Source organism: Diorhabda carinulata, chromosome X (genome assembly GCF_026250575.1).
Source record: "Diorhabda carinulata isolate Delta chromosome X, icDioCari1.1, whole genome shotgun sequence".
In the NCBI taxonomy this organism is placed as follows: Eukaryota; Metazoa; Arthropoda; class Insecta; order Coleoptera; family Chrysomelidae; genus Diorhabda; species Diorhabda carinulata.
The window spans coordinates 42,060,891-42,177,239 of record NC_079472.1 but is presented as its reverse complement, the minus strand read 5'-3'; the positions used below and the strand labels follow the sequence as shown (position 1 = coordinate 42,177,239).

Here is a 116,349-nt window from a genome sequence, read left to right as displayed (position 1 = left end):
GGCTTTCATTGGATGGAACATACTCAATAAATATTTTCTTTTGGCTTATCAAATCTTTCAAATATTGTGTTTTAGATCCGTGTTTTGGTCTTTTTGAATCCTCATGGCTTTTGGACATTAGTATTAAACTTTTAATATTACGTTTTATAATATTTTAATATTATATTATTATAAAGTTTAGCATTTACATTTATTCAGAATATGCATTTAATATTGTGCAATTTATAATATTTATAGGTTAATCCCAGGTTTTTCGAACTTTAGGTATCGAAGTATTATTTTGCCTGCATTCCATGTTTCTTGCGTTGTTTTGTCCAAGAATCTACTAAAATAAGACGCTACGAATGTTACACCCGGTCTTGACGTTATGGATAAGTACATTAATCTCCTAATCAGTTACCTATATAAGATTTCAAGAATGTCACTCTCTGGATTGTATTGGAAACCTTTTTCCAATGGTGTATTCTTTGGATTGAATGGTTCCATGTTAAAATTTTCATAAAACCTATCATTCAATTTATCTTGAGTTATTCTCAATTGATCGTTACTCTTGGTAATATGCATTTCCAAGAAATTATTAATTTCTCCTTCAGTCTTTTGCTTCAAATTCTTCTTTTAATATCAAGCTCACCTTTTCAATATCTTTATTATTTCCTATTAATGGGATGTCATCAACATAAATAACAATGTTAACAGATTTTTCGCCATAGAAACTAGAATCATATCTAGATCGTCTAGATCGTCTAAAGTTGTTTTTTTTTTGGTAAAGTTTCGCTTCATAATTTTGGCGCAGTGGAAGTATGCTGGACCCGTAACCTATTATTTGGGATACGAAAGAACGTATTTGGTAACTTGAGTGTTTCAATAATAATAAATAAACGTAAATTACACAAAAAAATACTAGGTCTACTTCGTGCTCATAGCTCTTATAAGACTGTTGAATTCAATTTACTTTTCTTCTTTTTCTATTTTATTCAACTACTCGATAACAACCTAAATATCTCAACAAATAAAAGCAATTATTCATATAAACGTTACATTTCAATCTATTATGAATAAACTATATTGGAAACTAACAAGTGTTGAAATACACTGACAGTATCAGTCCAAACTGGGAGAGTATAGAAATAAATTGTGATGCGCAAGACACAACGATTGAATACTTGACTTAAAATATTTGACTTTAACTCAAGTTCTTAAAGATTTGATTATGAGAATCTGTACAAGGATACGTTAAAGCATGCAAATGTGGCATACAGTATGGCATATGTACTGAGAACGTGCCATTGGAGTACTCACAACCGCTACCGGAACTAGAAATTTTAAAAAAGTCCTGTATTGTAAAATCGACGTGTGCCTATTTGATGAATACTTGAGAATAGCGGTGCATAATATACTCACTTTTGAACTCAAATTGGATGTCATTGCAATAGCCTAGACAGCTGTTATTACTTCGAATTTGTTTAATATTCGCGTATTTCCAGGATTTGGTACACAGAGATTAGCTGTGGTAGACATTTTACTATAAATAAATTAATGTTACTAAGGCCCAAATTACAGTGCCGCATTACGACAGTCGTAGAGCGTAAATTCTAGTTTACGATCAAAATAAAGTGTAACTCAAATTATGATACCGCGCTACGTATGATTGTCTGAGAGCTATCGTAAGCTCAAGCGCATTCTCTGCGCGGACCTCTGATTGACTGATAGCTTTTCCTGTAAATCTCATGTTTGTGACAAATTATCCATTAATCATGTAATCATGCGAGTGCAGTTTTGACTAGAATTTGTTGACAGGTGACTATGTAATATTATCAACTCAATTTCATATTTATTTATTACTTAAAATAAATATTGAATATGAGTGCTACTAATAAAAGAAAAATAGTCCTCGATAATCAATAATTTCAAGATCGTTGGGAGATTTCCTTTACAAGTCAAATGCTTATCTTTATAAGAACTGTAAATGAAAATTATAATTGTTTAAAAGTACTTTTGAAATTACATTCATTATACAACATCGAAACAACAAAAGGTGAAGATATTTACAAACAATTAAAATGTGCAGGAAAACAGTATGGCGGATACACTGCCATTTTACCCGATGGTGCTAGAGCTATGACGGTCAAAAATATTGGGCTCGCGGTACTTTTGCAAAAAGAAAGAATGACATGTTGTATGTTACAATATATTATCCACCAGAAGGCATTATGTGTCTTTATTCTTATAACTAAAAGACGTTATGGGCAAGGTTTGCAAAATTACTTATTTAATTCACGACATTCGTTCTTTTACACACCGAAAATTCATAACAATTTTGGATAAATTGGATACTGCGTAAGGAGATCAGCTTTTACATAGTAACGTTCGTTGGTTAAGTGCTGGAAAATGCTTGAGGAAATTCTTTGAAACTTCCTTGAAACTTCGAAAAGAAGTTCATCTTTTTCTCATAGAAATTGCAGTCGATAAAAATTTGACAGCAAATTTAGTTGATAAAAATTTTATTCATTCACTTGCTTTCCTAACAAACACTACAAATTATTAAAATATTTTGAATAAATTCTTGCAAGGACAAGTGTTGTCTTTATATATCTGTTACTCGATTTAGAAACAAATTAAAATTGTTAAAATTGGAGCAAAATATGCAAATAGTAATAAATTTTAAAATATTTCAATCAAAATTGGATCTAAATACAGATTTCAATGAAAGGTTTGTTATAATCTCCGTTGTTGTCAAATAGTAAATAGAATTATGCGACCTGTAGGCTATTACATCTCGTGGAGTAACTGGAATAGAAATATTCAAATTTTCAGATAAAGGGAAATATCCAAATTTGAGAGATTTTGCACTTCAGTTTGTTTCAATATTCGGTACATATATATATTTGCGAGCGTGCTTACTCCAATTTGAAATATATAAAGTCAAAATATAGAAACAGTTTGAAAGATTCCAATCTTGAAGATATAATTAGACTTGCTACAACAAATAAAAATATGGACATAAAATATATTGTTGCTAAACAACTATGGCCACAATGTTCTCATTAATATATTATGAATATTTTAAAGTTTTTTTCTTAATGTGAATAATTTTTCTCAATTTTCATGAAATGACTTTTCATTTATCAACCTTTTTAGCCTCCGAAGTGTTTGGTGGAGAAAATATGGCCATCGGGATATGATAATCTGGACGTTTCAATCATTATTGTGAACCACACGTTTGAAGATAAACATATTTTTGAATGATTTCTCTTTTTTTTTCAGTAACTTTCAAACGCCATCAAAACATGAATTTATTATTGCTGGATAATTGCAGTAGTGGTTAGAAGAATTTTACACGAGAAAATACACATGACAAAAGTCTGTGCGCAGTTGGTGCATGAAATCTGACTCCTGACTTCTGACCAAAGCCTCTTGCATCAACGGGTATGCTCAGATTTCCTTGAAAGGTTATGAAGGTTAGATCTGCTTTGAAATGGACCCGACTTGAGTCGATGGAAGCGGTAAAGCAAAAAACGGCAGAGATATTAAAGGCCCTCATTAAAGAAGACGTCCACCACAGCTTCGATCAATGGGAAAAACGTATGGAAAAGTATATGGCGAGGGAAGGGGAGTATATTGAAGGGGAGCATTCGAATATCGAATAATTTTTATAATAAAACTCTTTTTCGTAACCAGCCTCGTTATTTAATAGCCAGACGTCGTATACTCAATAGTCAGACCGATTTATTGCTATAGTAAATCGCAGCAATAACCAAATGCCAGGCGCTATAGAAATTAATTTATTTTTATTTCTTCTACGATGAGAATTATAAAAAATTGATATTCGCATTCTTAGCTAAACGATAATGAATATTTGAATAAATTATATAATGTAGAAATGTGTAAATTCAATTTTTACTAAATAGAATATTTTATACAAGCTAATTCTCCAGCTCGCTGAATATACGGTTTTCTCGATTGCTGATTTTGAAAGTGCACAGAAATGAACAACATTAAAGAGTCCAGCAGCCCATATATGTGACATAATATTTTCTGATTTGATAAATTTACGTTCAAGTTCATATTCATTGTCATGCTAATTGGTACTCAACATCAACCTGTATAGCTTTTATCTACCAATTTAGAAGTTATCGCTAGCTTTCTCATGTAGCTAGTTATCGACCATCCTACATGTATACACACTATTTCTCTCTCTTTTATTTCCCAGACCTTTTGATATATGATATTGACACTGACACTATTTTTATAACTATAAATCTTCCGAATAAACAACCAAACCAATGTCTGACAAATTAAATTGACTCTTATTCGTTTATAAGTGGAAAAGAAAAAGCACAGAGAAAGATTTATTAAAAATCCAACTTTTCTAAACTTTCCTTCCAAAAACATTAGGCTATGAATAGTAAATTATAATTGAATTGTCTACAACAAAATTTGGAGATCCTAGTCATAATCCTAAGTTACCAAGCTTAAATATGAGAACCATTTCACTTGTCCATTATACCGGTTGTCGAATACACACCTCTACGATTTCTAAGTACATTGTAGTTGCATTAATAATGAGTTGTTTATTCGTCTACGAAGCTTGAATTTTCCGTCCTCTAAATAGATCGCCCAGGGCATGCGTTCCGGCTTGCTTCCCCTACTAGATTGGGCCATCACAAAGCCAATTTACATTAAAAGAAATTGTGAAATCACGGAAAATGTATTAGATAAATAGCTTGCAACTTTATCTATTGCCCACATGTAAATCCACCGTCCTAGCTAAAGCTAACTCTTGAGAGACGTGTCACGGATATTATATCCAACTTATCAGTGTATAGATAGATACAATTTTTCAAAATGAAACCAATGTTATCTGTATATTCTGAAACGCTCAAGATAATAATAATTTATTGTAGTTAAGGTTTAATAATGTTTAATAGATACACGTAATACAAAGTAACAATATATTTCCATTTTAATGGAATTCACGCTCTTACATATACCTCATGTATATTAATCTTTCGTTCAACATTAACCGAGTAATAAAGAAACATTATAACGCGAGTTATAATGAAATAACGATTTAAGCGACATGGTACTTTTGACTTGTTTAATATTTACAATCGCACTTGCGTGAAAGTCTATACATTCGTAGAATTAATATTATTCACCTTATTGTCATACAAGTTTATTCCAAATCTGAACAGTTGCGTAGCAGTTCAAGCGAAATTATTTAATAATAAACTAAGAGCAGGGCTGGTCTTAAGAAATGGATTTTATTTTAGTGGGCGAGAAATTGAAAAATTGAACGGAAAAATAATTTACGAGCGATCTGAGGTCAGGAAGTCGAAAGAGGTGAGTTTTTAAGAGTATTATTCCGGTATAACTTTTATTTATATTTTCTACTAAAAAAATTGACAAACCAATACAAAAAAAAACAGGAAAACCACTATTTAGTAATAGCAACAATTAAAAATGTAGAGCTAACCAAAAAATACAACAGCGAAACAGCAAAAAAGATGGGAGATAAATGCTTTAAAGCATTAGGAGAAAATAAATAATACCAATTAAAATATGTAAGTAACATACGAAAACAAACTGACAAAACAAAAGATATAGAAAAACAATGGAAAGAACTACAAGATTATATAGTAAAAACTTCATTGTTAGTACTAACAAGTATTAACACGAAGAAAACATAATCAAGAATAACAGTTTTCCTTCAGTCTCTGAAGACGATAATTTGGTTATCGAAACGCGTGACAAAAAGTGTAATTGTGAGTGTTGGTATAAACGGTGTATTCAGTAACAATGAGATGGATCGATAAAAGAGAGTAATAAAACAGAAGAGATTATCAGAGGCAAATATAACATATGTAAGAAAAAAGAACGAATGACTGAATAAGAAATTAGAAAATATAGACCAAGAGGGATATAAAACAAATATGAGACAAATTTATATAGAGATAAAACATCAAACTACTATACTTAAACTACATATTACAGGAGATGGAGAGAGAATATTGAAGAAAAATAGAGAAATCGAAGAAGAACTGGGAAGAAAAATATAATAAGGTATGTAAAAGATTAAATTGAGCAAGACACATCATGAGAAAGAAGCTTACAGACATGGTGAAAAGGATAACCCAATGGCCAATAGACAGAGACAAACAAGAAATATCTGGAGAAACCAAATTGAAGAGGATACCATAATCATAGAAATAATTCACTGGAAAGGAAAGCCAAATACAAAAACAAAAAAGAGAGGAGAAAACTGACAAACCAATCCAGTGCCAACAAAAAACTATAACAAAATAACAAGAGAAGTAATCCACCTCAATAAAGGGATATGTAGGCGCCCAAACCGCTAGCCATAATCCAAGAGATTGAACGGCATGATGATGAATACCAAATATCTAGCAGTTTTCTTTTGGCTATTCTTCATATTGAAATTAGATTCCTCCGTAATACACTAACAGAAAAAACCCTTCTTTAACTCGAATTTTTAAGATCAATATCTCTCTTTTATTCATTCTATATACTAATAAAAGTACCTCTGTGTATTTGAAAAGTTTTAAAATTGAATAATTTAGTTCAGTTTCATATTTAAATTATAAATCCAACTATATTGAGATGGAATATATAATTTCGAATATATAATTCTTTAAGCACTTCGTAAAAAGATAAAAGCCTGATTCTTTGTCAACTCAAGAAGCACTAAATAATTCAAAACATAGTGACATAGTGGAGAGCAATGGAAACTGAGAGAGAATACTCAAACTTCACATGAGTATAAAAAATGCTATGTTAACTTAGCAACAACAAGAATCTTCTATAATACTGCCTTACTTGTTTGCTGGGAACAATTATATACAATCCTGCCAGTTGAATGACTAAGAAACTGTACACAAATTATATTAAATCATAATTCACATATTTACATCGATATTTCTATTAAATTATTTAGAATAATTAAATCAACTACTTCTTTTATTAATACTAAAGTAGTTCTATATAACTTCACAAAACTAAAAATGAATATTTTGTCTCTTATTCAGTATAGACTTCTTCGGTATTACTTAATTTAAGAGGTATTTCAAACTTCTCTTGAGAGTAAATGTTTGTGGTTTGCTCCACAACTTCTATTAACTACAAGGAGAAGGTAAGGATTACTCTGAATTACCTTAAGCACCTCGGTGTCCGCACTCTCTCAACATTATGGAGTGATTTAATAATAATATTGAAATCATTGTAGCTAATAATATGATATATGATATATAAAAACCAAAGAGAGTAATTTTTATGAACGGAACTGAGTAATCTTTTATATTTTTTGTTCGATTTTTGTGAAAATTCTACTCTCAAACAAAAATATTTTCGTTTGTTGCGTATACAGCAGCTCCTAGGTTATTTTTTCAACAGGCACTTATAAAGAAACTACATATTGTATGATTATTCAAAATTTGAGGCAATTCTTAAGGCTGTAGGAACTTCTTCTATTAAGAATGATCTCTTTGCAATATCCCGGACTCCCTTCTTCCTCTTTTCTACGAAGCCGGCACTATAGATCAGCAACACAACACATATTTTTTCTCAGCTTAAGTTTTTCGTTAATCTTCGAGTGAGAGACTGTTACCTCAGGTTTGGGCATGGTCAGCGTATAAGTAACTACTAGCTTCTAAATTTTCGATGTTCAGATATTTGAAGCATTTCTACCGCCTTTTCACTAACCAGCTTATGCCTTGCCTTGGATCATTTCAGAAGCAGCTTTTATTTAGTCGTTGCAATGAATTACGCTTTCTCCATATAAAATTGCTAGAAAAACAATAAAACTGCAGCAACTCTCCAACTTTTAGAGAAAAACTTCATTTGAACCATCATTTTTCAACTGGGAAATAAAGACTAAATTAAAAAAACACCCGTGATCGTATTATTGGTGGTTCGATTTTTCTAGTTTTGAATATAACATCGGTATTTTAGTAAATGATAACGTATCAAATCTGTTTATGATTCTCAAACTACATTTAATTGCAATCTCTAGCTCTTATAGTATTTACTCTGATAGATCGAAATGATATTATAAACTTTATATGGTATAACAATACCAATAATTATTGCTGAGATAGAGCTATTTACATAGCTCTTTATTACTCATTTGATGATATCCATATGTGATTAGCAATATCTGGGAGGTTACGCAAAATACACATAATTTCTAAATAATCGATAAAAATCATACTTTTGAAATTCCACAACATTGTAACGAAAAAACAGTTTTTGTTTTCTTGGGAGCACACTTTTGGGATCAAGTCCATTGTTTAGTCTGTATTTTTGTTTATGGGATAAAATTATGTACTCATTTTTTCTGTGATGACACATACCAACAGGAAAATTTTGCATGAAGCAATCGTGGTTAGCGTTTTAGCGCATTTTGTCCGTCCCGAAACATGTAGCGAGCTCGGGTTTTTTGCATATAATTCCTGTCTAGTTGTAGATGTGCCGAAACTACAAAATTTCATTTAAACTTGCAATAGATCAACAGCAAAATTTTCCGAAACCAAGTTAATGTCATACTTTGTGGAGATTCTATCCAGGACCTCTCAACAACAACCGAATTTGAAAATTTTTGAAAGCAACAGATAACATTGATTTAGAAACTTCAAGGGAAGCTAGAATAAAAATTGTAACTTTTATTTTTGAATCATATTTTTCATTTCATAAACAAATTATTATGAGAATTGCCGACAAATGATTAAAACAAAATTATTAAATAAATGAAATTACTGATATTTTTCTTGTTTTATTTTTAATGGATAATTCTTTTTTTGAATTAGAATTTTTGGGAGCATTCAATTATTGCTTTTTTACCTGTTAAGATATAAACTAGCTAGCTCGGCAAAATTCACTTATGTGAATTAATTTGGATTTTATCAAGATCAAGTCGACAAAAAATAGCACACCAAAGAGTGACTCAAAAGAGCTCCCCCACTTTGTTTTGGCATTCATATATTTTCCCCAAATGATAACTATCTCATTTCTTATAAAAAACTATAGATATGACACAATCAAAAATTTCCAGTTTTTAATATATAAGTATTTTTGATTCACTGTCTATTTCAATATTTCACATATATATAATTAAATAATTAGTACATAATGTAAATGTTCATTTTATACACAATCCATAATTTCAATTGATTCATAGTAAATGTTACAATCAACTTATTACAATTAGCCATTTCATTTATTTTTAGTCGGCGACCACTAACTAATTAAAAGGAGACAAATTGGACATCATTCTCAATGTAGTTACACTATCATCCGTGTTTTTATGGCCAGTAATTCCATGGTAAAGAATAATTTCCTGGACACAATTTTTCCTGGTTTCTTCGATTGTTTTTTCACAGAAAAATGATATAATGTGTCAAATTATAAAATCCGTTAAGATATTTGTGAGTGTATAATGTATAATGTAGGTTATTTTTAACGAGGTGAAGTTCACTGCATAAATCACCGAGTGAATAAAAAATCATTATACTCGAGTAGAATACTCTACTTTATCTAGGACTACTAAATATTTTGCTTGAGGTTTTTTTATTGGAAAATATTTGGTGCATTATTAAAAACAATTTTATTATATTCTAACAAATATTTCATACAATATATTTGCCAGTTCAATATTCATATGCTATATTATATACTTTCCTTTACTTTTCTGGAATTAAATTTATTGAGGCACATACTGCAGCTTCTCTAATTCCTTCTGTTAGTAAAGAAGAGCTACTTTCATTTTCTACATTCATTTTTAGTTGATTTAAAACATAATTTAACATAAAATATTAAAATTGTGAAAAATCTAAACACATAACAATGTTGACTTCAAAAACAGATATACGACTAACACATTCAATGTCGCTGATAGTTAAGTGTTAATGCTCCGTCCTTCAAACTGCAGGTCCCGGGTTTAATGGTCTAGGAAAGTGTGCTTTTTAAATTTGTTGTGTGTGTACAGAACTAAATTGGAATTATTTAGTAGTTTTATACATGATAGAATTATAAAAACTCCCACTTCCATTTCGCTTAGGGTTAATGTTCCATGCCTTTAAAATAGAGTACTTGGTTTTGAATCTGGTCTAGGAATTTTCACTTTCCATACGTAAAAATAATTAGTAGTGTTTTACATGATAAAATTTAAGAAACCTTTTTTTGTAACATGTAAAATATAATATAGCTAAATGAAGAAAACAGTGAGTATAATGGGTACATTTTGCAACAGTCGTGGATAAAACTATTTATCAAACAATCAATTGACAGGAGATTAAAATTGGAGATATTATCACACTATGCGAAGAATTATAATAATAAAAAAGCTGGAAAAAATATAGGACCTCCCATCCAGCTCATTTATCTTGAAGTGAAAAAAAATTTTTATATATTGAAAAATTGTCTAAAAGTTTTAAGAGAAAGAATAGTAGCAGTTTAAGAGAGAAAAACAATAAAATCAACATTTCGTTCTATTTTGGAATTTGTACTTCTAGTTTTTCTGTAAGTAATACTACATTTTCATGAACCTGTGTTATTCCAAGTATTTTGGGAATGGAAAAACTCACATATCATACAGTGATAATTGTTAGTAAACAAATTAAAGAACTATTATTAAGAAAGTATGAGGACTCTTCACCTTAAATCTGAACAGGAGAAAGATTAGCTGCTGAATTTAAAAGTGATCATATAGTCTTAAAGAAGAGCCCCGTGGAAGATACTTACAAATTTGTAGCAAAAACACAAGGTATGCTTATCCAAACACATCAATTAACCGAGAAAGATTTGGTAGAATTTCTAAACAGTGTTTTGCAGGGAGATCTGTGTAGAATGGGTACGTGCAGCTATCAAAATCGTCCTCGTACGCAGTTTTCTCAACAACATTTGGAGAATCTTGAGAGGTATAAAGAAATTTTGTGGATCGTTTAGATGAAACTTGGGTCTATGACAATTATCGTGAATTAGAACAAGAGATTGAAAAATGGTGCGGACTCCATAGTTCATCTCCAAAGCGATTCAGAAATCAGACTCCACAATATTTTCAATTTATACCCTATCCATCAGACTTGGTTAGTTGGGTTTAATACTTATTCTAAATCGATGAATGTGTTTCAGGTGCCCCGGTATTAGGTTACGGTTACGATCAATAATTTTTATTTTTTTTAGGTAAACTAGTTCTCTATCACTATTCGGGCATTAATTCACTATGTTTTTCTAAGACCGTCGAGTTATTGTTCATACTCTTCGCTGAACCTTGTATATTATGGTGGAATAACACAAGCATTTTATACTGAAAAAACTACCAAACAAGTGATAATTAAATACGCTATCCAAAATAAACTAGTAGAAAATTACTTCATTAGTAACATAATGTTACTATTTATTCAATCTTTTTCAGGTTTATTTTTACTAAAAGTAATAATTCACACACTATTCCAACTGAACTCTCTTGTTAACACTACTGAGCAAAATAATTTTTATCAGAACTTTATCGTCAATTCATGTGAAAGCCTTGAAATTTTTATTTGAAGATTCATAAGAAGACGTAACTGACCGACAGTCTCTCCGTTTATTTTTATAACTATTTATATATTGGAATGATGATTGTTGAGTTCACATCTATCATAACCATCATTAATTGGATCTACTTTTATTTTCAGATGGTCGTAGTGAATAGGATCCGAGTACTGCAAGTATCACCCAGTCCGTCTTTGATTGAAAATGTTAAGGATTCATGACATCCAAAATCAGTCTCATAGTTTTGTTGAATATAGACACTAAGAAATTTTTCTAAGAAAATGTTTAACGTTCAACGTTTTTTCTTAGGAGCGATGGAAGATGTCGAATAAATTAGAGATTAGAGAAGTGATATCAATGAGATACCTACAGAATAGTGAAGAATAGTACATTTGAAATGAGTGAAATGGAAGAAGACTTGTCATATAAAAATATATATGACAAGCAAGGTCACTATGAGTTATTGAATAATTTGATTGACACAGGGAAAGTTAATGTTGCCTGAATGAATGATAAAGATTTGCACGTAATTTTAAGGTAGCTTACTATAAAGAGTGCGATATACTTGGTGCCAACTATTTCGATGGACAAGAATGTTGCTTTGTTAATGTGTACACAAGTAAATACAATTCCAAGATATTCATCTCATAATTTTGTAAAATATCATGGTATATTGAATTTTTTAAATTGTAGGAGTGCCAGATGAAAGAATGAATATAAAATTAAAATTCCGTATGTGTAGTATAATAATTTATTACAAATAGAGAAAAAGTTATATCAGTCGCAATATTCAAAATAATGATACATAATATTAATGTCTCATAATCAATTCTCCCTTATCGAATACATTTATATTAATTGTTTTTGAATCAGATCGTTTCCAATGCTTTGATCATTTTGTTGTAATATTTCTCTCCAAATATACGTTTTGAAATCAAAATAAAATTTAAACAAAAAGTATTACGATACTTTGTTGAATAATGCAAAACTTAAAATGAGATTAAACCGAAACTTGCAATATTTATCAAAGGCTGATGATTTCATAAATTAGTATTTATCTCTGCCAGGTTAAGATGTGTGAATCCATTGAACAACTCCATCAGTTGCTTCTGATCACTTTTACTCCATAATCTGGTAATTGGATCAGTTTGAATAATTTTCAGAACATCATTCTTTTTTAAACTGACCGTACACACAGCACTAAATAACCCATAAATCTAAAACTTATATTCATTTATTTCACTTCATAGCCTGACTAAAGTAACAGATTTTTTTATATCCAGCCTTTTCTAAATGCTTTCATACTGCTTTACACTTGATGTCCAGTACTACATCGTGATTGATAGCTCACATTTCAATCCATATCAACCAGTTTAATAATCTTCCACAACCAAATATTCACCAGGATTAGTTGAAGCACCACAAATTTTTCTGCAGGTCTTTACACATCATATCATTTTGTACCGGGTGTCACAATAAGAATGGCTTTCGGCCATATCTCGGGAACCGCTTATAGTACAACTTCGGGAAAAAAATTTATAACAAAAGTGACCTCGAGATAAACTAGAAATTATTAACAGAGTTGTAGGTCCACCGCCAGAGGGTGTAATTAAATACCTAAAATGATAAAATGAATAATTTACAAATTTTGCCTAATTAACATGCATTTAAACTATGATTATCGTATTCTTCAAGAAATTCAACGTATATTTGATTTTACAAGTTTTAGTCTATCTCTTTAAATAACAGGTGGGGGGAAGCGGGAGCTTTATTATGTAGTAACCAGTTGCAATAATCCGACCTTCAGCTGTAATCACGATCAACCAATTGATTGATGCAGTACTATATGATATGGATGAAATCTAATATATAATATAATGTCCTATTAAATATCTTTCCAGAATAATAAATAAATTATTATGTTAACATATAACCATGCCCACAAATAATATTATGCGGGTATATTTTGTTCAAGAAACATATCTTTTTACATCATAATTTACCTGTGTTCTATCAAAATACTAATACTAATACTAATAAATGTGGATGAAATTGCACATATGCCAAAAAATTTATTGTGTTTTCCTCAGAACGACCTCTGCCGCGTCTTCTAAATACAGGAAGATTTACATTTCTAGTCGTTCTTAAACGGTGTATGAGTCGACGAAAAACTCTGCTACCGGGATGACATCTCGGGGGATATTGTATGGCACATACCATAGCCGCAACAGTTGCATTTCTCATACAAAGTAAATGCCTATCATATCAAATGCTTCTTCGTTTTTAAGAAGAATTTAATGCACACAAATTACAATGACACGTAAATGAACAAGTTACTAGGTTTATTAATTTGACATGAGACATATCTTTTTGTTTTTTTTTTTTTTCATGGCCCACTACTTTTCTTTATATATTTCCATTTTAACTTCCATAACGCAGTTTCCCGGTGACAGCATAAGTAATATTGACATAATAATTGGAACTATTATTAATAGAACAATGCTTAAAATTTACACATTTCTTAAGATATCTCGTAATACGAAAAAGATATCGACATGCGGTTTTCGCTATTCTGTTGCTACTGTTACTCATTAGGTTGTTTCGAAATTATAACTCTTACATTGGTAGAAAGGAGCTCTCTTTAAAAAGACTAAGTTTGCATAGATAGGTTAAGTAGAACTGGACTTACAGGCGTTTTTTCATATTAAAGTTCCCGCTTCTTCCCACCTCTTATATGAAAAGATAGACTAAAACTTGTAAAATCAATTTCTTGAAGAATACGATAATCATAGTTTGAATGCATCTTAATTAGGCAAAGTTTGTAAATTATTCATTTTATAATTTTTGGTATATAATTACGCCCTCTGGCGGTGGACCTACAATTCTGTAAATAATTTCCAGGTTTTTGTCGGGGCCACTTTTGTTATAAATTTTTTTTTCCCGAAGCTGTATTATGAACGGTTCCCGAGATATGGCCAAGAGCCATTTTTATTGGAACACACGGTACAGTGAATCGCATGTTCTATTCCTTCAAGAAAAACGTGGTAATGAATATATGATAACCTGGTGTTTTCAGAATGTCATTCTATACCTGGCAATTATCTTTTTTGCTTGTGGTCACTTCTTTGTACTAGTATGGAGTGTCACAGAAAATTAAGTTCAAAGTTTTTCTATGACATATTTGGTTTGGGAAATAAACTATTGTTATCTAATTTTTTTTTTGTGATTTTTCCACTCATCCATTAAAATGTATCCAGATATTTATGTAGTTAAGAACAAAAATTTTGATACAATATGTCTGCATTTTAATAAAAGCCAATAACCATAATAACAGTTGAAAAAATTGATTTCAGAGTTACTATATAAAGTATTTTGTCTGATACAAATAAGATATTATGTTTAGCTTATTTCTTTAGTGATGTCACTGACTGTTTTTCATTGGTTAATCTATTCCTACGGTATTGAATTGAGATCATCTTTCTAGAAACAGCGGCCGGTCTGTTTTTTCTTCCATTGACATCACGTTTAGACTCAAGCAACAAGTAAGCATATCATTTTATTCCAGTACGAGGACAGAAATAATAAAAAATAACCAATAAATGTAACATATTGTACGTGTAAATCGGGAACAACAGCAATTGGTCTTTGTGCTAATATATCTTGCAATTTGTGGTATGTCAGTTAGGGCAATATACAATTCGGGTGCGAGAGATATTTTTCTGAAATAATTTATTTTATACCAAATTTTTTATTCTGTGTACAACAGACCACATAATTTATTTTTCTAATAAACTTGAAATAAAAAGTGCTCAAAAATATTCTGATGTCATTGTTTATCTTAGTTTTATAGCAGTTTTGGTAATTGCCTCTCTCATTTCGAGTATAATTTTTGTGACACTCACGCCTCATTTTTGTTCTTAACTAATCAATATCTTTATTTCTACAATGAATGAAGTATGCAACATTTATAAATTGATAAGCTGACATAGCTTACGCATAACACAACAAGTTTCATACAAAATCTCAAATTCTTTCAATCGTTATTTTTCTTTCTTCAATTTTCTTCGCAGTGCAAATTTGTTTTTAATTTAAATTTTGAAATACACTGTATCATAATATTCGTTCTTGGCAAATAAATATCCTTTTCTTAAATGTTAACAGGTGTAAAATCACAAAACATTTTAACCTAGATACGAGTCCTATTTAGGTTGCTTACAGATTCATTTATGTTGGCCAAAAAATGGATTTAAATGGTGAACATTTTCGTGAAATGATTTTTTATGACTTTCGATGTGGATTAAACTAACAGCAGTGTGCCAAACAACTAGCTTCGACTTTTTTTGACAAAGCATCATCTCGACCCACCGTGTTTCGCTAGTTTTCCGAATTCAATCGTAGTCGCACTTCGCAACAAGATAAATTTCATGAAGATGCTCTAAAATCAGCTATTGGGTCAGAAAATATCGATGCTGTGCGTAAACTGATACTGCAAGATGATCATGTAACATACCGTGAGATTGAGACATATTTGGGCATTAGTTCCACTCGCATATATTGGATATGGCATGAGCATTTGGCTATCAAAATGATTTGTTCGCGTTGGATAACAATCCCTCAAAAAACAGCTCGTATGGATTGGTGCGAAGAAGTACTGAATTAATTGATTCGCCGTACTTCAAAAGACGTCTGTAAACGAGCCAAATCTAGTTCGCGCACGAAGCATTTCGAGACAAATGAGTAGACGTTTTTCTACACCTGAAGACGCGGTTGATGCAGAAAAAGAACCAATAGAACAATAAATTTTTTGTAACTATATTAGATACCTAACAAGAACTAAATAATAATTAATGATTTTGTTTAACTTAAATGTTAAAGTTAAGTTGTTATTATAACAATTATTAAATTGCAGTGGATTTTGTAATATTGCATTATTGGTATCCCTAACATTTGTGTTTATTGCCTCTTGTTGCTGTATAGATGAAGTACACAAACTTGCGTTGTTTTTGGGTTGTGCAGTGTCAGTATGTTGTTTAGCATTTTGTTGAACACTGTGTTCAATGTTTCTATTTGCAGCTTCTTTGTTTAATGTTCTAGTGTTGCTAATGGCATAGAAGATTTCCATCCTCCGTGGCGTTTTAATGCAGCAAGATCTGCTCCTGTATCTACCAAAATTGTGTGAAATAAGCTACTTCCTTAGGTAAAAATTAGTGTGCAATCATTTTCATAAGTGGTCGTAGGAAAACACTAATATAACCTCAAAAAATCATATTGTCCACATTTCTTTGTAATTGTGCAAACAATTTCGGTTTAAACAATATGGCACGGGGTTGCCCCATGGCAACATGCATTTATATCATCAGTAGGGCAATTTTAAGTGGATCGCAAAAAAAATGAGGTGGAATCGTTTATGTACTCATGCGCCGATTCTTCTTGGACTAACTGAAGTTTTTGGTGTTTTTAGTAATCTCGTGATGCGTAACAAATTTACGCATTTTTAATAGTCATATTTTTCTTAAATTTATAGTTGGCGAATCACATAAAATTTGTTTAAAACTCATTTATAAAATTTAAAAGGCAAAAAATATACTAAGTGCATTTTTTAATTAATCTCTTATGGACCAAAATTACTGTTGAAATTACAAGTAATTACTTCTTCAATGACATATCTATGTTACACCGAAAATATATTAATCATTTTTTCACAACATATTTTATAACATTCTATTGTGTTATTTTCCATTACTATATACTTCTGCCAAGGATGAATACGAGAATAAAGTCACTAGATGCATGAATCTTATCATACATACCAAAGAAGTACACTGTATGAAGCAAGTGCATATCGCTGTGACTTCAATATAATTTAAAACCTCATTATCATACAGAAGTAAGTAAAAGACATCGAGCGATGCTATCGAACCGCGTTCGATGATTTTATCCTTGACACCTAACACGGCTACCTTCGCACAATATATAATCGGAAACCCAGGTAGCTCAATGGTAGCAGACAGATTGGCGACCGACGAGATACTTTCGAGTTGGGAAAAAATCTATATATCTTGATGTGGTTTATTCATTTAAATCAGTCGCGTATGTAGTTAATCAACAAGTAAAAAAGATAGAAGACATAATTGTGAATTTGTGATAAAATCAAGTTTTTTGGTCAGATTTTTAATTTTGTGAGGTGAGTACTACATTTGTTTTCTAAAAGTCTTTAAAAATATAAACTAAAATGAATAGAAAGGAAAATATCCCTGCTTTCTGTGATAAATAAATTTTAACTGATTAAGAAAATTTGTATTCGGCAATTAATGCTATTGAAAAAATTGATAGATTATTTTTAAAAGATCTTGAATCATTCAAATGATGGAAATCAAAGTTTGTATAAATAATATTCAAATTTTTTGCTCAAAATTTGCTTTACTCAATTTTTCGATATCTTGATTATCAAAGTGAATAGATTTCCTAAATAAATGTGAATATATATATATATATATATATATATATATATATATATATATATATATATATATATCCCTTATATAATTTGATAGATTACTTACCATATGAGTCTCAACATACTACCTGCTTCAAAAATACGAAGTTTTTATATTTTCAGTTGTCAAAATTCCAATTAGAATATATAAAAAAGAACAATTAACAAACAATTCAATTTATAGTTGAAATGTATTGAATAGAATCATAAATTTTGTTAAAATTAATTATTCTTCTAGTTCTTGAAATATTTTTCATTTCCATGTTTATGCACCATTCCTAAAAATAAAACTTATTTTGTGGACTATTAATGCATTTTTCTATTTTATGATTTTTTAATTTTCATAAATCTTTATAGATATTAAGATGTTTGTCCTATGTAATGTTATCTGATTATTGGGCAGCTCTATTAATCAAATTGATATCACAGATTGATAAGAGAACATGTCAAGACAAACAATTTTTTGTATACCATTCTCATGTTATTAATTATTTGTTTATGGTGACATCAAAAGAATCATTCGATTATTTCAGTACTCTTGATTGTATTTTACTAGAGTCTGGGCTTAGTCTCAAAAATATTCCATTATCATTTTATTGTATATTATATTGGAACAGATGAAATCAAAAAGGGCATCATGTATTATGAAAAACTATTATGACTAGGAACTAGAACAACAAAAAATAAAAAAGATTATGTTATATTAAAGGTTCCATTCAATTCTTGTAGTGCTGTTCACATAGGGCAGACATCTCAATATTCAGTAAATAGATTAATATGTCATCCATACCATGATTAAAGTTGAAGATATTGGGAAAAGAGTCTACTTCTTCAGAAATGATTCAAACGAATAGAAACGAAAATTATGTCAATTATATAAACGGCTTATTCGGATAATGGCCGATTCGTAAACTTGACTTTCCGTTTACCGTTGACGTTGATGTTTGCCGATCGGTCTGTCGATGGTGATTTTCAATATGAACGAATTATATCTTTGCCCGTCGGCCGTTCGTAGCAATAGAAAAGAGCTAATCTCATCCATTTGCGTTTATCACGTTTGTCCCAATAAAAAAAACTACACGTTTAAAAGAACAACAAAATTTTTAGGTTAACGACAGCAGCTTCTAGGTTACGAATAAGGTGTAGAATTTGCTACGAACGTCAAACGGCCAACGTCACCCGCGACGTCAACGGCAATCAGAAAGTCAAGTTTATTAATCGACCTTAATACTGGTAAATTTCATTCATTGTTTTATTATTCTCTTATAGTTAAGTAAATATATATTATCACTTATTATCATTATTATAGCTTCTATATAAGGTATGTATTAGATAAATTATTTATTTTTTCCAGAATAAAACTGTGTCAGAAATAACAATTTGATCCTCATTTTCACACTATATTCAATTAGCAAAGTGTTTTTATTTCGTGCATACATCATTACTTATTTATTATTATAATTATTCATTTTTGACTAACACGCCTAAAATATTTTTCTAATGTATGTGTACAAAATCAGGGCAGCAATCGGCCCATTAGCGTATTTTAAAAATAAAAATTATTATATATACCTACAATGGCATTATCTCTCTTATGTATAACTTGGCCACTCTTCCGAGCTTTGCAGAATCCTTTTCTAGCGAGGCTCAGCTCGCTTATCACAACTTCAACGTGTTCAGTATCCTTTCCCATTTTTGTCTACCTATAGCAATTTGTTTCTTTGTTTCTAGTTTCTCACCCTCATTCTTTCAGAATGCATATTTCAGATTCTAGTCCAGTTTCACGTATGTCCCACCAATTTTACTCTTGCTTTTTTATTTCATTACCACATTCTCTGTTTTAGAAACTGATTTGTTGTTTCCCCATATACATTCGATACGTTTAATTTTTCTTGTCATGCTCAGCATCATTTATACCTTATTCTTTTTTATATCCATTGTCTTAGTGAAAAGAGAGGTTTCAATATAGTTTCCTGTTATCATTATTTCTTTGCTCCTCAGAATTTTTGCTATTCGCGTTAAGTCTGCTGTATCTTCTCTCTCTCTCTTTCTCGCTTTTTCTTTTTGCTTTGTCTTTTATTTCTTTTATATTATTGCTACATTTCATATACTTCGACTTCTCAGCATTAATTTTCAGACCCATTTTGCCGGCTTCTTTCATTAACTCTTCCAACATTTATTTCATTACATTTTTATTCTTTACTACCATAGCTATGTGATTTGACTTCTTTACTACTTTAAATTATTGATAGCGACAATTTTCATGGAACTTAGATATATTTACAAAACACTAATCACGATTTGTGATAATTGTTTTTTTGTTCAGTTTTTTTTATTTTAAACTTATTCAATAATTAAAAGTCTTATTTTTTAATGGAAAAACTCTGCAAACGAAATACTTGGTTATTGAACAAACTTGGTTATTGAATTAACTTATCGGAAGCTTTATTTAACAATCACTAATTTCAAAATCGTGAAAATCACAATTTTTTTCTATGTGTAATTCTATGTATGTCGCTATACAACAGGCTGCTAGCTAGAGCTCTTGGTTTTGCTTCTACGTTTCGCGTCATGAGACTATCAAAAAGAGCTAAATATTGATTTGTTTTCTGATGATGTTATCTACAATTGTAATAAAAAAAACACAAATTGTGATGTTACGTGTTCTGACGATCGAAAGGTTTGACGAATCAGTTACAACTACTAAATTGAATAAAAAATCAGTTTATTCTCATTTTCACAAATAAACTCGATTTTCTATTTCAGGTTCGTTCTTTAATTAGTAAAGCGTTATCAATAGTTTTACAATAGACAGGAAAATATTGTAACGAATCAAAAGAAAACCCCAAAATATTCAATTATCAGTTATTTTATCTTTAAACGTACAAGTGTGTCGAATGTTGTATTAAATCTTTAATAATTAATAATGACCATTATTTATCATTCCAAGAGGTTTTTTTAGATTAATAATGTCATTAATAAAGTGCTCTTGAACGAATGAATACTTCTCCATTATAGTAACTCAATTAATCTATTTTTCTTTGAATACAATGGAGAAGAATTATCGATCAAGTTTGACGAGGAAACTACCTTATCGCTACAATCAAATAATTTAAAATAGCATAAACTACATCAATTTGAACAAACACCTCTCAATAGGTTTATGAAATATTACATTATATAGATCCAGGATTCGCCTTATTATCTGTGAATTAATCATAATAATCTGCTCTGGAATAACGGAATTAATAACAATTGTTTGAAGTATGTTGCATAGTTGTTGAAGCTCTTTTTATCATAATAATGTCCGATCGAGACTACTATTTCGTCTCGAATGGGACACACAAACACATCACTAACACTCCGTTTTAGAATTAATCCTGCAAATCAATGAATGAATTCTTTATATCTGAGATAATTTTCTGGAATTATTTGCACTTTTTTATGTATATGCATCGTCTCTAATATTTTCTGAAGCAATTAATAGCCACTTCAGAAGTCTAAATGGTTTGTTATGAGCTTATATGTTGTATCAGAGCAGTAGCTTAGCCGAGGATGTCGTCCTCATTAACCTAACATTAGACATAAAAATTAGAAATAAGTATTAAACGATGAAATGACTAGTTAAATGAGGATATTTATCTATCAAACTAGCACGTTCCTTCACCTTGAGATATTTGATGATATAACCATGAACTATGTGAATTTAAATTCCCATAATTCTATTAAAATTATCATATCAATTCTTATGATTCACGTGAGGGATATTCTTCGATAATTTCGAGAGTACTTACGATTAAAAAAGTGAATATCTAATTACAACAAATGAGTAGCTTGTGATATGACCATGATGTGATTTTAATACAGAATCATGAGAATAAAATTCAGAAGCTAATGAAGGCAGATAAAAAAAATTAAATATGAACAATAATTTATAAATAATTGCGATATAGGTATACATATTTCGTAAATATGTTGAAAGAAAAAATTTAAGAAGATGCATTAATAGCTGAAAAAGGGAATAAATTAACAAAAACGAATTACGTACTATATAAAACTAAACTGGGATACAAAAAATCTATATATATATCAGAGAATTAAATTTCAAAACACAATAATATACAAGACAAAAAGTTGAAGAATGGAACAAAATAAACGCAATGAAAATATAGCAAGAAGAGTAACGAGAAAACTGAGCGTGACAGAATAAGAAAATAATAAAAGAACAAAATAAGAGCCAATAGAAAAAATAAAAAAGAAGAATTTAATTTTCATGGAAAAGAATGAAGACAGATTATTTATCCATAAAATTAATGGAAGCAGGAATAGCCATTGAAAATAAAAAAGAAATAAAAAATGAATAGGTCAAATTATGGAACAGAAATAGAAAATAATGAAAGAAATGTATGCGATAATGACCGAAAGCCTTATCTAATATCTGAAATAAAAGGAACAAGATGTTGTCACAATCCATGTTGTAATTAATTTTGAGTTAATAAAGACCTAAACCTATAATTTATTGAAATATTATGTTTCAATGTATATTTTCATCTTATATTATATATATATATATATATATATATATATATATATATATATATATATATATATATATATTCTGTCTTTTCATACAAAATCGGTTTTATTAAAATACATAAATCAAAAAATTGTTCGATAGATAAAGTGTAAAATTTAGTTTTCGGAATTTTTATCAGAAATTTTAGATGGATCAATTATTAAGAAATAATATCAAGCTAGATATAGATATTATCAAAGATTTTATGGTATAAAAGAAGAAGATTATACCAAATATTTTGGTCCAAATTTCCATCTACCGAATGGACCTCACTTATTTAAAATAATGGCATCACTTAAATTAACAAACTATAAACTATAGTACGAGTTGAGTTGACATTTCTCGAAAAAGTTGCAAGGCTCAGTAAAATTTTCTTTTTTCGGTCCTAGTCGTAGAACAAGAAACTCAATTTTTAGAAATTGGCTCGAAGGAGTTTTTTGAAACCATTATACGGAAGTAGACTAGAAACAACTACAGATATTTTTAGAGTTTCGATATCGTTATTGAGTGAAGATTAAATGGAGAAGTCGATATGAAAAACCGTTATAGCAAATTGAAAAAAAAAAGACTTCTTTCGGTGAATGATTTTTTTTTCTCCGGATACTGCTGTTGCCAAAAACGTTAACAAGTTAGTTTTATATATTATTCAAAAAAATATATTAAGTAACTTTACAGGTCAAATTTCGAGTTTTTGGGTTAAAAATTTGAATGACGTCAGTCCTAATGTTTCTCACTCCAATAAAGTAAACTGCTTCTGTATTTTGTATGACCAAATAAATTCCAATAACGCACTCCCCCAAAAAACCAAGCAAATTTGATCGAAAGGCTACTATTCCTTGGAACCAAAAGGATCTGCTTCTTATTGAATTCATTGAAAGTGCAAAATGGTATATGACAAAAGAACTTCTCAAAAAGTGCAAGTGGGAAGTCTTTAACCACCAGCTCTCTAATTCTTGTCTAGCACCCAGTGACTATTACCTGTTTTGAGAAATGAAGACATTAGGTAGGCAAATGCTTGACAACAAACGTAAAACTTTCTAATATCCCAACTAAGCTAACTGATGGTATACTTCATTGTATAAAACCAGCAGAAGAGATTACTATTCAAAATATGGAAAGAAGTAAGTAACCCAAAATTATGCGAAAAATCGAAATTTGACAAGTCTTCATAAAGAATTTCAATAATAAAAGAAATATCACCCCATTAATAGGAAGAAACACATCAAAAAACCTATTGCATTCAATTTACAAAATTTTTAAGGCAATAAATTCGTTTTTTTGCATAAATTAATGTATAAATTTCCTGTGTTTATAGCAACTGAAATAAATTCATCCATGTTTGCAGATAACCACATTGAAATTAACATATTTTTACAACCAGTGTATTTTATAGAATATAGCCTTGTATTTAATAATCACATATTACAAATTCGTTATATTAATACAACGTTCTCAGAAATACATTCACAAATTTTTTTCCTGATTTCCTTCTATGGTTTATTGGTCTTCAATCTCATTGTCGTTAGGTATTCAGTAATTACACAATAACATTTAACTCGACAATGTCATATTTTCTGTATTTCAATATATATTATAATCTAATTTAATGAGAGAGTTTAGTTTTTTAAGCATAATTTTGCACAGTATTTAAATATTTTTTGATCAAACAGCCATCATCAATCTAAAATTAGAAATGCATTAAATATTTAATGTAAAAATATGGTTCTCCATTTAATGAAACATCGCATTTATTGTCTTCTTCTTTATTGTCTACATTTTATTATAACGTTCAGGATCTAAAATATTCAAGTTTACCAAATAATCGAGCTATAGAGATTATAGCGAATTTTTTACCTTTAGCAATCAGTAGATATTAACACAAATGTTAATTTATAAAACGAAGTGTCCATGAAAAATAAATCAAGAAAAATATCGATAATTTCATTTATTCAGTAATTTTGTCCTCATAATTTCTTGACAATTCTCATATTAATTGGTTTATAAAATGAAAAATGACATCAAATTGCCATTTGATCGATGTCTTATGATGTCTATTAATTTCGATTGATATCACTTCACGACAATGTATATCATTTGATGTCATTAGGCTAATAGGATCAATGGTATCACATTTTGATCGATTTGATTAATTTTTTCCAATTAACAGCCTAAATTTCTTTCGATTCGGCACATCACAGCTATACATGAATTGAATAAAAAAACCCAGCCTGCTACATGCTTCCTGTAAGGAGATATCGCTGCTACAGACGGATGAACAAAACGCTAGTGAAAAATAGAAAAATCATTGACAAATATCAAAATCAAAAGACTCCCATTCATAGAACCGGGAAGCTTTGACCGATTCTGATTATTATCAAGAATTTACTCTTTTGATTTTTTCATATTATTTCTTCCTCCTCAACATTATGAAACACATTTCATTCTTTTTTTTACATCAAATTTTTGGCTCCCTTTTTTACCTCTTATTGCTGTAGCATATACTAACAAGACTTTTTTTAGCTGTATTTTGTTGTTGTTTTTGAGACACGTATCGCTTAAATCGTTGTCTCCTTTGAATTTAACTAATGACAGCTTCGCTTTTCCCAGTTTGTAGAGGTTATAGACCAAGCATCCATACCAGGATTTTGTGAAGCTCATCGTATTTTAATTTCCTTTTTTTAGGGTGTAGCACATTGTTACTCGAGTGAAGATTCAAGAGTATCCAAATGAATTGAACTTAAGACTAAATATTTTCTTCTTATAGTCATAATACAATACTTCACCAACCAATAGCTGGTACTTGTAATATTGTACTGGTAACAGTACACAGTATAAGCAGTGACAAAATGAATAGACGAATACTCCATTTAATGATGGTATGTGTTCGCGCCTTAAATGTTATTTTTGTGAATATTTCTCATTTTGTTCTCTGTCACAAAAGATATAGGAGACAATAATAAATAACTTACTTACGCATGTCTTATGTAGGTGTATCTTACAAAAAATTACGAATATAAAAAGATATGTATGGTTACTGCTATTAAAATAAAGAGTTACGTTCATTATAAAATCTTTTAATTAAAAGTAATGCACAGTATAAATGCACAATAATGGGTACCACATTGTAACCAAATACAATATATGGGGTTTCACATTCTTCCAACCGGATCACTTGACTTCAATTCCATTACAACAGGAGTTATAGGAGTGTTGGTTTTTTTCTCTCAAATCATCATTTATCGCTTTTTTTTGTTTACGATGACAAAAAAATTTTCTGTTAATAATTTTGGATAATATTACACATAGACATACATAAAAACATATTTATTTGCTTGATGTAACAAAGAAATTCTATTCTAAATTTCAAAAAGCTACTGATTTGCAAAGCTATTTATAGCTCCAACTAAGATCGCATGATATCTCTTTAGACTGTTAAATTAATTTTAGACAAGTGTTTGAACATAGTTCTTTGTCTCGAGATATCTCAGGCTGCTCAGGGAAAACTGCTCTATTTTCGACTGAATTAAAGAACTTTTGATTTACTCACTAAGTAGCAAAGCGAGCTCATCATTATATAATTAAGGGAAATAAATAGACCAATACACCTAATGTTTATAGATTTACAAAAGGCCTCCGATAACATACCAATATCAAAATTAAGTTTTTGAGAAAACCAACATGAACCATACTCCCATAAATGCCATCGAAAACTTATATAAAAATATGGAAATAAGTATCGAAATCCTTCGCAGTCAACAAAGGCCTGAGACAAGGATGCTGCATCTCAACAACAATTTTCAAAATATACGTTTAAAAGCTCTAGCAACTTGGAAGAAGAAAGGTATAGAAATGGGGAAAAAATTGAAAATAAGACCTATTTATACCCCCCCAATTTAAAGATGATCAGGTAATATGTGCAAATGACAGAGATGATTTAGAATACAAGGTACGCAAACCAAAGGAAGAATACCTAAAATGGGGACTGAAGATGAACGTAGAAAAATCACAGTACTTGGAGAGGATACTACCCACATGCAACTAGAAAACAACGAAATTATGACGAGATATGAGAACTATAAATATCTAATAATATGTAGAATAAACAGAGTAAGAACAATAACTAAATCACTAAATGGACTACTGGAATAGGATAACATCGAAAACTTAGGATCTTAGGTTCAGGAGTACGTTGGTATATGGATCTAAAACGTGGAGAATAAGAGAACAACTAAAATAAAAAAATATAAGCCATGGAAATGGACGCCCTGAGAAGAGTAAATAGAACGTCAAGATTAGAGCGCATAAGAAATGACATAAGAAAAGAGTAGATGAACCTGAATATTGAGGAGAACCAGACGTTTCGGCTATTTTCAGTTTTTATCCAAATATTTTAATACTGAAAACATAATGGATTGATACTATAATTATATTGACTAACATGTATTCCTATAACCAAGTATTCGTCCTTAAAGGCCGAGGGTAAATTTTTTTGTCAAGTTCAGCCAAAAAAGTTCTTTAGAGCCTATTTATTCGTTTCCCTTCCATCAAAAGCTTCTGCCATAAAAGAGATAGATACGTTGAACGGAAATTTTAGTTTTACAGTTCCGTATCAAGGTCACCTTATAAAATTGATTGGACACATTGGAAGTTCTCTTCAGTTCTCGCTTCACCATACTAAGAGTTAAGTCAAGGATGCTTGTAAAGGTGCGAGAAAGGTTTGAATATTGTCAATAATGTTTGGAGAGATATTCATTCAAAATCCGACGAAGGAAAGAATATTGTTATAATAGACTGCAAGGGCTGATCTGTTCAATCCGCCCCTATCCTAATATTCACAATAAAATATGGCAAACATATGAATTTTATTTTCAGTTTAATCACCAATAAGGTTAATACATTTTTCTCCATTGATGATTTCTAGCATTTCTTATGCTTCTTGAAGAAAAAAGAGTTGAATCTATGCAAACCACTGATTTATCGTATATTACTAGATGAAAATTAAAGAATTCACTTGCATACATTCAATTTTGCATGAAAATTTGACTGTCTAAAAGATTTGTTTGCGTTGGATACCGCATAATTTGACAAACGCTCAAAAAACTCCTATTGATTGGGGCAAAGAAATATTAAAAAAAGTAAATCGCGTTGCTTCAAAAGACATCTATGAGATTGTGACAGGCGACGATTCATGGATCTATACATTGAACCCCAAACTGAACAACATTCGACTGTATGTTTTTCAAGACGAGCAGAAGAGGAATAATTCTACACCACGACAATGCAAGTTCTGAAGTTTTGATCAGTTTTGAACAGTCAAAACGTCCGCCGTACAGTCCTTGTTTGGCATGATTTCTTCTTATCCCCGTAGATCAAAAATAAATTGCGAAGTCAACGTTTTTCTACACCTGAAGAAGTAGTTGTCTAAATCACATGTGCTAGAGCTACCTCAATCAGAATGGAAAAAATGCTTCGACAATTGATTGAAACACCTGCAAAAGTGTACTTATCTTAATAGAGAATATGTTCAAGAACAATAAAGCAATATCCAATTATAAATATTTCTTTTTATTTGTCTATCTCAAAACTTAAGCAGGAACCCTCGTATAACTTCTGTGTAAAGTGTTGAGTTAAATGAATATTACAATTTGTTCATTCGTACCTAACAATCTTTTTAGTATCGAAAATAGTAGTTTTTGTTTTAAACGAAAAATTTGATTCATATCTTTTTGTTAGAGCTCTTGGATCGTCTTATCATTTTATTTTTAGTTTAATTTTACATGTTAAAATATGATTCCGACAAGTAAAGTACTTTGTAACACAAAAAACCTCGTTCAACACAAACTTGAGGTGCCGATTCGAAGTTGGAAATCTCTGTTTGATTAAATGCTTTGTCAAAGTTTATTCAGTTATCTGCTTTCACTAAATTCAGCCTCATTAATATACCAAGTGCTTGGTTCCATCCTAGTGAATAAATAAATAAAATGAGGACAAAGGACTTCTCGCTCTGTTTGCTGTTGAACCCTATGTATTTCTGTAACTTTTTCTAGCGAAAGTAATGTTGAAAAGAGCCGAACGAAATAAAAGTATTAAGAACACAAAAGTAAATATCAAATTGAGGAATATAAACACAATATTATCATGTTTTACCAACAACTGCAAATTTATCATAATAGATCTAGAATATATAAGTTTCATATAAAATATACTTAGTGACATTATTTGTTTATTGTATTAAAATACAATAAATAAAAATTAATAATATAAGGAGGTAGTCATGTCTGCTTGTGGCGCCTCGTTTCAAATAACTTTGAAGTGTGCGGAAATTATACAAATTGGATACTGTCTTTCCCATCATATCCCATACATTTTCGAATATTCACTATATAGGGTGATCCTTTACTTATTTCGACGTCTTTGAACTCTTTATCACGTAAATCAACTAGTGATAACTATAACGTCTGTATTTATATTCAGAAAAATTGTTACTATTGTCATACAAACATTAGCAAAATTGTGCCAAAATTATCAAGTTGAATAAATTGAGTGAGGAGGTCAAATCTTGAAAAATTATTACATGAACTGAACTATTGAAAGAATTTACTTGTAATGTCAAAACGGACTAACCTATAGAAGCACTCTATTAATCAAACGACACAAAAAATTGATATTTCTAAGCAATAATAATGCGCCTACAACTACAATACAAATACAAAGCAGCACTCACAGTATCACCAAGACCTTAGAAATACGTCAAAGTGGAGACAACTTTGACTGTTTTCTTCAATTCTGAACTCGGGAGAATACAGCCACAGTTTTGAACAAGAGGTGATCGGAAGACTCACCAGGATAATGCGTCACTGTGTTCTTCGAAACTTTTGTCGCGAAATTTAGAAAAGCAGCCAGTTGTACATGTCCGCCAGCTTTCATACAACGTCAACGTAGCTTCATGAAACTTCCAGAATACATACTTAACGCGCTCTGGTAGTACCTACTACTAAACCAAAATTCACAATTACACTGTCTTGATTATATATCTTGCCCGTAATTTGTAAATTTAATAGAAATTGGTTTCTACCACCACAATACCAAATCGCAATGCTTTGTAAAAAACTGACTCAGTTCGATAGTTTAAATCCACCCAACGATTAGATCTGATACTGTACTATCAAAATATCATTTGTTTCGACCCATGGCAAATAGCATTTTTTTGGCTCTGAAGTACAAAAGTTCACTAAAGATTAAAGATAATAATCACACATATTTGGTACTTGATTAACATCGAATGCGGTAGAGAAAAAAGGTATACAAAAATTAAAGAATCGAGTGTGAGTTGGAATTTCTGAAACTGTGGGTGATATTTATACTGAATATACTATAGCAGTGAATAGTTTGTTGAGTAAAAATGACAAATACCCTATAGGTACCTCCAGTTTTCAATCTCGTTCATTATGCGTGATCAGCTAAAAGTCCAGTTTCCATCATTTAAAATCATAATTCTACTTTTTATAGTTTCTCTAACAAAGCCATTGGTTTAGGCACAATTTTAAATCTATAATTACAAACCTGTTGGGACAAATATCCATGTGTCCTTTTTTGATAAATGTTATCTTTTGAAGTAATAAATATCTTTCCTCACGTATATTTGGAGATATTATCTATAGAAAAAATGTGTGTGAGTATGTATATAGGCTTGGAAATGTATGAGCACCGAATAGGAAACGAAATAACAGGACTGGATTTACTGCAGTTAAAATAGAGTATTCCAGATACTTTCGATATTAGTGTGTTAAATTGTAACAATGAAGTGCTCATAATGAAAAAATATTACGTTGGGGTAAGTGGCGATTGTTTTGGAAAGATATCATTGGTGCAAATGCGCAATTTTATAATGTAAAATCTCGGTATGGACGTAACAACTAAGGTCTGACGCAATCTTTTATATATACTTCATTCTGAAATTCACTATTATAGTTATTGATCACGTAACATGCATTTATAACTTCTATTTGAAAAACTATTTGAAAAAAACAACATGCAAATAATGGAAATAACCTTGATTGAAGCAAAACAAAATATAAAATTGTTTCCTATTTCTTGTGTGAGTCATAATTTCTACTAATATAATAATTGCATTATGTAATTTGCATCCTGTTTTATCATTGTTTTTTTGGCTATCCATAATTTCAATATACATAGCTCCAACTGTTCTATTATTTGCAATCGACATAATAGCACACGAATGTATAAATGTACTCATATTACGTTCTATCAATGAGAAAGTTTCATATTAAAATATTTCCACTCGTACTTGTAGAGATAGTAATTATAAAAATACTAGTTCAACTTGAGAATGGGTAATTCACAACATCCATCTCTCTACTCCCCCTTCCCCTTAATTTCCTGAGTGGAACAAAAGCTGTTAAGCCGCTTAGCAAATTTTCAACGTCTGCAAACATACCAGCAATTTATATATTGTGAAAATTTTTGTCAAAGTAAGTTGAACTGTTGATAAAATATCAGAAGTATATTTAGGCTCCATTTTGAATGAAACTGATTTGCTTCGTTCGTGCGGCTTTTTCCGACAAACAAAGAGTGGATACTTTCGAAAACTAATCGGAGTTTAAGAACTCTTTGGTATATATTTTGTTACTAGCAAAACTTCGAAGGAACGATGTATTTGTAGAGAGCATTGTCTTCTGCTACATAAGCAAAACTATTCAAAAAGCTCTGTCTTTCATATATGACTTCCTATAACTTCAACGTACTGGTAGGTTTACGAAACATTCTCGTCGAAAAAAGATTCAATTCAAATAAGGATAGTCCTAGAAAACAACCATTCAAGAAAAAAATTAGTATGTGAAAAGAAGAGCTTCAATGGAAAACACGATGAATAAAATTCAATTTAACCAGAACTTATCTCTGTCATTCTTCTGCCATAAAACCATATCTTATACCAGAGTCACTCTATCCTGAAATTGTGCAAGGTGTAATAATAAAATAAATGGAAAATCTTCATAGCAGCAATTACTCACACTGTCTGATGTTTTCATGTTTTTCCATGATTAGAATGTCACGAGAAATCAGATGAAAACAATTCCAGGAAAAGCCTTTCATATGAACTGAATCTACATTATTTGAATGTATATAAAATCAATATATTTAAACCGATTATATACGAAGCGAAATTAATATTTGCATTAATTGATTCTCTATTAATCGCATCTATCATAATAGAATTTGAATCGAATCTATAGAGGAGGTCGATTTGAATTGAATCTCTGTGGAATCAATCTGTATAAATCAAAAGCATCAAAATCAAATCTATGTAAATCAAGATTTCGTGAATGCATCGAAGCTGTATGAAATGAATCTTATATATTAAGTCCGTTCAGGCGTTCTACCCAACCGATTTGCTTAATTTTTTTTTTTTCAATAAAAGGTATTGATACACAGATCAGCCATCAACCATCGGATTTCATCTAATTTTCACCATTCTCAAGTTATACTCAAATGCGATATCCCCCTGTACATTACTTATGTATGAGTTTTTCATATACACACGTTCTATCCTCAATATCTCAGATTCTATTCAAGATAGAAACTTCGTTTTAGTTTAAGAACACTCGCTGAAACACCTTCTTTCTTTTGAGTTTTTGAACACTTAAATCGGTTGGATTTTTATAATAATATAATGATTTCTGATACTTATTTAATGGATTCGATGCTAGCGAAGCCGCGGGTAAAAGCTAGTCCATATGAATTGAATTCACTTGGAGAAAATTCATATGGAACTTATATGAACAAAAACTATATAAACCGAATCTATATAGTATTCCAACGAAAAAATAATCTTTCTATAAACTCAGAAACCACGATTTGCTTTAAGATAAATAACGAATTTTCTTGCAATATTTCTACCTAAAAATATATCCGCTGTTGAAAATCGATAATAACACAATGAAAACTTTAACAGTTTAACTATTTAACTTTTGAAAATTACGATAATTGTATAATCCCCTGAGAGAAGGATGAATATTGTTAAACTATACCATGAAAATAATCAATCTACTAAACGGCACCAATTTTTATCACTAAACACTTGGAAAAATCGGAAGCCACAAATATATTGAACAATTGATAGATAAATTTGAATTCAACGGCACGAAATGAAGCTGTTGTAGGGGTGATATTGGATCATTCGCAAATGAAGAATCTACCAGACAACTGTCTCGAGCATTTTGAAATAAGATTATAGCATGAATTAAACGAAGATGATCTTGATCTTAGGCTAAAATTTAGAGACTCGTCAAATAACAATACACATCGATTGTATAAAACATGCTTTTCTGACGATTATAAGTATTAAAAGGGTGTGATTGATAGATATAACTGAAGCGTTACCAAGTAATCTAAGTGCCAAAGTACAAAGTTAGGGGAAAATGAAAAAAACTGGCCAGTAACTCAAGTTTCTGGTTTATACTTATTAAAAAGAAAAGTTATAGAGAACACATTATAAAAAAGTTATACAATTAGATCTACAGAAAAAAGTAGGTGAAAATAAATATAATTTAGTCTTCAAATATTAGTTAGTTTTTAACAAACCATTCACTTTATTTGAATTATTTTTTTAAAAAATTCACGTTTATTGTCATTTCAATGAGAGCAAAGTCCCTAAGGAAATGAGGAATTTGTGTTCCATCATATCAAAGGGCCAAGGCTCACCAGAAAGATGTATAGAAATAGAAGCATACGGTTTTCAACTGCCCGTCACAGTAATCACTCTATGCACACAGATTAGTTTTATAAGGGTGGAGCAATTCAGTGTTCAACGCTCGTAATATGCAGGAAGCCAACTGGTTTCCTTCTCTTCCAGACTGGCCTTCATGCCACACACATATAATACCGTCATCCATGTCTGCTTTATGAATCCCTTACGGTGGGTAAGGTGAGGTAAGCTGAAAACATACTGCAAGTCTATAGTAATTGTGCCGACCTTACTTCCTGGAAGAGTGCTTTCAGAACAATCAGTAGAGTTGGCTTTTTCAGCAGGTTCAAAGTCGCTATATTTGAATTTAATGTTGAGTAAATCGCAGGTTTTACAAGTATCAATGCATGGCTTCTGAATATCCTTAAACAACACCAAACGGTAAAACTTGAAGATGATTGCTGAGCTGGGGTACTTCTCTTTCTGAGACTTACCACACTTGTAATGACTTTCAACTCGCGGGAAAGTATTAATACATTCTCGGACATTAGGTGTATTTGTAGGTATATTTGAGTCTCGCCAAACCACCTCGCTTGTCTTGAAACAACTTTTCTCTTATGTCAAAAATTTCTATAAAAGTCCTCTTATAATCCTTCTTAAGTGCTCCTTTACCATCAGGAACCGCAAAACTCAAATTGTGTTGCTTGCGACTGGCACTGGGATCATTGTATTTGCACTTTCGTCGTCATTGAATTGGTAATATTTCGATCAACCCCATCTAGTAGCTCTCTTGTTCTATAAAATCTAGTTTCTAGATCATTTTGCCCTGGAACGCTTCAACTGTCATTATTGAAATAATAGTAGTTCCAATTCATATAGACACATATGAAAACATCTCAGAATTTATGAATTATCATTCTAGAAAATCGCATTATCATATTATTTCTTATTGACAGAAATCTGACTCAGTAAATATTACAAAATCTAAAATAAACCATTGAAAATAGGTTGATCATTTTATAGATGTCATTTCGAAGGCATAATTAGTTGATTCCGTAAAATAATGAGCTTCTGAAATATTATTCCAACATATATTACTTAATATATTAGATTAAGTAGAAACATAATGTTTTTTAAATGATATATCACTCGATCAAACATGATATTTAAAAAAATCAGGGGTAGATGTTAGGCTGCAGGAGATGCATGGAAAATATGAACATTTGTTCACCTTCCAATAAAATTTCACGTGATTTTGATCAATTTTAGAAAACGATTTTGTTGGAACACTATAGTGAATCAAACCTACATAAATCTAATCAACGTGAATCACATCCAAAAAACAAACAAATACATATGAATTTATACGAATCATGTCTATTCAAATGTATATCGTTTCATAAGAAATCGATATAAATCGAACAATTATGAATCAAATCCATATGAAATGAATTTATATGAACCGATTTTGTATTGAACGGTCAAGTCTGCAGCAAATTTTCATGATTCTAATCTGCATAAATCGGTTTTATATCGTTTGAATCCATGATACTGAGTACTGATGAAATCAACGTTTGGATAAGTACACTGCTAGCCAAAGGCAGTACGTTGAAGAAGATTGATCAAAATTTAATGTCACCGTCTTTTTTTATTTGTATGTATAAATGGCAACATTGCAATAAAATTAAATACGAATTTGTTTTGGATGCCGATACCTCCCATGCATTGGTTTTTATAAATCTGACTTTAATAGAAAACACTAGTTACACTGTTTGTACTAAGGAGTATTGAACATAACTTTCTTTAAGATTAGATGTAATAATCAAAATATTGAACATCATTCATGTTCACACTCAAAAGGTAGTTTTAATAAAACGGATATTTTATACCGAGTTTGGAATATCTTGATTTGAAAATTATAATCTGATAACCGATGCTGATAATGTAATGATGAAGTTATTAATTGAGAATCACATAAAGAAAATTAAAATGAAGGCTAAGAATATAGAATAAAATTCAGTGAGACAAAGTGTCAAAAATATTCTCCGTTTTTACGAATATCCTTATAAAAAATCCATCTATTATATCCTAACGTCTAAAGTGAATTGACTTTTGTAGCATAGACTTTTCTCAAGATATAACCAAAGTATGAGATGCAAAGGATTCGAATTTTACGAGCTTCTGCACCTCTAACAATCCATATACTCGAAAAATGACTAATTAATCAATTACGATAATTTCTATCAATGTGCCGTGGAGTAGCATCGTTCTTTTAGCGTAAAATTTTTTAATATCTGTAGTAGATGATTGTTTAAAAAATCGCAGTATAAATCACCTAATTCTGGTCTCTTATACCCAGTTTGTTTATAACGTCGTTCAATGTCCCTAGAGGTATTCCTACTTAGTACATTTTTTCTAGAAACTTTTCTGCATAAAAGTTTCATTAGAGTTTCCTATACACCCGCATAAAGTTAATAACATCTCTATGTGCTCAACATTTTGAACAATATCTAATTCAATGTATCAAGGAATGTCTTCAATTTCAACAATTAATACGTACTAGTTTGAGAATAATAACTTTATCACTATTTTACCGGTCATATCAGCTTCTAGAATATATTCGTCATTACAATGTTAACAGTACGTCCGTCAAAACCGTGAAAAATGTGGATAAGTTTTCTCATATCCTGTCATCGTGAATACGGATGACGAAAATGTTTTACGAAGCAAATATCGGCTACAGTTTTCTGTCTGTCTTAAAGACGGGATGACCTTTTTTAAAACACTCTGAATAACGAACACATAATCAAATTTTCATTTGAATCCATTAAATCCAATATTTTTCTAATTATTTCAATTATTCATAAATATATTAAAGAAAAAAAAATACATTTGAAATCGTCGATCCACTTGAATCCAATCCTGGATAAGAAAGGAAGAGAAAGCGAGATATGGAAGTCCCAAATCCAGACTTTATGAGCAAGTAAAGTCAATATTCCAAACACGATCCTGTCTCTTAACTGTGTTACGTTGTGAAAATTGAATCTTGTAACGATAGGAGCCGTACTTCTCATCGTAGACTATGGAGCAGGATACATTTCGGAATATACACGAGGCTATGGATATATGTTGCCGAGACGGCGACATGAAACGCGCACATTTCCTTACATACAGTGACGGCGTAAAATTATCAATTTGAAGAAATTGAAATTCTCAGGTTAACACACTAAACTCAGGTACATGTCTTTCCAAAATATATTCAATACATAAAAATGTCCCGTTATAAAAAAAATGCATTATTTTTTATTCCAATTGAATCCACTACTATACAGTATCAAGAGTTGAATTTTTATTTAATGAATAACCTTGAAAAAAAAACGTTAAATAACGAAGAACTGCTTTTGTTTATTCAAAATATATTTACTGGTTATTTCCCCTGAGGAATAAATTTGAAACACTCGATGTATTTGGTTACCTAATTGATAATTGAAACACACTATTCACTCATTTATATTCTCCTCTCGTGACCAGAGCTTAGTCCCTAGCGACGGTTTGAATAATTTACTCTTATTCTACTGCCTGTTAGGCTACTCTCAGTCGTTTGTCTTTGTTAAAGAAAATCTAGAACATTCAGTCTACTCACAAAAAACGGAGCAAAAATTTTTACCCGAAATGTCCTATGGGATGACTTCAAGGCGTATACTAGTATGTAATTTTTACATTATATAAGAATTAGTTACATAAGTTATCACTGACTCGATAGGCAACAACAAAAGGCTACACAATATGATTTATTGATCACGGCGAGATATAAAGATTCAAAGGATACCAAGACTATTGAAAACTTACAAACGTACAGACCAACAAAGCTACTCATCCAAATAATAACAAAGGCTAGAATTTATAAGAACTATTATAATGCCAGTAATGATGCACACCACTGAAACGAGACTAGACTCAGCAAAGACTTCTGGAGACGGCAGAGATGCGAGTGCTAAGAATAATTACTGGCCATTGATGGACAAAGTGCGAGCGATACAATTACAGAAACATGAAGGATAAATGTGAAAATATCGATTTGAGATAGCGTCCCAGTGATGAATTATATAGCAAAAGAGGACAGTCGTCGACGCGATTGACAGACTATTCGAAAAAGATAACTTCAAACTAGATTCAAGATGCCAAATATCGAGAAAAATGGTCAAGAGGTAAATCGAATTCTCTTAAATAAGATCAACTTTGTTTCCACAGGAATAATCTATTAAAAACACAAATCAATCTTTGGAAATGGTCTGCAATGTTAAATTTTCAATAAATCCCAATATCAAAATTGTTATTAAAGAAACAGATTAAATCTTGGAAAAGAAAACACTTTTTTATGTTAACTTAGGTTGTAATAGAAAATGAATTATTATTCAAGAGAGTACTCTTACATTAAACAAGAACTGCTACTTGGGTTTTAAAACGAATACGTACATTTGCTTCGAAGTGCTCCATACAGTCGATTTTTATTTAATTTCGGGTTCATACGCATAGATCCATGATTTGTTGTCTGTAACTATCTTGCAGACATCTTTTGAAGCACTGCGATTGAATTTTGCACCAATCGCCACTAGCTTTTTTTGAATCATTGTCATTTTATGCGGTATACAATGCGAACAAATATTTTTGACAGCCAAATCTTCATGCAATATTGAATTTATGCGAGTGAAACTAATGCCTAAGTATGCCTCTGTCTCACGGTATGTCACATGATGATCTTGCAATATTAGTTGACGCACAGCATCCATGTTTTCTGGTTCAATAGCTGATTTTGGATGACTGTAGCGAAGTGCGACCACGATTAAATTCGGAAAACCAACGAAACACAGTGGCTGAAGATGGTGTTTCATCGCCAAAAATCGAAGCAAATTGATCGGCATACTTCACGAAAATGTTAGCGATTAATTCCATTTTTTGACCAAGAAGAATCTTAAGTATCTGTAAATAACTCAAATAGCACTTGTATGACAATACGTTCTGAATACGTTCACCATCAAAAATGTCAAATTGTATGATGGAAATGTCAGATTTGACATATTCACATCATTTTTGTTATATCTGAAAACTAAAGTAGCAATCCAGAAATTTCTTCTACTATTGTGAATTGAAAATTCGGTTGAACAACTGATGTAGATGGACATGATTAACTGAAAATCTTCTGGGTTATGTCAATTTTGTTCCTAATAGCATCACCTGTAGGACCTTCTGCGACGCTTGAGTATTTCTAGACTCCACGTCGTTTCAATTGGATCAAATTTGCACCTGAATTACTTAAAAGAATAGCTGAAGTTCTTCTTGAGCAGTAACTAGCGTATAATTCAGAGTTTGTTGAATTTGAATTTATAACCATACCCGTGGGAATTATTGAAATAGGCTTCATCCCAACAACATGGTAATGGTAACGTCCTTTCACTTTTTTACGAAAAAATCGACGTAAGGCTCAATTCGGCGCCAACAGCACCGGTATTTCTTGTAGTGCGACATATAATATATATAGTCGGTACTAAAGAAATTTAAAGGCGGTATTAGATATTGTAAATATGTGGCTTCTTTTGGTTTTCGAATCTGGGATTTTCATATAAACATGGAGTCTTTATCTTCACAAGTTTAAATCGTCGATATCCTCCAACAAATTTTGCGTATGATCAAGAATTTTTTTCATGTTTTTTGAATGAAAATGTTATATTTTCTGGTTTTATAGCCATCATTTCTTTTATTCTTTAATATCGACATTATCATGTATGTGAATTGTCGGTTTTAACATAAAGTAATAGGCAATAGTGTAGGTGGTTTCATTACTTTTGCTTATTCTGACAAAAACGCTAGCAGGATATTTTCAGAAAAGGTCATTGCAGTTCTCTTATTGCTCCAAACTTTAAGTAGGCGGTTAAGCTTTCCATAATAGATACTTGCCTACTTTCCTATAATTAAATTTAAAGTTGGATTGGGGTCCTTCAGGAATATCATAAAAAGTGCTGGAATAATTGTAATTTTGTAATTTTAAATAGATGAGGAAATTCACAAATCATATTAAAATATGTAAAATATTATCTTATACTTGACTTTTTTCTGTTTTTTCTGCTAATCCCACTAAATTTTATGAATTAGGTAAGCGAAAAAGTTTCTTTTTTTTTGGTCGAGAGCAGTGTTTCCCCACTTCCTTACGGCAGACGGCGAACGATTTAAACTTCTGCTAAAGAACTCAGTACCTTCTAACAATTGATAGTAAAACAGTTGTGAGTTTTTTAACCGTTAAGTTTAAAAACCTTTGGCTCGAAAGGTGGTGAGTAACTGATACGTTTTACTTGTCATTGTCAAACATCTGAATATTCTATCGGATGATTTGACAGAAAGGTTTTTTCATCTTAAATGATTTGATTTTCCAACATAAATAATGCAGACAATGTTGGTGGACTTGTCTGATATATCAATTATATAGTACAAAGAAGAGCTCGAAGAATTTCGAAGAAGAAACTCATATTTAATATAAAACGAGCAATTGTATGGCTTTCGTTAGAAATCATATGCCAAAATTCAACCAAATGCGCAGAAATTATTTGGAATTCGAAACTCCGATTTTTATTATATGGTTTGAAAATTTACTTTGTTTAGCTAGCAATGTCCTTCCATTTATCATTCAAGTTTCTTAAGTGGATAATTCAATTTCGTTATATCAAATATTATGTATATGAGTCTTAAGAATTTTAAAGAGGCTAAGGTAGATCATGGCATAAAAAAGGTTGGGAAAAACTGCTCTAGAGATATAGTAATTAGTAATTTTACATGCGATTGTAGTAAAACATTTTTTGTCAATATCAATGATTGTTTACAAAAAGTTTTCGTGTTATGTTATATATACATCGATCATCAATTCTAAATTTGAAAAGCTGCTAAACAACAACATAATTTCAATATTTTAATTGAAGAGATTTGATTTTACGTTAAATAAATGTAGCTTCGATTGTTCTTGCATTGCCTTTGATTCCTCTTTCCTTAATTACAACCTTAGCTTTCTGAGTCTGTATAAATGAACAGTTTCTATATTATGCAGCTATATATTGTGATTTCAAATTTAACATGTGAAAAATTCAGATTCATACTAAACGGCGCAAAATCATCTATACTTATGAGGGGTAAGAAAAATTACTACTCTTAGAGGTTTCTTATAAAAACTCATTTTAACTTGGATGAGACATCGTATACTAACTTCTCAATTCTTAGATCAAAGAGTCAAACAATTGTTCCTTGGATACATAACATCAAAACAGTTAAAAATACCATTTCATGAGTACATAACTTCGAATGTCCTCAAATGGACCATTTCTGATCAAGGTATTCAAACATCAAACATCAACCGCAGATTGCTCACAAAAAACGGTACGTCTGGATTCTAAAACATTAATGGCACTCATAGAATGACATATTCCAATTAATTGTTCACCAGGAGGGTCCACGACAAGATAAATAAATTGTTAAAAAGTTGATAATGACCAAATTAGTGTATGAGCTTTTCAATAAATCTTAATTTGGTATAAAACAGTATGTTCTTCATTTAAGTGCATATAGTAAATATTTTTATAACCACCATTTATTCCGTTATCCTATAAAGAAGAAGATAAAATAATTAGCAACGCCACTGGAGATTCTACATGAACTAATAATTATTCCAAAGCCCCAGCCAACAATTGTTTATTTTAGAATATCGAAATATAAACAACAGCTACCACCAAATAGTTTAATTTATTTACTTTGGGATTTTGAGATAAAGAGGAAATTTATGTCTATTCGCAAGTTGGAATATGCTTTACATTCAAGGAAGACCTCAAATAATATTAAATTAATGTTAATTTTCTCAAAATATGTTGTTGTAATGAGTTGTTTTTAGTTATATCGACAAATAAAAAGAGTAGAAGCAACAATAATAACATGTGTTACCATGGTATGGAATATGAAAATTATTTAAATGAATTAGCCCGATGATTTTAATCAATGTATATTGGAAACTTTTAAAAAACATTTTTATGAAAATTTGTGAGCAAAAGTATTCCGAGGAACTAATCGCATAAAAACTTTCCAGTTTTTTGGAAATTGATATCAACTTTTTTTTTCAAAAACGGAACACCAAGATTTTCATTACATCTCACCGCTTTATTCAACTTACTCTGTTTATTAGTTTATTTATTTAAATGGGATTTTCTAATCAAATTGTCACTAACTTTTAATCTACTAGTTGACTCGAAATTTCTCAAACTTTCATACTTTCGATGACAATACATGATTCAATAATACAATTTCTTTAATGAATTAATGAACTCAATTTTTTTATGCATCAGAATTTTTTATTTTGTACTAATGTAATGTTGTAATAGTATTTTTAATTGATTTCGCAAATTTCATAACGATTTTTGGTACAATAGACCATTTATATGAACCTATTACCAAATGAGATTTCAAATATACGAGGATGTATTGATATCCAGTTAGCCTAGACCAGTTCCATGCATAAACAAAATATTGCGTTACCATAGCAACGAACAATAACTTATTAGAAGAGTCAGTGTAAAGTTTGACGTCAAAAAAGACAACCAGAGTTACGCAATAAATTAAATCAAAAAAGGTGTCCACCGAAATTGTGAATAAATGTGTTGTATTGGATGTTTCTTCAAAGACGATAGCACCAACAATTTACGAAATATCCTGGTTGTTGCATCCTACACTACTTAACACATGTCCGATGAAAAAAAAAAATATATTAGTTTTAACGATTAGAACATATGGTTCTACGTACTCATTTTATCATTTTTGTTTGCTTATAAGGGACAGTAGACTAAGAATAACTTGCTTGCTTATCTTGTAAATTTCCGATAAACAATCAAACTACTGTTTATCTGTCAAAATATCAATATAATTGCTCACAATAACCCAGTTCTTGCAATGCACGGATACATTGTGCAGAGTCAGCTTAGAAATTTCTTCTTTTAGGTCCCACAAACTCAGTTCGCATTCAACATGCTTATATTACATATCATATATATCTATACCCTGATAATAATGCTTATAATTATTTGAAGCAAAAAAATATACCTGATAAGAGTAGCTGTCATTATACTAGGATGTATTGATATCTAATTAGCCTAGACCAGTTCCAAACAAAATATTGCGTTACCATAGCAACGAACAATAACTTATTAGAAGTGTCAGTGTAAAGTTTGACGTCAAAAAAGTAAACCAGAGTTACGCAATAAATTAAATAAAAGATGTCCACCGAAATTGTAAAAATCGAAAAATTGAAGTATCGAGCCATCATCAAGTATCTGTGTTCAAAAGGATTAAGAGGTAAGCAGATATGCTTAATACCCTTGGTGATCAATGTCCTTCGTATGCGACCGTGAAAATTTGGACTGCAAGCCTCAAAAGGGGTAAATGTTCCATTGAAGATGATGACCGATCGGTCAATATCGACGCAGTTCATGACATGATTTTATCAGACCGTCGAATTAGGCTAAAACGGATATCTGAAGCACTGAATATTTCTTACGAACGCGTTTATCATATAGTTCACTTCAATTTGGACATGAGAAAAATTGCTACAAAATGGATCCCCAAATGTTCGAATGTTGACTAAAAGCGTGCAAGGGTAGAAGCATCGCGTTCGATCTGTGCTCGATTTGAAAACGATGTAGACTTATTAAACCGAATTGTTACTATGGATGAGACTTGGGTACATTTCTACGATCCAGAAAAAAAGCAAAAATCGATGGAGTTGCGACACTCTGGTTCTCCAAGACCTAGAGTAATCATGATTGATTTTTTGGATGAGGTTAGAACAATAACTGGAGATTAGTATTCGACATTACTGACCAATCTACGGGAAAAAAGTGAAAGAGAAAAGACGCGGAAAGCTATCCAAAGGTGTTTCATTTTTGCAGGACAACGCCCCCGTACACACATCTCATGTTGCCATGTAAAAAATTCGTGATTTAGGGTTTGACTTACTAGAACACCCCCCTTATTCACCAGATTTGGCTCCGTCCGACTATCATCTCTTTCTTCAACTGAAAAAAAGTTTAAAAGGTCGTAAATTTTCTTCCAACGAGGAGGTAATGAAAGCTGTGGAGGTCTGGTTTGCAGAGCAAGAAGAAACATTTTTTTTTAAGATCTAGAGACGTTGCAGGTTCGCTGTAATAAATGTATCCAATTAAGAGGAGAATATGTTGAATAATGAAATATTTTGACATAAAAACTTTGTCTGGTTCTATAGTATGTTAAGAATGTTTCAATATATCCTCGTAAAATAGCTTCTATAAATCAATAGTGCGTGAGCACGGCTCATTATCCTATGGTTGGCAAAGTTATTGATCACGTATCTAAATAAAAAGGTCCAAAAAAAATTTGACTCTAAAACTATTCTTAGTCTTGTATAGAAAATTAGTTTTGAAAAAACACTTCATTTAATACGTACGGTGAAAAATGAAATTTTGTCTTAATTCTTCGTACAATTGGTACCGAGAGATGATTTTAAAAATGATATTAGGAGAGTAAATGAACATAGTGATATCATAAAGAGCTTTTTACATATACTATAATAAATTACCATATTAATTCCTTTTTTTACTATCTTGATGGTTTTACATTGTACGTTGATATCCAAGAATAATTATTTATGCAACGAGTGCAGAAAATAAGTGTTTATTGCTCGCGACGTGAATTTGTCTAACAAGGCCCTTAGACAAATATATAAGCTTATAAACATATCTCGAGTGTCGAGATATCAAAGTAGGAGGCACCAAGCTTTTTGTATGATAATTTTGATAGATGTATTTCACCAAAACAAAAAACAATTCTTACAAAGATTATGAACAAAATTATCAGAATTTCTGTTAAATCTAAATATTTTTCACAATACTAATAGATTAACGATAATTATAGAAGGTCTTTACAACGATAACCTTATTTGACTTGAACTTTTTATAGAAACTTGTGAAAACTTAAGTTTTTGATTATTATAGCTATCTTAAATCTCATTATTATTGAAAAATCGGCTAGAAACAAACTTGAAAAAAGGAGATCCAGCCGCTTCAGTTATTCAGAATTTTTGACCTAACACTGAATACACACTGAATCTGTCAATATTTTCGAAAAAAATGAGATAACTGCAGATGGAACCCTTTCTATCAGAAAATATAAATATCTATACTCGATAGTTATGAGGACTTAGGGGACTATAAAATTTATGTGAGAAAGAATAAAAGGTTCTATGATCTTTCCTTTTTCTTGCCATAGGAAAAGTGATATACAAAATGGCATAAAAAACAATCGCATGGAAATATGTGAGCAATATATCATAGTTCACATTAAACTGCTGGGGAGGACTTACGGAAGAGTAGAAATTCGAAATAAATAAATTTATTGAATAACGTCAAATATTCAGAGAGGAAGTTAGTACATGACCTCTAATCAAAAGATTCACAATTTTGAAGTGACTTAAGCTTAAGGCAAGTTTTTTAAAATGTATTTTGATTTAGTTAAGCGTGTGAAATTTTCATAAATTGATGTCCCAGCCATGTTGTTCCCCAATATGACGTTTATCACAAAAACCAAATTTTTCATAAAAACTTTCCTTACGTTGAACGAATAATTATTTTCATTCGAGTAATTATGTTCGTACAATGTCAAAGATAGAGAAGGACAAAACTTAACTAATCTTTATGAACGACTGTAAATACATTTCGTAAAAATTGGCAGATTTCATTAACTCAGTTATTCCTTCATCATTTATTCTAGAAAAATATATCACATTAAAAAATTTCCACCAGAAATCGTCAGTACAACCTTTTTTTTAAATGTGTAATACTTTCACTTTCACATTGTATACTAAATTCTTTTGATTTTCTAAATATATATTTTTCAACGTAATTAATCTACTCTAGTATAATTTAGTACGCGCAACTATCCTAATGATAATTTTATCACTAATCCGATGACTGCTGTAGACGTATTATGCTTTTAAACAAATTAAAGCATGGTAGAGCTAATCAGCAAGATAAGAGGTACTCTCCGTTCTATATTAATATGCTACGCTGGAGTGAATCCCGAAATACCCGCCTGTGCTCCAGTATAATTGAAATGTGTTGTTTCGAATGAAGTTTTATTCTGATATAACTGGAAGTCATGGCAAACTGAGAATATTCCCAAAGAAACATGCTCCTCGGAAAACTCTCCTATAAAAAATTGCAGAAAAATATAAGCAGAAGCTTCTAAAAATCTAGATTTTGTCAATTATACTCTGAAAATATATCATGGTTTTGATTCAATTCAATTCAACCATTCAAATGTTGCTTCCACAGTTTTAGGCTTGATAATCGTATGATGTTAACCAGTTTATAACCACGAATGTAGGGAACAAACGGTAAGTATTGCATCGTTGAAATACCTTTTTGCCGAAAAACTCTTGCATAATCAATGAGGAATAGGCTGGAGCTGTATATCGAAAAAACGATAAACATTGTAAATAGCCGCAACTAGCACATTATCGCTTTTGTTGGACGTTCCTCACTAATTTCCACCTAATGCTGTCTCTATTTTTAGGTCTCGAGGTCATACTTAAATAAGCAAAGCCATCTGCTAGGCAGATATGGGTGAAGGTACATTGTCTTACCAAGCTGATGATGATATACCTGTACACAACATAATACAATTGTCTTAACAAACAACTCATGAGGGAAACCAAATTCTTAAAAAAAATTAAAATTCCATTGGAGGTTTTTTTATCGAATTACCATATGAAGATCGATGTATAATATAATAAGTATGGAAATAACAAATTAATTGAATATCTCGGGTTACATCTATAACCATTCACTTGACCTAATAACGTCACCAATATTTGAGATACAACCTTGTTAAAAACATATAATCACCATTAGAATAAAAATTTCGATGAAACATACACTTTAAAATATGCTTATAATCACTTCAATACTTAGTTGGTAAGCAGAACCTTATAACACGTTGACTGCTACGAGGATATATTGAAAAATTCTTAGCCTACTATAGAACCAAACAAAATTACATTCTCAAAATATTTTATTACTCAAGATATTCTCCTCTTAATTGGATACATTTATTACAGCGAACCTGTAACGTCTCTAGAAAAAATGTTTCTTCTTGCTCTGCAAACCAGACCTCCACAGCTTTCATTACCTCCTCGTTAGAAGAAAATTTACGACCTTTTAAACTTTTTTCAGTTGAAGAAAGAGATGATAGTCGGACGGAGCCAAATCTGGTGAATAAGTGGGGTGTTCTAGTAAGTCAAACCCTAAATCACGAATTTTTTACATGGCAACATGAGATGTGTGTACGGGGGCGTTGTCCTGCAAAAATAAAACACCTTTGGATAGCTTTCCGCGTCTTTTCTCTTTCACTTTTTTCCCGTAGATTGGTCAGTAATGTCGAATAGTAATCTCCAGTTATTGTTCTAACCTCATCCAAAAAATCAATCATGATTACCCAAGTCTCATCCATAGTAACAATTCGGTTTAATAAGTCTACATCGTTTTCAAATCGAGCACAGATCAAGCGCGATGCTTCTACCCTTGCACGCTTTTTGCCAAAATTCAAACATTTGGGCATCCATTTTGCAGCAATTTTTCTCATGTCCAAATTGACGTGAGCTATATGATGAACTCGTTCATATGAAATATTCAGTGCTTCAGATATCGGTAGGAGCCCATGATAAAATCATATCATGAAGTGCATCAATATTTTCGGGGACTGACACAGAAACTGGCCTTCCCGATCAGTCATCATCTTCAATGGAAAATTTACCTCTTTTGAAGCTTACAGTCCAATATTTCACAGTCGCATATGAAGGTCATTGATCACCAATGGTATTAAGTACATCTTCGTAAATCTGCTTCCCTCTTAACCCTTTTAAATACACGTACTTGATGATGGCTCGATACTCCAATTTTTCGATTTTCACAATTTCGGTGGACATCTTTCTTTTTTAATTTATTGCGTAATTCTGGTTTACTTTTTTGACGTCAAACTTTACACTGACACTTCTAATAAGTTATTGTTCGTTGCTATGGTAACGCAATATTTTGTTTGGAACTGGTCTAGGCTAATTAGATATCAATACATCCTAGTATAATGACAGCTACTCTTATCAGGTATATTTTTTTGCTTCAAATAATTATAAGCATTATTATCAGGGTATAGATATATATGATATGTAATATAAGCATGTTGAATGCGAACTGAGTTTGTGGGGTCTAAAAGAAGAAATTTCTAAGCTGACTCTGCACAATGTATCCGTGCATTGCAAGAACTGGGTTATTGTGAGCAATTATATTGATATTTTGACAGATAAACAGTAGTTTGATTGTTTATCGGAAATTTACAAGATAAGCAAGCAAGTTATTCTTAGTCTACTGTCCCTTATAAGCAAACAAAAATGATAAAATGAGTACGTAGAACCATATGTTCTAATCGTTAAAACTAATTTTTTTTTTTTTTCATCGGACATGTGTTAAGTAGTGTAGGATGCAACAACCAGGATATTTCGTAAATTGTTGGTGCCATCGTCTTTGAAGAAACATCCAATACAACACATTTATTGGAGTAATGACTCCTCATCAGAGTATCGAAAAGTACTGTAAAATCGCTATCAAAATTTTCTTTATGATTTACGAGAAAAATATGATCACGGTACTCGCTATATTTGTGGAAAATCAACTTTCAAACAACAAAGACAAAACGAAACTTTCACAAGTTTATATATGATTATATAAGTTACGTAAGTAAGGTCTGGCTATTAAATAACGAGACCGCGCGCCTAGAAGGCGCCCTATACAGTTGATGTGAAAATCAAGTAGTGCGTTGGGTATCTAGATATCTTCTCTATGCACGTCCCAAAACACGTTTCCGTCACTATTATAGTATTTGTGCAGTAGCGCTTTGAAACGAACGTGTTTTTTCTCGTCCCGAAAACCATGGGTGACTAAAAGCACGAACAACGTATCAATCGTAAATTTCTCGTTAATTGCTGTGATTGCCAAGGCTGTAAACGCACATAAAGGAACGATTAGAAAAATTTCACACGAGGAATTACACATGACAAACGCCTGTGCCAAGTTGGTGGCAAAAAATCTGATTCTTGACCAAAAGCTCTTGCGTCAACGGGTCTGCTCAGATTTCCTTGAAAAGTTGGAAAAAGATCTGGTTTGAAACGAACCCGATTTGAGTCGATGGAAGCGGTAAAGCAAAAAACGGCAGGGCTCCTAAAGGCACTCACCAAAGAAGACTTCCAGTACTGCTCGATCAATAGATAAAACGTATGGAAAGGTGTGTGGCTCTTTTATTCTGTACAGACAATAGGTATTTTCTAACTTCTTCTATAATGACTGTTTTCACCTTTTTGTCTCCCAATTTTATACTCAGCACACTACTTCCATAAATCTGTTAAGTTACTCCGAAATTTCTTGATCCTATAGCCTTAAGTGGCTACTTATAATATACTATTTTGGATGTTACGTTCCAAATGTATTGGAATATCGTAATCCCTAAAGATGAACTTAGTTTGCGAATGCTGTCCTTGTTAGGGGTATTATTCTACCAATTTATAAATTTTGCTTCCTTTTTTTATCATATGTATTGTAATATTTTTCTTATTTATTCACACGATTTCTATTCTTGGAATGAATTAATAAATACTCTCCCTTACGTTCTTAATTTATCTTAATACTATACTCTACACTTAACTAAGTTAAATCATTTATTTGAATTCTTCGATTACTTTCCATTCTGGTGTGTTCGCTATGACTATTTATTATAAATTAACTAAACTGCGCTACACAAATTCGTCATATATCTCAAAAGAAAGACTCAAAAGTTCCAGAAAATAGAGAAACAAAACAAAAGTCTAAATAGACCTTCCTAGAAATAAGTTCAAAAGAAACAATGTAAATAAACCCACTTCTACGAACCCCGTCCCATTTCGGTTGGCCCAATTGAAAAAAATTACTAATTATTGCTTTTTCGGCTATTAAAAACCGGCAAATTATTTCGTTTTGAGCACTTTATATTTTCTATAAACATTTTAGATACTTTTACAGGAGTTACAAGTCTTAACATATGTTATAATTACAAACTAAAAAACAAACAAAAACCAAATGTAATCAGAAAAGCTTAAATATTAAACACACTTTTAAAAGTAACCATTGCATAACATCCCTTTTATTTTTAATAACAGCCGTAATTCTATGAGGCATGGTGTTTATTAGATTCTGGCAGTATTCGGGAGTAAAATCATCCCAACTTTCTTGTAGTCTTTCTTTTAATTCCATCACAGTTCTAGCTGGTTTTGCTGCTTTTTCATTTCATGCCAAAGTGTTTCTATTCGTGATGACTCTGGACTACTTGAAACCCACTCTAAATATGGAATATTGTTATCTGAAAACAATTTTAAGGCCTTTTTGACTTATGGCATGCTGCTCCATCTTGCTGAAAAATAAAGGCTTTCCCAGCGGTTAAAGTTACTTTTCTTGTTGACAACAATGATTCTTCTAAAATATCCAGGTACTTTTCAGTATTGGCAATTCCGTTTATAAAATGCAGTTCCCACTCCTCTTGCAGATATCGAGCTCCACACCATCACAGATGCCGGAAATTTTACCTTTCGCTTCAAACAATTTGGAGGAAAGGCTTAATTTTTTGTCGAATAACTCTACTTAGATCATCACCCACGCAAACTTCTGCACTTTGACCTATTTTTCTTTTGGATTTGAGTCAATAATGGCTTTTCCTTGGCCTATGTGAAGAAAATTTAAATTTAGAAAAATATGCATTGAACTAAGGTGTTACAAAATTCACCTTGTATGTCCGAAATCCTAATTTTTGAGCCTCTTTGGATCTTGAAACCCACCTACTCGCATTACTCCAAAATATACTTAGTTGATCATAGTTAGCAAGTCTGTTTTGTTTGTTTTATACAAACGAACTATATTACGAACACTGTATTTTGACATGTTTACAACTTTCGCGATTTCCGAGTTCTTTTTCCATTTTTGAATAAGTTTATTTTGATTAATCGAATTTTTTCATTAATAACTTTTCCTCTAGCCATTTTAAAAATTATACTCACCTTATTACTTCAAAAATCTATCTGTCACTTAAAAAAACATTTTGTGAAAATATGACTTACACAGCCTACTTTATTATTTGCGTATTTTAGACCTAATGAAACTTTGAACACAATTTATTTTGGAAACAATGAACCCTTGTGTATGCATAAAAAATTATTATCATATTAAATATCATTCAAAATATTTGACACTATTCATCCAAAACCTATTTTCGACGTAAAACTAAAAGTTTAAAACATTTTACTAACAGCTACTTTTTGGCATTTTGAAATAATGTTTAATAATTTCGAATTTTTCTAAGTGAGCCAACTGAAATGGGACTGGGTCGTATAATAAAATTTATATAACAACATACATCAAACCATGCCTCCGCCCAATTTTAGAATTCCACTACATCCAGGCAATACCGGCTCCGGGGAGGAAATTAGTTCATAACAGTGCCAAATATATTGAGCATATTATACCTCTTCCATGACTTCCACAAATATTCTTTGCTACAACTCATTATTTTAATTTTATAGAATCATATTTATCCTGAATAATTTAATATTTAAAATAATTTCTAATATTAATAACTATCAAACATTAAATGCAGAAGCTACTAGTTTATAGAAACACAATGCACTTTTCAATAATCAATACTTGTTCTGTGAGAATACTCAGACCTTTAAACTATGTTTCTCATTAATCAAACAGTTAATTTAGCAATTTATATTCTAAAACTTGTCTATTCTGAAATTTGAATAGGAAAACTGTCTGACTGGTTTATTCTTAAGTTAATACAGTGATATTTCACTTAATATTTGTAAGAGGATATTTATTTTATATAATTAATTAATATAGAATACCCGTATTATAAATTTTCTATAAAATATCAAATTCATATGCTTCCAAAAACAACCTTAAAAATGACAATAGACATTTTCATATGTTTTTGTTAGGAAATCTCTTAGTAAACAGGTTTTTAAACAGATAAAAGTATTGGCGTTTCGACAGACTTTATCAAAATATGATTGAAAATCAAAAATTCCCATGATTATATTATTCAATAGATCCCCTACAACATGAAAATCAAAATATAAAATCTGTTTTAATCACAAAAAGATTTTTTCCATTTAGTTGTCATACCTCATAGTTGCATTGAAATTAATAAACTAGAATTATGAATTACACTTTGATTGTTTTTTATCTTTTGTATCATGGACAGTTTCCTCGATTCTATGTATGTGAAAATTCTCTTTCCTTGTATTTAATTCTGTGACGAAATATTTGAAGTTTTGTAATTGAATATATGTCTTTTCAATATTCTATGATTTGTTGATGCAGTTTAATTATTTTTATAAAATGAAGGTCATAAACATACATTCAATTATAGAGATTCGAAAATTCTTGAACTTTTATTAATGATTTAGATTTATATAAACGAAACTATCAATGATAAATAGACTCAAACAATTCGAGTCAAATTTATGATTCTACTTCATAAATGTCAGTACAAATATGAATTACACAGACAATCATTATATTTGTCATTATTTTTCTTTCTTCATTTTAGTGAAGCTCTGATTAACTTACTTCAATACTTCCTTAGTCTAGGGCTTTTTTAAAAATCGAGGATTCTTTTCTAAGCTGACAGAGAGAATGTGTCATTGAAAGAATAATTTCTGCATTCTCAAAAAAAAATACGAAATAAAAATTAGTGCAGTACAGCCATTCTGTGTTTTCTTTGAACTTTCCTTGGCCATATATGACCATTTCAGGCTTAAAAAATGATAATGTGAGTGTCTATTGGGAGATTATAGCTGTCAATAATGTCGAAGTTGAAACAGTTTCCTATTCCTTTTTAGGTTTTTATGTAAACTCTTTATAAACTCTTTAGCTTCTGTAGCAATGAAATCGGCGTTTATGAAAATCTTTACGGTAAATAAAAGACTCGATCTTCTCGAAAAAAAAACCTTTCAATATTGTATCCAAGGCAACATCAATATTTGGAAATCATTCCAATCTTCCATCACTTGGTTATTGTTACCAAAATAATCCTATAAAATCAGTCCCTCATTTTTATGCTGTTGCCTTTTTCAAATATTTGAACTTTATTTCCTAAAAAATCCAAAGCCATTAATTTTTGTAAATCATCACTAACCAATCACCCAGATTGTTAATAACTGCAAAATATTAGTATATTTTCAACTTCTGAATATACCTGAATAAACAAAAAAAATACTAAAAAATAAAAAAAAAATAAAAACATCCCTAATATCTGAGAAAAGCCGTGTTATTGTTCGCTTGTTTTTTTTCCTTTTGCAGCCTAATATATCGCAAATCACGCTGCTATTCACCACAAACCCAGCCCTGTAGACGAGTAATTCCTGTATCAGGGCCAAACCCAATAAATCCCCTCTCTTTCCATCTATTATTGGGTAACTAAACAAAAGACACGTTAGAAAATTTCTACCGTGCTCTAGAATCTAGATCCATTGCATAGACATATATGAGCAGCTCGCAGTGGAACTTTAAGTATAATATTGGAACTACGCGGAAAAAGAGTTTCAGTGGGTTTAAAAAAAGGTTTTGGAAAATTCTATTTACAAATCAAAAGGAATATCAAGTTCTTGATTTCAAGGGCCGATCATACTCCGAAAAAGAAGATAAATAATGGATTTTCGATAAATGTTACAGAATTATATATGCAAAAGCGAGTTCTGGAAGCGAAGTATTTAATTTGATTCAAATAAAACTATTGCTGCTTTGTTAATTATATATTATATAGTATATAGCTCTTGGCCTTGCTTACGGGCTTCAAGGTCTAGCCCCTCAGAATGCCTTTACTTTAAGGTAAATGAGCCTCCATTGAGAATCAAACATCAACAAATGGAATTAATTATCCACCAACTATCTAATTCTTTCAATTCTATATACAGCTTACATACGGGCCATAATAACTCACTACATTCAAAGACCACTACCTTTTCCTTATCTACGTCCCCTAAATGCCCCATGAACCAAAAACGTTCCAAATATCAACACATCTATCACATAAAAATACATCTTCAAACGATTTAATTAGAAAAATAGAGATATAATAAACAATAATAAATACCATTTCTAATTAAATGCTAAAATGATATTTTTGGCAGGAATACAATGTTTAGTGAAAACTATATACGAGGATTGCTACTTAAGTTTTGACAAATGGCAACACTGATGTAAATATATGTCAAATCTAACATTATCATCATGAAGATTGACATTTTCAATTGTGCGTACTTAGAACGCGTTGTCATACGAGTGCTATTCGAGTGGTTTGCAGATACTTGTAACATTCATGTTCTGCTAGTGAAATATCGTCCAAAATCAGCTCTTGTGCCAGAAAACATCGATGTTATGCCTAAACTAATACTACAAGATCGTTATGTGACAAACCGTAAGATTGAGACATAATTGGGCTTCAGTTCCACTCGCATACAATCAATATTGCATGAACACACTCGTGTCGATTGTTACAAAGAAATAATAAAATTCAATTGCGGGGCTTCAAAAGACGTCAAGAAGATCGCGACAGGAGACGAATTATATATCTATGCATATGAACTCGAAACTAAAGAACAATCAACTGAATGGATCTTTCAAGAGAAGCCAAATCCAGCAAAAGTTTTTCGCGCACGCAGCACTTTGAAGCAAATGGTCACTTGTTTTTTTGGAATAACTGAATGGGTAGCCACTTTTCCATTAGAGTAAAGTAGAACAGTCAATTCTAAATGGTACACAAGCATTTGTTTGTTTGAAAAAATCAGGGAAATCAATCGCAGGAGATGAATCATTCCCCACCACGACAATGCGAGCTCTCACACATCAGTTCAAACAAAAACAATCTTAAACAGTCACAACATTGAATTGATGAGTCATCCACCCCATAGTCCTTCTTTGGTACCCAATGATTTCTTCTTATACCCAAAGATAAGAAATACATTGCGAGGTCAAAGTTTTTTCACACTTGGAGAAGATGTTGATGCGTTCAAATCACATGTTTTGGAGGTACCTCAATCAGAATGTAAAAATACTTCGACAAACGAATATAAAAGTGTATTAACCTTAATAAATAATATTTTTAAAAAAAATATAGCCATATCCAATTATGAATATTTGTTTTTATTTGTCTAGCTATATACATTGAGTCTTCGAAAAATGAAGGAGGAATCAGCTATTTCGTAACGATATTTGAATATCCGAGATTCTATTGTACACTATTGTATAGAATATCCTCATGTCCTCGTGCCAAAATATCATAGTTCCAAATATATCATCTATATATTAATAAAATGGGAAAATTGGAAACTTGTAGATCAACTGTATAAGAGAGCGATAACATTGAACAAATATACAGATAATATCCAACTTGCTTTCGATCTCAAGCAAGTCACGTCCAGAGCTCCGTAACAACAACAAATGGAGCCAATTTCTTCAAAATTACACAAGCTTAAAGCTTCTTCAAGCCACCATCACTCTCTTAAAGCTACAAGTGGAGACTAATAATTGATCACAACAAATATACTTGTGACCATTTGATTTCATCAAACAACAAACCATATTGCTCATTCTGTAACTTCAAATCTTGAAGATATTGTAGGAAATTTTAATAATTCAATCATTTTCCTTCTATGTCTAACAGTTGTTCAACTGTACCTTAAAATGTAACTTCTACATAATACCTCGATTTATCAATATAATTAACTGTTTATAGGCAAGTGGATTGGATTGAAACCAAAAATATTTGAAATATATTCTAATAATATTTTCACCATACTCGTGTATATCAACCATAAATATTATGGTCATTAATTAATCAAACGAGATAAGAAACAATTAACTTGAGATACTTTTTATCCACTCAATGCTCTACTCTAAAAAATTAATAACAATTAAAATATAAATTTTCATGTAGCGACTGAATAAGTTAGTTTTAGCTTTTGTAACGTTCATTCATATCATTATGCCTAGTTTTATTAGAAATATTATTTGTATTAATAGTTAAGTTGACCATGAAAACGATAATAACATAATCATAAATTTGTTTAATATATTTAGAAATCAATATTAGATTTCCTAATAATCGTATTCATTTTTTAATAAACGTTCTATTAATTTATATTCCAAAACTTGAGTCACAACAAGGAGATTTCACCAATTATAATTATCACACCCATTTTAGTCTATGAACAATAAATTATTCAAAGGTGATTTGGACAATGTAAACAATAATGGAAGGATGGTACAATAGGGGTATCAATATTTTGAAAATTATACTTTGATTGTCCATAACATGGAAATGTTATCATTGTTGTTTTATTAAAATTGAACAATATTATGCTGCCTCACTCCACAAACCGTAGGAAATTGAGACTCTAATTTTATTCGTATTCTTTGGACTTTTTCAAGTGCTGAAATATTAGAATCTATAATGAATAGCTAACACATCACTCAATAAGTCGTGTGACTAACGAAGAAATGCCGTGGTTGTACGAGGATTCTTCTTCTGAATTTCTTACTGGCGAGCATTTTTTCAGATCAGCGAATAGCCAATAGCCAGGTCAAGACTATACGGTATAAAATGAAGCCATTCGAAGTCTAATTTGTTCAATTTAACGATCGTTGCCATCGACTTGTGAATCGGTGCAATGTCTTAGTGAAACAGTTGTTTTTTCTTCGACATAGGAGGCCGTTTTTTCTTTATTTTTGCATTCAAACGATCCAACAACTCTATATAGTAATCGCTATCGTCTCTCCCTTTTTGGAGATAGTCGATAAACAATATTCCATGCGCATCCCAAAATATTGAAGCCATTACCTTCCTAGCTAACTTTGTAATCTGTAACACTTCGGACCTGGTTCACTGGCTGCAGTCCACTCAGATAATGATCATTTTGATTCCGGAGTGCAGTGAGGATCCATGTTTCATCCATTGTCACATATCAACACAAAAATCTATTACGTGTAAACATTGCTCTGAATCATAAACACTTGTGAGTAAACCCACTTTGGAAAAGACTTTCTCATGTTTCAATTTACGATTCGATATAACCAATTTGTGTACTTTTTTGATCTTTTCTGGAGTAACCACCTCAATTGGACGACCAGAACGCTCACCATCATGGGTGTCTATACAGCAAACCAATAACAAATGGTTCTTTTCGATGAAGCACAGTCTGGATAACAATTTTGAAGCAATTGCTACGATAAATCAGTATTTTTTTTCATCAAAAAACAATGATGAATTAGCACATGAAATTGTTTTGAATTCATTGTTTTGTAAATAATAGAAGTAGCTCTTCCACGTTTTTCTGACTAATCGAAATATCAGGAAATTTGACACATAGTCTTTTGAAAGTTGGTACTTCATAAACATCGTATGGATTACTTTACTTGCTAAGCTATTGAAAATGTATGGATTTTTTGTTCCCACACACTAAGCTCATAGTTCTTTTCAGATAAGTTACTTTTTCACTAATAGGTATTACTGATGAAGCTACTTATCTTTATATTTATTGTATGTATGAATGAGGTAGTAGCTCATAATATATCCTTATTTCTCTTGCACCCTCCATGTTTAAAAAATATGGAAATAATTCTTGTTCTGCACTGGAATATCCCATTTTGAAAGTATTCAAAAAGTATCTGAATTTATTAACTAACAACAATATTAACCAAACTGTGTTATATAAAATTAGTAATTTTTAGCAATATTGATCCTAATTTACATTTCATATGATAGATATGAAACACATTAGCAAACCATAGGCGTTGCATTTTATTTTTAAACATTAAAATTAATGCATTGATGTGTTGTTGGCTTCAAAAATATAGCTGAAGTTCATTGTATCACAATTCTACATTTAAATAACCTTCCAATGAAGAGTCACACAATATTTATTGCCCATTTAAAATAAATAAAAAAGACTAGGCTCAAAATGACAAATGTCTGTATCGTAAAACTGTGTTCTACTACTGGGACTAGACAAAAAAGCAATAATTTTAAAAACTAATTAACAAATTCGATATGCCAAACTGCAAAAGAAAACAAGCTTCCAATTAATGAAGAAGGGTTCGTCCACCTTCAACGGAAGTATGGACACTGGTAGTGTAGATCCAAACGAAAGCACAATAGAAAAAGAAACATTGAATTAAATACGGAAAATACTGAAATATATCGAGTTCAAATTTGAATGTAATCCAGCGGACATTACGGAACCTAAATATTATCATGTGAGCAAAACACAGTTTTAGAATCTAAATGAAGATCGAATGTACTAAAAGATATTATTTTGGAAACAAAAACAGATGCTCCACAATAGGAGAGTTGGAATAAAGAATCGAAATATGAATAATCTACAAAAAAGTCAGTTGGATACGAATGGCGTACGAAATATTATTTCTCTTGTTCAAGGAACAAGAGAAAATATCTTTGCTAAGGACATTGCGTCAATTATTTCATTGTATCTTATTGACAAAGAAACTGGAGCGCGTGAATATCCTTGGCTGTTATGCTACAAATTACAATGCGGTGTGAGAGAGTGGAGCTAGTCAGCAACTTGAAGTACAGATTAGGAGGTTATGGCAATGGAGGTTTGCTTGCTACCTTTCCGTCATTGATTTCAATATTTAGGTGAAGTAACAACTGATTCGAGATATTTTAGTGAATGCATCGGACAGAGTCTTAGCAACTTTTAAAACCAAAAAAAATGACTTTCAACCGATCCATTGTAAGATCTAAGTGATTAATAAGAAAATACTGACCAAAGATATTCGACATATCCTGCTAAGTTGAATTTAAATAAATGAGGCTTTTCATATTACTGCTGCTACTAAGTAAGAAAAAAGCTGCATATTTCAGTTTACGAAAAAAATTAGGAACATATATTTAGAAGCTTTAATTTTTTGCAGGCTGCTCAATACTATTACTGTCCTGTGTTTAGTGTTAAAAATTGAAAACTTTCTGCGATTGAAAGATTTTACAGTATATTTCAGTGTTTCTCAACTGGATTAAATTAAAGTTTGTGAAACGTTATTTGCAATCACTACTTAGCGGTCCATCAGTTGATTTTTTCTTATAAATATATAATTTTTAATGAGGACTTAAATTCTCAAAATGTAGATATTATATAAAACAAAGTACTTACTAATTAAATGGAACAAAAATGATCTTTATCTTAAATAAACCTATTCTGGAAATCGATAATATCGCTGTTGGATTGCGATGTTTAGTTCCGTTCGTATATTTAAACATCAGTTATACAACCAAATAAATATCTTTTCTGTCGGCCAAAAATCTAAGGATTATTGGAATATGAAACGCGGATCTTTTCTGGGCTTCGTGCGGAAAATAATCACCGTCCCTTTCTATTTTCAGGAACAATAACAATATGTGGTGGCGCCAAATAGAAGCGAGAACAACAGTTGGAAAACTTGCTCAACCATTAATAGCTATTATCGCTTTGACACTGATTGGGGATGCGGCAGCATGTGAAAGAACAATGCTAAGTAAGTTCTAATTTTGATAAATTGTTTTCTGCAACTATTGTTTGTCTGTATTGTTCCAATTTTATGTACAATTATTCACGTTGATATTACAATTTGCGTCGCTTTTATATTTTCTAATGGAAGTTATTGTTTAATAAAATAGAAATATGAGTAATTTGCATAGTTAAGAACTTAATTAGGATCTCACGAAAGTAATGTAAAACAGGAAAAAAATTTTGTTATACCGATTTTTCTGTTAAATTTTTCGTCAGATATAAAAATGTAAACGTTACAACTCAGATAAGGGTTCCACTTTTAACTAGAGTGGTAAGAAAATTATTTATTATATTTAGTATTTACTGATAATGCAACAAATCAAAATATTACATTGGAGTTAGAATTACATTTGAAAAAGCATACATATTATTTAATTGACTTCATGAACGCTATTACGAGGATAGTCACACAAGTCCCTGGCCTGACCAAGAGATGGTTGCTTAACAAATATTACTGTGTTAGAAAGTACAGAATCTATAAAATGATACTTCAAATTTGAAGACGCCACGTTATTCAGTATTTGTTTGGCAACCATCAATATTGCACATTTTTAGTGAATTTATAGACATGGAAAAAATTGGTCATTGTTATGTGATACAATACTTGTATTTGAAAGACGTTAGCTCAGCCAATATAAAAAAAGAACTAGATTCTACTACTCTGGATAATACTGATGCTTTGTTATCAACAGTAAAATATTGGGCAACAGAGCTTGAACGAGGCAGTACGACCTGTGAAGACCAGCATCTCTGTGGTCAACTATATGTTTCCATCTAGTAATTGGCATGGCTTCGCAGCAATAAAGCCAAATTTTAACGCCGTTTCATAACTATTGATGAAACATTCGTCCACCACTCCACCGAAACAAAGGAACAATCAAAACAATGAAAGGGAGTATCGGCTCCAAAGAAAGCACAGACCGTTCCATCTGCAGGCAAACTCATAGCGTCGGTTTTTTTTGGTATACACGTGGGATAATTTTCATTGACTATCTTGAAAAAGGAAAAACTACCGACGGCGAGTATTATGCGAACTTAATGCAACGTTTGAGTAAAGAAATCAAGCAAAAACGGCTAAGAATAAAGTGTTGTTTCATCAAGATAATGTCCCAGCTCACAGATCCGTTATTGCAATGGCCAAAATTAATGAATTAAAGTTTAAATTACTACTTCTTGCTCCCTATACGCCAGATTTAGCTCCCTCGGATTATTTTCTAATCGCAGTCTTGCTGATCAAAGATTTACCAACAGTGAAAAGGTGATGTCTGCAGTTAATGGCTATTTTGAGGAGCTTGACGATTCTTATTATAAAAAGGGTATCGAACTTATTAAACATCGTTGGAAAAGTGTATGAAGCTAGAAAAATAAATATATATTTTTCCAAAGTTTTTGTGTTTTCTTTATTGGGCCAGGATATACTCCTAGAGTTGATATCATACTATTTAGTATTGTAATTTCTGTTCATAACATTAATAATATCTTTATTATTAACTTTTAGGAACAAGGAGCATATCTAGCTACGATAAACAATTGATATTGGACTTACACAATGCAATGAGACAATCAATAGCGTTGGGACAAATAGGAGGACAGCCACCAGCGGCAAATATGATGGAAATGGTAAGCAATTCAAATGAATTACTTCATAGTCAAATCATCGCTTTTCACGAAAATGATGGCATACAACGAGATCCGGATACATTGTTGATTTTAGACATAACAATCAAATTATGATAATATTGATCTTAGGTATTCACTTAAAAAGAATCAATATTTAAACAATTAGATGAGTAGTTTGGTTCATCAAATAAACTCCACGATCAAGGTCATTATTTCATTACTACACGTACTGTCCAATTCCAACATAACGTTATCGAATGCGGTCGTCGATATTCACCACACAAAATAAATTTTATAGTCAATTCAGCTGAGTTCCAACGTATTCCTGGAGAAAAAGTTGAAATACCTACCACTAAACTTTGGATATTACATAGCCATTTCAATAGTTGTATTTGCATTCTAGCGGGGAGAAAAACTTATTATTCTTTTATAAAATGAAGAAAACTATAAAGTTACAGAGAACTTCTAGATTGTTATCAAGACATATTGATCAAAATAAAAATAGAGAAATAGTGTATGATTGGTTTTAAGTATACTTATCACGTCTTGTCTACAATTAGGAACTAAAGAAAGTTGACTTATCATACTTACTCATAAATTCTGCAAATATTTATTGACGAGCTTCCTTTTAATATTTGACAGACTCATTTCTTTCAACATAACGGTTGTGTTATGTGACAGTTTTGTGAAAGATAGGAGAATGAGTGTTATACGTTAGCCTGGTAGATCCCAGTACTCGAAATTCGACATATTCATCTCTTAATAGAGTAGTGTAACCTATTCAGTGACACATTATATAACACTTCTAATAACATATTCTGAAAACAAGAGCTAAAATATCTCGAAGATCTCGATTCTTGCAAAACATTTCCAAAGGAAATTGAAAAACAGTTTAACATTCCTTTTTCTTATAAAAAATATAAAAGCACCCAAGAACATTTTCACAGTGTTAAGTCAAAAAGAAAACTGGAAAAAGCAAAGCACTACTCAAATGCTCAAAATTAATGCCATTTAATTAAATACACGAAGTTCAGAAACAAGCAAAGGGGCTCTACACATATCTCTCGTAATCAGACAGTTACCAAAGTACTGATCTTCCATGTCATCGATTTAAAACATGAGAGAGCCTTGGAATCGGCTAGATAAAAGTAATGTGTAGTTGTTTTAGTATCGGTTTCGGCTAATATAAGAATCAAAAGAAATGAAGAGATAAGTACACTCGACGAAAAGGATCATGCACGCCTTCTATTGCGCCTTTCTATGATATGAACTGGAAGAGAAGCCTTTTCTGGATGGATCATTCTATAAAGTTCCTTCAGAACTTTTTAATACCGCTGTGGCTGAAAAGTAAATGTACCTCAGTAAAACCAAGCCAGATCTCCTAACTACATAGTTTCCTTACAGGAGAGTGTCACCTCAGAAGCTCTCGAGTATAAATTAATTGAATTACATCTCTTATACTGATTACATAATAACAACTTATTACAGCGTGTTTCTGTGCGTCCATTTTTTTATTGAGTTAGTTGTTCCATAAATCAAATATAACAGATCCTAATGTGCCTGATAAACTTTCTACTTAGTAGTCAGTACAAACTGCAATATATCGAAAATTTGAGAAAAAACAAAAAACTCTGACAGGTAGCACAATGAACCTTGCAATATTACCACCAAACCTTATTTTGTAGCATTTTTTAGAAAGACATTCTGTTTGCAAAAATATATACTTCTGCTACAGACTTTTGAACCTTTATAGTTGCGCATACACTACCGGTCAAAAGCTTTTGAACATCCCTTAATCTATTCAATCAATTTTAAAATAATACACTTTAACAAATTTCTCTATCATATTGTTAAGAGAGGGTCGAAACGGTGCCTTACATATAAAATGTAGTACGTTCTAGCCAGCGTTTAATCGGCATAAAATTTATCTTCCAGCAAGACAATGATCCCAAGCATTTCTCTTAGCTGTTTAAAGAGTATTTGAAAGAGTTAGAGAAGAAAAATGTACTTTGAGTAATGATTTGGCCGTCACAGTCGCCCAATCTCAAACCGATTGGATTGTTCCTGGACAAATTAAACAAGGAAGTCAGAAGAAAGTGTTCAACTTCCACTTCACATCTTTGGAATATCCTGAAAAATGATTGAAAACAAATAGTCGACGATTATTTGTCGAAATTGTTACAGAGAATACCAAAATTGTGCAACTAAATAATGAAAACAAAAGGGGGTTACATCGATGAATACAAAATTTATATATGTTCTTTAAAATATACATATCAAAATCGACCGTATTATTTTCAATTATCGGTATCAACAATACTATGAGATGAGAAAAAGCTTTTGACCGGTAGTGTGTACCCAAAGTATATAAATACAGAGCCTGCTTTATTAGAATTAAATTTTTTTTCTTCTAAACATCTTTCTTCTATTCCAATTTCTTTATTTTCTTTTGTTTTTTTGTCGGTTTTTTTTGTAGGTACTTCCGTTTGAGTACAATATTGATACCAAACATGTACAAATTATTGAAAGTAGTCTTAAAACTTGAATTGGTTTGATATTTCTTATTACTTTATTAATTTCGAGAAGTTCATCGAGAGGAAATTGGTTTAATACGAGAGAATAGTATTTCTGACTTAAAAAAAGGTTTAATACAACTTTGGTAGAATAATTGAGGTCTTTTTAATTTTTTTTTTATATAAGTAAATGTCTCTTTCCCTACACAGTAGGAAAAATGCAAGGAAAAGTAAAAGAAACTTGATATTCATAACCTGAGAGATAATGCACAGATAATCTGAAGTATTTTCTTCTTTTGTGATCCTCGTCTCCCATAGGATTTGGCTCTCTATAATTTGAACTTCGATCTTGGAACACCTAGATCAAGCACAATTTTTACCGATATGCTGCAAAACCTCTTTCACACCTTCCACGAATCCTATTGACTGCACTAGTTATGGGTTTTCATAACGATTTATTTGTACAACATAAATTGTTACTAAAAAGAACGAAATTATTAAACAAAATATGATGTAAAAATTTAGATTAAGCACTATAAAACAAATTCTCGGCCTTTTTTAAATTACTAGTTGAACAGTCATAATTCCATTCTAGTTTTTCATGCAACCTATATATGATTGCTTCACAATATTTTTTATTGACGTACAGTCTTTTGAATGACATAACAATTTATTGCGAACTCGTAGATTTGAATTTTTTGTAATTTGAAAAATGAATATTCTAGAGTTTGGAAATATATACAATATTTACAACTTGAGAGTGAATATTTATGATTGTGTAAACGTTTTGTGACATAAACGAATAGAGGTGATTTTGGTTTGGTTAGCACAGATTGGGACAGTACTTATAGACGAATCCTAAAGTAAACGTTAGAAACCGGTGCCATTATTCAAATGGAAAGGCCCTTAAAAACTCTAAATCTATATCCTCACCATATAATTAATAGCCATAGTAGAAACAGTGAAATATATCTTGGGAGAGTAAAACACAGTTCCCAATATCAGGAAAGATTTCAGTCACATCGTGAATCTGAAATAACTGAAGAGTTTAATTTGGAAAAATATGTCCTCAAAATTCTCCATAATTGTACAAGGTGCTTTGTATTATTACACACTGAAAAGTTTTATTTGGGAAATTGTGTTCTCAAAATGCTTTATAATGAATTTTGCTGTGGTTGTAGTCAAGCTAGAAAGTACCATATCGAAACCATTCTGGCATTCGAAAGGTTTGAGACAAGGGTACAGTTTATCACCAACATTATTTGGAATCTTCATTCAGGAAACTAGGAGTAATTAAAAAACTAAAATTGCGAGATTGGGAATTGACATAGAGGATAAGTATCTAATAACTCTATTTGTCGCAGACGACCAAATGCTTGCGACAAGGATGATGCAGATTATATGGTGAAAAAACTGGACGACGAATATGCATAATGGAGTCTTAATATGAATATGTCAAAGACAGAATATCTGCCAGTAGGAAGCACACAAGGAGACCCCGGACTGCAAATAAATAGGGTTAGACTATGTAGACAGTTCGAATACCTTTAAAGCATAATTTCGGAGTGCAACAAGGAAAAGAAGCTACACAAATTCTAAGTTCATTTTCTCGATCAAAATTTACATAACAACAAATAGAAGTTCGTTGGTAAATGGATCGAAAACGTGGAGAATAAAATAAGAAATATAGAAAAAATAGGATCCACGGAATTGGAGGCCCTAGAAGAGCAAATAGAACATCAAGGTTAGATAGAATCAAAAATGACACAAGAAAATAGCGAATGACCCTGAAAAAAACAATTATAGAATATATTAAGGAAAAGCAGTTGATTTGGTTCGGTCACGTGCAGATGATGGGGGATGGAAGATTGCCAAATAAATAATAAAATAGATCCCGCAGAAGAATATAAATTAATGAGAATCCCATATCTGAATGATAAGAACTGCAGCGACAGGAAAGAGTGGTATACTCTGTCCAAAGAGAACAACAACCTACATCATGAAACGTGTTGCTTCAACGGGACTATAGAGAACTGCTTTATGATCGCTCAATCACTAAAGATAAAAATGATAATCCCAAACGCAAAAGCTAGTGACTGTCTCCAACGATATGTTGCAAAGACGATTTATATTCTAACAAAATTGTGTGTTTGTGTGGAGTATACGCAAAATCTTTAATTGAAGAAAATCCGGTGTTTTTCAAAATCTACAACAAATGCAAAACGAACTTTGGAAAAATTAATAAACTGGGATTACAATACTCGCTTGATACCCACCCTCGGATACTCATTTATTCCGATCTTGGTGACAAAAAATATGAAAATATGATGTCTGTTGAATACACTGTGTGTTTTTATAACGTTAAAAATATTTTTACAAAATTTAGGTTAATAACGTTAAAAATCTTTTCAATAGTGGTTCCCGCCTTCGTCGATGGCCTAGCGGAGCAACGAACAATAATCAAAGCAACGTTGCTACGTTGTTTACAAAATAATAATACTTCTTACAACAATAAAAATAACATTTGAGATGTAAACAATGTCCAAAATGCAATCACGAGATATTTTACTGAAAATCTGATTGATTTTTATCGGTCCAACATAGAAAATTTATGTACATGAGATTGCAAAATGTTATGAATACCGAACTTCCTTTATTGAATAAAAATATAAACTGGTCAAAATTTAATCATTATAATTTAAAAAAGTTACATCACTTTTCGTTCCCCCTTTGTATAATCAATTTTCCATTACTGTAAAAAAGTACATATATCCCACACCTGGATAAAATAACCCAAAGTTATGGTCAACGATACATGAATTCATGAAATAAAATTCTATTTATTGAATATTCACTACTTCACATAATTAGATGTTATATTTGTTATAATGGTTGATAATAATATAATTTCGTGACATGATTCATATAAACTATAGAAATGTTCAAACAATGACTATACGAGCATTTTATTGTCGGTGTACATAATAAAACAAGCTGTGATGGTTTGTAGATATTTTTATGGTCCAAATAATTTTAACTATCTCCTTCTTTATGTATATATAAATATACTCTGAAATAAATGCCGTGTTTAGTACTGACAGCTGCAAATTAAATTAATATTTAGTTCAATGTTTATCTAAAATTATATAAAATTAACTTATTCTTCTCTGCAACATTCGGCATCGAATTTTATCCTTTTTGAAACAGTTGCACCAAAATTTAATCCGAGAGTAATATTTTAAAAGTGAAGATTTACTTTTTTAAAAAAACTTTATTTACTCGATGACTACAACAATAGGTAATAGAATGAAGACTAACTGTATCAATGAATTAACTAACATTAAATACATGGAAAAATGCTGAATACAATAAAGTGTAACAAAATGATTGTTATTATAATTACAGGATGTCTACATATGTCTGCTGATAACATTAAAAATATTCTCAGGTTTTATGAGAAAACTAGAAATGCTGAACACAATTAAATATAAAAGAAATAGTAGATATTTGTTAACAGGATGTTTCTACACATGTTTGCTGATAAAGTTAGAAAATTATGATCAAGTTTCGTTATAAGAAAATAAGGTGTATGAACTGCACTGTTATCACTTAATTATATTAATTGTCTCTACATGTCTCGAGGAAATAGTTTTATAACAACTAAGCTGTTCAAGAAACTTATAAGAGATACCAAGCTGATTTTTGATAAGTTGATGAACATCGCTCAACTTTTGCATATCAGATCAATTGAAACTTTTTTTTGAATAACTGACTTTTGCTTGGCAAAAACCGTTTTGTATTCGTGAGAAAAAAATCTCATGTTCCAGCGTGTTAAAAAACATCTGAGTTCGTTTGTTTCCAATCGAATGAGCTTAAATTAACTCAAAAATGTTGCGTTTTTCAGAAATAGCTTTCGGTTTCTGACTTATAACTTACAATATTTCAATAACCTATTCAATTTTACCACTCTATCAGGAGGTGCGACATCTTCTAGTCCCTATTTGGAAAGCCATATGCAGTACATTACAATGAGTATTATGTTCTTGTTCTATCCACCGCAACCGTCTGCCATTAGATGTAAATTACAGTAGGATCAAACTCTCTTTTAGTGAGCCTGTCCTCTCTCTCGTTAGCATATGATTAGTGACCCCCTACAGTAAACGAAAAGAGTTTCCTGATGAAAATTACTTGTCCATGATGGAAGTAGTCGATTTTTTTGGTAATTAGTTAGATACTGTTGTAAATAAACAAGTGAAATTCCCTATTCTGGAGGTTATCTATCAAATCCTCGTTTAAATTAGAGTGAAAATGAAATAATGATTAGTGCTGGCGATAGGATGGACACAAGGGATATGCACATTATTTCATGAAATGCAACCAATTATCTTTGAATCTACGGGAAGCAGGATACAAAGGAAATAGAGAGAATTAGGACACATTGGGAATGAATTGAGGAAAGGTATACCAACAGTGCTGGATCCAGGCTTTTTTCTCCGATTTTTTTCTTATAATCAACAAAATTTACATATATTCTCTAAATATCTAAAATTCCCCATTATCTCTTATTTCAAAGTACACTGAAACTGCGTGGCATTTAAAATGCTCATAGCTGCAAAGCACCACTGCCAGTATCAAAAAGAATAACAAATTGAAAATGAAATTAGTCGGCTATATAATCAGTACACCAGTGAAAACTTACGTAAACAACTGCACAAACTCAACTTCAGCTTTGTTAAGCATAACAGAAACTCTGCACTGGCAAAAGACAAGAAATAATAATCTAGCATATACACTGCATTTGCAAGCAAAATAAACAAATTGAGAAAAGCGAGAAAAGAGAGAGAAAGAAATTTGTGAGAAGCATTTTTAGTATTGGTTTTTACCGAATATTTTGTTAACATTGCTTGATGATCGAAGAGATCTTAATTAAAGACAGTACAGTCGGTGGATTCTGGATCATACGATGACACGACATAGTCTATAGTACTAGAACTGGTCTTAGTTATTCTGGTTGGTACCGTTATATACATGATCATACCAAAAGAATCAAAAATTGACTGAAGACAATGATCAGTGCACACTGGTATAATCAATATTGAGATCGCCTTAAAGAATTAGTTCGTGTTTTAGAGGTAAGGACTCCAGTAAGGTCAGTAGTTTGTGACAGAAAGTATGCACGTCAGCGTCAGGTATTCTATAAACAATATAGAGGTCATAAGTCTTGTGGTAGACGATAGAAAATTAGTTATATATTATATTTTTTTATGGAAAATTGGCAAAAAGATTTGACCACTAGTAATAGAGACGGTTATACCTTGAAACATTTTTTTTTAATTTCACACAGAAAAAATTTAAATAATTATTGCAAGAATTTGAATTAGTCAATTCAATTTGTGTACATTCCTGTATCAAATTCGACAATTAAATTTTTAAAAACGTTGTGCATTAAGAGTAGCTAACACAAACTTTGTATTGCTTACATTATGTTCCAAGGTACATGTGGTTATATACCTTGGAACAAACCTCTTGTACCTTGAAACAGACAATGTAAAGAATAACAAAATAACAGATTTAAAAAACGAAATTATGAGGAACCAATTGTAAAAACTCAAAAACATTTTTTTCCTCTTGTGTCTTCTCTCTAAGATGCTGGTTGCTATCATTGTTCTTCTAGTCTTTCTCCCTTTCTTTGTGTTTTTCCTGGCCAGTGGTTTTGGAAACGGCTTTATTTCTTCTGGTGAAATAATTCCTTTTTCGAGGGTTTCTGCATTAGAGTTTAAAGGTTAAAATGGTAGAGTTTTTAAACGGGCCAGCTCCTCGTTCATTTGTTGTTTCTAATTTATTTGAGGTTAACGAGTGAGTCTGATTATCAGTAATAGGAAAGGTTGGGCTGTGGTACGTCATTTTACAAATTGCGATCCGTTACGCAGGAGCCCATAAAATCTTATTCTGAAAATATTTCGCTGTCCAGTGGATATATTCCGGAAGTTCTAAAACAATTTAAAATATTGCTGGGCGTTAAAGCTCGAGGAAAAGCAGTTTCCAGAACCTCTGCTACTGAGTAAATGTCAAACGTTTTTCCTCCATCACTAAACAGCCAAGACTCTACACTTGGGCTGTAACAGTTACTAAGAGAACCATATCTAATTAAATTAAGTGGCTGAAGCCGACTGATTCAATGGACAAATGTAAATCGTAATTGTTTAAGAATAATATAAATATAAATAATATAAACATGTCGATCTGCTAAGACTTGTTGCCTCGGTTAACGTCTTTTAAGAAAGCCGCGCGTCCACTCCTCACCAGCAATTTGCTCTGCATCCCAGTAACTGCATATTTTGTTTCTATTGGCCACATTGGCCACCGCATATTCATATTTTCCTCTGTTATCTGAAGCACCAGGCACCAGGATTTACTGGATCTCTCTTCTTACCAATCTAACCTCCTGTACCATGGAACGCGTTCCAAGGTATATGAGGTAATTTTATTTCAAGGTACAAGCGGATACATTTTCCCAATCCATTAATTTTATAGCTTAGAGGTTATGTTATCTTATCTTATCCACAGTCATTTGCAGTTAGCAAAACATTCTTGAGAAGCTGCAGAAAGTTAGCTAAAGTACCGGATATTGAACATAAATAACCAAAGACAATTCTAAAGACAACAATAATCAACCTACAAAAAAGGAGGAATCAGGAATTGTAAACAAAACTACCCGAATGTGTCTTATTTTCAGTAAAAAAAATTGTAAGAAGAATGAAACTGTATGAAAAATAATACTCCACAAACCCAAGGAATCGAAAAAAATTGAAAAAGTTGAGTAAAACTGTAACTGCTCCATTACATAAAATTTAAGGTATTTAAGGCAACTAGTATACCTTTAATACATTATTACATACATTTAATGGTCACAAGCAAAAAAGAGGAGAAGGGGTGAAAACCAAAGGGAAGCTATGTTCATTGAAAAACATTAGTCAGGTTTGAATTTAGAAGGGTTAATAAGATTGAACAAAAATAGATTGCAATTTGAATGAGTAGTAGCCTCCAGTAAAGAGACATCACCAAAAGAGAAACATTGTATATGAGTAACAAAAATGATTCCTTACTAGTGTCGAATAAGATCTCCAAAAATTACAAGTAAACAATTTGCTAGACATTCTATAATGGTACATATTAGCAAAAAATTTCCAATTCTCATATGTAAGAAGACTAGAAACACAAAAGTTAAGAAGGGCATATGTGACAGTTAAGTTCGAAAAAGTAGCGATACCTACGGTAAAAATGTTCAGTTATACAAAAATGGTTGATGAACTTTTGAATCGAGAACGTTCATTTTTATATTATCTGTTTTTGTCCATAATTTCAAATTCTACATACTGAAATGAGTGGAAGTTGGATAAGCCCGTGTATTATAAACATAGAAAATTATCACTTATTCAGAGGAGTACAATTTTAGTTAAAGATCAAATAAAATAGAATCACTCAAATATACTATGTTACATCTAAAAGATTCTTAATCTTGATTTTTTCACACCATGACCATAATGTTAGTTTGCCGTTTAAATACGCAGGCTTATTGAAGTAATAGTTTAGAAGAGAACTGTCTAATCTAAATGGGCGCCCCAAAGCTCTTAACAGCAAGACACCCGTCTACGTCGAACTGTGGAGTTTCTACAATTATTTATTTGCTGTTGCGCTGCTCACTATATTTAAATCACATCGAACATTTGTGAGATATGATTGGAAGGAGAATGTCCAATTAACATTACTTTTCACATAATCTAGCCCAGTTCATTCATGAATTGAAATTATTTAGAACAAAGTATAGTTCTGCTAATATCAAGTTCAAAACACTTGCCGACAATTTTATTTGATCTACCATAGACGTAGATATCTCATTTTATAAATTTATTACTTTCATAAATACTTTTGAAAATATTTTTTAAAAACGCAATCGAATACGCCGTTATTCAAACAGATGTATTCAATTGTAATTCTACTTGGAAATTTAAAAAAAATCGTTATTATACCCCGTTAACTTGCTACAACTGAATATTAAATTGTTAAACGTAAATAGACGAGTAAAATTTACCTGGTTTAAACAAGGTACCAGACGTGAACTGAGCCCTTTTGGTACCCCATTCGTTTTTTTTTTTTCCAGAAAACAAAATTTCAAAACACGAAACATACAGGAACATAAATTCTTTGCAAATAAAACAAAATAAAAAAAAAAACATTTCAATTCTAAATTATCTTTATAATAATAATGGTAGTCAGAATCGTCTGAAGTAGCGTCATCATTCGATTGAATTATAACAGGTTGTAAAGAGGGTGATACCATATACTCATCTTCTTCTTAGATAACATGTTCAACACAGTTTTTCCAAATCTCTTGGCGGTCTGCTGCTAGAACTTTCTTTACGAGTTCTACAACCTTTTCACTCAGTTGTGGAGACTGATAACATGTTCGTAACTCCGATTTTACGTTTGCTCATATTAATTCTATAAAACTAAATAAGCAATAGTAAGGAGGTCGTCTGAGAAGAGTTTGCACAGCTTATCAACATAATAAATTTTCTATAACTTTAAACCTTTAATAACAGTACGCAATTCTCTGTTTGCTTCCGATAGCTTCGACCAATAGAAATGCATTTACGTTTAAGATTCGATGTTTTCTTTCATCACGTCCACGTGGACTGACGGTTTGTTAGACGTTTACCGAATTTTATACGGGGAGTAAACATCACTTTTCGTTTCTTAATTTGGTATGAGTACTATGCGTATTTATAAAATATTGATATTTTCTCACATAACTATCTTCTGCAGTTGATTGCAGTTGGAAGAACTATATCATAAACATTCATCACCTCAAATCGATGTCTGGCGGTCCTCAAATACATATGTAAATGATACTTTTTTGTATCTACTTAAACTTCAATACATAATGTATGTCGACCGGTTCATACTTTCAACAAATTCAAAAAATATTTTAGTCAGTCTCTGATAAAACCAACAGACAATTGAGTTATTTCATTTATGTTATACTAGGCACTGAGCAAAATACAAAAACGATCTATTTTTAGACTAAAATGAAAGCTGGCGCTTTTATTAACAAAACTGATGAACAGTTCTCTTTTGTTAGAATTGTTCTGATATAAAAAGAAATTTCTGGCAATAGAATCCCTTGTCAGTAAAATATGAAAGAAATCATTTAGCGTACACTTATTCGTTTAAAATGATAATTCAATTTATAACAGAATTCGAAGTAGTTTTTTACATTTAATAAATATACAAATACTTGATCAAAAATAATCTTTCCTTCTTTCCAATTAAATTAGCTTGAAGAAGCTCCCCATAATATTATTTCCAAGTCTACAATTATATATTATATTAAATTAAACTTCTTATAGAGTGATGGAGCCGTATAAAAAGTTCATTGCAAGTAAATTTCTTTAATTTTATAAGCTAATTGTTTTCTAACTTTTTTAAATTACATTATTTTGGTCATTGAATTTTGTAGTTGTAACGAATGTATGCACAGTATGCACAATAGTAAAAAAATTATATCTAATTTAAATATACATATATATATATATATATATATATATATATATATATATATATATATATAATGCAAGTGCCTCTAATAAAACTACAAATAATTTACATAATTGACTACTGCTATTTAATAAGTTGGAATTTCTGGAACCGTTGGCAATATTCATACTGAATATACTGTTTACACCACCATTACACCAACACTAACAATTACACTGTCTGACGGGCGTTTCGATAACCAAGTTATCATCTTCAGAGACTGAATGTATACTAAGGAGGATCGATTCAAGAATAATAATAAAAAACGACAGGTGTCACCTTACAATATTCTATTACGAATATAATGCCTCCAGCTACAGTAAACAAATCAGCATTTCTGTATATATTAAAGTTTTTTAATTTTGTCTTGGCTATTTGTTATTTCCTGAAAATTGTCTTATTCAGAGCGTATTATATTTGATTTGCTTTTCTTACTTTACTCGTTATCTATATATCTATTTTTTCATTTTCTGCAAAAATGACTGCCCGATATTCAAAACTGGTAACTCTATGTATTATTTGTTCTTTTGCATTTCCGTATCTTGCGATAAAATTGGTTTTTGAAATGAAAGTCGTATTAAATAATTCTTGTCCGGGTATCTCCTCCATACCAAAACAGTAATTTCAATCATAACCGTCGATTAAGTAATTATGCAATAGCTATAACAGTAGAAATTGATAAAAATTTGATCCTGATTGTTTACTTATGATCCTAAAACAAAGCAATAATCCATGTAATGAAAGATCTCGTCCTCATGAACGAATCAATGACGATTATTTTTTATTTTTCGATATCCATGCGAAAGTGTACTTTTTTGTACCTTTGTTGGTTTATAGAAGGTCGAGCTATCAATCAACATTAATACTGTCATATTTTTGATTAAATAAAGGAAAGGGACACGAAACATGGAAGTAGAGGTCATTGGTTTCGCATTATCCTCAAGAGCTTTTCAGCTATTTTGCGCCATGCAATTTCTATTTGTTGCCTTAGGTGAAATCTAGATTTGAGTCCGTTGAAGCTGGAAAGAAGAAAGCAGTACTCTTCCTTAGTGAACTACTAACAGAGGAAGTCCACAGTTTCGAATAATGGAATTCCTCTTTTTACTTCTTAGACCTTCTTATATGATTTGTTTTTGAAAAATCGTCCATTTATTGAGATATAATCAATTTTGTCAATCAATACAAACACTCTATTGAATTGACCAGTAATCTGACGCGCTACAAAACAAAAACTCCAGATTAATCAAAACAAAATGGCTACTGTTACTTTATTGTATTATTTATAGCTAAATACTTACCCTACTTGAATATCTTATCATAGTTATTTGTCAGAGAGCAAATATATACTACTGTAAGTATGATGATTTTCAACAGTGGAGATTTCAGATGAAATATTCCCTTCACTTGGATAGGCAACATGCAATATTTTATTTTTGCATTCATTTTAAAGAATTGCATGTATAATGGACCACAAATATATTAAAGAAGTAAAACAGTGTAATTTATCGGAAAAATATGTAAGTTGACAATTTAAATATTCACCCGAAAACGAACCTACGTTTAGATGACGTAATTCATACTTTCATACTTTTGCATATATTTTCGAGGAGAAATTTTTTTTGCAAAAATTCAAAATGGACTATCCATCAACATCAAATGAGCGTAACAATACCACTAATATTCCGAAAAATAAGCTTTGATGACTCATGTTTTTTGCAAATGTGTCCATTTGCTACTTCAACCTCCATCCACTACTTCAACAAAGGGTCCAACTAAACTGTATTTGACTCGTCTTTCTAACCTAAAACTAAAAAAAAGTGGTTTCAAGCTACGAAGAGAACAGACAATTTTTTTCGAAAGTCCATTATCCGATGCTGTAATGCAAGTTGATGAATATATTTTTTATATGCTTAGTTAACCTGATTGTATGTAAAAATACGTTAGTAACTTACCCTATTTTTCTTCTTCTTCTTCTCATGCCGTCGTCTCATTGAAGGTTGGCGACCACGTTTTTAAATGCGTCTCTGTCTCTCGCAACATGAAACAATTCTTCGAGGCTGAGATTTGTTCATTCTCTTGTGTTACGGAGCCAGGATTTCTTTTTCTTGCCGATGCCTTTCTTTCCCTCTTATCTGCCATGCATTATGTTCTGTAGCAGTAGGTACTTGTCCTTACGTAAGTTGTGTCATATGTAAGATTTTTTTCTTATTTTGATAATTGTCAACAGCTTTCTTTTGCGACCATTGCGTCTTAGTACTTTATCGTTGGTGATTCTATAAGTCCAGGGTATATTCAGAATGCCTCTATAGAGCCACATCTCAAATGCTTCAAGTTTTTTTATCATTTGAGCATTACAAGTCCAGGTTTCCACTCCGTACAGCAGTGTTTACCGCACATAACATTCCATGAATCCTATTCTGACGTGGAGGTTTATATTTCTGTTTGCAAACATTGAGGAGTACTTGACAAATGATTTTCGAGCCATTTCAATTCTGAACTTGATTTCTTCGTCTGGATCCATTTGATCGTTTATGACTAAATCAAGGAACTTGTATTTTTCCTATATTTATAGTGAGTCCTACATTTTTACACTCTCTTTGAAACTGTTTGATTCTCTCTAATGGTATTTGAAGATCTTCTTCATTCTCAGGCAGTATAGCAGTATCATCGGCGAATCTTAATTTGTTGATTAATGTTCCTCCGATGTTTATCCACTCATGTCTCTCCTCCAGCGCTTTCTGAAATACAAACAGAGAATAAAGATTAAATCTTCTTCGCCCTCGTCCAGTATGGCAGTATCATCGGCGAATCTTAAGTTGTTGATTAATTTTCCTCCAATGTTTACCCACTCATGTCCTCTAGAACTTTCTGAAATACAAACTGAGAATACAGATTAAATAGTTGTGGAGAAAGAATGCATTCTTGGCAAACTCCTTTTTGAATTTCGATTTCGTCTGTCTCCATGTCCTCAACACGCACTACTGCCGTTTGATTGTAATAGATATTTTTGATTAATATTATATCGTTTGAATCTTGTTAATAGTTGTAGAATTTTCTATTACGTACTTACCCTATACTTGATTAAAACATATTTTTAATTTCATAATCGGAGAACGAAGTCGAAAATTCGATAAAGTTTAAAAGATATGAAGGAAAACTTTTTCTGAAAAAAGGTATACCTCATAATTTTGAATACCACTAAAACCTAAATCAGTAATAACAACAAGAAGAAAACATGAAATCGCATAAAATAACATTCAATCTTACAACCATAATCTGAAAAAAGTTGCCATAGCAGGAGTGACGTCACTAAACGTTGATTGCTGTTTTAAAATAGGCTTTGTTATTGCAATTCGTAATATATTTTAAAAATAAATATTATATTCTTCTTCTTCTCTAGAACTCTTTATGCCCTTTCTAGTGTCAGAGTATTGAGATTTTATATGATTCTTTGTTACTCGATTCATCTGCTGGAATGTTTTCCTTTGTCTTTTCCCTTCCTGCGCTTCTTGTTGTAGCCAAGTTTTCCTGGGTCTTCATATCATTCGTTTTTTATATATTTTTGTATCTGTCACTTTTCTTCTTAGACTCTGTGGTGTTACTCTTTTATTTTTTCATACCAATAAAAACATTTCTCAAGTATTTTGTTTCCTATTTGTTAGTGTTTGAGCTTTTGTTTAATTACCTCATTTCTCCTCCTATCCATCCTCGTTTTCCCTGCTACTTTCTTTATTTGTTCCATCTCCGGTGGAACTATTCTACTATGTATCTTTTTGTAAATTATTCAAGTTTCACTTCCTTATATTAACGTGGGTACAGTTATCGAGTTGTATACTTTTGTTTTTATGTCTTCTATTTATTATTTTCTTTTTTCCCTATATCTCTTTTTCCATCTTCTGTGAAAAGGAATACTAGATATTCGAAGGTGGTCACTATCTATTATTTATCCTTTCATTATTAAATCTTTCCCATGTTCTCTGTTCTGATTTACTAACCTATCATCCGTTTGCATTTCTTAATATTTACTAATAATTCTCAGGTCTTTATCCATATGTATACTTTTTCTTTTATTTTCTTAAATGTATCTGCTAGTAATCCGTCTATTTTTATCGGTTCTAGGTTTTTGTAGCAAATTATTGTTGGCATTTTTTAGTTCCTCTCTTTTAATAGAAGAGGATTAAGACTATCTCCTTGTTTTATTCCCATCTCTATGTTATTTTTCTGATTATTCTAGTTTCTTCATACTATCCTGTTGTTAAATTTACAGTGGGTTTTGGGTTTGTAGTTGCAAATAAATTGAGTTCAATCTTGATCAATGTTCGATTTATTGAACAGGATTTCAAAAGTGCGTTCAAATAACAATAATAACGGAATAACAATTTCGGAGCACGTTTTTCTTTCGCCTTTCTTTTCGCTTGTGTCACTATTACATGAAACTGTCAAAAGGTGCTTATCGCCTACTAATTTTTAATAAAATCAGAATACATTGGAATACATAATTACCAACTTTGACTCTATATAAAACAAAAGTATAGTGTGAAGTTGGATAGGGTCAAGGTTAGGTTGGGTTCGGGTCAGCTGTCAATTGATCAATTGTCAACACTCCTCCTTGATCAATTTACAGCGAAGTGTCTCAAAAACTTTTCTGTTGAGTGCTTTTGTGAAAATGTCTGCAATCTGTTTGCTGCTCTCGACGTGTTGCAGTGTCACAGTGTTGCCGACGTGTTGCTGAATGTGTTTTCGTGGTATCTCAAGGTGTCTCTTGCCTCTGGTTGTCTTTCCTTCGTGTGCATTCTGTAACATGTGAATCGCTGACATGTTGTCGATTTTCAGAGTGATCGGCTGATCACTTTCCAGGATACCAAGTTCCAGTGCGAGTCTCTTGATCCAGCACACATCTCCAATCACAGACACTGCGGCTCGGTACTCAGCTTCTGCGGTTGAAGTCGCTACCAAACGCTGCTTCTGTGAGTACCAGACTACTGGTCCTCCTCTCATCACCAATACTCCACTTGTCGACTTTCCTGTCTCAGGGTCTCCTCCGAAGTCTGAATCGGTGTATGCTACGAGTTCTTTGCCTCCTCCGAAGTAGATTCCTGCTGTCACTGTCCCTCTCAAGTACTGAAATACACGTTTCACCATCGCCTGATGGCTTTTCATGGGATTGTTGCAGAATCGACTGAGGTAGTTCACGGCGAAACTGATGTCTGGTCGAGATATTGTAGCGAGGTACAACAAACTCCCTATCGCCTCGCGATAGTTGTTCTTCGCCGGTAGTGCCTCGTCGTTCTTGAAGTTTGTTTTCTTGGTGATCATTCCTTGCTCAATCGGTGTGGATGCTGGGTTGCACTGTTCGAGTTTCATCCTCCTCAAGATCTTCTCCGTGTACCGAGGCTGATTCACGAAGATTCCATCTTTGTCGACCTTGATTTCCATGCCCAAGTACGTCAACTTGTCCTGAACTTTCTCACTGTAAGTAATCTGAAACTCCTTGCTTATCTCCTTCAAAAGTCAAAATATTCTCTTTTCATCTTTCCCAATTATCAGTCCATCATCCACGAAGAGTGAAAGCATAATGCTCTTGTCCTTGGTGTAGTAAATACACGGGTCGTCATCTGCGTTGATCAGGCCAACTTTCTTTACAAAGTGTGTAGTGACTCTCTCGTTCCATATCTTTGGTTAGGTTTTGCTTTTCTCCACTTTTCATCTTTAAGTGCCTGACTCACCGGAATGTCTTCAGCTTCACCAATCATGACTACTTTTGCGCTCATTCCTCCATGTCTGTTATTAAGTACATAGTTTCTCAGTCTCGGTGGTGGTTGCAAAGTTCGACGATCTCGCAAACTTCTTCCTGGCTCTTCTTCTGGCGGTTGTGTCCCACTTTCGTTCTCACTTTCTCCAGTCTTCCAGTTGTCTTCTTCTTCGTCTGACTCACTGCTGCTTTCTTCTTTCTTCTCAAGTGTACACTCTGTTGCCGATGTCTCAACTTCAGTGCCTTGCCTCTGTCATATCCTCTCCTCGTCGAAGATTACATTGTCTGAAGTAATGACCTCTCTTTTCTCTTTCATGTAAATCCTGTAACAGGGCGAATCAATGTCATAGCCAACCAGAATTCCCTTTTCTGATTTTCTATTTATTTTGCCTCTCTTTTGTGCTTGGGTCAGCACATAACATTCACAGCCAAAAGGTCGCAGTTTCTCAATCTTCATTTTCCTTCCAAAACACAATTCTGCTGAACTCTTTCCTGGTACGTTGCTGGTTCCTGTCTGGTTGATCGTGAAGATCACGTGGTTCATTGCCTCTGCCCATAGTTTCTCGTTCAATCCATCTTCATGTATCGCTGCCCTGGCTGCTTCGACAATAGTTCTCATTTCTCTTTCAACCCTTCCATTTTGCTCTGGCGTGTGTACATTCGTAAAGGTGTGAAAGATTCCCAACTTGTCCATGAGTTCTTTCGTTTTTGCATTCTTCAGTTCCGTGCCGTTGTCCGATCTCAGGCTCTTCACTCTCCTTCCTAGTTGATTTTCTACAAGTCTCAGGTAGCTTGCAATCTTCTCAGGGGCCTCACTTTTCGTCTTCATGAAATAACAGCTTCGGTAGTGAGTGAAGTCGTCCTTCAACATGAGCCAATACTTTGCTCCTCCCAGGGATGGGATGTTCATCTCTCCAGTGTCGACATGAACAAGATCTAACGGCTGCTGGGCTGTCTTGGGATTGTTTGGATGTGCGGATCGATGTTGCTTGCCATATGCGCACCCTGTGCACACATAATTATTCCAGTCATCAACATACTTGATCCCTTTCCTTTTCAGTATGTCCCTCACATACTTCACGTTTTGATGGGCGAGTCTTTCATGCCATACTTTGATCGACTGAACCATCAAACTTGCCTCTTCTTCCTGTCCTTCTCTTCTGAGCATCATTTTGTATAAATTTCCTTTGCGCCTTGCTACTGCCACAACCTCGTTGCTTTTCTTACAATGGAATGTCGACTCGTTTTCATCTGCCTTCTGTACATGTCCCTTGTCTAACATATGACTGACTGAGAAAAGATTAAAGTTGAGATTTGGTACATAGATCACATCTTCAAGTACCACTGGATACCACTTTTGACCATCAAAAGCCTCCATCTCAATGTTCCCGACTGCAACGCCATCTCCGATCTCCGAATCTCCGATCACAATTGGGATTGGCTCGTCCAGCTCGACAAGCTGTACAAACCATTCTCGATGAAACGTCATGTGTTGACTGGCTCCACTGTCTTGATACCATGAAGTTGCCCTGTCCTGCGAGATGTCGTTGTCCACTGTCGAGAGAGCTGTGGTCAAAAATGCCTTCTTGGGTTTTCCATTTGCTGACTTATTTCCATCTTCTCGGGATGGACAATCCTTTGCGAAGTGGCCTTTCTGCTTACAATTGTTACATGAGTATTTCTTCTTGCAATACTCAATGTACTTCTGACATGCCTTTCCTTTGCACTCCTTGATCACGTGACCTGGATTCCCACATTTGTAACATGTGAACTGTGACTTGTCCTGCTTGCTCGACGACTGCCGTTGCTGGTACTGCCCTCTGCGTTTGTCGTCGGTTCTCTAAGCTGCTCGTCCTCAAGTCTCAGACGTTCGATGAGTGTGTCCAAGTTCTTTGCATGTCCCGTCACGTTGTTCCACGCAGTTCTGAAATGTGCCAGTTTTGGCGGTAAGACACTCAAAATCCACGTCATGACCCAACTTTCCCTCATTGGATCATTTTCAGTTGACAATTCCTCTGCCAAGTCCATGATCTCCATACAGCTCTCTATTGCTGACTTGCTCTCATCATACTCAAAGGTAAAGAATTTGATTCGGGACGTTTCTAAAGTTACATCAGTCTTTGTACCATATAAACTAACTAATTTGTCTATCATGTCTTTGGAAGTTTTACAATTAACAATTTTGTTAACTATCTTACTGTTTACATTTAAACCTATCAGTGTTTGAGCTTCGACATCTTTCTTTGTCCAAGCTGAAACAGTTGCATCTGACGCAGCACCTGCTGGTCTGACTTTCGTGCCTGATACAATCTCAAACAGGTCTTTGTTCTTAAGTACTAGGTTTAATTTAAATCGCCAAGAAATAAAATTGACATTCCCCTGACTATCTTCACTTAACATCTCCAACTGAGATTTTACAGTATCCATTTTGCATTTAAATTCTACAATTTGACGGACTTCTGACATTTTTAAATAAACAAAATGAATTTACAATCTTTCGTGACGATTTTCTGACTTAAAATGACTTGCGTGTGCGTTGTTCAACGTTGACTTGCTGTGCGAGCCGGATGTGGTCGCCTGACTGCGTGCCTGACTGCGTGCCGATTCTGACGTTTTGAACTGCTTTCTGGACTTCGCCGTCGCTTTCCTGGCTTTATTTACAACAAAACCCTTTTACAGCTGCCCTGGGCCCATAACCTGTTGTTAAATTTACAGTGGGTTTTGGGTTTGTAGTTGCAAATAAATTGAGTTCAATCTTGATCAATGTTCGATTTATTGAACAGGATTTCAAAAGTGCGTTCAAATAACAATAATAACGAAATAACAATTTCGGAGCACGTTTTTCTTTCGCCTTTCTTTTCGCTTGTGTCACTATTACATGAAACTGTCAAAAGGTGCTTATCGCCTACTAATTTTTAATAAAATCAGAATACATTGGAATACATAATTACCAACTTTGACTCTATATAAAACAAAAGTATAGTGTGAAGTTGGATAGGGTCAAGGTTAGGTTGGGTTCGGGTCAGCTGTCAATTGATCAATTCTCAACATATCCCATACCATTTTTCGATCTATTTAGTCGAATGAAGCTTTCAAATTTATGAATGTAATATGCGACTCCTTTCTACTAAGCTCCTGCTCCATTTCCTTATTAAAGTAATTCCTTAACTTTGTCTAAATGATTTTCGTATATCCTTTCAAACCAACTGACGATAAGCATATTACTCTGAAGATTTCGTACATTAGGTCATCTCCTTTTTTATGTAGTGGTATCAATCAATTTTATATTTATATACTATATAAAATAAATATTTTGATAAAGACTTAAAGAAAAGTCGAGAGGTCAATTTTATCTATCTTACAAAAATTATTTTAAAAAAAAATAATTTTGAAACAGAAGAGACCTAAAATCAAGAAGATTAAGAAACATAAACATATCAAAAGGTCTAAGAAATAAGATAGATATCATATTTGCATCTTCCCTATTCTCATATATACCAAAGATTATGCACGGATTATTGAAATTTGTCTTTAAAATTATGAATGAAAATAATAGTTTTTTAAATGACAGCTGCAATAAACAAAATATATGAATCCTTATGAATAGAACTCTTTAATATTGTTTGTCCTTTTGAAAGAGGGAGGTTCGTTGGATTGTTTATGAATGGAATAGGGACATTATTCCTATAGTTGAATAATATTTCAGGATTGGCCCTGCTTTAGGGAAAAAAATTTCTCTGCAGGGCTGGAATTGTGGTGGATTTAGGAGGGTGTAGTTTAGGCTGAAATGAAAGAAGCACTCGACCATACAAACAGCTTTTCGGAGTGTGTAATAGATTGTTTATTTATTTAAGTAAGCGGGTACAACTGCATTAATCCCCGTCGTCGGCCATTTTACTGGTAAACGAGCTTATCAGGTAACATGAAAACCGCAGAATATTCGCAACGCCGACGATATTCAAGAGTGAGAAGTCATACATAATAACGCTTAAGAATGTATTTCATTAGTTACAAGACGTTTTGTTGTGTGTTTGTATGTGTTTCAACTGTGAGGAGAGAATAGAGTATATAATGTTTACTGTTGGTGACGTTAGAGTGATATTATTTATTATAAGGAATATTTTATTTCATAGAAATGGGACGAGGAGCTGGCCGAACGAGCTCAAAAATGGACCCAGACATGCTATTCTGAAACTCATGATCACCAAAGGGACGTCTGTAAGTATATCAAAGAAAATTATAGTCATCCAAGAGAACTCGTAATCTTTAGTTGATACATTGTACAGTGGCCCAGAAACACTCGAAAATCTGCAAAAAGTAGGAATACTAATTGCTTAATCATAATATTTACCATTTTGAAAATGTAAAAATATCACAAAATAATTCATAAAAATTTTTAAATCCAAATGCTACTGCCACTTAATGAGATTTCTTTAGAATCGGACCTTTTTTCGTGTGAAGACAACAGGCAGGTAACTTCTGGATGGATCGGTTTTTTCTTCAATAAATTTGTTTAGTAGAGTAGAAATCGCATGATCTGATGCTGCTAGAAACCTGTCAGTCAGTGGTATTTTTCTTGGATAGTGCCCACAAAGTTGTTTCATGTATTGTATTACATGTGTTGTCCTAAGTTTTCGAACTTGTTTAGACATGTAATCAGTAGGAAGCATAGTACCAGAAATGATGTCTAATGTAACTCAATATTGTGCACTGATGATGACTTATAGGATCACGTATAAAGCTTCAAGTACATAGCTTTTAAATGGTATATTTGAATATAGCTGCCAAAATTAGTTTGAACCCAACAACAGTATCTAAAAAGCAAGTTAGGTGTCGTTTGAGATGTGTTCGATCAGCACTTGGATCGAAAACATCTCCCTTGGGCTCGTGTAAGTAAGATGTAAGAGAGGATGTCATGTGTTAGTGCGGAAGGAACTTCTAATTTTATGAGTTCCTCTCAACGAGTCTCAGAAAACTATCATAAAGACATCGTCTAGACTCGTCAGAATGTAATAAATCTTTTAAGAGGACTAGAATTACGATAATTTCTTCACTTTTTTCAACTTCCTTATTTTTTATTTAAGTAAAATATGTCAATTATATTAACTCTTGTACAAAATTAATTAATTATTATTGGATAATAACTGTCACTATACTACATACACTATAACATGATCTTGTTTCGTTTTAAACCTCGTTTTAGACCAAAACATGTTAACATTTTCTTAAAAAGTGCTGATTAAAGAAAAGCTTCTGTTAGAAGCAAGGTGTTGATTGTAATTATTTTTATTACATGCATGTTTCAATTCGATATGTTGCTGGTTTGTTAGGAAGACATCATTCCAGCATCAGTCGCATAGTGAGGCGATATAATGAAACGGGTTCGTGCCGTAGAAGACCAGGACAAGGGCGAAAACGTTGCACTAATCAAGTTGATGATCGTTTTTGAGACAACGTGAAAATGAATTATCAGAAATATCGTTTCAAAAGGCTAGAATGCGTTTACATGAAGCAGGATTAAGCAACAGAAGACCAGCCAAAAAACCCTTGATGACCGGAGAGCACAAAGTTTAGAGATTAAATTTTGCAAGTCTACATCAGAATTTGACCATCAATGATTGGAAACGGGTTCGGTTCTCCAATGAAACTAAAGTTAGCCTTAAAGCTCCAGATGGACGTGAACGTGTCTGGCGTGGGCAAGGAGAAAGGTTTACCAGCTGTTATATCTCTCGTAAAGTGTCTTTTGGTGGTGGCTCTAAAATGTTTTTGGGGAGGAATTTGGTTCAATGCTCGTACGATATTAGTCCTTATACATATGAGGTCTATGAATGCCCAATATTACTTAGACAACATTATTGTCGAACATGTAATGATAATTTTTTATGCAGGACAACTCTCGACGTGGCAAGGTTATTGACTTCTTACATGATGTTAATATCCCTTTATTACGTACCACCTAATAGTCCAGATATGAATCGTATAGAACATCTATGGAACTATATCAAAAAGAGGATTCGAATCAGAGTCGTCCAGTTTCCGAACACAACTAACTCATAAAAGTCGCTATTGTAGAATGGCAGAATATACCGCAAGTTTTTGTTGAACATTTGATATCAAGCATTCCGGGAAGCATAAATGCATTGATAAGACGCGTATGCATTTATTCTCTTTTACTGATTTTTTTTTCAATTTGGCGGTATGATAGGTTATTTATGCATTTCCAGCAAAAACAAACTTTGATGGCAATGCAAATTGAGATTATGCTGAAGTGTTATTCCACCAATTTATAGGTGTTCATTATTATTTCAATCTAACTTAGTTTTAGATTACTTAAAGAGGTACGTTAATTTTGTCCAGGAGTTTATATGACAAATAAATTTTTTTTCTGAGTCATCTTCAAATTTCACCTGTGTGTGAATTAAATGTTAAAATAATTATTATAGGAATAATTCATAAGCCTGAATCTGCAGTTAGCAGTTGCTGTTGCTGTAATTGTAATAAGTCTAATAAATACATTCCATACAGAATTTAAAAGAAATATATATAAAAAAAATTTTAATAATATTTTAGCACGATTTCCTGTGGGCCAAAATATAGCAACTACATGGACAACTAAACCACCTGGTGGATACTATGATACTGAACCTGATTTTGCGGATGCCATCAGCAAATGGTTCAACGAATACAAATCCTTCCATTTTGGCCCTATTGGAAGAGGAAACACTGGGCATTATACGCAGGTAAATATCTATCTATTATACGTCATTTTCATTAGTTCTATTAATCCACAAATAGATTGACATCATTAAAATTTTCAAAATTATTAACAAATTAAATTTGTCAAGTCAAGTCAAGCTTCTGAAATTAAGCTATTAATAAAAGTTCGAAAAAGTAGATAGTTTACGTAAAAGAATATTTTTAAAAAACCATTACTTTATCCGTCTACGTGTTGCATCGATCAGAAAAGATATTCGAGAGCATAAATGGGAAAAGATATCCTAAGTATCCCCATAGGGCAAAATATTCTCAGCTTCAATAATTTATTTTGTTCTCAAGCGAACAATACAGATTTTTTCCACGAGCTTGTGTTGGATTATTAAGGGATATTTATCTTTGGAGCTAGAAATATTTGTAGCTCATCAAATACGAGGGCATAGATTTTAAAAAATAGTTTTTCCCGAGAATACTCTATAGAAAATTATCAAATTTTGAACGCATTCATATTAATTCTGGAATTAATTCTATTTGTTAATTCGTAATATCACAGTTGCATTTTTTAAAATATTCTTGCGATTTTTGAATAAGTAAAAAAATGTTGATAGTTTCCAACTTTACAAAATCAATATCAAATTGTAACGTTGCCATTTTTGACATCACAAGATATTGCCAGAGGTAACTCAACTTTTGTTTTTTACGCTCCACACATAGTTTTGGGAGTTCGAGAAAATGTATGACCATTTTTGTCGTTGGAGTGGATATGGTGCACCCATTTCATGACTAAGATATAGTCTGGATTTAATACCAGTAGACACACTTCTGTTAGTAGTGGGAAAAATTTTCGAAAAAATTGGTGGGAGACTTCTATAGCACCAAAAACAAATGTGAAGGGTAATAAGATAACATCGGAAAGAAACTGAGCTCTATGGATTAAGTCAAATATCAGAGGGCAAAACCTAGCAAAACTATTAAAAGAAGAAATTACAAAATCAATATACCAGAAGTAAGTTATAATTATAGATCAGTACTGAATATACTGTTTACAACCTCACTACACCAACACTAACAATTACCAACAGACTGAAGACGATAAATTGGTTATCGACATGCGCGTCAGACAGTGTAATTGTTAGTTTTGATCTAGTGGTGGTGTAAACAGTATATTCAGTATGAATATCGCCAACGATTCCAGAAATTCTAACTTAATAGATCAGTAGTTTACCTTCAGTCTCTGAAGATGATAACTTGGACATCGAAACGTCCATCAGACAGTGTAATTCTGAGTGTTAGGCTGACCGCAGGAGGATAAATGTGCTGAATACAGCAACGATACTCGTTTTAAACATTATCAATAACAAAATCTCGATCACTATACTAGAACTACTATCATATGAAGAGCATAGACTCAGGTCAGGATAATTCTGCGTATATACAGTATTTATCCTACGACGCCAGGTTGAAAAATTCTTAGAATATAACAAACGAGTATTTCTTTGCTTCATTGACCTCACGGTTACGGAATGAGTTACGGAATGAGTTGAAAATAAATCAAAATCCTAAGTTATGCCGATTACGCCATGATATGTACCGAAAATGATATTGATCTTCAAAAATTATAAAAAACCGTTAATTTCACAGGAAAACAATATAATAGGACTATCTCAACTGAAAAAACAATATGCAAGACAACATCAAAAAAGAGTACACTTTTGTGGTTGTTCCTGGAAAAAACTCCTCTTTAATAATACTAAAAATGCTTACATTATTAAAATAGATATTGAAGCATTAGTTTTGAGCTAAATCAGAACAATAATTTTGCGAATAGATCTAATTTGAGATCAAATAATAGTAGCAATTGGTTAGCTTATACTGTCATACTTACTTATTTTTCGTTACAACTATCATAATCTAAAACAATTTTCAATCATAAAAGATGTCCCACATCAAACATACTTTTTCTCTTGATAGAAAACCTTATATTTGATAACATTTTTAAATGCTACATAAAAAATTGGGTCAACTGAATAGGGTTTCATACACCTAGGTTTTTGTTGTTCTTGAGACATTCCAATTTTGTGGAGATGAAGAATTTACAACGCGATTCAAGATAACTTAGTCTATCAAAGGTGATGTTTATTATTCTATTATTACACTTTGACTCAATTCAAACATCAATCAATTTCATACTTCAAATAGAACCTCCTGTATTTTCCTTATATATTCAACAGCACTTTCTATAGTAGGTCTTTAGGATTTCTTATATCTATCTATAGTCGTTCTGAAATCATCAGCACTTTATTTAAAACAACGGGTTTTCTCATAGAGTACATAGCAGTATGTAAGTGAAATTGTACTATTAGAAAAAGAAAGAAAAAGCATTGATTTGCGAATCTCTATCCCTTTCTACTCTCTTCCGATACCTTTGCTGATCCAGTCAGTATAGAAAAGAGAATGGTATACCGATGTTCTTTCTCATTTTATCGCCATTTCAAACTCACTTGATATTAACTTTGATTTTTCTTAATAGTAATGTTTCATCAAGTCTCCTAGTGTCAATTCATACTAAATGTAACATATAAAGGCCTTGTTCATGACCGAGCCAGTCATTTTAGATACAATATTGTATAATATAGCTAGATAACTTTAGCTTTTTTTCTATTATAGGGATAATACTTTGTAGTACATTTTAAAAGTTGCTACAATATTGTCTTCAGAAAATAATTTTTATCGTAGATGAATGCGATGAAAACTTCCTCTACTCAAGAATAGACATATGCACAAAAATATCCTAAATCAGATCATCCGCGAAAGATTTGAAACAGTGATGGCAAAATTCAATGCTACGTATTGGTGACACGAAGCAAAAGAAACGATGATAGTTATCACCGAGGAAGACAATGAATTCTTGGTGTCCATCAATAATTCAGCCCTAGCTACAGATACAGTTATAAGTGAAACCAGAGAATGCTTAGAAAGTACAAATACCATCCGTATAATATTCCGCTGTATGAGTATTTACACGACTTTGACCACAGAATAAGCTTTTGTTCATAGGCATTTCATCGATTTGCCGAGAAAGCAAACTTTTTCAAATTTGCGTTATTCACAGACAAATCTACTTTCCACAATAATGAACTAGTGAATAGTCATAATATTTAGTAATAAGTTTAGTGAGATTATAGGAAGTCACTTAATAGATTACTCTTCTTGGAATGTTTAATTGAATGTTCGAAAATTCCTAAGATTGTTGAAAACGGAGTTTTGGAATCTCTAGAAAAATTTTTTCTTCTTGCTCTGCAAACCAGACTTCCACCATCTTTTGTCACCTCCTCGTTGGAAGAAAATTTACATTTTAAACTTTTTTTCAGTTGAGGAAAGTGGTGATAGTCGGACGGAGCCAAATCTGGTGCTTAAGGAGGATGTTCTAGCAGCAATTCAAACCCTAAATCACGAATTTTTTGCAATGACCACATGAGATTTGTGAGCAGGGGCTTTCCGCATCTTTTCTCTTTCACCATTCCGTAGATTGTTCAGTAATGTCGAAGAGTAATCTCCAGTTATTGTTCTACACTTACCCAAAAAATCAACCATGATTACTCCATGGCAATCTCAAAAAACTGAAGCAGAACTTTTCCAGCAGATTTTTGGACACGAAACTTCTTAGGTCTTGGAGAAACAGAGTGTCGCCATCATGAACGCGTTCATATGAAATATTCAGTGTTTCAGATATTCGTTTTAGCCCAATTCGACGGTCTGAAAAAATCATGTCATGAACTGCATCGATAATTCCGGGAACTGACACAGAAACAGGCCTTTCCGATCGGTCATCATCTTCAATGAAAAATTTACCTCTATCTTCGTAAATCTGCTTACCTCTTAATCCTTTTAAATACAGGTACTTGATGTTGGCTCGATACTCCAATTTTTCGATTTTCACAATTTCGGTGGACACCTTTTTTGATTTAATTTATTGCGTAACTCTGGTTGTCTTTTTTGACGTCAAACTTTACACTGACTCTTCTAATAAGTTATTGTTCGTTGCTATGGTAACGCAATATTTTGTTTATGCATGGAACTGGTCTAGGGTAACTAGATATCAATACATCCTCGTATTCCTTCAAATATTAGAACAATCATATGGCTGCTATTAGATGACGCGTCGGTGCATTCTTAATTAGCTGTTAGCAATTCTCTAAATGAAAATGTCCTCATTCGCTATACTGTTTTAATATTCAATAAATTGAGTCATCTACTTTTTCTTATATAACATAAGTTAAATATGATTCGTGATATATGATACGCATTGTATTGCTAAAACTACACTAATACATCATTTTTGATAAAGTATATACAACTTCAGAAAGGTTAAAACTAGATTTATGCCTCACGCGCTAGGCTAATTAGTATGAAATAATGGAACAACAAATATTACGATTCATGGTTCCGCAAAAAAATGGAATATTTCTAGAACGAGAATACTCAGATACATGAAACCTCATCAGAAGTTGACCAAGTTTTTCATGTAGAATTGAAAAACGTGACCAAATATTGGATGTCCTATGTAAAAATTGTATTTTTTATTTGAGACATCGTGTATCGTTAGAAAAAATTTATAATTTTAGATGGTAGCCTTAAATGTTAAAACTGTCACCATTTGCCCATTAGAGACAGGTAACACATCCCCTATTGTTTATTGACATCTCTAATGACTTACGATTACAAGGAGAGAAACGTAATCCGTTGACCAGTTTCGATATTGTTGCATCTCATTACAGCGGTCTCTAATCTGAACACCAGGCTATCATTGTTATTTGGTCCGCGTTATTTAACATTCTCTTCAACAGAAGCTCTCTGGCGACACGCTTCTCGAGGAACAGCCGAAGCAATTATCGACTTACAAACATTGTAAATATAAGAATGACATCTCAATATTTCACACTTACGTTTTATACCAATGGAATACAAATTTTCATGTATAATATTAATCACAAATTGAAGAATCTACCGTATAGATTGCTCGACATGAGTTTCCTTGCTTCATATCCCACTTTGTATATATATCCGACAAAATAGCTGCATATTTTACCTACGATTCAAAATACCCCAACAGAGAAAAATCCAAAGGAATGAGGTCCAATGATAGAGCATTAAATCTCGTCGTCCAATTCATATACCAGGATATTCTTCATTTAAATACCTTTTCACTGTCCCACAATAGTGAGGATGAGGCCCAACCCAAATATGATTTCTAAATTACCGAATTCATCTAGAGTATCTCATAAAATGTTGAAGTTTAACGGATCTGTTAGCATTGGGGTCCAGGATATGTGCCAGAACATCCACCTTCTCGGGAATCTTAGTACGTATCTCATGTGAGGATTTGCGTTTGTGTTTTAAATTTGTATGGGTGAAATGCCTATTTTATCAACACTCTATGTACTGCTCTTAAACTGAAATCACAGGTAGATGTAACTTGAAATGTTGAACTAGTAAGATTTACTATTACTTTTGCCACGTTATCAATTTTTTGTTATATTTATTTGCATCATTCATACTCTCCCTTATTTCAAAGTTTCAAATAAACGCCTCAAAATAAGTCCTCGTATTAGGGCTATCAGGAAACCTTCTATTAAAAATACATTTTGCTGAATGAATATTGTATCTAGTTTCGCTAATTATTAGGGTCACATCGGGCACGTAATATTTCGCTTCTTAAAGCACTTGAACACCTCAACATTTTATTAAATGTACAAACATTTCAAAATAGCTAAAGCTATTCAATACATAAATCACTAAATGTACATAAGCAATTACAAAAATGTTATATTTTATTTGATATAATTTGAAACCAGTTGCCTAAACGGCATTAAATCGCAAACATGATTGGTATCATTTGATTGAAAATAATTGAATCATCTACCTATAAGTATTCTCTTTTGGAATCACAGGCTACTTTCTTGCCAATACGAGGTCTGCTACTTAAGTTTTGAGATATGGCAACACTGATGTGAATATGTCATATCTAACATTGCCATCATGAATTTTTGACATTTCAATGGTGAACGTACTCAGAACTCCTTGTCATACGAGAGTTATTTGAGTTGTTCACAGATAATTAAAGCATTCATCATCATATTCGATTCAAAGGGATCACGATTATTCGTATACTTCCCAAGTACATACCTATTTTGTTTGTGTTTTTAAAAATTGAAATGGAGTAGACAAATAACATTGTGCTCGAGTTTCTTCATTTTTTATGGAAATTATCCGGTCATTTGGTTGGACCATAAAAGTCGTGATGAAGTTAATAAAAAAGAATACAAGATAACTGAAGAAATAAATCCTATTGTCCACATTTCTGCCTCTCATTAAAAAACTTAAGGTTACATGTGGAACTGAATCCAGAGCCATACAAGTTTGCAGGCCTACATGGTTGAGCACATCACGGAAGTATCAAAGAGATTTTCCATATAAAGGTTTTAAGCCAAATGTTCGCACTCGCGTAACTAGGTGACTCTTGAACTAACTTTTGATCTTAATAGTCCTCCTAGGGCTACAAACGTTTTGTTCCCTCACGCCAGCATTTTTAAAAATTCCCTGGTTTCATCTCCTCCATGTCACTGTCATGTTCGAACTCATGGACTTTATCAAAACTAACTCCCTGTTATGCTCTGTCGTGATTTTAATTGCTTCGAGTTATTCCAATCCCTTCCCATGTCCATATATTAGGTCTTTTGTTTATTTATGTGTAGTCCATATTCTTCTTCTTTCTTTTTAAAGAATAGAATCCTTTTCTCTAGTTCCTTTTTAGTTCTACTTGTAAATACCACATAATCTGCGTAGGAATAGTAAAGTATAAAATCATTATTTTATTAATATTGTGCTAAAAACCGACAATATGAAAATTATTAAATTGCGTGGGAAAGATTTATTTATCCAAATATATAGATATACAGTTTGTGATAATATTTATTGATGTACTTATTTATTGATTCATCATTTATTTTAATTCCAGCTTATATGGGCTGAAACGAATTTAATTGGATGCGGATATTCTTTTTACTATGATCCTTCTAAAGGATATACGAAGAACTATGTTTGCAATTACGGTCCAGGGTAAGTGTTTCGTCTATCACTAAAATTATTTTCTGGTGTTAAACTATATTTCCATTTATAGATTATAAATTTAATGTTAAGAGAATTACTTTAGACTAGGCCATAAGCCTAGTTTCATTACCTCAAGCTATTTATATTCTTTCAGAAGACTTTTATCTTTAGAGTTCGCGACAACTAAACCTTTCCTTTATAAGTCTGAAATATATTTGCAGCCGTATAAGTGCTGAAAGAGACTTGGATTTCGCACTTCTGTATGGATACCAAGTAGCAGTCAATGCATTGACTGGATATTAGATATCCGGTCAAGGCGAAATACAAACAGAAAGTGATGTGAACGGTGTGTTCTGGAATAGGAATGGCATTCTGCTCATCGACTTTCTCCCACTTGGTAAAACAGTAAAGGCTTAACAATACTATGAATCACTGCAACACGAAGCCGTGGAATGCTTAAAGCAGGTGTTGTGCTCCTATATGACAATGCTCGTCCACATAAAGACGGCTGTTTCAACGGAATTCGGCTGGGAGTTGTTTAATCACACACCCTAAAGCACTGATTTTGATCCCAGCGATTTTCACCTTTTTCGTATCTCAATAAATTATACGCAAATATCGCAATCCAACTACCTTTACATTTAAAGTCAAGTAGTATAAAATAGTTTTTGAAAGATTAACTTGAATACGGAGTAAGTTTCAAATATCTCTGACAAATTTCCCGTGTCAAAAGCTAAACTAGATGAAGGTAAATTTATTGGAGCTGACGCTAGCAAATGATGTTGGACTTTGAATAAACAATGACATCAAAGAAGTTCAATAAATTAGATTATTTGCTTGCTGAATAGTCGCTTGATTACTTTACGAACAAGGTGAAGCGTTTTCAAAAGAACATGATGGAAAACGCTATCTAAACCGCTGGAACAGAGCATGATGATTGCTTCATCGAGAAGTTCAGGAAGCGTCTAATTGCAGAAAAGCTACACAAGAAAAGGAGAGAAAGAAAGTAAAAATCATTCTAGCTGATACCTGTTATATGTATATACTGTTTCATATAGCCTGCAGTCAATGGAAACCATGTAAATTATGTAAATGTTTCAGTATTTCTACCATTTCATACTTTATAATAAGTACAAGTAAATTCGTTCAAAGCTGAGTGGTACAAGAGCTAAGACCAGATTTGGATTTTCTTCGCAAAAATTAATGAGATTCAGCTATTAAACTGAAAAACCTTTCCAAAATTGATTTTTTGTTAGCTCTGTGTAATCTAACACTGATTTTCGAGATCATCCAAGTATTTCTCTGTTAATTAAGGCTAGTTTGAGATGCCAAATCTCAACAAATACCTAATTGGTAGTATTATTCCAATACTATCACTTTCATCAGTTTTATGATTCTATAGATTTCGCTAATAAGTGAATAGTTGGATGGTGTATTCAAAATTCTATATTTTATTTATAAAAATGCTTGGTTACATTTTCGTTCACCAATATATTTCATTATGTTTAGGGTAAAAAATTCAATGTTCCATTTTTTCTACAAAGATAATTCTCAGTTTATCGTATAGTATATATTCTGATTACCATCATTACTGGCAGATTCTCTTATTTCGCTTTTTTCTTCGGATGTTATTTCCAAACCAAATAACGATTTAAGCTCCCCCACAATTTATCAAATATCCGTATCGAGCGCCAAATTATAGTAGATCAACAACATTATAGTAATTTGCTTAGAATCTAGTCATTTGAACTCCATAAACGCGTTTTTGTGTCAAAATATCAGCAGCTAAACCTTTAATTTTCTCATTGGTCATCATTAATCTTGGTGTTGCATGTTAGAATAGTCACACAACTGATGAAAAATATTCAAACAATATAAATAATTTGTCTTAAACTGAATATCATGTAAATTAAAAAATATTATAAATTTTAAGACTTTCTCTTTACGTTGTAAATTGAGAAATAAACCTGCCAGTTTATATATTATTGAAGATTCTCCTTTTTAGTACCAGTCCCAAGTAATTTTATAGTCTCACATTTGAAGACTATCACAATAAAATAGTGCTAGTTAAATTTTTATTGCAGTACCCGAGATATATCAAAACGTGAAATATTAAAACATACTTCACAAACTGGGAATGTAAGAAACGACTTAGCTTAGATGAAAAGATCAGCATTCGCTATGAGGTTTGTCTGAAAAGTTTCCAAATTAACAAAGAAACAAAATATTATCTACATCAATTTATTTCCCAACATAATCTTCTTTAAGTCTATGCACTTAATTTAACCATTCTCGCCCTCCAAACCATAGTTACCGATCACCGAAAAGTGAGAAGGTCCTGATGGAAAAGTCTTTATAAAATTATATAATCATCATCAGAAAATTGCTTTGGTGAACCTGTGATTGGATGCGTTATCCTGGTACAAAATAACATCTCTCCGTAACTTCCTACTGCGTTTCTCCTTTATCATCTCACGTAATTTTGGAACTGAGTTAGCATAATGTAATTGTGCCTCCCATTGGCAACTAATCTACTAAAATTACCCCCTAGCATCTCCTCAAATACAGTTGGCACGACCTTTCTGGCTGATGGATGCGTCTTGAATGTTTTCGACGGTGATGAAACCCATTACATTTTTGTATCTACATCATATTGATGGATCCATGACTCGTATATTGTTACTAATATTGCAAGAGAATTGTGTTTATTTTGTCCTACTTCGTTAAAAGAATGCCAATCTATGCATCATTCGTGGTATCCAATGAGTAGACATACTGCATCCTTCATCTTCATACATTTGAATAATAGTCACACATGTTATTCCAACACGAGATAATGTACTCTAACATGTTAGTATGTGGCAGCGCTTATGGGTACTCCACAGACATTTTCTCTGGTATCAACCCTCTTGGACGCAAGTATTTGATTACCCTAGTGTCGCTTACTAACTCCCAAGACAAACACAATAGCCGACACACATTCGACGTTCCCGTCTGTCATATTTGTCTACCAAATATTCTCCATTACATTAAATTATGTCCATCGCTATCAAATGACATGCGACTGTGTACCCGTTACATTATATTTAACATTTCAATAAGAAAATATATTAAAAGTGTACTAGTAATTTAAATAGCTAAAGCTTTGCTACCCAAATATGGAACACTCATTAGAATTGTATTTTATCATTCCTTTAACGGTCTGTTAAATGTTTTAAGTTCAATTAGAAATAAAACTCGCTTCTAAATACTAACGTTTTTTGTAGAGAAAGAACTTTTTTTCAATAAAAACTTCTACTCCTTTTTTATAAGTCACGACCTTTGATTACGATGTAAAGTGAATCCCTCTTATAATCAAATTTTCCAAACGTGAGAATCGAACTGATAGAATTTTTTCTTTTCTTTCTCAGGGGAAATGTGTTAGGGCAACCGCCCTACGCGAAAGGATACCCAAACTGCAATAAAAATGGATTAACCGAATCTATTAGATTCTCTGGGCTCTGCGGTGAGTATATTTACATACATACGTAGAAATTTACTGAAAATATACCTAATTCTCACCTTATTATTTGGTAGTTAATAAAAAAAAGTCAATGATCAATTTTTTGTTTATACAGAGAAAATAATTGAATAATAACGACCAGACCAGCATATATAGAAAAACTAAACGAGGACAAAAGTAACAATTTTGTTTAACAATGATGAATAGTCCAGGAAAAATCGGCAAATTAGTTCAGAAAACCATTTCAACTCAATTTATTTAACTCTGAACCTGATAATATAAATGAATATTGCCATAGGGCAACCCCGGGCCATATAGTTTAAGCAAAAATTATTTAAATAATTGCTAGAAATTATAAATCTAAAGAATTATAATTTTGAAATACAATTAGACAAGCTCTTATGAGTTCTCAAGATTAAGTTAAAATTTTATAAACATGATTTTTAATGGTTTGCTGGAACGTGAATACATCGCCTTATACCAGGATTAAAACAGCAGTTGGTTACTTGGAATTAAGCCCTTCATAGGACCTGAACCGTTCTGTGGTATCAGCTACAGAACAATGAAAAAAGCACTGGAAAAGAAGGTAGGTAGGAGCGAAACCAATTATTGGGACAACGTACAGGGGCTGAGACAGGCAAAGACTTTCTGGGAAATTATAACCAGAGTAGATTTGCTGAATGTATCAACTTAAGTAAGAGCAATCTACGAATACTAACAGGAGTTCTATCGGGGCACTGTCGCCTCAACAAACACATAAAGACGCTAATTATAGTAGATAATGCGGCATGTGTGAAAAACTAAGGAAACTCCAGAGCACTACACCTGGGAGGGCTTGAAATAGAAAACTACGATCTCTGGCAATTAAAGCCATCCCACGTTTTACACCATTCGAAAGGACTGGGATTAATGGATCAGCAGTAAGCTCTGGGTTCTCCAGTATCGCAGCAATAGAGGGGGACACGATAGATCCTTTGAAATGAAGTGTATACGAGACCCCAAACCTATAAATACATATACATTGACTACCTTCAAAAATATAAAACAATCATCAGTGAATAATACGCCAACTTAGTGTTACTTTGAAGAAATTTGACATTATAAGAGTGCATATGTACTCTTTAAAAATCAACGGATTTAACTCCGATTTAACCAACGGATTTTCCAAACCGAAAAAAATTACACAGCGGAAATAAATTGGATTTGAACTATGAAATTTTCTAGAAGGAATAAAACAAATTGGAGAAACGTTCAACAAAATCTATAGAGCGTAACGGACATTTCCTTGAAAAAGCAAGTAGTTGTTCTTCCAAAAACATCTTAAAGTGACGGACTTCTCAACCTGCCCTTGTAAATACTAGATCAAATTTATATTGGAGGTTAAAGCTACTCATTTGAACAAACTACTGATCAAAGATATGGAAAGTTATAAATTATGTTGTCAAATCTAGCATTCTCCATTTCTAAGTCTAAGTCTAAGCAGACTTGTAATAAGAACAATTTAAATATTCAATATCTCTCTTGGGATAGTTACATCCATTTTGATCCAGTGAGTTTTTTCAAATGGTCTAACCAATGCATTTGTGGTCTTCCTCTTATAGTTCCACAGTCTCCGGTATATTAATATTTTATTTCGTCGACCGTCGTTTTGTTTTAAGAAAAATCTTGCGAATTTTCCGTTTAACTCTGCCACCTGTCTAGAGATATCGCTTACATTTATTATGTTAGGGATCCAGCTATTTCTTTTCCTGTCTAACAGTTTGATGTTTAATATTTGTCTTTCCTTGGATTTGATTGTTTTTTTTTGTTTTATCGATGTTTTCTTTTGTGAATGTATAGATTTGGCAGCCGTATGTAATGACGAGGATTATAAAAGCATTTCTCAGGTATTGGGGGTATTTTTTCATATTAAATTACTTAAAAATAACCTGTACGGCATATTTTCCGAAATAGAAAAATCTACATTAAAATGTTTTGAAGCAAATTAGGAAGCACATGACGGCAATATTATGGGTTTTAACTATACCAATCGTAGGGGAGCTCAAGCAGTGATTTCGGGATCTACTAAAGCGCGGCAGAGTAATACACAGGGGGATAATTTGTATCCGGTTAAGTACCTCCACCAAATACGAGCCCCATATCTAATGCCGCCTGTCAATGGTGAAAGATCAGATTAGTAAAGAAAAATTGACCATCAGAATTTCTCGAACGCGCAGTTCACGGTATGGTGACTTAATTCCATGCTAAATATTATTTATTCCACTAATCTGACAATTTACGAGTGACGCAAAGAAAGTGGAAGGCAACAAAGTTGTGAAGAAAACATCATCTCTACATTTACGAGAGTGGCTAATTTAAAAAAAAATGTATAGCCTGACGATTTTCAATAGCCGAAATATCAAAAATCCCTCGATAAAATTTAATACGTGTAGCTACGTGATGAGTCTATCCCTCTCTCATTCTTTCCCTATCTATTACTTTCTCACTCTGGTTTCTGTCCCCATGACGGCATCACACCCGATCACAGACTCGTTCGTGGCAGCTACAGGCAGCTTTGTTCGCGGGTCAATTTAGAATCGATTCCGAATCAGTTAGTAACCAATTTAGGACCGCTATAATGAATATGCTTGATTACGCACATATTCAGGATGCGACGAACGATTTTTGTACTACAAGTAGTTTACATATCAATCGTGTTGTTTATCGTTCTTTTTGTTGTTTAGAGTTGAAGTTGAATAAAATGAAGGTTGTTTAAAATAAATGCTGCCCAAGTATTTATACTAATTATAATTGTGAGAATATATTTTTTCGTCACAAACAAAAATACAAAGCTCAAAATGTGAGATTTTGTTTTGTTTATTTCAAACTTTATTGATTAATAAATATTTAGGACACACATATATGTTTTTACGTACCCAGTTTTCAAAACTATTTTTATCTCAATACTTATTAGATTGTTAGATATAATTTCAATTTAGATTCGTGACTAAGATCCAAGTTTATTCAATTTATGCTTAGTTGGTACAGTGCAAAAATTTCATTTCGCGTATCACTTGATATATATCGTATATTGTAATGTTATTCAATTCATTTTTATTATTGTAAACTTATTTAGTTTATATCTGTTAAATATTCATTTTATGTGTGTGCCCTTCTAGATAATGCATTCAGATTGCTAGTACCTGTTTCCAATAATAGAACGGTATTTTTTATTTGCATGCTATTCTTGTGTTTTTCAATTAAATAAGTTCAATGATTTAAAAAAAAATGTTTTTTGTAACATTAGGTGAATCCCTCTAGATAATCATCAGATTATGAGTCATCACGTCTAGGACATAAAGATGGGCCATATATATCTTAATCTGACACTCTCGAGTTTTCAAAATATTGATTTTTTTTACACATTTGTAGTGCTTTTTATAGGCCCCTTAGAATATCTGACCACCGGTGAAAAAATATATATTATATAACATTTTTTGCACATTTTGTGCAAAAATAATCAATAGAGTAAATTCTTGATACATATCAGTCAAACGTTTCCGGTTTTATAAATTAACAACTTTGGATTTTGATATCAGCAAATATTCTTTATCACATTTTTTACTACCGTTTTGTCAGTCTATCGGTGGCAACGATATCTCTTCACAGGAAGTATGTAGGGAGCTCGAGTTTTTACATTTAATTCCTGTATAGCTGTAGATGTGCCGAAACGAAAGAAATTTTGAACATTAATAGGAAAAAATTGATTAAATTACCCAAAATGTGATCTTATTGGCCAAAAGACCTCAAATGACATCAATTGACGTAAATCGGCATCAATCGACCTTAATGGACATCACAAGACATCGCTCAACATAAAATAACAATAAACGTCAATTGGCTTCAATGGACGTCAATTCTAGTCATTTGAGGTCATTTATCATTACATGAACAAATTGTCAAGAAATAATTGGGACGCGCCGATAGTGCCAAACCTTTTTCACTTATTTTCGTTTTAGCATGTAAGCTTTACAACGCAATAGGTCTCTATGAAGCTCGAGTGAATCCCCATTTAGCATCGTGGGCTTCCCTACCACAAAAAACGTTTTGTAATGTATGATATAAACCATAAAACATTGGATAGACAATAAAGAGAGCAAAATTTTAATTTCATAATCTGTTAACATTATTATTATTACATCCCATTGCCTGGATTATTTCTGCATATCTCATCATATTTATGTCTTTCATTTGGACTCGATTCATTTGATCTGGATAGCCGTTTGTCTAGGTTAGAAATATGCTGTGAGGCTCTAACCTGCTACGACTGACCAAATCACAACTAGGTTCATACCCACTTACCACCCATACCCATCGGCATAACTGACATTTTATCCAAACTTACATTGACAAAGCGTATAGCTCACCAGGGTATCCATCATTACTTAATCAATAAAATCGTGACTTGGCCGCCAATGTTGATTGTTCACGATTAGAGTTACTATATAGAGTAATACTGCTCCCTGCTTTTAACACGCTATAGCTTGACTTATACAATAATTATATAAAAAAAAATTATCGCTATGGTTTAGTAAATCGACTCTAACTCAAAAACGTCCTTGTCCATATTTTCTTTGGCTCGATACCGTGCCAATGTTCGTAAATTGATTCACGCGTTTTTAGCGTGCCACTCAAACTTATTTAACACCTATTTCCATGAGTGTTAATAGCACTTGCAAGTCCATCACGTGAAATATTTTTTATCTCACCTTGAATCACTATCAATAACGTGAGAATACAAAAACAGCGAACTGTCATGAATAAACAATAATTCAGTTTGTCAGTGAAGTTGTTGTTCTTTCATTATTTTATTCAAAAACTGTGGTGTCTTCACTTTATATCTAATAAATATTGCAAGCCATTGGTTTGTTATACACGTTAAAATATTTCAACTGGTTACTAACCGAGTATTTCAACCTCAATTATCAATAATATTAAAACGATTCACTTTATGAAGCAATTACTTATAAACTATTTTACATTTAACGTATTGATTATTCAATATAGTTTTGACAGGCATTTTGTCAATTTATTATTAAAAGGAATTTAACGGCAACAAACATATTCCATATATTTGAATTTTATTTAATTTATTTATGATTGGGTCGAATTAACATACCAAAGTAGATTTTGCAAAAAATAATATATGCCTAAATAAATAGCATTAATTCAATACTTTCACAGCTTTATCGAATGTTTGTTATAGTTTGGTTTAAAAAATAAATCCTGGAATAACGGGAACCGAAAGGGTTTTATTTACATTTTGAAATAATTTCAAATAAATAAATTTCTATCAAAATAAAAATTTTTGATTACAAGATAAAAATTAAATAATAAAGTAAAAAAAGAATAAAGTGAGTAATAATTTGAAAAACTCATTCTTAATATGCGTTACGGTAATTATATTTTATTGAAAACAGTATTTCTGGAACCCTATAAAAAAATAATTATTTTTCAAACTAAATAAATTTCATAATAACGATGTGTTATACGTATTATATGCGTATTAATATCGTAGTACCATTTGATTGATTCTTTCGATGATATCTCTGGTTGTCGCAGTTTTTGGCCGACCCGAACACTCTTATATCAATATTAATTCAGCTGCCCAAAATTTTATGGTCATTAATGATAGTGAAGTATCCGAACACAATGTCTAACACCTCTTCCATTTACCCAGACGTACCAACTTTCAAAAACAAATATTTGATAATAGCACGTTAGTTAATTTTTCTCATTTCCTGGAAAATCTGGGTAACTACTTATTTATTCGGTTATTAAACAGAAATGAACCGTCCAAAATGTCAAAACGCAACGAAGTATGTACGTGAATTTTCTACTATACTTTGTTAAACCTCCAAGAATTTCTCATCTTACCAGTTTCAGTTTTTGGTCGGTCAGTTTTAGTGCGATTTTTAGTTGAACCCATTTCTACATAAAGTTCACAACTCTGCATATTGCAATTCTGGTAATTTGGGGGTGCGATTCGGAAACTTGCCATTAAATAAGTTCTTTTCGATTACAGTAACCTCCCATTATAAGAATCGTTATACTCTCCTCTAAACTTGGTTATTTTCCAAAAGTACCGTATCATAATAACCACTTATAACAATGAGAAATAATTCACGATATTTGAATAAAATTGATTACAAAGGCATAGAAAAATCTATACCACTTTTTTAAATTGAAAAATTTTTCAATAATTATTATATTAATTGCAAATGACTGTGCTTTTGATCTTTCAAATGTTCAATTATATTGTTTCGTCATGTTTCTATGTCAATGGTATTATCACCCCCCAGTAACTATAGTAAATATATGAAATTTAGCCACATATTTTTTCACCTATCATCTTATTTTGCATGTAGGATAGTTTCCTTCAATGAAGATCCATCAAAATGAGTCAAAATGTAAAAAGTGAAAAAATTTACCTCTGACCTTATTTTCAAAGTAAGAAAATGTCAAAGAAAGCACCCCGCGCTTTTATAATAGTGACATTAATTTTCCCATCGATAATTTTTTACTTATGCCAAGAAGTTTCACGTTTTAGTTTGATTATTGCTTAAAATGTATTTTTCAGTTTATTTTTGAATATAATTTATTTGCCAATAAGACATTCAAACAAAAATAAACTATATATTTATAGTGTATTTCAGGAAAAATATTCTACATTCTAAACCCATAGGAAAACCAAAATATATTTCATCTTGTATCTATAAGACTGTTCCAAAAATTCATATTCTGTTAATTTATTTTCATTGAACATGTTAATTTGTTTTTCTAAAAGTGATATTCTTATATATATATACTGTGCTTTTCAGATAAAAGTATCCACCTTTAATAACTTTTGTAATACTGGTATTTAGAAAAAATCCAAAAACACGTCAATTTATGTTGTAAGGGGCAAGCATTATGGCTTATTTTAACTTAATGGAAAAGCCACCCCCTCACCCCTAGCAGCATCCCCTTTATTTTTTTAAATTACTTTTCATATTTTTTATGTAAAATTTGGATACTCCTCTTTGAGCTGATTTCAAAAATGTATAATACTTGTAGGTTAAAGTGGTTAGTTTATGAGATAAACAATTTTTCTTTTAAGAGCACAAATTTTACTTATTATTTACTTTCACCTTATTTGCCTGTACTAAAATAGGTTGTACAACAGTTCAAACTCTTTAATCTTTTTAACTGTGCTATTTATTATGAAGTTACAATAAGTGTTCAAAATGAGTACCATTCACTTCCATACAATGGTATAATCTATTTTGAAATGCCTCTCTGACATTGCTTAATACGGCTGGATTTAATTGTCGACATTCATTTTCTATCCTCTCTCGTAAATCATCCAGAGATTCTGGTTGGGTAGCATAAACTTTTGTTTTTAAATACCCCCATAAAAATAAGTCTAGGGGTGTTAAATCCGGTGACCTAGGTGGCCACTCCATCATCTGCCCCCTTCTACCTATCCAACGAGCGGGGAATGTTTCGTTTAAAAATTGTCGGACAGGCATAGCATAGTGTGGGGGAGCTCCGTCTTGTTGAAATAAATCTTCGGAAAGGTTATCATCATTTTCTATTATTGTTGTAATACGTGGGTCAACCCCTTCCCTGAGTAACTCAAGATATGATTCACCATTTAAATTTCCGTTGATGAAGAAAGGTCCGACAATGTGGTCACCTAGGATACCACACCAAACGTTTAACTTTTGGGGATGTTGTGTATGGAATTCACGCATAATATGTGGATCACTTTCAGCCCAATATCTACAACTATGCCTACTTACTAAGCCATTTAATGACCATGAGCATTCATCAGAAAAGCAAATATTGTTTAACAATTGTGGATTGTTATTGATAATTTGCGTCATTGATTCGCAAAACTCTAGACGACGATCAAAATCATCTTCATTCAACTCGTGCACCAACTTAACTTTGTATGGGTGGTACTTGAATTTATGTAGAACTCGGAAAACTGTAGAAGTTGAGACACCGCTCTACTTATTGTTGACAACGATTGGGGTTGTTGAGCCTCTAAGCTGGCTTGCCCTAAAATTGCCACTTGGATTGCTTCGTTATTTACGAGTCCCTCTCGCTTATGCACTTTATTGCAAACAGACCCTGTTGTGGTAAATTTCTCCATCAGTTGAATTACATACTTATGAGTTGCATGTCTTCCGTCATGTAATTAGTTAAATATTCTAGCAGCAGCTCTTGCACAATTATTATTTTGGTAGTATAAACCTACAATTTCAATTCTTTCTTGCAAAGAGTAAACCATTTCAGAGAAACAAAATAAATAATGTATCAAATTACACTATCAATAGTGACTACAAATTCTAGTTGACAATGTCAAACTTTAATAAAAAGTAGAGTTTTTTGTTGTTTGGATTTTTTAAGTAGAATAAATAGCACAGTTAAAAAGATTAAAGAGTTTGAACTGTTGTACAACCCATTTTAGTACAGGAAAATAAGGTGAAAGTAAATAATAAGTAAAATTTGTGCTCTTAAAAGAAAAATTGTTTATCTCATAAACTAACCACTTTAACCTACAAGTATTATACATTTTTGAAATCAGCTCAAAGAGGAGTATCCAAATTTTACATAAAAAATATGAAAAGTAATTTAAAAAAATAAAGGGGATGCTGCTAGGGGTGAGGGGGTGGCTTTTCCAGTAAGTTTAAATAAGCCATAATGCTTGCCCCTTACAACATAAATTGACATGTTTTTGGATTTTTTCTAAATACCAGTATTACAAAAGTTATTAAAGGTGGATACTTTTATCTGAAAAGCACTGTATATATATATTGAAATGATCAGAAATCTAAAAGCAAGTAGGTACATAATGAAAATTTATAATTTATTGAGATTAGTTTTACTAAAGATAATAATTAAACTAAAGGCAGAAAATCGATAAAAAAATAAAAGAAATTGAATTGATATTTGCAAGTTAATTAATTATAGTTATTTTATATAAAAGGAATTATTTATTAAAAATGATATATTCTAAAAGGATTGCATATGTACAAATCATTTGTATCATAGAATAATGTTATTAATTATAAATTAATATAAAACTTAGTGGAAGATTGATTTTTTTTAAAAAAATATATGAAACTGTTGCCAAAATGACCCATAATAGTGAAAATTCATAAACTATTAATGAAATAAAAGTTTATTTAAAAACATAAATATAAGAACTGACAAGTGTTTGAAAAGTGAAGGACATTGTGAGGAGACAAGAGCAAAAGTCTAGTCAGTCAAAAAAAAAAAAGAGGAGAGGCATCAGTTATTGGAAAAGAGTATCAGCAGAAAAGAGAATGGGGAGTGCAAAGTTATAAGAAATAGAAGTTAAAATTGAATCAAAATACAAAATAATTGCGAATTATTAAAGATGAATGGAAGATAAATATCTGGACTGAAGAAAATCCAATGAGTTGAAGATTTGTTACTGACAATTCACAGAAGTTTTAGATCTGATATTGCAAGATATTATCATCTCAGGTCAGTTCCTTCACATATTATTGGCCAATAATAATAATAGTAACAATATAAAATAATTTAAAAAAAAAGGAATATTACCTATACTTACGTTGATAATGGATAAAATTCCTGATTTGTGAGGTTAAGATTCCTTTTCCGTAGAAATAATATGAATTGTGTAGTATAATTAAATTTTGTTCAATGTATCATATGTAATCCTTCCACAGAAATAGAACTTCTTGATTATATCATATAAAATTGACATAATTTTCTAGTATTTTCCTTATATTGTACATCTAAATAATAGAATATTCATCTGAGTCGATTTATAACAGATAACTGTGTAGAATTATCAAATTAGAGGAACGGCTAACTTCAGGTTAGACTCATAGGCGTACTCAACTACATTTTATTAAACTTTATTTGAATTAAAAATAATACAATTAACTTTTAACATAAAACTTTTATTGATTTGTTAAAAGGAAAAACATCCATAAGTTATTTATTTATGCCAGAACTCAAAGAGAGAATGAGTTTCATGCCCGGCAAATAACGTGCTAGCGACAACAATAGAAAAATAAAAACAATAATAAAAACAATAATAGGGGTAGAAATAAATATAATTACAATATATATATATATATATATATATATATATATATATATATTATATATATATATATAAATAGTTTTTTTCTTGATAGTTAAAAGAAATATAAATTTTGATGTTTCCTTAAGTCTTTATCAAAATATGATATTGATACTGACAATAAATCAACTTAGAATTTTGTTCCAATAAGAAAAATTAATTTTTCATTGGTTTCCACATCTCAAATATATTGAATTTATTAGAATTTAGAAAATAGAGCTATACATTTTACTTAAATTATTTAGATCCCTTTTATCATTTATAGCTTTTTCGTTTTTCTCCACAAACCTGACATTCCCCTTCGACTGATTGTTTCAAGTATCCAAACTCCTGTTATCCCATTACCCAATTATTTGTAAGATGTTTTAAAAAAAAATTTATACCAAAACAAATACTATATAAAAAACACATGGGATTTCAAAGAAAAAATTAAAAGTATCAAAATTCCTAACGAATATGTATTTATTTCATTAGATGTGGTTTCTTTATATACAAAAATTCCTAGTACCATAGTGAAAAATATATTAATGAAAAAATGGGACAAAATTGAAAAATATACAGAAATACCTCAAAATGAATTTATAAAAGATGTAGAGCTCACACTTACAACAACATATTTCAAATACATATATATCTTTTAAAAACTATCAAAAAAACTAATTTTGAAACAGAAGGGTTAGGTGAAATCTGCATTCAAATACGGTTGATAATAGCCAAACAGTGATTATGGCTTTGTGAATAGCCAGTTCAATGTTAATAACTCGAGAAGGATATATAATAATTAATAATATTAATTTTTCAAACGCTATACGAACATTTTTAAAAGCAGTAATGGACGTTGTTGAACGTTTATTCGATAAAAGGCATGAGATCAATTAAATATAATATTCATTGTGAACGCCATGTATGGAGAACAACTGGAAAAAGTAATATGGACAGTATTTAAAAGTACCATCGATATAAAATGTTTTTTAAACAATTTAAATTTATTTTAGATCCAAAAGTTATTATGTTATTAGTTAAATAATTTTGAGATGTTTCCGGTAATTTTAAAGCTATTTCTATTGATGGTGCGGCGAGGTAAATTTATATCTTTTATAGTTAAATGCTTCTTATACGGTGATTCAACAATTTCCGAATGTACAATATTTGCAGGTCTCTCGCATATGTCGGTAATTGCTTTCGGTTTGCGTGCATTTCTTACAGCTTATCTACTTAGTTTTTATACATTTGTCAAAAGATTACGGTCTAAATCAAAATCCACCATATTGTCGCTTTCTAAAATTAAGCAAACAGAATAAATATTATTTATTATTGAATAAACAAAATAAATGTATATAAATATTATAAGGGTAACGCTGGTAACAAATGATACTTAAAACATAGAACATAGAAGTTTATAAACGAACTTACCTCCATCGGTATGGCACTTTACTTTACATCCTGTTACTGAGCAACACCACAGAATTTTGCCACTTTTTGTAATTACAGAATTGTATGCAAGATCCATAAATACTATTTAAATTTCTTTTTCAGATAAACCTGTAGCAGCAAAACCAACATCAACCTCAAACACGTATTTCTTTGGTTTCTCTAATTACCTTGGAAGAAAATAGAATCTGGTACGATAATCAGATGAAGAAACGTCCAAATTATTGGTATTACATAGTTATAACTTTTGCCCAGTATTCTACCCGTATTTTAATATCATATAACGAAATCCGTATAAATTTTAATTTTTAATTGTTTGATTTGTTGAAGAATTAACGATTATCATAAATAATATGGTACTGCAATATAAATTGTACCAAGATATCATACACATATCAAATTCAGTTGAATAGATAATTGAGAAGAACCATTAAAATACCTTATAGGACGTATTGCCTGTTTTCTGCAAATGGAGTGCCGTCTACCTGCGTTCTTCAAAAATGGCTACTATATTATATGGAATTGTTAATAAATTTAGTTGAAAATCTTCATCGGAAAGTAATTGCGTAAAAAGAGTATGAAATGCACCATATTCTTCCCTTTCCAATAATATAGGATGCACCATCAATAACCTTTTACGTTTTCCTATTTCTTTTTATATTTTCCAAATAAGTCTTAGCCTCTAGAACCAAACACAAAATCCCCTATTGTAGTGGAGCAAGCAAGAATATCTCATAATAATCCGAGCTGCTAATCGTTAATTTTCAAACAGAGGAAATATCAATTAATAACATGCTATTTTTGACTTTTGTGTATATAGGCAAGCAAACAATGTCCTCATAAAAAAAATTTTGGATAACATATTATTAGCTATACTTACTTGTCTACTGTGAATTTCCAAAATCTCCCTGGATCGACATTTAAGTATGTGATAGTATCTGGTACTTACAACAGTTTCATTCTTCAATTCTGTCTTATGAATATGTCGGTATTCTACGAATCCTAATATGTATAACGTTTCCTCCTCCATTGGAATTACGATCTCTAAAAAAATGAAATATATTTTTAAATTAAAAAATTGCCCTATCACGGCATGGTGCTTACATTGCAATCTGATCAAATGATCAATAAACTCTACTTAAGCTAACTTAAATTACTACTGTAACTAGCTAAGATCTTACACAACAATAACACGTGCGTCATTTCTGACCATCAGTTCAAAACTATTAACTAGCTCAGTCCCAGGTAACATTCATCCGATAAAAAATATATGTATACAAGAATAGCCGTTTGTTAACGGTCCGTTGTCCGGTGAAAAAACGCTATAAGGGGTACATTATACATAAGTTGAGGATAAATATACTTAACTCCCAAGTGATGTCAAAATTTAGTTACATTGTAAATACTATTATTTAATTTATTATCAAAATAGGGCAGTTATACAAAAAACTTTCTATGAGATTTGTATTGAAAGTCAACTTTATTTTGTTCGTGAAATTACTCTTTTCGCAAACTTTTTCGCTCAAAAAATGAAACGTTATTTAGACCAATAGACAAAATTCAAATATTAATAATTTTCAATATAATTTACCAATAATACTATTCACTTGAATTTAAAGTTTGGAAAAGCAGTATTTGTTTAATAAAACATACTTCTTAGGATATGCTGTAATGACTATACTAGAGGAATTTTATAATAAAAATAATTTCGAATATTTACTAAAAAATTATACGTAATACATTTCTAAGAGAGATTATAAAGACTCTTTTAGTGGAATCATTACATTGTCACTTAGCTTTAGAAAAATGAATTTAATCGTATAAAATGTTTTGTTTTGTACATATTTTTATTTATGTTTATAAGATAAATATGTATTCTATTTGTATAATATGTAAATATATTTATTTTTTTAAAATTTCTTTTTTTTTACCTAATCTTTTTTTTTCTTTGCCTAAATCCTAAGATCTAAGAAGGACTTAGCAATTTCAAAAATTCTAACTCTAAAATCTTCCTTCCAGTACATTACAATTTATCCGTGAAATAAGTCTTAAGTATCAGTTATTATTGGAAATTGAGTTTTTTGACAATAGGACAACTTTTATTTGTTGGGTAAAACAAGCCAGAAACCAAATTTATTTCATAAAACAATATTTAGATTCAGATGCCCAGAAAATACTAATACTGAGAAGCGAGGCTGCAATTTTACTCTCTGAAGAATATAATAAAAAAATAAAAGAACAGATCTGAAAGGCCTTCTTTCGTATTGAAATTATTTTACATCAATATGATCATCACTATCCATCAAGTAATCAACAAAATCCATCATATCAAAATAAAAATTATTTCACTTATTGATTAATGAACCAGAGTTTGAATAAAATTTGATAGCTAAGAATGTATTATATCACTCAATAAATCGTGTGACTGACACACAGATGGCGCTGCTATTGTCAAATCCATATGACGTTTATGAAGTACCAACTTTCAAAAAACTATATATAAAATTTCATGACATTTCGATTAGTCAGAAAAAAATGATAGCCATTTATGTAAAGCTACTTTTATTATTGACAAAACAATGGATTCAAAACAATTTCGTCTATTAATTTATCATTACTTCTTGATGAAGGAAATACTGTACAAGCTCAGCATTGGCTTCAAAAGTGTTATCCGAACTCTGCTCCATCGAAAAAACTCATTTGTTATTGGTTTGCTGAATTAAACGTGGTCGAACAGACACCAAACGTTTGATCATGAGAAAGCTTCAAAGTGGGTGCCACGTTTACTCACATTAGATCAAAAACAAAAACAACAGTGTGTTGATGATTCAGAGCAGTGTTTGGCCATATTTAAATGTAATAAATCATATTTTTTGCGTCGACATGTGAGAATGGATGCAAAATGGATCCATCATTTCACTCCGGAATCAAAACGGTCTTCATCTGAATGGGCTGTCGCCAAAGAGTCCAAAGACACAACAGTAAGCTAGGAAGGTTAGTGCTTCAGTATTTTGGAATGCGAATGGAATATTTTTCAGCGACTATCTCCAAAAGGGAGATGTTGGATCGTTTGAATGCAAAAATCAAGGAAAAACCGCCTCATATGTCGAAGAATAAAACACTGTTCCACCAAGATAATGCGCATATTCACAAGTCGATAGCAACGATGGTTAAATTCAACGAATTTACACTTCGATTTGCTTTCTCATCCACCGTACATTTCAGTTCTGTCCCCCAGTCACTACTGACTATTCACTGATATCAAAAAAATGCTCGCCGGTAAGAAATTCAGCTCAAATGAAGAAGCAAAGAGGAAAAAAACAAATCCTACTACAAGTACGGCATCGAGAAGTTAGAGTAGCGTTGGAATTATCGTATTGCTCTTGAAGGAAATTAAATTGATGAATAAAATTTTTTTAGCAAAAAAATGTTCTTTCCTTTGTTGGTCACATTACTTATTGAGTGATGTGTCACTATTGCCAACATTACTAATATGTCAGTTAATAAATTTGTGGATAATATATAGAAGAAAACCCGTATCTGCAGGTTAATATTATCCAACGGATACTCAACAACAGGATAAATATTTCAATTGATAAACCAGCCCTGAGAAAGTAACAGATCAGCTTTATATTAAAGGATTTAACATTTTTTGTATGTAAATTTGGCAATATTGTAGTTTGGTTTTGATATTTTGCAGAAAATGTGCAGATTCTTAAAAACGAGACTTACATACAATGGTTTTTTTGTAAATTTGCATAAAATTATGACTTATCTGAATTTTTCACATATTGAAAGAAGTGAAACTATTTAAATATATTAAATAAATTAACCCCTATTAATTAACAAAAAAGTTCAATTTGAAACTTTGATTATATTTGTTATAAGAATGACTAATACGAGGATGTATTGATATCTAGTTAACCTAGACCAGTTCCATGCATAAACAAAATATTGCGTTACCATAACAACGGACAATAGCTTAGAAAAAAAAGTAAACCAGAGTTACGCAATAAATTAAAAGAAAAAGGATGTCCATCGAAATTGTGAAAATCGAAAAATTGGAGTATCGAGCCATCATCAAGTACCTGTATTTAAAAGGGTTAAGACGTAAGCAGATTTACGAAGGTATGTTTAATACCCTTGGTGATCAATGTCCTTCGTATGCGACCGTGAAAAATTGGAATGCAAGCTTCAAAAGAGGTCAATTTTCCATTGAAGATGATGACCGATCAGAAAAACCAGTTTCTGTGTCAGTCCCCGAAAATATCGATGTAGTTCATGACATGATTTTATCAGACCGTCGAATTGGGAGCATATCTGAAGCACTGAATATTTCATACGAACCCCTTCATCATATAATTGATGTCAATTTGGACATGAGAAAAAATTGCTGCAAAATTAAACAAAGCAACAATCGATGGAATGGCAACACTCTGGTTCTTCAAGACCTAAAAATCTGCTGGAAAAGTTCTTGCTTCAGTTTTTTGGGATTGCCTTGGAGTAATCATGATTGATTTTTTGGATAAGGGTAGAACAATAACTGGAGATTACTATTCGACATTACTGACCACTCTACAGGAAAAAACTAAAGAGAAAAGACGCGGAAAGCTATCCAAAGGTGTTTTGTTTTTGCAGTACAACGCCCCTGCACACAAATCTCATGTTTCCATGCAAAAAATTCGTGATTTAGAGTTTGAATTACTATAACACCCCCCACCTTATTCACCAGATTTGGCACCATCTGACTAACATCTCTTTTCTCAAATGAAAAAAAATTTAAAAGAAATTAAAAGCCTTAAGAGTGAGGTTTGTGGATACATTCATATTAATATTAATAAGATTACAGGGTGTGTAATAAAAATTGAGAATAAAATTCCTATCTTTCTCCCCATCGTCCTGGTTGAAATTTCGTAAGTTTACTACCCTATTATTATTATGAATATCTATTTCAGAAAATATAAGTAAAATAAGGCAAACAAATTATTTTTTCAATTTAGTTAATTCTTTCTCTACTGCTCCAAGCAGTTTTTGAGAGTCGTTATAGAATTTATTGTTTACAACTTTTCTCTTTGTTTTTCAAGTTTTTTTTTAATTTACAGTAAACATTATGATTTTTTATCTTTTTGTACTACGCCATATCTTGAATAGGAAATTCTCATAAAAAGTATCATAGATTATGAAATATCTACACTTTTTAGTCCACCAATTTTTTGTGAAGAATCTTACACTAATCTTTAACGTATAAGTGATTCTTATTATTAATTTTCAACCAAAATCTCCTTATTGACAGAAAATCCTCTCCCGATTTCGCAATTCCGTGAAAAAGTATTAGAAAAAGTTTTTCCACCACTACAATTACTGTTTTCTATAATTACCATTCAAAAATCATCTACTCCATCACATCTAGACTAGTTTTTCACCTCATTTAAGTGATCTGATTATGATATTTCTAAAACCTCACACTACTGCCTTCCACGTAGTGGCGTTGCAACTGTTGTCAAATGCTTCAAACATCAGTTGCGCGAATTGTTCTAGATTGGGAAACTTAGTTTAGTCCATTTGACTGCTAAGCGGCATTTTTCCAAAAGTTTGGTTACCTTATACATCAAACTTATGATAAAACTGTTGCTTCGAATTTATCCACACCAAGTCAAAATTTGCCAGAGAAGGTGATGTCTATTTGTCTTCAAATGAACTACTTTTAGAAAACCGATATTTTATAAAATCGATAATACAAACCCAAAATATATTGAGTTTACGTACTAGGTAGTCAGTTCTCTCCGATCCTTAACATTGTGAGAACATACCTCCGAAAATAAAATAATCTTCCAATTTATAATGTACTTAGTTTTTATCATAAATACACCGTTACCTAATCCATAATCCCAACAATTACTTATACGCCAAATGGTATTACTTCTTCCCAAAACGTTCAATCAGCATACTTCCAAAGTGCAAACATTCATTGGCGGACTTCCTTTAATGTTCGAAAGACTCATTTCTTTCAACAAGATGGCCGCTTTGCTTATTATAAACAAAGGAATAAAGCTAAATAATCAGTTTGGGGAAATATGGTTTGAGAGAAATAGTTTTAGCCTCATGGGCGTGGGACAACTGCCCTCCCCCCGAAAGAAAAAATAAATTAAATAATTTTAATAAAAAAAAATTTATCAAAAGTATACAAATTTTTCTGCTCTGCAGATGTCTGTTTTATATATTTTGTTTGTTGATGTGGTCGTTTGGTTGCTTTTATGAACACTTGAACACTTTAAAATCAATTAATTAGCTCTATTAAATAATATTATTTGCGTGTCCTGTGTCCTTTTGCTTTAACTTATCTTCATCCTTCAAGCAAGCTCAGAATGGCTTCAAAAGATTTCAAAAATAATACAGAATCTTTCATAGCATTTTATGAGCTGGGTGATGTCTCTGCAGAATTTGATTTGTGGTACAATATGTGGAAGAAAAAGAATTTAGCAAAAGACGAATTAAAGGACATTGAAATGGCTGCACTTTTGGAGAAAGCTAATGTTTTTTTCCCTGCAACAAGGCACGAACTGTTAATATTGAGTGCTTTCCCATTCACTACTGCTACTGTGGAAAGTACCCTACGAAGGGTGAAAACCTGGCTCAGGAGTACAATAGGTGATGATAGACTCACTGGGTTGAGTTTGATAAGTGTACATCGAAAATTTTTGAAGGAAAATCAGGATTTCATAGTGAAGAAAGTTTTGGATCATTTTAGTTTAAACTCAAGAAAAATGTTATGTTATAATTTAAGTATAATTAAATTTTCAAAGTTTTCATTTGCCTTTTCTTTTTATTCTAAAATTTTACATTTTGAACGACAATTGACCATGACCATAATTTGCCCCCCCCCAATAATAAATTTTTTGTATGGGAGAAGGTAAAACAAATAGTTTATCAAGAACACGTTGCAAATTATAATGAAATATTAACAAAAACACAATAACTCCCGAAATTTGATCAATTATAAACACCTATTGTGATAATTAAGACGTGTACGTATACTCTACTAAATAGGATAGTTTCATATAGTTCCGTTCATGTAATTTATTTGTAATATACTCGTTTTACGATGTATTTGCAATATTGAAATTCGACCCTTACAGTACAAAACAGCAATGATAAAATGTCAGTTTTTGACAAATAAATCAAAGTCAACTCACAATCAATTGTTAAATGATTAGATATTGGCACATAATCATTGTTATGCTCAGAAAAAACGAAATATCACAAGAACTAATAATTGTATGTATAGAGAATGCTTGATGAAAAAAGAAGTATGCTGGTACTCCTTTTTAATACTTACATAAAATACAAGGGTGATTGATCAAAAAAAATGAGACAATAATGTATTAGTATTTTGACACACTCTGTCTCTTAAATAGTACAGGTCATTGAACTTACGATTTTTATGGAAAATTAGTTAAAACGTTTTGTATACTCCGTAAAATACATCATAACCCTATATCATTGTAATAGGGAAGTCAAGCTGATCCCAAATATGCTATAAATGTAGGGTGTTTAGTTAAAGAAAAAGTAACTGATTCGTTTCTTCTTTATGCCCCTAGTTATAGCACAGTTTCGCAGGACAATTAATGACATCAAAAATAAATATTCATCTGGAACTGATAGACAAAAATATTTTCGAGTCTGCCCGATTGCACATTAAATCACCTTACTAGTTTAATTAACGTTTCATTTCAAAATGGCGCTTTTCCCAATTGCCTTAAGACGGCAATAATTATACCTCTGCAAAAAGGAGGAGATAAAAAAATTGTACTCCTTCCCCACGTTATCCAAGAATGGTCAAAAAGAGGCTTATATCATTTCTGTTTAAATATAAAATACTTACTCCCCATTAATTTAGGTTTTTGAATAACAAATGCACAAATGATGCTATATTCTCCCTCCTAAATAATGTCGACTCTAGCCTAAGCAGCCATCACTCCACTACAACAACTTTTTGTGATTTTTATAAGGTTTTCGATTGTGTTAATCATAATATTCTCATCAACTAATTGCAGTACTACGGTTTCAGGGAACACCTCCCGCATGGTTTAAGTCATACCACACCAACAAAAGTCAGCTTGTAAGGGCCCCAAGAGTCAGTACTAGGCCCTATTTTATTTCTTCTGTTTATCAACTACATCGCCTATCTATATAGGATATATTTATATCTATATCATATAAAAATACATTGCAGCCTTTTTTATTATATAACACCACCATTGACGTTGTTAAATCTTAAATCTGTTATTGTTGTGGACAATTCCTTGAAATGGTAGTTATATATTGTCGCCTTATTTAAAGAGTTCCTCCTACTTTGCGCTGAGATCAGTTTCCAAAGAACTGGACTTATCCTCCTCCTTAACAGTCTATTATGCCCTTATTGAGACGCATCTTCGAAATGCCCTTTTCCTCTGGGGTACGTGTGGTGCGACTCAATTTGAGCGAATCTTCAAACTACACAACTCGGACTAAACAGCAGGGCTTACTGCAGAGACTGCTTTAAAACATTAAAAATTCTGACTATTCCTTCCTTATTCATTTTTGAATCAGTTTGCCTAATTTGTAAGCACGCTTATCCAATTTCAGATAGATCGTTGCACGGAGCGCGAAGCACGACCTTCAACTACCTACTCCATGTTCATAATTAGTTAAGGGCTCAATATTTTACAATGCAAAAAAATCCACAACCACTTGCCACTTGAAATCAAATCGATATAATTCTATTCTAATAATAATTAATTAATTCCGGACATGCTGCATACTGATTTAATTTTTGCTGTGGACTCATATAAGACTTATATATGTACTAATTATTACCTA

General features: G+C 31.8%; 1 protein-coding gene and 1 long non-coding RNA gene across 3 annotated transcripts; one reads left to right on the top strand and one right to left on the bottom strand.

Annotated features, from left to right (window-relative positions):
* The first annotated feature begins 17,515 nt into the window (after positions 1 to 17,515).
* On the top strand, positions 17,516 to 108,063 carry LOC130900766 (venom allergen 5 2-like). 2 transcript variants are annotated; one of them, XM_057811632.1, is made up of 9 exons: positions 17,531 to 17,731; positions 19,151 to 19,276; positions 58,918 to 59,048; positions 60,582 to 60,703; positions 82,699 to 82,783; positions 85,136 to 85,305; positions 92,298 to 92,398; positions 95,800 to 95,894; positions 107,596 to 108,063. In XM_057811632.1, the coding sequence occupies exons 3-9, from the start codon at positions 58,931 to 58,933 to the stop codon at positions 107,673 to 107,675; spliced, it is 771 nt and encodes a 256-aa protein (XP_057667615.1). In that variant the 5' UTR covers positions 17,531 to 17,731; positions 19,151 to 19,276; positions 58,918 to 58,930; the 3' UTR covers positions 107,676 to 108,063. The 2 variants fall into 2 exon arrangements, with proteins under 2 accessions (XP_057667614.1, XP_057667615.1); XM_057811631.1 differs by lacking the exon at positions 19,151 to 19,276 and having other exon boundaries at positions 17,516 to 17,731.
* On the bottom strand, positions 73,093 to 105,975 carry LOC130900767 (uncharacterized). The gene is made up of 3 exons (XR_009060217.1): positions 105,520 to 105,975; positions 74,766 to 75,551; positions 73,093 to 74,620 (listed from the first exon to the last, which is right to left on the bottom strand). It is a non-coding gene; the product is annotated as an uncharacterized LOC130900767 (long non-coding RNA).
* Positions 108,064 to 116,349: the final 8,286 nt, after the last annotated feature.

Coding starts and splice junctions, on each gene's coding strand:
- LOC130900766 (XM_057811631.1), top strand. CDS start 58,931: ATGTGGTGGCGCCAAATAGAAGCGAGAACAACAGTTGGAAAACTTGCT. Junction 59,049..60,581: donor ATGTGAAAGAACAATGCTAA/GTAAGTTCTAAT, acceptor ATTAACTTTTAG/GAACAAGGAGCATATCTAGC. Junction 85,306..92,297: donor ACACTGGGCATTATACGCAG/GTAAATATCTAT, acceptor TTTTAATTCCAG/CTTATATGGGCTGAAACGAA.